Source organism: Pantherophis guttatus, chromosome 4 (genome assembly GCF_059756535.1).
Source record: "Pantherophis guttatus breed Tessera chromosome 4, ASM5975653v1, whole genome shotgun sequence".
Taxonomy (NCBI): Eukaryota; Metazoa; Chordata; class Lepidosauria; order Squamata; family Colubridae; genus Pantherophis; species Pantherophis guttatus.
Window position 1 is genome coordinate 119,150,373 of NC_142066.1, and position 119,874 is coordinate 119,270,246.

The following is a 119,874-nucleotide window of genomic DNA, read 5'->3' on the forward strand; positions in this document are numbered from 1 at the left end:
GTGATTGGCCTAAGTCACCTGGTTGGCTTTGTGCTTAAGGTGGTATCCCAGTTTCTAGCCTGATGCCTTAACCTTTACAAGTCCACCCAATTTGGGTCAACTGTGAATGACCATTTAATAATGCAAATTTGAAAAGCATTTCTTCTATTTTTTTTTATTCAAGTCTAAAGATGTGGAACAGCCCAAGGCCTAGAATTAAATCCTGTGACACAATCAAACTGATGACAAACCCTCTTTGAATTTGATTTTTGAACCAGCTATGTATTATTTGTTATGCCATCAAATCCATGTTTAACTAGCTTGATGGGAGATATCTGCTAAGAATCTCATGGCTTAGGCCCGGGGTACTTGCAGGACCATCTCCAGCTGCTCTTCCACCGTCCTGTGCACTCTCACAGAATTGGCCTCCTCAGGGTGCCGTCGGCCAAACAATGTCGGCTGACGGCCCCCAGGAGGAGAGCGTTCTCTGTGGGAGCCCCGACCCTCTGGAATGGATTGCCCACCGAGCTCAGGACAGCCCCTGACCTTCTTTCCTTCCGTCGCGAGCTGAAGATGTGGCTCTTTCGTCAACTCAACTGATCCGTTTGGGGGTACATTGTCATAATTTTAAACAGTTTTTAATAGGGTTGCTGGTTTTAATTTTATTTCATTGTGATTTGTATTGGAATTTGTCATTTTGTAAGCCGCCTTGAGTCCCCAGGGAGAAAGGTGGCATATAAATCGCAATAATAAATAAATAAACAAATAAATAAATAAATAAATCTCCCTGAATAAATATGTATTCTTGATATACTACTAGACTGCAACCCATCATAATAGAATAACCGAATTGGAAGGGACCTTGCAGGTCTTCTAGTCCAGTGGTCACCAACCATGGTGGTCCATGAGAAAATTTTGGTGGTCCACAGCACACCCAGGTGGAGGAGCTGCTCCGGGATGAGCAATGGCCAGTCCTGTGACTAGAGCTCTGAAATATGGGACTGGCCAGGCATGGTGGGGCTGTAAATCTCCGCCGTAGAGGGAAGTTTGTGCAACTTGCAATTTTGCAGCACAGCCCTCACCGGCCAGAATGAGGTATAGTGCAAGGTGGGGCTGGCGGTGCAGGCAGGAACCCTGGGCCATTTCTTCCCCCTGCTGTAGCTTCCTGTTGGCTGAACTCACCAGTGGCTATCCCCGCCCCTCACCCTCCCTTCCCAGTCACTCCTCGCCAGGCCTGAGAAGGGAAGGGCATAAGATGGAGATTTGCTCCATATTCCAGAGTGAGAGCAAAGCTTCGTCTCTTGCTGGATTTTGTGACCATTTCTTCTGGTCTCTTTTGGTGCTCCATGCACCTCAGTCTCTTGGGGAGATGCTTGACTTCCTCTCAGCCCCAAGACACTGGCTGGCCCATGAGATGAGAGAGAAGGAAAGAGAAAGAGAAAGAGAAAGAAAGAGACAGAATGAAAGAGAGAGAATCAGAGCGAGAATAAGAGAGACAAAGAATGAGAGACAGAAAGAGACAGAATGAAAGAGAGAATGAGAGTGAGAGAAAGAGACAGAATGAGAGAGAGAGAGAGAATGAAAGAGATTGAAAGAGAGAGAGAGAAAAAGAGAAAGAAAGAGAAGAGACAGAATGAAAGAGAGAGAAAGAGACAGAATGAGAAAGAGAGAATGAAAAGAGAATGAGAGAGAGAGAAAGAGACAGAATGAAAGAGAATGAGAGATAGAAAGAGACAGAGAGAATCAGAGAATGAGAGACAGAATGAGAGAGAGAGAGAAAAAGAGAAAAAGAGACGGGGAATCAGAGAGAGAAAGAGAGAGAATGAGTGGGAGAGAGAGAAAGAGACGGGGGAGAGAGAGAGAGAGAGAATGAGAGAAAGAGGAGGGAGAGTGCTTGAAGGACCCATCCCGTCACTGGGAGTCCAGGGCTCTCCAACCTTGGCAACTTTAAGCCTGGCGGACTTCAGCTCCCGGGCTTCCGGACTTCAGCAAAGCTGGCTGGGGAATTCTGGGAATTGAAGTCCACCAGGCTTAAAGATGCCAAAGTTGGAGACCCCTGTTCTAGTCCAAACCCCTTGCTCAAGCAGGAAATCCTATACCATTTCAACAAATGACTGTCCAGATTCTTCTTTAAAATCTCCAGTGTTGCAGATTTGAGAATCCCACAATGTTTCTAGAGGCAAGTCTGATTAATTGTTCTAACTGTCAGGAAGTTTCTCCTTAGTTCTAGGTGGTTCTCTCCTTGATTAGTTTCCTCCATTCTTGTCCTGCATTCAGATGCTTTGGAGAACAGCTTGACCCCCTCTTCTTTTTGGCAGCCCCTTAGAGTTTGGAACATTGCTACCATATCATCCCTAGTCCTTCTTTTCACTAAACTAGACATATTCAATTCCTGTAACCATTCTAATCTTCAATCCCCTAATCATCTTTATTGCTCTTCTCTGCAATCTTTCTCAAGTCTCGGCATCTTTTTTATATCGTGGCAACCAAAATTGGATACAATATTCCAAGTGTGAACTTACCAAAAGTCCACACTTGGAATAAAGTGGTATTAATACTTCACATGATCTTGATTCTATTAACACAGTCTAGAACTGTGTTGGCTTTTTTGGCAGCTGCAGCACACTGCTGGTTCATATTTAAGTGACTGTCCACTAGGACTTCAAGGTCCTTCCTGCAATTGCTACTATTGAGCCAGATGCCAGCTATTCTATTTTTGTGCATTTGGATTTTCTTGCATAAATGTAAAACCTTACTTTTCTCCACATTGAATTTCATTTTGTTAGATAGGGTCCATTGTTCAAGTCGGTCAAGTTCATTGGTGGATTTCTACCGGTTCACCCCAGTTCCTGTGAACCGGTAGTGGTGGCAGCGGGAGGCTCCGCCCCCCGTCCGGATGTCATCACAGACAATCTGCACATGTGTAGAAGGTTCTGCGCATGCGCAGAAGCGCTGCGCACAGGCACAGTTGTGAACTGGTAGCAAAGGTAGGTGGGACCCACCACTGGTCAAGTTCCTTTTGGATCTTGAATCTATCTCCTGGAGTATTGGCTAGTCTTGCCAGCTTGATGTCATCTACAAATTTGATGAGTTTCCCTTCTATCCTGTCATCTAAATCATTGGTGAAGATGTTGAAGACTACTGGGCCTAAAACAGAGCCTTGGGGTATCCCACTGCATGCTGGTACTTCCCTCCGTGTAGATAATGTCAACATTTAATTATGTAAACAGATGGACAGAATGACTATGGGCAAGCAAAAATGCAATGAGAGTGATTTCTGACTTTCTGCCTGTTACTGATTGACTTTGCTTGTGGGACACCATAGGTAGTATCAGAAGTCACAAAACATGGGATTAGGGGATTCTTGCAGCCACCACAACTTTGTGAATAAAAGTAGTCTGAAGATCCTTGAAATTTTAATTCCACAATAGTCATGGGTTCAAGATCTTTTTACACTTATTTTAAGATAGTGGATTTGAAGTACCTTGATCCAAAAATTGTTCTGTTCTAATATACTGTTTGGACTAATAGAAGGGTATAAACAGATGCACAATAGGAGTTTTAGTAGTATCTGCAATCCACTTTCCCATTCAGTCCTTTTCCCCCTCAAATAAAACTGACTGTCCTTTTGTCATGGAAATTTGAATAAATTAGAAAAGTAGAACTTTCAAAGAAGTAACTTCCAACCAACTTCATCCCTATCTCCATCAGAGATGGAATGTATTTTACCTTGAATGTAAAGCACACTTTATTATAAAAAGAAGGGAAGGCCTTCCAAGTCCCACTAGTTTCCAATGTCCAACAAATAGTCCCTGTACTTGCTAAATCGAGGGAATTAAAGTTGAAAAATAAAAAATTAAAAAGAAATAACTTCACAGCTGGGTTTGTAGTCTAAACTGTAGCTCTGTTCACCTCCCATGTAGGATTTGGGTTTCTATTACCATCAACCTTAAGGAATGGGTGAATAGTAAAGGACTGCTAAGACCTGCATTGCAAAACATAACTTGAAGTCCACATATCTTATAGTTACCAGTGTTTGAAAACACTAATCTACTAACTGATCTGACCCTTTTTAGTTTTTCTACCTATTTTTTCAATATCAGCCAACGTCATCCAAGGGTTACGGAGCATCTTCAAAGGCGTTAATAGTTATGAAGGCAAAGAATTTTACAACTTGTTTTATTATCCACCTGTCTGGGATTAAGGTAGGAGGACAGTGACAGGGAACAGAGGCATTGGAGCAGCAGTCTGTAAAAGGATTTTTAAAAAATTCACACAAAGTCCCATCCCCTTTTTATATACACATCACAGCCTAAAACTCCGAGGACATCTCTACATCCTTTAGACCAGTGGTGAGATTCAAATAATTTAACAACCGGTTCTCTGCCTTAATGATTTCTTCCAACAACCAGTTCACCAAACTGCTCAGAAAGTTATCAACTGGTTCTCCCGAAGTGGTGCAAACTGGCTGAATCCCACCACTGCCTTAGGCATGGAAGCTAAACAGGTGATTTTGGGCCAGTCCCTGTTGCTCAGCCTTACAGGGTTGTTGTGCAAAATAGGTGACAGGAGTATGAAATATCTTGAGTTATATGTGCAAACTCTAAAAATTTCCATAAGCGTTGTTTTCTATGGATTGGAAAAAAACCGTCGGTAATCAAAATCAAAACCAAAACTATTTTGTGTAGAGTAATGGCCAAGAACTATGCCTTATGCTCTGTAGTTCCGCGGAAGAGTAGAGCCGCCAAAGGAATTCTGACTACTCAGATCTCATTTCGCTAGCCAAGAGAAGTCGAATGGCGTGCCAAATAATTGACGCGATTACTGGAAGAAAGCAAGGCGAAACCCCGCCTCTTTGAGAACAGCCAATAGCAACCGCAGCCTTAGCAGAATCTGGGCGGTGCTGCCGGAACCTTCCTTTTGTTACTGCATTGAGAATCCATAGAAAGAGAAGGGAAGACCGGAGCAAGTATTCAGAACTTTGAAATGAGCCCGAAGCGATCTGAGCATGTCTGGGGCTGTTTCCTGCTTCTTAATTAAAAAAATAAGGTACATCTCCTGAAACCTTTCTTGAATTTTTCTTCTTTCCCTTGGTTTGTCTGCGAAATGGTTTTAAGGTAGAGAAATGCTATTTTGGTCTTAATTAGCCATGCTTGAATCGTCATTATAATACAGTTTCCTTGGTGGGGTATGGAAGCGAAGGAAGGGGTTGTTTTTTTCCAGCTTGGTTACGATCCTTTTAAGTTCTTCTCCGTTGCAAATATTCCTCCACTAAAACGCGATCATTTTTTAAACATTGCCTCTTGCTGGAGACTTGCTGTTTAGTGGTGCTGGCATTCCTTTCTTGTAATAAATATTTTGGATACCTTTCGGGAAGGACCCAGGGCGAGCGTGGGGTATTTTGAAAAATTGTTTTTCTTAAAACCTGACCGTTGTTTTACATTAAAAGGATGAGTTTGCATGTGTTTGTGGTGTAAAGTCCAAGAAATTATGGAAAGGAATTCATAATTAGATCATATGATTAGGAAGAGATGGAGGGATTAGTTCATTGAACTAAAATTTTGAGTTTGCACAAAGCGCAACCTTTTCTATATTTAAAATATCTGGGTCTCTTTGGGCTTAAATTTAAACCCACCTACGTTTCAGGCTAAGCATCTTTTCTTCTTAACTTTGGAAAAGGCAGCACGTTTAGGGTAAACCATTCTTGCTTACAGAAGTCTTACCCAGCCGGCAGGTTGACAGGTTCTTTGATTTGTTCTCCGTGGGTATCTGCCCGCCCGCATCATATCGCCCCTTGCCACCTGCCCTAGAAACGCTGCTTACTGACATCATGGAAACACCCCGCCGCCCAGGAAAGCGCATGCAAACGCTATTCGCTCAAACGATTTCATTTGGTCAAAGCAACTGTCAGTCAATGGAAACAATTCTCTGCCCCTTCTGAAGACCCCCTTGGAACCGAAATGGGACGAGCTCAAGAGGCTCCACCCTATTTCCACAGGTAGCGCTGCCTAAAGTGAATATATTTCCGTTTGTCGCTCCCGTCCGCCCTGTTCTTTGCTTTTTAGCTTTGGCAGCTTACTCAGAGGAGGTGAAAAGCCTCTCGGGTGTTACTCTCTCCGCGCTAAAGATACAGCAGCTTTGAGAAAGCTTATACTTGTCTAACCTATGTTTCAAGTTGCTGCCAGATCTCAGGTAAGAATAAATTTCAGGAAAGCTTGTTAATTCGGGTAGATTTTGTTTTTAAATGCTATAGGGGGCAGGAAAAAAACTTTTAGCACACTGAATTTTGTACAACTTTAACATGTTTCTTTCCTGTTCATTTGCTTTTTTTTGCTTCCTTCTATTCATTTTGTTTCACAAAAGTAGTTTTATAAATAGTTTTGCTCATGCACAGATAATTCTACAAATATAGATATAAACAAGACCAGAAACTAAAGTGAAACTAAAGTGAATTTTTTTAAATTGATAACAGTACCTCTAAATCATAGATTACACCCATGATTTAATCAGGTTTTGAAGGCTTTTAGCTTTTTCCTTCTGAGAGGAAGATTGTTAGTCTAAATGGTGAGGTTAGAGCCAATAAACTGATCTAACATGGTTTATTACATGTTTAGGGAAGTCATATTGCAGATTATGACACTTCTGGGCAGGGGCTAATAGAAGCTGTAATATCTCTGGAAAATATTAAGCTGCTGTAGGGAAAACTGCCTAAGTAAATTAATAGAGTAGTTAAGAATTTCTGCTAAAAATCACCCCATTCACCCTAATAGCCATGAAAACACTGATTGTCAACCAGAATAGCAGCTAATAAGACAGCTGTTTCAGGACTGATCTAGTCATACAGAGATCCATCCTTCAAGCATTAATTTTAAAAGTCTTTATATGTGGTTCGTTTTTAAACTACCGTAAATACATTACTTTTTCCAGAAAAAAATATGCTTATTTTTTGGAAACAAAGCCCATCTAATATCTCAAATACAATGATGTATTCCCAAAATACATCAATGATAGGCATTTATGTTTATCTCAGTGGTTCCTTATTTCTTGGCTGCAAAAAGGCTAGACGGAATAGTATATGGCGCATGAATGCCCCACACTGACAAACCTGCTTGTGAACTGTATATGTATCATCATCATCAAGAATCTATGAAATGGCTAACATGCATCAAAAGCTATCTATGTTTTTACCTGTCAAAGAGTACTATGAAGTCAATATTTATGTATAGTTTCTTGTTTTACAACTGATCTATCAAAAGGTAGAAACTAATTTATTTTTAGGTTCCCCATTTTCTTAGGCCAGTTTACGTCAAACTATTATGTTACAACAAAAACATAACTAAAATGGAAAAGAGAACTTTTTCTTTAAAAAGACTTTTTTACAATTAGGAAGATTGTAGGAAATAGTTGATATCAGAAAACCTGAAATTTGTTGGAATTTCAGGAGGTTTAAGTCACAGCACTTCTGAAAAGAGAGTTTTAAAGCATCCATCCAACCAACTGATCTATGTATCTGTAACTTAATAGAGGTCATTTTTATTGAAATTTTCTCTAATGCAAATAGTGGGCTGGGGTAAGGAGAATTACAAGAAGGGGAAAATTTTTCATGTTGGCCCTTAAACCGAGAAATTTGTATGCCTTTTACATTACTCCACAAATTCAGAATAAGATACTTTCAAGCACAGTTTAAATTGCCATTCTGATTTAGTCTAAACTTTTCTTCAGTTTATTGTAGTTCTGTATAACAAACACGGATGAATTTATTTAGTAAGTGTGAGGCTAATCATTAATCCATCGCAATATCTCTATCACCAAAATTTTAGTGCAGTGTTTTGAGGATCAAAATTGTCCAAATAAGAAGAAACAATGTGTTTTCTTAGGCTTAATACACCCCCTTTCTTTCAGAACTCTTTAAATGTTGGGTTCCTCAGAGCATCATCGTGCTCTTGAGAGAACTCACAGGCTAGGTTAAAAAAATTTTTTTTTTGATTTAAAGTAAGATGTAAATATATGGATATGTTGTTTCCCTGGTTTGCTTATAATATTAGCTTTTACCTAGAATTGAAACTTGCAAATTTCAATAAATATGACCAATGTTTTTGCATTTGCATTTTTTCAACAGATTTAGATTTTGAACATTATCTGTACAACTCATAGTAAGATTGTTAAGAAGAGTTTCTGACATTACCTTGTTTCATCTGCTGCTTCATATAGATTTTCAATCATTTTGAATGCTTCCAGAAGATTGTAACATAAATATTTCTCTCTATTGAAATGCAGCTGATATTAGATTAATTGCTTTATTAATCCTGTGTTTCTAAGAATTAATCTTATATTGCCGGATATGTTGGCAGGGGGGATGCTTGTGGAAAGGTGACTTTCCTTAGAAGAATTCAGCAGGGAACAACTTCTGATTTTGGCCTCTGACTGTGTACCATGGAAATAACAATGGGCAGCCAGCTGGCTATTGACTAACTTCAGAGGCTTTGAGAATAATTGTATTTTTCCTGCTTGCAGAAAGTGCTGGTGGATTAGATACTTTGGGGATTTGATGCATTATTTCCTTCTCCTTGTGGGATACTATATTATGAAGAAGGATTAAGAGGTAATTAAATTCAGTTATTTGGATATTGTTCACAAAGCAGTATAGAATAATTTCCTAGTCACTCTGAAATTCTGGCATCCCTGCTTGAAATGTTTCAAGCTGAATGATATTGGGTGCCTGCTTTGCACAACATAGTTCAGAAATTGCAGTAGTGTTAAATACAACTATGACAGTCACCGCAATGGAAATGGGAAAAAAAAGGAACAAGAAATGCTAAAACTTTTGTTTTGAATGTTAAAGAGCCCAGCATTTTCAGGTAGAAAATCAAATGTGCCAAAACTTTGAAAAGTTTCTGCTAATTCTTATAGAGAAGTAGAACAATGCACTCAGTGTGCAGCAGGTTCCAGTTTTCATATACGCTTAGATCAAATGATAAATACCAGCCAACAAGGTTTACTTGTTTCTGGATTATTAGCATATGTTTCAGATTATTGCAATATTGTGTTATGTGCTTTTCTTGAGTATGACAATTGTAGGAGGAAATACTTACCTTTTAGCTTCCATTGATAGCTACAGATTCCCAAAACAGTGATTCTAATTGCTTTGTTTCAGAAGAGCTTATAAATTGGGGGTTTACTGCCAAAAGGGATGAATAAATGAAGTATAAAACCTGTGGTGAACTTGAGTTTATTTCTAGTTGTGCTTCCAGTAATTTAATTACCATATTATCCAACTTAATTTCTCCCTGTTATGATTGCTCAAGAACTCCAAGGCCTCATTTATTTTGATCAAAATTCTAGGTAACAACCCCCTCCCCCCAATATATTTACATCTTAAGTTATGGGAGAAGGTAATCTAAACATTGTGCGGTTCATGTGTCCTGCATTTTTAGACATATTATTTTGTGGCTGTTGCCCATCGCAGCTGTCCTCTTTTAAAAAGGTTTGTGGGTGTCCTGTAATTTTCTCTAAAACCCATTCTTCCTCAACCTGCTGCCTTTCAGATATGTTTAGATTGTAGATTGTAACAAGCTAATGAATGCTCTCTTCTAACAGTCTTTATAGTCCTCAGAAATAGACTACAGTGATTTGCAAACCTAGCCTAAGACATGAATGAACTATAGAAACTAACACAGTAGTCACATCTGGCACACCAAGATTCTTGTATTGAAAAGTAGGGAATTTGTTTTACTATCAAAACAAATCAAAAATATTTCCCCTCCTTCCTGTCATAAAAGTATAACAGAATTTCCTTCCATTTCTTGACTATCAAAACCAGCTGCCTGAAGAATGCAGTGTGTACTCTTCCTATTGGTATGGCTGGTATTGTAGGAAACATGCACAACAGGATTATATTGTTTGAGCTGAACTATGTCTAGTTTGTACTTGTTACACTTTGTGTCTGAACTTTAGTGATTATATTTTGCTTTCACAATGCCAGATTATGTTTCATAGGTTTGTATAGCATTATTGCCTATGTTGTAAGGGAGAAATTGCTCAATGAAACATTGCTCTGAGAATAAAATAATCTAAGGAAGGGCAAGAAAAACAGTTGCAACTGTGGTAAATCCACGTGTTAACTGCTTGCACAGGAAATATAGATGTCTGAAATGAAACTGTTTTTTTTTAAAAAAACGCCTTACATATTCTGTTTAAGAGACCGACAAAACATTTGCAAATTATAGTACTATTTGTAAGACAGGATTTGTCTGTTAAAAAAAAAAGTATAAATAAAGCTATGAGCCTTTTCCCTCTTTTTAATTATGCAAATTTTAATCGGTTTTTAAATGATTGGGGTGTTTTAATCTGTCTGGGCCAAATTGTTTAATTCGATTTTACTTTATTTTTAAATTTTGTATCTATGTATTTTTACTGTTTGGCTGTTCACCGCCCTGAGTCCTTCGGGAGTAGGGTGGTATATAAATCAAATAAAGTAAGTAAAGTAAGTAAGTAAGCCTGCATGTCAAAACGTAAAATTTATGCATCAGTAATTCAGTAATATGTACTTCCTAAATTTGTTTGCCTGACTTAGATGAAATTGTTACAGTATTCCAATCATGTAATTTTTTTCAATAACTTAGCATCCCAATCTGTGGAGGGAGAGAGGATCATACATATTGATAGCTTTTTCTGTCAACTTAAAAGCAAATTTCATAACACGTAACACAGTCTTCCTTGATCCTACGCCCCGCAGAAATGTGCTTGCTGGGATTATGTTGCAGTGCAATAGCTCTACAAAGCTGTGACGTGGGACTTTATGAACAGCCACCATTCTGAATGACAGTTTGCTATATACTCATCCTGCCTTCAAATTCCAGTTGTATGGGGAATTGAGGCAATGTTACTTCTAGCATTTGTAATCCATCCTTCCTCATGGAGGTCAGTCATCATAACAGTATCCATAACAAATCTTGGTGACACCAAAATGACAACGTGTGCATTGTGACATCATTGAAACCAGCTTAGTACTTGCATTACAACAACTGATACAAATATATAAGTTGCATCATTTTCAGTTTGTCAATATATATCAATATATTTGTTTTCACACTATCTACTTTTATAAGTTTGAGACAATGTTCAGATGGAGTAAAATAAACATACTTCCAAAATTCTCCTAAAGTCAAAGAGCTTATATGTGTCTTTGAAGTCCAGATGTTCCAGAGAATAGGGCTGGTCTTAATAAAGTGCCAACAAGCCCCAATTTCTCACTCCTCCGTGTTGGGGCCCTCAACATAATGAACACTCTGAATTGGATGTGCAAACAGCTGGTGGGTCATGCAGCAACATGCCATCCTTGGCCCACTGTGAGTGTTATGCCATAAAAGTAATTCTATTGAATTTAATCAACAGATTTGTGAGTTGAATTCAATAAAAGGAAGAATAGACATGGAATACAATGAATGTATGCCCGGGTATGATATGCTTGCTTATAACATACCATTTATGGTAATTTGTTGCTATTTATGAATTATTCACTAAACCACTAAAAGTGAGTAGTGAATCTACTTATTTTTTATATATAACAAATAATGAACTTTATGAATTTACTTTAAAATAACATCTCATAATCCAAATCAAAACAACAGCCAGACCAATATAATGTTCATCATTACATCATTTTATCATGTTAGAAAAACACATAAGAGAAAGATTTATAGATCTTTTTGTGTAGTTGGAAAAAATTGGCTAGAATTGTTTTATCTTCCAGCTTTATTTTTTCAATGCTTAATTTGCAAATGACTAGTTTTTCAGGTGCCCTTCAGCTGCAGTCTTCGGCTGTGCCAGAGACACTTTCCCATGAGGCACTCCCATATGTTTACCTGTATGGGAATGCACTACAAGTCAGTGACTCCCATGTGACTGAAGGGGACCTCTTTATAATGAAGAGAACCTCTTTATAATGTACAGATTTTACATTTAAATTGTTATTTTGCTCTCCATTAAGATACTTGTGTGTTTAGTTCTTTGATATTTCTGTTTAGTTTTCCAAGCAAATTCCTGGTTTGGAAAAACTTTTAATCATGGCAGTGGCAGTGATTTAGTTGATGTAGGCAAGTAACACTCAGTATATAATTTATGGTGTCCTACTTCACTTCTGGTGAAATAGCTATTAACAGCCAGTATATAATTTATGATGTTCTTCTTAATTTCTGGCTGTATCTTTTTAAAAGCAACTATAAACCAACAAATGAATGGGGAGCTCAATTAGACCAGAAATGTTACATGCAGTAAATACACTTTATCTTGAAATGACACATACCTAAAAAGTCATTTGTACTACTTGACCCAAGTGCAGTTCCTGTGATTTTAATTAGGCTGATCTGGAGTAAATGGATTGTGGATTACAGCCCAGATTTGCAGGACTACTACTGTATGAGTTGAAGTTAAACCAACCCTCTTTCATAAGCAGGTGGAACAAAGCAGTGAGTTTCTGGTCTACTTGACATTGAAAAATAGTATATGTTCTTTTATAGGAAACATAAAACTTCAGCATGTACTATTAATTTGAGGCCACTTTGTTAATAGTGGATGAATCTCTTGATCATATGGAATGGTGTAAGGATACAAATAACTAAATGTGCAGTTTTGGAACAAAATACTGAAAATAAAAATAGGGCTGCAGGCTTATTACCATGATCTGAAGCATGCCTAATAAACTGCATGATCCTGATTTCCTTGAGTTCATTACTCGAAACTATGACACCCAAAGGGGCTGTGGTGTTTTAGTTCAGGGAATACTAGAAAATCTATTGCTGGAACTTTCACCTTTATTTCTCCATTTTTCGTCACTTCTTTTTGAGAGTTGCTGCTTTGCTAAGGAAGTGAAAGAGCTTGTCCACCATGTGCTTTTAGCTGTGTTGGTTCTTCCTTGCAGTCTATAAGATATCTTATTTTAATAAACAGTTTCTAAGAAAAAAGTGGCATTTTGCTGTTATTATTAACATGCCTCTCTAGTTTCTGATATTACAATCCTACTTGTAGTTTGATGCAAATCATTGTTAATAAAATAATACACTTTCTGACTTTCCCCTTTCCTTCTTTTATTTTCATGAAAATTAATGATGGTGTTGCCTGAGTACATTTACTCAGATTACATACCAGAACCAGATATCTTTTATCCAGCAATTCTCTTGGTAGTAGCAATTCCTCCTGTTCCTAAAGACCATTCTCTCTTCCCTCTCTATATATAGATGTTAAGATTCTGGATAGGACTTTTATTGCTGGAACATTATATGAAATGCATAGCCAATTTTTAAAACTTCTGCTGTATTGTAAATCCCTCATATCATGAAATACAGTAGTGCTAATTTCAACCATTTTTAGTGTCAGGTTTAAAATAAATTTTCAGAATTTTAAATATTGATATTGGGGCAACTCTTTATTCAAATCTTGTTTTGGGTATAATCTATATCTTAACTTTATAAAAGATAATGTCAACTCACAAAGCATCCCTGGCCTGCAACATCTCCATTCTCCATAACTTGCCACGTAATTATGACTTAATTATAATTTAATAAGGAAAATCAACTTTCAAGCATAGTTTATAAAGATGAATTATCTTTGCTAACTATAAAATTATAATTAAATACAATTCATAATTCAGATTACAGATAGGTTCAATAATTCTAAAAGTTAGTTGAAAAGTGAGAGCTTTTGATGTTACTTAAAGACTGCCTGCCTTTCTTCCTGCCTGCCTGCCTACCTGCCTTCCTTCCTCCAAACTGATGTTTGTCTAGGACCGTGATGGTGAACCTATGGCACAGGTGGCATGCGGAGCCTTCTCTGTGGGCACACGAGCCATCGCCCAGCTCAGCTCCACTGTGCATGCTCCAGAGCTTCCTGCCGGCCAGCTGATTTTTGGGTCTCTGTTTTGGAAGCGGAAGACAAGCGTGCATGTGGGGGGAGGCTACCTTTCTCCTCACTTTCTGCTGCCTGTGCCTTCCCAGATCTCTGGAGATTCCCCTTCCAGCTGTTTTGGGAGGTTACGCTCCCCGCCCCCATTTCTAGCCATTTTGGGAAGTCAGGCTTCCTCCCCCCCGTGCTGTTTTGGAATGTGAGGCCAAAAGGGGGGGGTCACGTGTGCATGCGCGGGGGGTTGTGCACACGTGTGCAGGGGGCGGGGTGTGCAGGACGGGCATTGCATTATGGGTGTGGGAACACACATGCGTGTGATAGCGCACGCATGTACGCTTTTGGCACCCAGAGGAAAAAAAGGTTAGCCATCACTGGTATAGGATATGTCTCATATCTTTAACTAACGGTATAATTTAGGATTATATCAGAATATAGCCTAAAATCTGAACAAGCTGTTACAATAATAATTTTTGACACTTTCATTTAAAAAATGGTTAGTGGTTGGTATCTTTTTTAATAAAATCAATATAGATAATAGGATTTCCCCCCTTTTGATGTTTAATTTTCATTATTCTATAATTTTTTAAAAAAATTAACTCTAATTTAATTTTTAATTTTAATGTTAATTTTTCAATGTTTTTACTTAGTTATGTTATACGTCACCTAGAGCCCGACTTTAAAAATGAACAGTTTAAAAATATGAAACATAAAAAAATTATATTGATTGATTGATTGATTGATTGATTGATTGGAAGAGATTACCTAAATTTAGGCAACAAAGTTCACCTAAATTTCAGTTAGGCTTAAGAAATCACTTTCCTTAATTCTGGAAGTTATTTTATAGTATCATGAAATTTTCCTCATCGGAGACAGTAATTTTTCAGCTAAAAAATATGCACTTTGACTTCATTTTATTTTGGAAAAAAATAAGAAAGAAGACATAATGAAAATCAGTGAAAATGGTTGAAACTGGTACACAGACATAACTGTGTCAAGGCATTTCTAATGATATTGGAGTTTTGGACTCCAGACTCACTTTTTCACAGAGAATGGAATTTATTTCCAAATAGACTGAAATACAATTCTCAAATTCATTTCTTGATTCTTAACACCATATTGGTCTGTGCAGTTTGTTCTCTCATCTAGCCAATATTCAAAGATAGTTAACAACCAGGGCATCATTTCCTTTCTTCAGGTTGGATAAAAGGACCAAAAGGTCTTGGTGTTTTCAGCATACGGTAAAGGTTCCCTTCGCACTTATCTGCTAGTCGTTTCCCACTCTAGGGGGCAGTGCTCATCTCCGTTTCAAAGCCAAAGAGCCAGCATTGCCTGAAGACATCTCCATGGTCATGTGGCTGGCATGACTAAACGCCAAAGGTGCACAGAACGCTATTATCTTCCCACCAAAGGTGGTTCCTATTTTTCTACTTGCATTTTTTTTTTATGTGCTTTCGAACTGCTAAGTTGACAGAAGCTGGGACAAGTAATGGGAGCTCACCCCATTAAGCGGCACTAGGGATTCGAACTGCTGAACTGCCAACCTTTTGATCGACAAGTTCAGTATCTTAGCTACTGAGCCACCACGTCCCTTTAGCATACTAGGGTTTAATTAGAAGTTGAGCAAAACAGAACAGATAGATCCTGTGAGCATTTTGGAACAATTGCCTAGGTGTATAACAAAAGACCCCAGATGGACATGTTATATAAGGAATAGTAGACCAAAGGCTCAGTCCTGCCAAAAATGTACCATAGTTATGAAAACCTAACCTTGCTCCATTTTGGGCTGTAATCTCCTAGATGTTACAGAAATGCAACCTGGGCTGCCTCAAAGTCACAAATAAGCTTGCTTCTGCTCTTCCTACCATTTGGCAGGGTTTTACACAAACAGTGACTGTCTTAGTCTGAACTACTCTTAAGTAGCCTGGAATGGAGTTATACCACCACATTTATTGATCGTCCTCCTTTGAATTGTTTCCCTTTTAGTAAATTTATACCAGCCTTGTGAAATGTCAAGCTGATCTGCAATGTTAAGTACAAAAAAATTAAAGATCCAGAAGAGCAAACAACTGAGTGGCAATTTGTGTTAGCTCTTCAAACATAATGCACTAGATAAATCAGCACATTATATCCCTGTAAACTTTTTTGATATTTAGAAATTCCAAGAGACAGAAAATATAGGAGGAGAGAGTATATAAATACATTAACCAGTGTATTTCTTAAGAAGATAAATCAGTACATCCATGTTGGACCACCACCTAGAGAAAAGCTACCTACTATTAAAAGTAGGTGACCTTTTTGAGCTGGAGAGTGCATTACAAAATGCCATGGGACAGGTTTGTTAATTCATAAAACGTGTAGGTACTAATTTACCAGAAGAGAAACTACCGAGAATGTTTCCTTCCACCCACTTAACCTGCTAAGAAAGTCTCTATGGTTTATATAACCATTATTTTGTGTGTGTCTATATCCAAACAAATGAGGGGCTCCAGCCCCTTATTATTTCCATTTCTTAAGAATACCTGTGTTGGACTCACTAATATCTTGAGGTCAACTCTTTGCCAACTTCCTATTTTTAAAATTAAATGAATATAAAAATAGCCAGGTGGGCAGGAGGATTATTGTAAGAAAGGAATGAAGAAATGTTGGATTTATTCAGGGAAGGAGGAAGAGAATACCAAGCCATTACAGTAAGGATATTTGAGTCTTGTGAAACAAGAAAGCATGAAAAAGAAACTTGGAGTAACTCTGTTTTGAATATAAATTGAAAAAGAGAGGGGAATTTGATGGACTTTCAAGATTCTCTTACAGTATTATAATCACATAACAGTACATTCTAGGATTCCTAATGAGTCTCATTTCCTTAAAGGGCTCACAGCACATGAAGTGCCCATGGTACAACAGGACCAACTCCTTCTATACAAAATATCCCTATTGAGCCTTTATTTGTTTTTGAGCTTCCCTTTGATATTGCAAGTGAATAGGGACATGAAGAGCCGATTATCTGCATTTCCTTTCACTTTATTTATAACATCCTAAAATATATAGAGCATATAGTTTCTATGAAACTATCACAGTAGAACTTGTTTAACAACTTTCAAGGTGTGGAAGTAAAGGGGATTGATATTGTTTCTTCTCTTTCCGGGAAAGTATGCTTTTCATTTGTGTCAGGAGCTTAATATTTGTGTTTTGAGGAAAATAATTTTGCAGTCAATATATGGATATTTGGCTAATGAAACATGGTACATGTAATTCATCCAGCCTTCACAAATCCTTGTTAAAGTATGTTATTTGATGTCAACAAAGAAATTGAGCCAATATCTTCCTTGGAGATATGAGGATGTGAATTCTATGTTGCAAATAATTAGACTTGTGTAACATTTACTGGAGCCTGAGAATTAAACCTGAACAATCCAGTGATTTCATCTAGATACCTAGTATGTATATATTATTTGCATTTGTCCTCCATTAAACTTCCTAATTACTCACTGATTTACAAATGTATTTGAGGAAGAGTATATTTACATATTGGATTATGGTTTATTTTGATCATTTATTGGATGTTACTAGAAAGAGATTCAGTTATCTATCATGAGATGTGTGGTATTATTTATCTCCATAGAATGACTTTTCACAAGTTCCTGCATCTGTCATGTTCCAAAACAGTGCTCCTGTTCATGATGTTGGAAAAAATAGCGACATGGATGATGCCATGGATGGTCATGTATGAAGAACCTGAACAACTGTTTACTGTATTTTCAATAAGTAAAATAGAAGGATCCTGCAACCTCAAATTTCTGCAATTGTATGATTAAAGAGGATCGTAGAAAAGGGATTTAGTGCTGCAGATTGGCTGTCCTTACTCTGGTCACAAGACATTGGTATTAGGACATGTACAGAACAGTCCTTTCTATGTATATATTCAATAGGATTAGACAATATCTGTTTCTTAAGAGACTGCTAAACATCACTCCTCTTAATCCTAATCAACCCATCAATGGTGAATAGTAATGGGAGTCTCAGTCAAGCAGTATCTGGAGTATTCTGTAACTATGCAAACTTTTCCCTTTCATACACCCAGTAAGGGAAAAATGCACAGTCTCATGTTTCACTGATTTCCAATGAACTCTAAATCTAAACTGCATTAAACTACCTTTGATGATGATTCTGCCTGTCTTCTCAAACTATTGTTTTGTTCTTCTCAAAATAGGTAGCCAGAGTCATATAGAACTGAGTAGCAATAGAAATTAATGAGATGGATGGATGGATGGATGGGTGGATGAATGGATGGATGGATGGATGGATGGATAGATAGAAGGAAGGAAGAGAGAGAGAGAGAGAGAGAGAGAAAGAAAGAAAGAAAGAAAGAAAAGAGAAAGAAAGAATGTTTATTTTAACTTCATCTCTTTTTGGAGTGATAGCTATTATATATCTGGGCTGATAAAAGCCAGACAACTATTAGAACAATTGTACTATGTTCTATTATGCACAAATGTATTGTGCATCTCTCTGGATATATGATGGCTATGTGAATTTTCGCAGTTGAGATCTGCTAGCCCTAGTGATGGTAATGATTGTTACTGTTATTACTGTTTTGAAAACAAGATGCAGTAATAATCAAGAAAAGAGATTAAAATGTCAGTGACTGACTTTACAGCAAATATCCATCTATCATATCTTAGGTGATGCCTTTGGCTATTTTGGTTCTAGGAATACTTGTTTCATATTCTGTCTTAGTTGGGCTTTGAGTAAAAAACGTTAAAAATGCAAGTATTTTACATACCTGTGTCTGTGTGGACTGGTCTGTTTCAGGATTCATAGTTTTAATTCTGTTTTTTTAAAATTTATTTCTAGAAATTGGAAACGAAGGCAAAATAAAAACAAATCCCAACAAGTTTCATTTAAAATAAATTGATACATACACATCATATATATCCTATTGCTTTTTAAGTCAGCATTCTGGAGTTCTTTTCAGGAAGAAAACATTAAAAAATAAGTTAATAATAAGCATAACAGCATAAAAAATGAAAGACTAGCAGTATTTTTTAAAAGTTTTTTTCATCTTGGTTTCTTTCTATACAATCTAGAATCTCATGTTACAGTTTGGAATAAAGCCCTGCTATTTACCTATAATATTGATAGCTTGTGTGATTCTACAAAGTAGCTGGTTTATTTTATAAAAATGCTTAATAGGACATTTTAATTATGGCTTTGCTGTGGTTTGTGACATCACAGCTAGACAGAAATTAGCATACTTTTCTGTGTGTTTCATACTTGTGTTCCTGATTTTACTTAGAAATAGGATTGTGTTGATGAAAATTACCTCTTGAGGCAGGTTAAAATCCATTAGCATCTCTTCATTGTGTTTTTTCCCAGCTTCTCCACTTTGGCCCCTCCCATTGTTTAGGGGCTGTGTTTGCTAGAATTTCTCGTCATTTGTTTGTCAAAAATTTTGAGAGTTTCAGTCCCAGTATATTTGATATCTCTCTCCCTTTCCCTCTCCTCCTTCTCCCTCTCCCTCTCCCTCTCTCCCTTTCCATCTCTCCCTCCCTCTTTCTGTCGGCCCTGGGAAGAAGAAGCCAATTACAAATCACTTTCACAAATCTTGCCTAGAAAATAACATTGAGTAGTTCAGACAGTCTCCAGGAGTCAAAGCTGACTCAAAAGTAACAACAGTAATTTAGAAATTTATAAATCAATATAAGGGAAGCCATATCCAATTCTTAGATATAGGTGCTCCAAATGACATTTTTTTCTTGGTAATCCAGATTTTTGCACTAGAAAACCTTCTTACTCTATGCAAAAGAAAAGAGGGAGAGAGAGAGAAGAGAAATAGTTTATGGAGCTATTCCACTGCTGAAGAAGCATGACGAAATCGACAGAATTTTTGTTTTGTATGAACTGTTGCGAAGGATCAGCAAAACAATAAATGCTGTTTCCTTTATTATTTATTTCATTTCTATCCCACCTTTATTGCCTTAAAAGTAACTCAAGGTAGTGAACACACTTCCTCCTCCTCCTCCACCTTTTCCCACAACAATAAATTTGTCAGGTGGGTTGGGCTGAGAAAGAGTGACTGGCCCAAAGTCACCCATTAGACCAGGAGTCCCCAAACCTGACAGCTTTAAGACTTGTGGACTTCAACTACCAGAATTCTCCAACCAGCATAGCTGGCTGGAGAATTCTGAGAGTTGAGGTTCACAAGTCTTAAAGCTGCCAAGCTTGAAGATCTCTGCATTAGACTTTCATGCTAAAGTGGGACTAGAACTCACAGTCTTCTGGTTTCTGAGCTAGCACTTTAAGCTCTATACCAAACTAGCTTTCTTTAGAGATCTTAAAGGAAGAAAGCTGAGACAGGAATTTCCTTCTATAGAGAAATGGAGCTACAACCCTTTTCAACAAACAAAATTTTATGGTGGTTCAGATATCACAGTTGAGTCAAAAAATAATTCAGCTCAATAATGCAACACTGCAGGTGCCTGAAAACACAGAGGAGATGCTTTCAGACAGATGCAAAGCCCTTTCTATAAAAGTGGACCTGGGTTAAGCTATGAGTGTACATTCCTACAGACCTGAAGAGCTACCAATGGGATTGCCTTAACTTTCTGTAGGAAGATAATCTTAAAAAATGCATGTATCTTCAATGGAGAAAGGGTTTAAATCAAAATAAATCTGTATCCCTTCCCTTCAAAATTCAATACAGCAAAATATAGCACTGCTCACCTGAAACAAATAATGTAGAGCCTTCAGTGGCGCACAGAAATTATGATCTTATATAACTGCTATATTTTTTTAAAAATCATGAGATGTAATTACAACTCTTGAAGATTCAGAGGAAGAGTTCTCCTTTTAAAATCCCATTAATCATCTTTTCCTCTCTTAACACAGATTTTGCTTCGAGGTTTAGAATTATATTTTACATAAAAGTTAGCTTCCATTTGGTCATCTCACTCCTACTTGGGCCCATTTTGACTGCTGGACTGAAGATAGTAATTCCTATTTATTCCCTCATGATCATTAGCAATGTGTTATGAAAGCTGTCAAATTGGCAAGCGTGATAGTGTGAAAGGAGGGAAGGTACTTGAAGGAAGCAATAGGCTGAGTTGGGCAAGTTGTTTGAAGTTGATTGCATGCCCATATTTAAAAGTAGGGATTTCAAATCTTAGTCCTTATTATATATCATATATCACAACTGATACGGAGATAAGCTACTTTAACACTCTTATGCAATATTAATAATGTATTAATTCTGTTTAACAGTGAGGTAATCCAAAATTAAGAATGCATGGCAGGATTTTTTTTCTGGAATGGGCTGAAGAGGCATCAATTACTTTCATTAAAGTCATTTCACAATGGAGGCAAAAAGATGAGTGATGTATGCATTTTGCACTGTGCCCCAAAGGCTTGCAGTGGTTTTAATGAAACATTAGAAAATGTTGTCCCAGGGATGCATTTTCAAAAGGTAACTGGACTGTTTTTTCCTTGAAGACATTTCACTTCTCATCCAAGAAGCTTCTTCAGTTATCATTTAAAATAAATAAATAAATACCAGGAATTAACTTCAAGGAATACTGTCCAACCTTAGGAAAGCTTTTGAATGAGATGAATGGCATGTCACCCTGCAAATTTTGGGGGAATTTTGTTTAGTTTAGTTTTAGTAGATCATCTGAAGAATCAGATTAGTGTATTTCCATTCAAGTGATGTTGCTTTCTAGGAGGCAGCATGCCTTGCTAATTTTAAGTGATGACTTGCATATTTTATTTTTCAATATTTGTGTATATAACTTTCTCAGCTTTTTTCTGAAACTAGGCAAGACACAAGACCTTTAATTTTCTCTTTTTCTCTGTTTATTGATTCAACTTACAGGCAAAATGAAAGGGGATAAGCAAAAGAAGAAAAAAAATAAAATGGGGTGGAGGGAATGCAGCCAGCTGTGATAGTGCATAGGGATGGATCTACAATTTTAAGCAAACACATTTCCTGGATTCTTTCCTTCTTCCTCATAATCACTTCTCTAAACTTCGTAGAGCAACATTGCATTGAAAAATTGTAACAAAACTGCATCAGAAAAAATTGCAAATAAAAATGTTTATATTAGGAAAAGTGAAATACAAAAAATAAATCTGCTTTTTTGTATATGCATTTGATTAAGATCCATTATAAAAAATGCAGGGAATCAAAAGAAAATTCAGTGTACATGCTGTAACATGGACTAGTTGTAGTTGCTTAATACAGCCGTGTAGGTATTTGAAGAATCCTCCTTAAGGTGGAATGGCTATACTACACTGCTTCATTCACCAGCAGAAATTTCTGTATACATACAACACAGGTGCAACATAACTGTTAGTAAGGTAGAATGGCTGATAGGTTAGCCCCAATTATACTTTATGTGTAAAGTTTCTCCTCCAGTCGGGCACGGCAGTCAGGATGGGTGGAGACCTGGTTGAGTCGTCATTGGACCGGGTCTGCTGAAAAAGGCAGGAAGTCCCTCCCCTGACCGTGGCTGTCAGTTTTTCGACTCGGTCGAGTCCAGACCGGTCGTGTCTAGGGTAGTCTGTTCGCTTGGATAAGCAAAAAAGTAAGAAAGAGAGAACTTAGTTAAAGGCAGCAGGGGCGAGGCTTGATTCCCTTCAGCGTGGTAGCTGCTAGCTCCGCTGGGGATCGCCTGAGGTTACATCACCGGCTGGTGATTCCTCTTCCGACGCGCACGAGTTCGCTCCGTCGCGGCGGTCTCACTTCTCTGGCAGCTGAGAGAGCCCTTACGATCGGCCTTAGATCGCCTGGCTGCCTGCTCATTAGCGCGACGCTTCTCCGCGCCTCCGGGAGTGTCTTGCCGGCTGGCTTGCGCTCCGATTCAAAAAAAAAAAAAAAAAAAAACCCTACGGAACGAGTACCAACGGCGGAGAAGCCTCTGAATCGCCTGGCTCCCTGCTAATTAGCGCGCTCTGTTTCCGCGCCTTTGGGTGACTTGCCGGCTGGCTTGCGCCCTAGTTTAAAAAAAAAAAAAAAAAAGAGGAAAAGGAGAGGGCCAAAAGCGGAGAAGCCTCTGAGCGGAGCGTCGGCTCTGGGGGATAGCGGCTGGCTATTTTCTTTTTTTTTTTAGCGCGTTTGCGATCCCGCGCTTATTCAAAGTGCTTAGGCCGGCTGGCTAACACTTTGCACAAAGTCTTCCAGCTCTTCTAAATTGAAGTCCTACGCAGTGAGTACTTCTCCTCGGAGATCCGTGGGCCGATTTGTCTCAGTTTCAGCTGCTATTGTCTGAGGGGATCCTCTGGCCTTCTTAGCAGTCTATACCAGCGGCCATTTTACAGACCCTCCTAAGATGGCGGACGCCATTTCTTCCCACAAGGGAAAAAAGAATAAACGCCCTCAGCTTCAGCTAGATCCTGAGGAGGAGCAGGCCTCGACCTCCCAAGCTAAGAGGCCTAGGAATCATAGCTCCCAGGAGGCCCCTAAATCTAAATCTAAATCTAAATCTAAGGCTAAGGATGAGCAAAGAAGACATAAGGCTATCGAGAAAGCATTTAATAAAGCAGCCTCCTCTTCCTCGAAAGAGCCTCCAGAGGCCTCATCGAATCCTGAGCCCCCACCTGCTCCTGCCAGGAGTGCGGCCTTGTCACAGGCCTCTCCTGTACCTCCTCTCTCCCCAGATATTTCAGTCACGGGGGACTCTTGGATTCCTGATGCAGCCACCGTTTTTCCTACTGATGTACAGGTGGTCAATCCTTCTCAGACAATTCACAACCCTGAACCGGTTGCCATAGGAGCAGGAGATTCAGTGGTCCAGCCCTCTCAGGCCCAAAAACTGGATATTACACCTGCTTTGGCCCAGTTGATAGCTAACTCAATAAAGCAAGGGATTGCTCAGGGGTTGCAGGAGAGGTCTTCCTCGAAGGTTTCCGAATATCTGAATCGCCAAGCTCCTTCGATTAGTTCTCAGCCCTTGCAGGATTCTTCTCAGGTCCTGCCTCGGGCAACTTCTCCTTCCAGGGATAGCCAAGGCTCCCTTTCAGGCGAGGAAGAACAGGCCATTATTGACCAAGATCTGTCGGAGGATGAAGGCTTAGAGCCGGATCAGCCCTCGTTTGTAGGGTTGTTCCGCCCTCAAATGTTTCGTTCCTTATTACATAAAGCTCAGATCACCACTGGTCTTGGCATCCCTTCGCCCTCCGACCAAGCCCAACCCGGGACTTCAACATCTTCTTCGGCCTTATTTGACGTGCCCACAGTTCAAACCGAGATAGTGCCAGCCCCTAAATTGTTTGCAGACGTCTTGCAGAGGCAATGGAAGAACCCTAGCACGGGGCCAATCCCCAACAGCCTAGACAGACGCTTATTTAATCTGGCAGAGGAGTATGCTTCTCTTTTGCAGATCCCCTCAGTGGACACACCGGTGGTGGCTTTGACCTCGTCCTCACCCGCCTCGGGCCCGGCTGAGGAATCCCTACGTCCGGAGGAGAGAAGAGCGGAACGCACCCTCATCAAAGGTCATCAGGCGGCGGCCTGGTCCGTGCAGGCCTCATCTGCCGCATCGTTTTTTAACCGGGCGTCGATCCTCTGGCTGAAGCAGTTGCAGAGTCGTATTCCTCCTTCTGAGGTGAGAACACTACAAGACATTAACAAAATACTGGCAGCGGTAGAGTACTCGGCGGACGCCACTCTCTCTGCAGCCAGGTTTTCGGCCAAAGCAATTGGTTCCGCAGTCACTTCTAGGCGCTTACTTTGGCTGAAATATTGGCAAGCCGACGTTCGTAGTAAGTGGCGCTTAGCGTCTTCACCGTACTCGAGTGACAAACTTTTTGGGCCTGCTCTTGAGCCTCTCTTAATTGAGACCAGAGATCACAAGAAGTTTTTGCCAGCGGTATCCCGCAGGTCAGATGGGCGTTCGTCGTCTTCCTTTCGACGGCAGTCCTTTCGGGGCCCTGACTCCGGCTACTTGCAGCAGCGATCCCACCGACCCTCAATGCTACTAAGAGATCACTAGTGGAGAAGGCTATCCATCACTTGCTTGCTATAAGTGCCATCGAACCGGTGTTCCCCTCCGAATTTGGCCAAGGTTTTTACTCTAGACTCTTTTTAGTACAAAAGTCTTCCGGGGACTGGCGCCCTATCCTTGATTTGAAGTCCTTGAACCGGCACATAACTTATCGCCGGTTCAAGATGCATTCCTTACAAACAATTTTACTTTGCATTAGGGAAGGGGATTTTTTATCATCTGTGGATTTAACTGAAGCCTACCTCCACGTTCCCATCCTTCCCGAACACCGTAAGTTTCTCAGATTTTGTTATAACAACAACCATTACCAGTACCGGGCCCTTCCCTTTGGTTTGTCCTCGGCCCCTAGGGCCTTTACCAAAATAATGGCTGCCCTCATGGGTTATGTCGCCACACTCCCAATTAGGGTGTCCTTTTATCTAGATGATGTTTTGATCTTGTCAAGGTCTTGGCAGCAAGCGCAGGCTGACCTGACTAGGACCCTTCAGATTCTCCAGGATCATGGGTTCTCAGTCAATTTGGCTAAGAGCCACTTAACCCCTTCTAATCGAATTCTTCACCTGGGAGCAGTAATTGATTCCTTGTCCTCGGAGGTGTTCCTGTCTCCGGACCGGGTTAACAGCCTCAGAGAGTTAGCTGGCCGGGTGCAGAATCAGGGGTCTTCTTCGCTGCTAGCTTTGTCACGTCTTCTTGGCAAGATGGTGTCTACCTTTGGGATAGTCCCATGGGCCCGTTTACACAGTAGGGACTTACAGTGGATGCTGCTGCCCTTTCAACGTTCCCACAGGGACACCTCATCCACAAGACTGGTCCTTCCTCCGTCTGTGATCCGGTCTCTGTCCTGGTGGACATCGGATGCCCTGTTAAAGGGGACCAGGTTTCGAGAGCCGTGCCGACTGCAGCTTACAACGGATGCCAGCTTGTCGGGCTGGGGAGCTCATCTGGGTCCCCACCTAGCTCAGGGCCTATGGTCAGCACACGAGAAACGGATGAACATCAATGTGCTAGAACTGCGGGCCATCTTCCTCGCCCTAAAGGCTTTCGAGCCTCAGGTGCTGCACCGAGATGTCTTAATTCTGACCGACAATGTAACAGCCAAAGCGCATGTGAACCGCCTCGGGGGGACTCGTTCCAGAGCTCTGATGAGGGAAGCGCGGCGTTTGGGTCTCTGGGCAGAGGACCACTTGGCATCGATTCAAGCAACTCACATCTCCGGAGTTCTAAATCGCACGGCCGACTCTCTCAGTCGGTCCCCGGTCGACGACGCAGAGTGGTCCATTTCTCCTCGCCTCTTCCAGGAGGTGGTTCGCCGCTTTGGGAGTCCGACAGTGGATCTATTCGCCAGTGCGTCCAACCACCAGCTACCACGATTCTTCACCAGATTCCCTTGTCCCGGGGCAGAGGCGGTGGACGCTCTCCGGAGTCATTGGCCGACCAATCAGCTCCTGTATGCCTTCCCACCGGTCAACTTGCTGTCCAGAGTGGTACGGAAATTATTACAGGAGCAAGCGGAGTTAATCCTCATCGCTCCAGCCTGGAACCGACGTCCTTGGTTCGCAGACCTCAGGTCCCTGTCGGTAATGCCCCCTTGGCGGATACCGGGAGACTGGATGACCCTCACCCAGGGCCAACTGCAGCACCCGGATCCTCTCTGGTTCCAGTTCACCGCGTGGCGATTGAGCGGGAAGTGTTGAGTAAGCTTCCCCTCTCGGCAGGCGCCATTTCGACTATTCAAGCCTCTCGACGGGCTTCAACCACAAGGATTTATGACGCTACCTGGCGAGCCTTCTGGCTTTGGTGTAAGGCTCGACTTGTCTCTCCTACTTCGGCCTCGGTTCCTCTTGTCATCGAATTCCTGCAGGAAGGGTTTGTCTCTGGCCTCTCGCCTAACACACTTCGCCGCCAGGTGGCTGCCCTTTCCACGATCTTATCCGGCTCCTCAACGGACCCTATCTCACAGAATCCTTTGATCCGGCAGTTCCTGCGCGGCGCTACCAATATCCGTCCGCCTGCAGTCCATCGCTACCCTTCTTGGGACTTACCTAAGGTTCTCCGGGCTCTAACTGCTCCCCCCTTCGAACCCTTGAGAGATGTTTCCTTAAGATACCTATCCTTTAAGGTGGCTTTCCTTGTGGCGGTGACGTCGGCTCGGCGGATTTCTGAGATGGCGGCCCTGTCCATTCGTAAGGAACTCTGTATCTTCCACCAGGATCGGGTGGTACTGAGATTGGATCCTTCTTTCATCCCGAAAGTGAATACGATTTTCCACCGGGCCCAGGAAGTAGTACTTCCTAACTTTTGTCCTAATCCTCAACATTCTCTTGAACGGCGATGGCATACCCTCGACGTCCGTCGGGCTGTAAAGATCTATATTTCCCGCACGGCTACCTTACGCCGTTCGGACGCCCTCTTCGTATCCTTTTTACCAGCTTCTCTGGGATCGAAGGTTTCTTCTACCACCTTGGGGCGCTGGATTCGGGCTTGCATTTCGGCGGCGTATGAAGCTTCTGCGCTTCCAGTTCCTCGCAACATAACAGCTCATTCGACGAGAAGCGCCGCCACTTCAGCAGCGTGGTCCACCCGGGCCTCCATCGGCGAGATTTGTCGGGCGGCGGCCTGGGCATCGCCTTCTCCCTTTGTCCGCCACTATCGCTTGGACAAGTATGCGTCTTCGGATGCGGCCTTTGGCCGGAGAGTCCTGCAAGGGGTCCACTCGGCTTCCTGATTTCGGGACCGGCCTTCTCCCTCCCGTCTGGACACTTGGCTCTGGTATGTCCCATCCTGACTGCCGTGCCCGACTGGAGGAGAATGGGCGTTGGTTCTTACCTGACACGCCTCTTCTCTGACTGTCGGGCACGGCAGTCAGCCCCACCCTTATTGTGGAGGCCGATCCCGTTACGACCTCACCTGGGAGGGGGCGGGTTCTTCTAATTCTCTTTGTTCTCTATCCCTAGACACGTCTTACTGCTGATACTCCCTCGTCTCAAACTGACAGCCACCGTCAGGGGAGGGACTTCCTGCCTTTTTCAGCAGACCCGGTCCAATGACGACTCAACCAGGTCTCCACCCATCCTGACTGCCGTGCCCGACAGTCAGAGAAGAGGCGTGTCAGGTAAGAACCAACGCCCAATCTCACCAAAACAAAGATTATAAGCAACCTACATGAACAGATTTCTATATCCTATTTGTTGCATAATAGGACTCATTTGGGTCAACAGATAGAGTTAAACATATAGTTGGGAATCACAAGGAGCAATGAAAGAAACCTTTTCATCTTTTTTCCTGGGTGTATCTGTTAAATAACTGCTAGAACTTTACTATGCCAAAATTGCATCATTGACTATTTCATTAGGTATATAGCTTCTGAAAATTGGTTTTCATTTCATAAATATATAAAAAAGACGTGTCACTATATTGCCTTTTTAAAAAAAAATCACAAATAAAATAGCTTTATTATAATCAGCTAATTGTTAACATAATGATTTCTGTGTTCCTCAGAAATCTCCTTCAGATTTGATGTTAAGCACTGCATATGTGAGTCTGGAATAAAGAAAGCCAACTATGATTATTTCTTAGTTGTATTTTTCATTTATTTCTGTCTTTTATGTGCTGGCCTTCAACATCACTATCTAAATTTACCTTAAAAACAAAAACAAAAATTTATTCTAAATCTGGTTAAAAATTGGTTTGCACAAGTCTGGAAAGGTAAGAGGGACTCACTTCAGCAAAGCAGTGTCCATAATTGCTTTTTCTGAAGCAAAGAGGCTATCCAGTTGTCTTAGATGAAGCAAGCAGTATCTACATAATTTTGGTCCAGTGCTTAGGAGAAACTCCTCAACTTTTTTTTACGATGCTGTCATCCCTATTCAGGGTAGAGTCAGGGCGACTGAATGGAGCTGAGTCTCAAACGGATTTATTGACTGGATGCCCTTCCTGATGCCTTCACAGAGTTCAGAAGCAGATTTTTTTTCTTTGCACTCTAGGAGAGAAACATCTACTACCTAGGCTTGAACTCTCAACTTTCCGAGTGGGAGGCAAGCAACTTCGCCATTAGGCCTGTTGAGAAACTTCTCACTATCCCCCCTAATTCTAACTAAAGTGTTTCTAGGCTCAGTGGCATTGGGATTTCTCAGTGCACAAGCTTAGCCTGAAATATCTTCAAAATGCTGAAGGGGCTTCAGACTGGACAGTGTGAGGTTGCTGTGAGATTTCTTTGGGCGAGCAGTCTAGGGAAGACTCCCAAGATGGCTGCTTTTGAAACTTACTGAAGACATATACAGAACCTCTGGTCACAACCATAATTCGTTCCATAACTTTGGTCGCAAACTGATTTGGCCATGACCTGAACCTAATTTTGGAAATTTGGCGCTTACAAAAAAAATGGCGCAGAAGGAGATGTGAATTTTTTGGTTGGAACCTAACTTGGTCGTGGTCAGAAGCGTTCGTGACCAAAGGTTCTGTACTCAGCATATATCAAAGCTGTCCACTGTAAAAATACAGTGTAAAAATAATGTGAGAGAAGATTTATCTATACCATCTCTCTCAACATTTGTCAAAAAGCTCTTCTTAGCTTTTTCTTTTAGCTGAAATGGTACAGGAAGAGGCTGAAAGGAATTTTGAAAGAGAAGTGAGGTAAAGAAGCTGAGTCACTTCACACTAAATGAAAGATCAGCTTGCTTTGCAAAGTACACATTAAAACTTTTCACAGTCCTAGTTAGGAGTACATTACATATAAGCAGAAGTAAATAAATACAGCATATTTTATCCATAAGAGGATTATAAAATGGATAAAAATATCCATATTTTTAATTGGCAGGAATGAACAAACCCTTTTAAAGCTGCTACAAATTCCATTGTAGCAAGTTCCTTACTATACGAAAAAGAATCCCTCTGCCCCACAGTGGTGATACCCAAAGCCTATAAAAATCACAGAATGGAAGGCTGAAAGTATTGATGCAGATTAGTTGTATTGGAGGACACCAGACGCAATATGAATTCCTTAAATAAGAATGCTTAGATTAAGTATTTAGCATGGCAACTGAAATTAAAGATTCTAGGAATCTAGGTTTTGTCATCAATGTATTCTTTCCTGTAAGACACAATATCATTGTGTATCAATCCTAAAGATAATGAAGGATGAATAATCTTTTTTCATATACATATGTCTACTTTATTTTCAGTAAGTCATCTTTACAAGAGATAGCATAACAATCAAAACAATCCCTCATTGTTAAGAGGACATGAAGTTAGATTCAGTTTTTATTTTTCCACATCACTCATCTGACATATAAATAGATTGATAAAGCAGAGTGCTGTTTATTATACTTGGGGCAAACTAGATTAGATAATAAAGCTGCACATTTTCTTCCCTTTATGTTTGCTGCACTTCAACCAGATGGTTGAATATGTTTGTGCTGCCAATCTGGAGCCAGATATAATTTGATTTATATAACATTTCTGGTGGATAAACTATTTTATGCAGAGGTTTGTTGGAAGTATTCCATAATGTAACTGCAACCTCTTATTTTTAGTCTGCTTGAAAACAGCTGTAGGATAAAAGCCATTTTGTAAAATAGTTTTATCCCACCATAAGATTAAAAACTCTGAAGAGGAACTCCTAGAACCCCACACCTATATCTATAGAGAAGGGTTTTATCCACAGATGTACGCTTCTCATTAGATGCAATATCATCTATGACTTTATATCCTTTCAAGTCCAAAAATATTCCAGATAAATTGACCAAGAATTAGCAAAGTTGTAATGCAAAGCCAAATTGCCTACTGCTTAATGAACATAATGCCTCAGTTCCCAAAAACTACTGCAGTCTGCTACACATGTTTACAGGTGAGGGGATATCATACTCAAGAAAAGGATAGTAACAATAGACATCTGAAGATATAATTTCCATTGAAAACCTTCACATTCTGTTTTAAAATGGTAGTTCTCATTTCAGACAGAAGGAGATAGAGCTCACTGCAATGATGGCATTTCTACTGTCTTTTGTTGTTGTTAGTTGCAAAGTCGTGTCCGACCCATAGTGACCCCATAGACAACGTTCCTCTATTAAAATGGAAGGGAGGTGAGGATGGGAGGGAAGAAAGGCAGTAAGAAGAACAGAATCAAAACAAGATGATTCTCCATTGCTTCTTGCTGTAATTATAAGCTGTCATTCCTTTTGGAAGAGTATGCTTTATTCCGGTATGTTGAATTTGAGTTGTTTTCCAGCACTCAAAATCAGAACATACACATTTGTTCCAGACAGTAGCACATTGCCACATTTTCTCAAGGGTGCAATGAGTCACCTTTGCTGGAAGATGAATTTGGGGTTAAGTAATTTCGATTGCATTTCCTTTGGATATTCCAAACCATTTTGTTGCGTTAACTAGTTCATTGCTTGCTATGATGTGTCTGGTGGCTTTTGCTGTTCATATATCAGCAAAATCTGATACATGAGAAGGGAAAGGGGCTCAAATATCTTTCATATTTTAAAATCAGTAGGTCTGGGACAAAGAACTAAATGCTGCAAAGAATCTGATCCTAGTTTTCTCTTCAGCTCCCACTCAATTAAATATATGTTCCATTTCATACTTAAAACAATTATCAACTATTCATTTCCTTCTGTGTAGTCTGAGTTTTTAGAAGAAAGAAAGAAAGAAAGAAAACCAACATTTCATTAACCACACTAGAATCAAATCAATCCTTGTCATGGTTAGGAAAAATGACCAGGAAACTGACTGCTAAAATAGAAATATACAGTAATATTTTATCCAGTAGTTATAATATACATATCATTCAATATTATATGATAAAAACAGCTCGATTCTCACTCAAAGTGGCTTATTGGCTGCTATTGTTATTCCTGATTGGTGGATCCTCTATCTATCTATCTATCTATCTATCTATCTATCTATCTATCTATCTATATCTATTTATTTTTTTGATTTTTATCCTACCTTTATTCCTTTTACATAACTCAAGGTGGCAAACATACATTATACTCATTCCTCCTCCTATTTTTCCACACAACAGCAACCTTGTGAGATGAGTTGGGCTGAGAAAGAATTACTGGCCCAAGGTCATCCAGTTTGCTTTTATAGCTGAGATGGGACTAGAACTCCCATTTCCTGGTTTCTAATCTGGTATCTTAACCACAAAGCCAAACTGACTCTTATTTTCCTTTTGAAAGTTCCCCAGGGGCATATTTTAAGGTCCGAGAGAGGGCAGATCAAATTCAGACCCAAACTTGGAGCAATGCAAAAAAACAAAAACATCCACCCTTATATGTCTCTCATGTATATCTTAATGGCCAGATAATTTTGTTTCATACATGTAACTTTCTAGTATTTATTTTGAAATGTTTTAGGATCAATAAATGGGAGAACAAACTCTTTTAATTTCTTCCATGTTCTTTACTATATCTGAATAATATTTGCATACTCTGATAACCTGGATATAACAAGCTATAAGAATAACTTTGAGGAACAGAAGGTAGATCCATACATAGCCAAGACAATAGTTAGATAAGAGAATGAGAGCCCAAAGCAGGAATGTAATTTGAGATAGCATACTTTGAGGGCGTTTTTTAAGTTAAGTGGAGAAAAGGGAAAGGGGCATTCAGACTTGCTTTATTCTGTTACTGTAACTTTAAATATAAGTATTAGCATTCTTAACTTTTGTTTCATGGTTTGGACTACTTCAAAGGGCTGACACATTGCATGTAGTCAGGAGAAAGTAAGGTGAGAAAAGCTGAAAGTTGGCCAACTTTTTATGGGCAGAGTCACACTTAAGGAAGACAAAGTGCTGCAGTGTACAAAGCTGTTTTTATTTTTCTCAATGTGTAGAGGATTTGAAGGGTGGGTTTTTAAACTTGTTCTTTAAATGATTATTGGAGAAATACTGGCTTGTTGCACTTTGTGTGGGCAATTAATCAAAATTATTTCTTCGGCTGAGAAAGAATGACTGGCCCAAGGTTATCCAGCTGGCTTTTATAGATAAGGTGGGACTAGAATTCCCATCTCCCGGTTTCTAATCTGGTGTGTTAAACTCAAGCCAAACTGGCTCTTATTTCTTCCCCAGAAATTAGTGAATCAAAACCTGACATAATAATGTTTTGGAGACTAGTTTTACACCCAAGACAGCTACTCACAGTGGAGTCACCATATTTGCTATTGATATAACAAGAGAGTAAAATTAAACATGACCTTCATTTAGATTTCATGTTCATGAGCCATTAACCTCTTCCTCTGCTTAAGTCATATTCTGCTGATGAATTACACACAGAAGATAATTTCGTTACTGCTTGTGTAAGTTGCTTTAAAAGGACTGAGTTCCACAGGAAAAGTAGTTGCACAATAGAATTCCTGTATTTGAGGGTGAAGAGCTATCAATCAAAATAACTTTGCAATGATTCTTTGAGGAGCAGCTCAGAACACTTTTGAGCTGACAGTTTTATGTCTGCAAATTACTGAAAACTGTACCTTTTAAGTCTGTTGTAAGGATATGTAATGTTGTGGCTTGTTACTTGATTATAATTACTGGAATGTGAATGTAAAAACTGCACTGTATTGCTAAGAAACTTTTCCATTGGTGGAGTGTATGTGTATGTGATAAAGAAGCACTGAAATTTTTTCCCCCTTTGTGAGAGTAAGGGTCAAAACGGTGACCGAAAATCCTTTCTCCAAAGGATTTTGTTAATTTATTTTTATCCCACCAGGGAACATAACACAATATTCTTTTGTCCTTCTATTTTCCCTACCACAATCACCCTGTGAGATGAGTTGAGAATGACTGGCCGAAAGTCCCCCAGCCACCTTTCATGTCTCAGGCAGGACTAGAACTCACAATCTCCTGGCCTCTAGCTGCTGCCTTAACCATTAGAGGGCAAAGTGGCTGATCAGTGACCTTTTAGAGCAGGGGTGTCAAACTTGATTTCATTGAGGGCCGCATCAGGATTGTGTTTGACCTTGGGGGGCTAAGGGCCCTGGCCAGGGTAGGCATGGCCAGCTCCACATCACCCATGGAGGTTCCATTTTTGGCCAGAATGGTGTGCAATCCTCTGCCAGTGAAAACGGAGCTTTGGGAGAATGGGTGCATTTTTGCTTGCAGAGGTTGCAGGAGGCTGTCATGGTCGAAAATAGAGTCCAGGCAGGCCGCACATAGCCCTTCCAAGCTTCCTTTTCACTGGCAGAAGCACCACAGGCCAGTCTTTTGCTGTTTCCAGGATGGGCCGGTTGGCCACATGTAAGCACCCTGTGGGCTGCGTCCGGCCCGCAGGCCTTGAGTTTCACACCCCTGTTTTAGAGTGTAACTCTTTTAACTTGCCACACAAAGCTTGATGCTACTGTCAAAATGTTTGAAATTGACCCCAAAACATTATGTAGATCAAAAATTATTTTCATTCTGTTTTTAATTTCATTTTCCTTCTGTTATTCTTTTGTTTCATATTTTCCAATTAGCCTTTTCTTTGTAAAATGCTATGAAAGGGATATTTTAGTGTCACAGTATGCTGTTAATAACACTAACAAAAATCTATTTCAGTGGTTCTCAACTTTTTCTTCATCACAGACCCCCTACCTTTTGTGGCCGTGGACCCCCCTTAACTCAAGATTTAAATCATAAGATTTCTTCAAGCCTTCATGAACTCTGTGATGACATTGTCCCCCCACCCCTAGGGTCAGAGGACCATAAATTGAGAATCACTGATCCATCTACAATATTACTCTTAATCTGTAGTTCTATAGAAGGGGAAAAAAATGAAACTGAAAGGGAAGAGCTGCAGTCATGTGATCCATATCTCAGTTAGGTAAAATACAAACAAGACTTATGTCTACATATATAAAAACATCACTTTTATGGATCCACAACTTAGGATAAATTGTTAAAGCTGTTAGGATAACAGCTTTAAATTAAACATTACATCAAAGCCATAACAATAATCAAGTCCCTACATCAATACTGAATCACAGTTGAAGGCGTTGTCTCTTTCCAAACCTGTCAAACATAATTTTATAGTTAAGAAATAAATAGGGAAATATAGGTAATTGGAAATTGAGGTTATTCCCCAAGTTTCTTGTTTAGGGGGAACAACTAACAATATAATTTCTTCTGTTTTTGTGGTATAATAAATGTAGGGATTTTTTTCTTCCAAAATCCCTCTATTTCCTCCACAAATACAGAGAGAGGGAGGGAGGGAGAGTGAGAGAGGGAGGGAGAGAGATAACCTTAAGTGTCTCTTTTATGCTGCTTGGCCATAGATATCATTGAGAATTTATTGCCCTGTCTCCTCTCCTTGCAAGCCTGTGTACAGCTGGGGGGAGGAGAACATGGTTCCAAAAATTGCTGGCTTGTTTGAATACTGCTTTTTTTTTTTTTAAATGTAAAGCAGCTTCCTCAACACAAGCAGTACTTAACCCCTTATCCAACTCTTGTTCTTATTCATCTCACCCTCAAATAGCTTATCTTTCCTATATTTTATATTCTATGGCTTTGCTCAGAATCATTGCATTGCTTCTGTTCCCCATGTATGCAACTTGCTGAGAATAACAAGATTAATTGATTTGTAAATAAATCAGTCTATCATCTTGTCCCTGTAGGGATTTCCCAAATCTAATTATTTTTGAGAAGTAATGCTACCTGAGTTTTCATCCCTTTCAGACTAATGACGAAGGACAGCAGGCTATAAAATATTCAAAAGCTGCAGCAATACAACTAACCGTAACTACTGAATAAAAGAAAGAGCTGATTGCTTTATTCATGAGCAGTAAAGGGTACAAAATATTTTTGAAAGGAAATTTTTAATGCAAGAGATGAAGGGCGGCTATTGATATATTTTGAGAAAACATACTTGATTAAAGGTCTATGGTGTATACAGATAACCCAAGTACAGCAGAGATTCATTATTTTGACATTATTTCAACAGCTGGTGTGAATACCTGGTCTTATGAGAAAATTCTCCATGTCTCTTTTGCTGTCAGTCAAGAGAACATTCAAGCTTTAATAATAAATATGCAATAATTGAGATATTCAGTTATTGAGGCATTCAATTCAATTTAATTACACTTTGAAAAATACACGGTGGTAGGTTTCTGGGGGAGGATCTTATCTCACAGCACTTTTGACAAATACACTCATGGTTGAAACTGGCAATATGCATTACTTCACTTTCAGAACTTTAAATTCTTTCATAATTTTAAAAAATTAATACATAAAATTTATATTGAATTATTTCAAGCAGCCTTTCCTTGCTTAAGAATGAAGCCGATTACGGTGGCATTCTAAACTTCAGATTCCACCACTGTTGAGATTGTTGTCTCTCTTGTATGTCAGATACATAAAGAAGAATGTACACAGTGCAGACTAATAAGCAGTTTTAAATAAATAAAGAAGAGCACTTAGAATTGTACCAAGGAGCCAAATGAGATATTGTGCAATTGTTGTAATATAGTTACAATATTTTACATTTCTCAGTTCTTTTTAGTAATCTAGAGCTATTCAGAACTAGATATAGTTTCTAAACAACTTTCAGAAATCTTCAAAAATGATCTTAGAAGCAAATTAATACCAAACATGGGTCCAGGAAGCTAAAAATGTGGGGTTTTTTTTTTTTTTAAATTAGAGCATAAGTAATCTTGAATGATGTAAAGAACCAGGCTTCTTTCTTCCAATCATAAAGTGTTATAATGCTGTCTCTCACTAATTTGCTGTGTGAAAACAGATTGCTGAATTGATAGTGGATTAGGGCTAATGTGAAATCTTAAAATTTATATGATTTGAAAAATCCTTTATCCTTTATCCTTGTGTACTTTATTCAGGTCAATTTCTCTTCCTTTAAATGGAGGAGGGGGAATGATAGAATTTTTGTTAACCTTTTCCTGATTGGATCTTTGAACAAAATAGTTTTATGGTTATTATGCGGATCACATCAGAAATCTATTATTTCAGTATAGTGAAAAATTTTGTGCTAAGGACTTAAAATACTTGCACAGACAATAATAGAAAATGAACTTGTTTTCTTTTTCTTTTTTTCTTTTTGGTAGTGGTTAGGGAAGAATTGCTTGAATGATAAAGTAGATAGTATTTATAGGCACTGTTTTGTATATTCTAAAAATAAAATGGATAACTACTAGGTTAGAGATGAGCCATAATTTATAAAGAACCATAGAAAGTGCTAAGCAACAGCAAAAATGTATAAATGCTCCATAGCAACTCTGCTGCTCACTTTTTCTAATATTTCATTCCAAGAGGATAAATGTGGAATTGGGAGTAAAATCACATCATTGCTATATAAAAATAGTGTAACAGATTGTAGAAATCAGATTCTGTTACGGTGACAGCAAAGAGATTCCAGCATACTGTAGTGCCGCCTTGAAATTACTGACAAATTACATTTTCACTCCAGTAGAAGAGAATATATATAGCGAATAAATTGTGGACTCTTTGGTGCTCTCTGACTTGTTTGCTTGCAGACATTAAATTACCTGACTAAGGTAATAACATCCATGCTGGTGAGTGTGGAGTTTGCTCCAGGGCTGAAATCCAAAATTTTTCCCTACTGGTTCTGTGGACGTGGCTTGGTGGGCATGGCAGGGGAAGGATATTGCAAAATCTCCATTCGCTCCCCTTCTGGGGGAAGGATATTGCAAAATTTCCATTCCCACCCCACTGGCCAGCCGGAGGTGGTATTTGCCAGTTCTCTGAACTACTCAAAATTTCCACTACCGGTTCTCCAGAACTTGTTAGAACCTGCTGGATTTCACCCCTGGTTTGCTCCCTGTTATATTCAGTAACCTGGTCTGTAAATGCTGGTTCGGGTGTGCTTTTCTTCATGTTACTTTATTGATTACGGTTTTGTTTTCTGCTCTATTATTTGTCTAATGTTAATTTTTGTTTATTTCCATGTTGGCTACTGGAAAGGATATGTTCTTATCTTTTCCATTTCTTTCTTATTTTTTTTATTGTCTCTTTTGAAGGGTATTATTTCTATGTGTCTATTATGTCTGATTTGCCTAAATGTCAAATTTCCAGGAATTTCCTAGTATTTTTTTTTAAATTTCCTGTGGCTCAATCTTGTTTGTTTTTTGGATCTTGCCTGGACATGTCCTGCACTTTTCTTGGCAAGATTTTTTGGAAGTGGTTTGCCATTGCTGCCTTCTTAGGGCTGAGAGAAAGTGACTGGCCCAAAGTCCCCTTATGGTTTCAAACCAAAGGTAGGATTAGAATTCCCGGTTTCCAGTTTTCTACTTTGATACTTTAACTGTTACACCAAACTGGCCCTTCCCCCCACCTCTCTTTTTAGATTTAGTTTGGTCTTAATACTGATATACACTCAGCATTTTTAATATTCAGTGTAAAGACTATAACAACCATTATGTAGGAAAGACAGAAGACTGGGAAATTGTGAGCATGCTAGACCAAGCTAATAGTAAATTAAAATATAAAACATATCTCCTATCACAGCTGAAAGTTTACAGATGGTCCTTGACTTACAACAGTTCATTTAGTGACTGTTCAAAATTACAATGGCTCTGAAAAAAGTTATTTATGACCATTTTTCACACTTACAACCTTTACAGTATCCCTATGGTCACATGATCAAGATTCAGATGCTGGGCAACTGGTTCATATTTATAATGGCTACAGTGTCCTGGGGTCATGTGATCCCCATTTGTGATCTTCTCACAAGCAAAGTCAATGGGGAATCCTGATTCACTTAACAAAAGTGTTATTAACTTAACAAATGCAATGGTTCACTTAACAACTGTGGAAAGAAAAGTTATAAAATGGGGCAAACTCACTTACAAATATTTCATTTAGCAACATAAATTTTGGGTTCAATTGTGGTTGTAACTAGAGGACTACCTGTATTTGGAGGACAATTTATGTGAATTACTCCCAATCTAATCTTGGACTCTTACTCTGTGCTTGCAGAATAAATCCCAGCAGCTCTTAATACTTCTTTACAAAATAAAAATGTTTTTTCTTAGTTGTGCAAAATCTAACAGTAGATTTAAAGAATCTTTACCTGTTTCAGGAACAATTCATAAATACAGAAATAAAGTGTTCTTTTTGTTGTTTTTATTATTAGATATTCAGAAGCAGTCATGCAAATTCTTATTAATTTAGAATAACTAGAAAAGCAGAATCAGTTCATAAAAATAAAACTTGAAGAGTGATAGAAGCTGATCAATTAATTGAAAATAACTTTGTCATTTGCACTTAGATGAATTCTCATCTAGATAGTAGTCCTTAACTTGTAACTACAGTTTAGCTCAAAATTTCTGTTACTAAACAGGACAGTTGTTAAGTGAGTTCTGCCCCATTTTATGACTTTTCTTGCCATAGTTGTTAAGAGAATCCTTGAAATTGTTGTTTATAACATGGTTCTTAGGTGAATCTGGCTTCCCCATTGATTTTTCTTGTCAGAACATTGCACTTACTCCAACATACTGCAACCATCCTAAATACACGGCAGTTCCCAATCATCCAAATATTGATCATGTGACCATTGGGATGCTACAATAGGCATAACTGTGAAAATTGGTCATAAATCACTTTTTTCAGTGCCACGCTAACTTCAAAAGCTTACTAAATGATTGGTTGTAAGCAGGGGTGAAATTCAGCAGGTTCTGACAGGTTCTGGAGAACCGGTAGCGGAAATTTTGAGTAGTTCGGTGAAGTGGCAAATACCACCTCTGGCTGGCCTAGAGTGACGTGGGAATGGCGATTTTGCAGTATCCTTCCCCTGCCACGCCTACCAAGTCACACCCATCAAGCCACACCACGCCCACCAAGCCACGCCCACCAGACCGGTTGAGAACTACCTGTGCTTAGACTTTTAAAAGAATCTTTTGTGCACTTGGAAATATAGAATCTGGAGCAATGATGATGAACTTATACATACACATTAGTTTTACTGGGTGCTGAACTACAAATATTGTATCTTATTAAGATGTTCTTAACATCTTAAGCCTACCAGGTAAGTTATAACTGTCAGGGTTCCAACCGATGCCCTATTGAGTTTTCTTTGTGTGTGTATATCAGGAGTGGGTTCCACTTACCTTTACTACCGGTTCGCAACGGGATCGCATAGATCGCCCATGAGGACGTCATGATGGGTGGGCGGAGCCTCCCACCGGTTTTACTACCAGTTCTATAAAACTGGACCGAACTGGGAGCAACCCACTACTGGTGTATATTCATGCTTTCATTCAAGCGACAGTAGATGTGACAGGATTTCTTACTTGCCATAAATATATTTTCATTTATTATGGAAGATAGAAAAGATAAATTGGGAGAATCAAAGGAAATATGTTTAAAAGTACAAGTGCCCAGCAGAAAATATTCTCCATTTCTGTTGTGCAAATGAAAGATAATTCCAGCTTTTAAAGAAAACCATCTTTAATAAATCAGATGTTAGTTCATGACCAGTTGAAAAGAGTCACAGAAAAATATGAGAATTTGAATTACTATTTTATATAACTAGAAAGTGAGGTAAGACAAGAACTCCCTTTCGATGGTAATTGCAGCTGAACCACAGCAGGAGCTACCTAGAATGTTATAATTTAAACATTCTAAAAATTGAAACTGGTTTTGTTGTGGTATTCAATAAATCACAGCAAATAAAATAATCAAATAACAGCTTTTATTTTGTTCCCTCAAACAAATTAGACTAATAGGCATAGAATCCAAAATGTTTCAAAACATCTGTTGGGAAATTCCTACTGTACCTGAGATTCCTTTTGCTATAGTATATTATCAAAACACTTTCTTTCCTGTTTGAGTTGTGAAAGGTATTGCTTTTTTAAATACTGTCTTTATACAGAACAAGAATCTGTTTCCATGGTTACAGTACTATAGTTCACATAATTCTCAGAAGGATCTGCTAGCAAAGTTTCTGTTTCAGATATAGACTGAAATTCTTGGCTTCTGTTACTGTTTTCCTACCAGACTCAATAGTAAATGTAAACTGAAACATTCAATCTTATTAGACAACAAGTCTGATATTTTATGACTGTGTGCGTGTGTTTGTGTGCGCGTGTTTACACGTGCATTTGTGTATGAAGTTTATCTGAATGAATTTTTCACCATTCTCTATGACACTTTAATGTTTTCATGTTATTCCATAGGTTTAATATTCAGTAAATGTACATGCATAAAAGGTTAATTAGCATTTTGATGAAAAAGTTGCATGAGAAGAAACAATTAAAGTGCTAATAACTATAAGCAATATGGAATAAGACTGCATGACCCAAAGATAGAAACGGATTGGTATACACAGTATATATCAGTGAGGGCTAACCTTTTTGCCATCGCATGCCAGGAAGGGGGGGGGAGGTTCGTGCGTGCCCACACCCATAATTCTATGCACCCCACTCCTGGCATGGGATCGCCCGGTAGGCCCGTTTTTGTCTCTCACCTGGCTCCAGATCCTCTCTATGGGGAGGATCTGGAGCCAGGTGGGAAAACAGCCTTCCCCACCCCCTGAGAGGCCCTCTGGAAGCCCGAAATGGCCTGTTTCCCAACTTCTGGTTGGACAGGAAGTGACATTTTTTGCTGTCCCTAGCCTCCAGAGACTCCTAGAGAGGATCTGGAGCCAGGTGAGAAAGAAAAATGGGCCTTCCCCACACCCACCCAGGCCCTCCGGAGGCAGGAAACAGCCTGTTTCCCTACTTCAGGTGGGCCCAGAAGGCCAGAAAATCAGCTGGCTGGCATGCACATGCGCGCCAGAGCTGAGCTGGCATGCCCACTGATATAGCTACGCATGCCACTTGTGGCACGCATGCCATAGGTTTGCCAACACAGGTATATATCAAAGAAAAGACATGAAGAAACTATGCAAATTATTACATTATTGTGCTGATTTCTTCTGTAAAGTTTTCTTTAAACTGTTACAAAGAAGAATACATCCATACATTAAGAAATAAAAGCCAAATGAACATGCAAGTTTCAAAAAAGCCAGAGATGGATGGACGATTACCATATTGTCACTATAACTGTTTGGCAACCAATATAAGGCTGGCAGAATCGGAACAGTTGACAAATGGAACCATAATTGGAGGCCGAAGCAGATAATCATTTTGTTAGCTGAAAGTAATTACAACTTAGAATATCTGATTATGAAAGTAAGAATGGAAAGAGAAAATTTCAGGTGAATGTTAAATGTTAAGACAAAAGTAATTTCAGTCTCCATACTGAATAAAAGTATAAATGGTGGCAAAGAAATGAAAGTGGTTGTAGATTTGCTTTCATAAATTCTGGTGTAGGGTACGGATGGCAGTGGAAAAGTAAAGAGATCAGTCTTAGAATAGAAGGTAATCAGAACAAAGATATTTTCAATGTCAATATATAGCTGTAACAGTCTAATACCATAAAAATGTGAGAGAAAGAAGATAGATGCTTTGAACTGTGGTGAAAGTACAACAGACTCTAAGAAGAACCTATCAGTCTTTTGTGGAAGAAAAATACTGACATGAGGCAATGTTCAGCAAACAGAAATTCATATAATTTAATGAGATGATAGATTAGGAAAAAAGAGAGAGAAAAACAAAACAAAAAGGGAATGGATAAAGGACCTAGGTTTATTGCTGTTGATAGTTTGACCTTAATTATCCCTGTAATCACAAAATCTGTCTTGACTTGATTGCATCTAATTAGTTAAACCACAGAACATTCATAGAAAACTAGAGTGCTTATTAATAAAACAATCTGAAGAGGAATATCCTCAAGAAGCCTATTTCTAATGTTAGGAAAATCCTCTCCCTAATATTATATGTTCTGGTTCCTACAGTTTTTATTTTTATGCCTTCAAAGAAATAAATAAAATTATGACAACATATAATTTTTCATTGAAATATAGTTTCACAGCTTCAAATCTATTTTGACATTATTTTTCAAAATTTGGGGGTTATCTAAAACAGTTCATTTAGTGATCGTTTTAAGTTACAACAGCACTATAAAAAGTGACTTATTGTTTTTAACATTTATGATTGTTGCAGCATTTCCATGGTCACATGATCAAAATTTGGACATTTGGCAACTGACTCATACTTAGGATGCTTGCAATGTCCCAGGCTCATGTGATCATCTTTTGAGACCCTCTGACAATAAAAGTTAGTGGGGAAGCCAGATTCACTTAACAACTGTGTTAGTACCGTATTTCCCAAAGCCCTGCCCTGCTCGTCCCATTTTTGTGAAAAATGGGCTCATTTTTCACAAAAATGGGGGCATTTTTGCTCTCCCTCAGCCCCCAGGAACACTCTGCAGGCCCCCCAAACCCTCTGTGTGCCCTGCTTTTTGCAAAAACGGGTGAAAAATGCATCCATTTTTGCGAAAAACGGGGCATGCACAGGGTTTGGGAGACCTGCAGAATGTTCCTGGGGACCAGGAAGGGCAACCCCCTTTTTTTTTTACTTGCCTCTTCGAAATCTTGGTGCGTCTTATACACCGGGGTGTTTTATAGTCCAAAAAATACGGTAACTTATCAGTGATTCATTTAACAACTGTGGCTAGAAAGATCATAAAATGGGGCAAAATTCACTTAAAAACTATCTCATTTAGCAACAGAAATTTTGGACTCAGTTGTGGTCGTGAGTCGAGGACTTCCTGTATTATATCACAGATTAATTTGCAGTTTCATGATAAACTATTGAAGTTTTTTCACTGGAAAAACATAGTTCTTGCCTGGTGTTCGTATGACTATCAAGTGACATGTATACATTGGGTTTCCCCCCCTTTCTTAGGAATTTCCGCTGAATGCTAAGAATGCCTTTGGAATGTATTTGGGAAAGAAATGACTCTGCTCTTTCTCTTCTATTTCTTCCCATCTTTCTGGTGCTGTTGTAAATGATTTGATTCAGAAGAATTTTGATCTACAATCATGACTGAAGAAAAAAATCTGGGGGTGTCTCAGACTGCCTTGTCACCTTCAAGAAGTACTAGCAGCTGTTCTTCTAAACAAGGAAGTCGGCAGGTAAATACAAAGTTATATTAATCTTTGTTTACAACTTTCTAGATTTGTGAAGAACATAAACGAAATATATAATACATTAAGTTCTGGCCATGTGACTATTTCAGAGAATCAATCGGATGCATTGAACATGTAATAACAATAAGTCCATCATGAATTTTGGACATTTTGTGTCAACATGGCATCATATACCAAATCTAAGACTTAAATAGCTGTGCAGTTGGCACAGCTATAATTTTCTTGTAAATCACAGTAGTGATATTTCATTCTTAGTAGAGCATTCTGCAACGCACTGCTTGGAGAATCCAAAGCTTCGGGTTGTTCAATAGTCGAGTAGCCTACACTGAGTGTGTTCCTTCCTTTAAATTTTTCTTCAGACACGCCCACTTGCTCAATGGAGCCTCAGTTTAGTTTACTCAGTTGAGCCTGTGACACTGTCTGAATTTTTCTCCAGTTTTTCTGGCAAGACTATTGTTCCTTTCCGAAGCGTTGGATTTTCCTGGATTGACCTTATTTCCTCGTTTGAACGTTGTTGCAGGGGTGAGTGGCCTGAGGCTCCAGGCTAATCGCCCGCTGTTTCTTCCTTCGCTCCGAGGAGCTCCGTTCCTCCTCAGACGCCTCCAATTGCCTCTGATTGCGGCCGGCGTGTGGGTTGGTTCCCCGGCCTGCCCCTGCCTCATCTAAAATGATCTGGATCCATTTTTCTAAAATTTATATATTAGAAAAACAGTTTGTTTGAACAGCCCCATCATTAAAAATTATTGCTGGGTTTTTGCAATGGCTTCTAATTTATCAAAATTTTAGCAAGCTACCAGCAAGACTCCAGGATTTAATTAGTTAGCCATTTCATTTATTATATAGGACTAAGATAATTTTTTAATAATTTGAAGACAGTTATTTTCTTATTGTGAAGTAACAAAGAAATTGCATGTTTTGAAGAATGAAAAAAATAGGTTTCATAAAAAATTGCTGTTGTACTTTATTTGCTCACAAAGCAATGCTTCTCAAATATTTGTTTTTTTGTAATGGTGTTATATGAAAACTTCCATAAACTAAGCATTGGCCATGTCGATTATGAATAATGGGAGATGTTTTCCAACATATAATTAGAGAATCATAATATTTTTGGTTAAGTACAATAGATCTCAGGGACAATATTACCACTCATTTTTTATTGGAAGTTCCTTCTGATTCTTATTTTCCTCCTTCCTTTTCAGTAACAATATTGGAGAGTGTTTTTGTAATCTAAATACCCTGTTTCCCTCAAAATAAGACATCCTCTGATAATAAGCCCAATCAGGCTTTTGAGCGCATGGCAATAAGGCCAAGCACTTATTTCAGGGTTCAAAAAAATATAAGACGGGGTCTTATTTTCGGGGAAACATGGTATTTATTTCAGTAGGAAAAATATATACTCGAATTAATGAACAAATAATAAAGAACATTAGATGCAATCCAACGACTAGAACCGTGATGGCGAACCTATGGCACGTGTGCCAGAGGTGGCATGCAGTAGCCTCTCTGTGAGCTGTTGCCCCAGTTCAGCACTGCCGTGCATGTGCGTGTGCTTCCCACTGGCCAGCTGGTCTTCGGGTCTCTGCCATGCAGGGGGTAGGCACATGCAGGGGGTGCACGCGCATGTGTGGGTGCGCAGGGGACAAGGCACATATGGGGGCATGCATGTACGGGGTGGGGTGCATGCGCGGGGCCCGCACACACATTGCATTTTGGGGGGTCCAGGCACACATGCATGCACACACACGCTTTGGGCACTCAGTCCGGAAAAGGTTAGCCATCACTAGACTAGAAGTTCTCCCTAGATCTGTTCTTGTATAAAAATTCATTGACTTACTTCCCTTTGCCAAGAATATAGATTAAGTATATTATTTCTCATGATGATATCAACTGCTACTCTTCATATTTATAATCATCCTTTGGCTGTATATTCACAACACAATTGAAAATTAACATTCTAAGATTTTAGATCAGCTTTATTATAATGCTCATGTGCTTTGTAAGTTACTTCAATAGTAAGAAAAAAATCAATATTAAGGTGAGATTTTGCTTTCATGTCATATCTCACTGAGTCGATTTGTCTGTCTCTCTCTCAGATACCTACATATACATTTGAAAGTCAGGCTTGCTCACATATTTTCAAGGTCTCTACGACACATCCTTTGAAACAAATAAAGGAATAAGAAAAGATTTGGTGGATTACAGATCTATTTGCCTAGCAGACTGTTTTCAAAGGAGGCAAATCCAGTGCTTCTGGAAGGTTTATTGTCAGGTCATGAAGAGGCAGGGGAAAAATTGCCTCTTTTCAACCCTTAGTAACTGCTGTTGAAAGAATCTGGAAGCACAAAAGTTCTGTAGACAAATATAACTCAGTTTCATCTTTTGCTATGTTTTTATGAACCCCAATTATCAGAGAAATAGCATTTGTTGTAAATGCTCAGTTGTAAACTGCCCAGAGTCACTAAGGTGAGATGGGCAGTACAAAAATTCAATAAATAAATAAAAATAAATGAATGTTCCATTTAAAATCATTTACAGATCAAGAGTAAGAATAGTTCCTTTTATATTCTGCTTATTCAGCTTATTAGACAAAAACGTAGCTAAAACACTGGTAGTTCAAATTAGCAAACCTTTATAAGGTCTTAGAAAGCATTTGTATGTTGCTGAAACAACAGTTCTTCCCAAGTGACTTTTAATCAACACCTTCAACTATAACTGACAAAGGTATTGATCATTCCCTTAGCAATCCCACACAAAAAATTGATCCTGCTTTTCCAATAAATGCCACTGCTTTCAATAAATCTTTATTGGATCCTTGGGCTTCACTAGGGCAGGTAGTGGCCAATTTATTATGTTCCATAAACACATTTGTTAAGTGGAAAAATTACCAAAAGAAGTTAGAAAAGTGTTGATTTTAGGGTGGCATTACAGGTAGTCCTCAACTTATGACCACAATTGACCCCAAAATTTCTGTTGCTAGTAAGACAATAGTTAAGTGAATTTTTCACCATTTTACAACCTTTTGTTCTGACCTAGGCTTCCCCAAAAAGCATGAAGCAGAATCCTGGTCCTGACAAAACCCCTTTTATTAAACAACAGTGAATTCCTCTCATTCACCTTCAGCAAAGTCTTTCAAGGCAGAATTTACAGTCATAGACCTTATCTGGCTTGGAGAGCTGCCAAGCCGATACCTTCAAAACTTGGCAAAAAGTTTTGGAGAGTCACAAACCAATTAGGCGAACTAATTGTCTCCTGCAAACTCCACTCCCCTTTCGCTCCTCTTTTATTCCCTCTGGGAGTGGCCATTCATCGTCCATCTGTGGCCTTACTCCCAAGTCGACCCTTGTTCTTTAGCTGTTCCCTTTGTCTGGCAACTCTGCGCATGCGCACACTGGGAACAGGCTCCAGCTGTTGATCTGCCTCACTGATGTCTGCCTCTGAAGGCAGCTGATAACTGGCATCCAGCCCTGGCCCCTCTCTGCCTCCAATGCAGAGCCCTCATCAGAGCCTTCCCAGACTCCAGGACTGTCCCATGTTCCTTCCCAACCTCCTCACTGTCCGAATCTGCTGCCAGCTCTGCTGGGTGCTGGCAGGCCACAACACCTTTCTTATCACAGTTGTTAAGTGAATGACTGCAGTTGTTAAGTTAGTAACACAGTTGTTAAGTGAATCTGGCTTCCCCTCTGACTTTGCTCCTCAGAAGGTTGCAAAAGGTGATCACATGAACCTGGAACACTACAGCCAACATAAATATGAACCAGTTGTCAAACATCTGAATGTAAATCACATGACCATGTGGATGCTGCAATGGTTGTAAGTGTGAAAAACAGTCATGTTATTTTTTTCAGTGCTATTGTAATTTTGAATGGTCACTAAATGAATGGTTGTAAACCAAGGACTACCTATGTTAAAAATGCAGATATGATACCTTTTTATTTTCTTTTTTCCTTTTCCACATTAAAAAAACTTTAATTCTTTGTTTCTACAACGTTGTATTTAAAAAGAAATAATCATGACCTCAAATTACATTTTTACTTCTCCAAAATTAACCACACAATTCAAGAAGATATGATGAATGTCTTGGGGAACAAATTTAGTGCTACAGAAGAAGAGCAAAGAATTAGTTGTGAACTTTTATAAATTTTATCTTTTTATTGCTAAGAAGGAGATTGCTTATGGGATTTTAACCTTTGGAATCCATACATGGCTGCTTTCAATCCTGCAGACATATGATTTTGATGAATTGGCTTCTTTAAATTTCTGTTTTCCATAGAAAGCTCTGGCCCTCCCATGGTGCTGGAACTGTGGTCTGAGATTTAGAAAAAAGCTAGAAAATAAAGGATGTCAGTACAATTATTGGTTTTAGGATTGCACAGATAGTCATTTAATAGCATGCATCACAACCCCTCCAAGCACAGTATGACAAAGCTTCAAACTTTAACGTATGTAAAAGAAAGAAGAGCATATTATTGACAAATTCAGCAAATCAATTGGGGATGAAAGAACAGAATCATAAAAATCTCCCATGGTACAGAAATGAAAAGCAAATTTGGAAACAATTGTGCCAATTTTGTGAGCTGTTACAAATGTTTCTGTTGATGCTGCTGATGCAAAATCCTGTACTCCCCCACAAAACTGCTTTCTATTTTGAGCAGTTGAAAAATATGCACTACAACTGAGTCCATTTTATTCTAGACACAAGTCTGGCACTGTCATCTGGCATGTTGATGGAGCTTTAAGAACAAAAAGTAGTTTGAACTTACGCTAGCTCACGTGTTCCATTATTTTGCCCTAAAATAACAAGAACCTTCTATTAGTTTCTGGTACTACCCATAGCAGAAAATTAGGGGTCCTATTTCAGCACAGATTTCAGCACAGATCGTAACTGTTACCCCAAAGGTCTGACATGCCCTATATTCTATATGAAAAGTGAATCACTAAATTCTTCTTTAGAAAAGCTTCATGCTTTATATGTAAGGAAATGCTGAACAATGAGTCATATAGGCATTAGTGGACAATTTCCACTCTTGTTCTTTTGATTTGTATAAATCTTGTTAAAAGATCTCACCTTAAGCAATTCTGTGGACAATTCCAGAAGTTATTGATCATAGGGTATCTGTGTATGTGTGCGCACATATACATGTGTATGACCACACACTTCTGATATTTGAATGATTGATGGTTGCTTTCATAGAGTCAAATTATTCCTCTACTCATGCATCCAGTCCTCATTAGTGAGGAGAGGCCAGTGTGATTTTAGAGTTTAAAAAATAAAGTTTATAAAATTGAGTGGAAAATATTAAAAAGAATACCATCAGACTTCAATATGACATTTCCAGGGAATTTATGATGTTGACATGTCTGTATTTTTTTAAAAAATAGCATTACATCGGAGTACTGTCTGCCACCTTTCAGTGTCCTTAGGGCTTGGAATTCAATCCTCATGTTACCGTTTTTATAAGACACAAAGAACACATAATTTATTTAGTGCATGGTCAGAATTAAGCCTCCCTGAGTCTTCGGAGAGGGGCGGCATATAAATTGAATTAATTAAATTAAATTAAAATTAAATTAATTATTTAGAATTATCTATTCATAAATAAAACCATTAAGTTTAAAACATGCATTAAGGACTATTATCTGACTCGCCTTTTTTATGCTGTCTCAGAAAACAAATTGTTAGTTTTGTTTAAAAAGATAACTATAAAGTTTTGACTTTCTACCTAGTTGAGGATACTTGGGATTATGAGAGCACAAAGCTATGTATATTTGTTTGGGTAACTACTTGTACATCACTCTGTGCCCCACCTCCCTAAACAAACAAGACAGTAGTATATCTTTGAATATGTTTAAATAAATATATAGATGTAAGCACTCTCAATAATATAATATAATTTTATGGAATAGGCAAAAGTATCTGTACAAAATAAATTGCCATTACACAAAGATGCCTGACTATAGCTCAATGAACAAATCCCGTATTGAATCCTGTATTTTTTGGAATATACCATATCAAAGGCATCTAATAAAATTAGAGGAGCTGATTCCAATGTATCTGCTGTGATATCATTATACTAATAACTAGGTGGGTATTATGAACTTGAACATTGGGCGCTATCTAACAAAATGAAATTCAACAGTGAAAAAAGCAAGGTTTTTTCCAAACACAGTTCTGGGCTGCATAAACAGAGGGATAGAATCAAGATCACGTGAAGTGTTAATACCACTTTATAATGCCTTGGTAAGGCACACTTGGAATATTGCATTCAGTTTTGGTCTCCACGATGTAAAAAAGATGCTGAGACTCTAGAAAGAGTGCAGAAAAGAGCAACAAATATGATTAGGGGACTGGAGGCTAAAACATAAGAACGGTTGCAGGAACTGAATATGTCTAGTTTAATGAAGAGAAGGACTAGGAGACATGATAGCAGTGTTCCAATATCTCAGGGGTTTCCACAAAGAGGGAGTCAAACTATTCTTCAACGCACCTCAGGGTAGAACAAGAAGCAGTGGGTGGAAACTAATCAAGGAGAGAAGCAATTTAGAACTAAGGAGAAATTTCCTGACAGTTAGAACAGTTAATAAGTGGAACAACTTGCCTGTAAAAGTTGTGAATGCTCCAACATTGGAAATTTTTAAGAAGATGTCGGGTAACCATTTGTCTGAAGTGGTGTAGGGTTTCCTGCTTGGTCAGGGGGTTGGACTAGAAGACCTCCAAGGTCCCTTCCAACTCTGTTATTCTATTCTATTATTAAATACTGACCTATTTTTTTTAAATTGATGAGTGAATTATGGAAGGCAATGCTTTCTGTAGGTTTCTGGTCAATATTATAGTTTTAGCATTCAATTGAACAAAAATACTGGTCTATAACTAGCCCTTTTTATTATATATTTCTCAGGCTCCAATATTTCTGTGATATAGGCCTTATTAAATGATAAAATATAATAGAAAAAAATAATGATAATCGACTCTAGCAATATGTGCTAATAAGTCTGTAAAAGTTCTGTATTTTTCCATTAAAGTCTATTGTAGTTCAAAGGCTTTCCCCAATTCCATGGATGATTGTCTCTGATTTCTTGTACGGTCAATTTATTTAGTCTTCATGAGAATTCTCTTCTACTTTAGTATTTCCCAGGAAATTAAAATTTGCTGTTCACTTACAGTAGAGGTCTCTGACCCTCAGGCCATGGCCCACTATGGCGCTGTGGCAGTGGTGGGATTCAAAAATTTTTACTACCGATTCTTTGGGCATGGCTTGGTGGCATGGCATGGCTCGGTGAGCTTGGCAGGGGAAGGATACTGTAAAATCTCCATTCCCTCTCCACTCCAGGGGAAGGTTACTGCAAAATCCCCATTTCTTCCCGATCAGGAGACTCAGGAGGCAGAGAATAGATGGGGGTGGGGCCAGCCAGAGGTGGTATTTACCGATAGTTTTTCACAGTCAGAGGTGGTATTAACTGGTTCTCGAAACTACTCAAAATTTCTGCTACCGTTCTCCAGAACTGGTCAAAACCTGTTGAATACCACCTCTGTGCTGTGGCCTATTGGGAATTGGGTGACCAAAGCAACAGGCGAGCATGCAAAACTTCATTTGCGCATGTGTGGGATTTAAGTTGCATGCACAAAATTGATTCCTCCCCGCCACCAAAACCACTAAAGCCACCAGTGCCACCGGGCCACAGAACAAAAAAGGTTGGAGACTCCTAATTTATAGGAATCTCTAGCTGATATAATTGAGAATAAAAATTATAAAAGGAGAACCAGTACTGTGTAATAGTTATAGATTCTGATCTATGCCGTACCTGCATGGTAGATAGTGGTCTACAATTGTTAGCCTTTCAAGGTAAACCAAACTACAAAACCAAAGTTATGAATGCTAATATGACTTTTATTATATGGTTATAAAAACAGAACCTTGTAAGTCTGAATGCACTTTCTCTCTTCCTCTCTTTTTCCTCATGAGAATTAGAGCTTTTATCAAATCTAAGAAGTTTCCTCAAATTGCATTTCTGCTTTGGACTTAATTTTGTTTTATTTGATCATTGTCTTTGCTCTGATTCTTCCTCCTGTTCCTTAAGGTTACTTTTACAACTATAAGATGGACCCCCCCCCCCCCGTCCCAAAGTTTACCTATCCTGGAGGTTATTACTATTGCACATAGTCCTCTGGTCACACAATATCATTTTATGTGCTTGGCAACCAACTCTCATTTATGAGAGGTTGCAGCATCCCGCAGTCATGTGATCATGATTTGCAATTATTTTAGTTGACTTCTGGGATTTTTTTATTAGTTTTTGATAGAAAAAGCTCATTTGGGAGAATAATAATAATAATAATAATAATAATAATAATAATAATAATAATAATAATAATAATAATAATAATAATAATAATTTTATTTCTATACCGCCCTTCTCCCGAAGGACTCAGGGCGGTGTACAGCCAGTTTAAAAACACAAGACACAACAATAATTAAAAATTAAAATAATTAAATAAATTTGGCTGATTTAAAACTCTAAAAATTAAAATACCCCAATTTAAAATTATTATATTGACAGCCCTGCCTGGCGGAACAACAAGGTCTTCAATGCGCAGCGGAACACCCGGAGGTCGGAGAATGAATTCACTTAGCAGCCATGTAATCCATTAGTGACCACAATGATTTGCTTTACATCTGTTGTAAAATTGAGTCAAGTCACATGGTAACCTGTTTAATTACTGCAATTACTTATAGCAATAGCACTTAGACTTATATACCGCTTCATGGTGCTTTACAGTCCTCTCTAAGCAATTTACAGAGTCAGCCTATTGCCCCCAACAATCTGGCTCCTCATTTTAACAACCTCGGAAGGATGGAAGGCTGAGTCAAGCTTGAACAGGTCAGAATCGAACTGCCAAACTGCAGGCAGCCAATCCTCAGCAGAATTAGCCTGCACTACTGCAGTCTAACCACTGTGCCACTATGGCAGACATTCCAGGATCAATTGTGGTCATTATGAGGACTACTTGAACAATGAAGAGATTCTGATATTGCATTGAATTGATTCAGGATCATCATCATCATATAATTAATAGATTCTTTCTCCATAGATTACTGTCTATCATTCACATAAATATAGGTATAGAATTTGTTCAGACAATAACCCATTAAATTTCCAGTTTTCTGTTTTGATTCTCAATATTTCTGAACGTATTTTAGAGACTATTTTAAAATATTGATAAATGACAATAATATTTTTGTTATAAGCTAAAAATGCATACAAATCATATCAAAACATTTATTGCAGCAAAGCTGAAATCAGTGCCTCTATTCTGAACAGAGGTATTGATTTCAGCTTTGTGGGAGTTAAAGTTTTTGTATGATTTGTATGCATTTCTCCTATAGTCGGGCACAGCAGTCAGGATGGGTGGAGATTTGGTTGAGTTGTGATTGGACCGGGTCTGCAGAAATCAAGGAAGTCCCTCCTCCTGACTGTGGCTGTCAGTTTTTCGACTCGGTCGAGTCAGGACCAGTCGTGTCCAGGGGTAGCTCTTACAGATAATTCAAAAAAAAAAAAAAAAAAAAAGACCAACACAGGAGGTTTCTTCTTGGGGAATTGCCCCTGAATAGTTCCAGCGTAGTAGCACCTCCTAGCTCTGCTGAAGACCGCGCAGCGGTTAAATCGCCGCCTGGCGATTCCATCGGCCACGCGCACGAGTTCGCTCCGTCGTGTCGGCCTCATTCCTTCCGACAGCTGAGGGGAGCGTGAGGGGACTTCGATTGATCTGCCGGCGGTAAATTTTGGCGTGAAGCGCTTCCGCGCCCTTTTCAGTGCATTCACCGGCTGGCTTGCACTTCGCCGACAAGGATTCCTTTCGGAGCGGCGCTTTGAGGCTTATTGGATAGCGCGGCCTGGACATCTTCGGCTGGCAGTTTTTGGCGCGTTGACAGTTCCGCGCAAATTGAAGTGCTTCGACCGGCTGGCTAGCACTTCACAGGAGCCTCGCCTTGCCTGTTATTGCCTTTTATTGCCCGCGCAGTGAGTACATCCCTATCGGGGCTCCGGTGGGCCTATTTGGACTCGTAATCCTAGCAGCCATTTTGTACTGTTTATAACATGGCGGACACCAAGGCCTCTAGTAAGGGAGGCAAGGGGAAACGTTCCCAGAAACAACGGGATCCAGAGGAAGTCCTTCTTTCCAATAATCAGGCTAAGAGGCCCAGGATCCAAACGCCCCTTCAGGCCCCAATGTCCAAAGAGGAACAGAGGAGGCATAAGGAGATAGAAAAAGCCTGTAATAGAGCGGCATCCTCCTCTAAGGCGCAACCTGGGCCTTCTTCGGATCTAGGGCCATTACCTACTCCTATCACAATAGAAGCTATTCCCCAATCTTCTCTGGCTCCACCTCTCTCTCCTGATATTTCGGTTAAAGAAGATTCCTTGGCCCCTGAGACAGTGACCGTATTCCCTTCTGAGGCTCCTGAGGTCGCTCCTCCTAAAGCAATCCAGGGCACAGGACCTGTTTCCCGGGATTCCGGGGATGATGTAACCCAGACCTCACAAGGCCAAAAGATAGATATTACTCCGACCTTGGCCCAGTTGATCGCTGACTCCATTAAACAGGGTATCGCCCAGGGGTTACAGGAGAGAGCATCTTCCAAAGTGTCAGATTATTTGAGCCGCCATACTCCTTCGGTCATTTCTCAACCTTTGCAGGCATCCTCTCAGACCCCAGCGAGGGCGGTTTCTCCTTCCAGAGACAGCCAGGGGTCCCTTTCGGGGGAGGAAGAACAAGCCATTATTGAGCAGGATTTGTCCGATGATGAGGGATTGGAGCCTGATCAGCCCGCGTTTGTAGGCTTGTTTCGCCCCCAGATGTTCCGCTCCTTGTTATACAAGGCCCAGACCACCACAGGGCTTGGCCTTCCAGCGGCCAAAACCCAACCTCAACCTGGGACATCGGCGGCTACTTCTTCCTTATTTGAAGTGCCTGCAGTACAAACGGAAATAGTTCCAGCCCTAAAATTATTTACGTACGTACTACAGAGACAATGGAAGAATCCCAGTACAGGTCCAATTCCTAACAGCCTGGATAGGCGTTTACATAATCTGGCGGCAGAGTATGCTTCTCTTTTGCAGATACCCTCTGTGGACGCACCAGTGGCAGCCCTATCATCACTTTCACCCTCTTCAGGCCCGGCAGAGGAGTCCCTGCGCCCGGAAGAAAGAAAGGCGGAACGAACCCTCATCAAAGGCCACCAGGCGGCGGCCTGGTCTGTCCAAGCGGCATCAGCCGCATCCTTTTTTAACCGGGCGTCAATCCTCTGGTTAAAACAGTTGCAGGGTCGTATTTCTTCTTCGGATGTGAGAACACATCAAGATATTAATAAAATATTAGCAGGAGTGGAATTTTCGGCGGATGCCACCCTGAATGCCACCAGATTTTCCGGAAAGGCCATCGGCTCCTCAGTCACTTCTCGCAGGTTGCTGTGGTTAAAATATTGGCAAGCCGACGTTCGTAATAAGTGGCGCCTGGCTTCGTTGCCATATGCGGGTGACAAACTATTTGGCCCTTCACTTGAACCCCTTCTAATTGAGACCAGGGATCACCAGAAGATCTTGCCAGCTATGTCTCGCCGGGCAGATGGTCGTTCGTCTGGCTCCTTTCGATCGCAGTCCTTTCGAGGTTCCGATTCCGGCTATTTCCAGCAGAGGTCCCAGCGTTCCTTCCAGCAGCGGGGGACTTTCCATCAGGACAATCAGGTCAGACAGGGCCCTAGATATCTCCCCAGGAGAGCCCCGAGGGGTGGTAGAGGCCACCCCTTCCGAAGGTCTCGCTAGGGGTCAGACTCCTGCGCAGCTTGGGGGTCGTTTGGCCCTTTTCTCCCAGGCCTGGGAGAATACCATTTCCGATGAGTGGATAAAAGATACCATCAAATTCGGCCTTTCCCTTGAGTTTTTGTCTAGCCCTCCTTGTAGGTTTATACGTTGTCCAATCTCCCTTAACAGAACTAAGCGGACCCAGGCGGCTATCCATCACTTGTTGACTATAAGAGCCATCCAACCGGTGCCCTCTACCGAATTTGGCCAAGGGTTTTATTCTCGGCTATTTTTAGTACAAAAGCCTTCAGGGGACTGGCGTCCATCCTTGATTTGAAATCTTTGAACCGGCACATAACTTATCTCCGGTTCAAGATGCATTCCCTGCAAACGATTTTACTTTGTATTCGGGAGGGAGATTTTTTATCTTCCGTGGATTTAACTGAGGCCTACCTCCACGTTCCCATCTTTTCCAAACACCGTAAATTCCTACATTTTTGTTATAATAACAAACATTATCAGTATTGTGCCCTTCCCTTTGGCTTGTCCTCGGCCCCAAGGGCCTTTACCAAAATAATGGCTTCCCTTATGGGATATATAGCCACCCTCCCAATCAGAGTGTCCTTTTATTTGGATGATGTCCTAATTTTGTCACGATCATTACATCAAGCACAGACGGACCTAGCTACTACCCTTAAGATCCTCCAGGTTCCCGGGTTCTCAGTCAATTGGACTAAGAGCCACTTAACTCCTTCTACCCAGATCCATCACCTGGGGGCAGTAATTGATACTTTATCTTCAGAGGTTTTCTTATCTCCGGACCGGATTGACAGCCTAAGAGGCTTAGCTGACCAAGTGCTAAACCAGAGGTCATCTTCCCTTCTTTCCCTATCTCGCCTTCTTGGCAAGATGGTTTCTACCTTCGGGATAGTCCCTTGGGCTCGTTTACACTGCCGGGACTTACAATGGCTACTACTACCCTTTCACCGTTCACATAGGGACAATACGGCCATGAGACTGATACTACCTCTTCCGGTACTCCGGTCTCTTTCCTGGTGGACATCGGAAGCACTTCTAAAGGGGACCAAGTTCCGAGAGCTGCAGCATCTTCTTCTCACAACGGATGCCAGCTTGTCGGGCTGGGGAGCTCATCTGGGCCCCCACCTAGCTCAGGGCCAATGGACCGAGCAGGAGCAGCAGATGAACATCAATGTGCTAGAACTGCGGGCCATCTTCCTTGCTTTAAAAGCCTTCAAGCCGCATGTCCTACAACGGGATGTCCTAATTCTAACCGACAATGTAACGGCCAAAGCACATGTGAACCGCCTCGGGGGTACTCGCTCCAAGGCCCTGATGCGAGAAGCACGACGGTTGGGGCTCTGGGCGGAAAATCACTTGGCATCAGTTCATGCAGCTCACATCTCCGGGGTACAGAATCGGACGGCCGACTCCCTCAGTCGGTCACCGATAGACAACGCAGAGTGGTCCATTTCTCCTTGGTTGTTTCAGGAGGTAGTTCGCCGATTCGGGCACCCGACGGTGGACCTGTTCGCCAGTGCATCCAACCACCAGCTTCCATGGTTCTTTGCCAGGTTCCCCTGCCCCGAGGCGGTGGACGCTCTACGGAGTCCTTGGCCGGCCAACCAACTTCTGTATGCCTTTCCCCCCGCCAACCTATTGCCCAGGGTAGTGCGGAAGTTACTACAGGAACAAGCAGAATTGGTGCTCATTGCCCCTTCCTGGAACCGACGACCCTGGTTTGCAGACCTTATGTCACTGTCGGTACAACCCCCTTGGCGGATACCAGACGATCAAGCGGTACTCATTCAGGGTCAACTGGAACACCCAGATCCACACTGGTATCAACTCACCACGTAGCGGTTGAGCGGGAGTTTATGACCAGGCTCCCGCTGTCGGACGGAGCCATTTCTACTATCCAGGTGTCGCGAAGAGCTTCGACTACTCGCATTTGTGAAGCTACCTGGCGAGCCTTCTCGTTGTGGTGCAGAAGGCGTCTTCACTCCCCTACGTCTGCCTCGGTACTGCTGGTCATCGAGTTCCTTCAGGATGGATTTGTCTCTGGCCTTTCACCTAACACCCTTCGACGCCAGGTGGCTGCCCTTTCCACCATCTTGTCCGGCTCCTCGACGGACTCGATGTCCCGAAATCCGCTGATTCACCAGTTTCTGCGAGGCGCTACCAACATCCGGCCGCCCGCAGTCCATCGGTACCCTACTTGGGATTTGCCTAAGGTCCTGCAGGCCCTCACCAGCCCACCTTTCGAGCCCCTGTGAGACATTTCCTTGAAACATCTCTCCTTCAAGGTGGCCTTCCTAGTGGCGGTTACCTCTGCACGCCAAATTTCAGAAATGGCAGCACTTTCCATCGTAAAGAGCTCTGCGTCTTCCACCAGGACAGGGTGGTGCTGAGATTAGATCCCTCTTTCATTCCGAAAGTTAATTCGATTTTTCACCGAGCCCAAGAAGTGGTGCTCCCAAATTTCTGCCCTGCTCCTCAGCACCCCCTTGAAAGGCATTGGCACACCCTTGACGTCCGTCGGGCGGTCAAGATATATATCTCCCGCACGGCAGCTTTCCGGCGTTCTGATGCACTCTTCGTGTCCTTCCTACCGGCTCCCCTGGGATCGAAAATTTCCTCTTCTACCTTGGGACGATGGATTAGAGCCTGCATTTCGGCGGCTTACGAAGCTTCGGCGCTTCCGGCTCCGCGCAACATAACCGCTCATTCTACAAGGAGCGCGGCCACATCGGCGGCGTGGTCCACCCGGGCCACCATCGAGGAGATTTGCCGGGCGGCGACCTGGGCGTCCCTTCTCCCTTCGTCCGCCACTACCGCCTGGACAAGTTTGCGTCGGCGGATGCGGCATTTGGACGGAGAATCCTCCAGGGTATCCATGCAGCCTCCTGATCTCGGGACCGGCCTTCTCCCTCCCGACTTGACACCTGGCTTTGGTATGTCCCATCCTGACTGCCGTGCCCGACTATAGGAGAATGGGCGTTGGTACTTACCTGATACGCCTCTTCTCTGACTGTCGGGCACGGCAGTCAGCCCCACCCTACATGGGGAAGGCCGGCCCCGACGTGAACTCCCTTGGGAGGGGGCAGGATCTTCTAATATTGTTTGTTTTCAAACCCTAGACACGTCTATCTGCAAATACTCCCTCGTCTCAAAACTGACAGCCACAGACAGGAGGAGGGACTTCCTTGATTTCTGCAGACCCGGTCCAATCACAACTCAACCAAGTCTCCACCCATCCTGACTGCCGTGCCCGACAGTCAGAGAAGAGGCGTATCAGGTAAGTACCAACGCCCATTCTAGCTTATAATAAAAATGAATCTTTAATCATCTTTTCCAATTACCTAACATTAGAATATATTAATGTCCTTTGCTGAAGCAAAATCAACAATGGATTCCCTGATAAATGTCTAATAAACAACCCAGAGCATGTTGTTCTGCATGTGAAAAAGGCACATTTTTAATTAAAAAAAAAAATTAAGTTCTTATTAACATAAATTCTACTAAATTTTTATGGTACCTTCTGATTTTGAGAAGAAATACAGTATTTTTTTAAAAAATTCTTGTTTGAGAATATTTAAGTAAGTTTCTCCAGCAAAAATTATATATTGATAGTTTGTAGCAAGAACAATTATTAAATATTTTCGTGATTATGTGTGTGTGTGTGTATATGTGTGTATTAATTTGTTTGTCATTCACCTTGCATTGAGGTGACTCTGGGCAGCTTACAATGTTAAAAGTTAATGGAGTAATAAAAGTTAATCAGCACAATAATAAAAATAACTATCTTATTTATCAAAAATTAGTGCCTTTCATTATCCCAAAATGTATCTTCTTTATCGATTTCAAATATGCTGTTAAGCTTATCTTTTCTGAATGCTTTATTTGAGTTTATATTAATATAAATTTGTCCAGTATAACTCTTAGGCCTCAAAATACTATGTTCATTGTGTAGAACATGTGTTCTACAATAAAATGATATCTGGTTACTATTTTCCAGTTTCTTGCAGATGTCCCTCTTTAAATATCTAAATCATCTATGTACTCAACAACTACTTTAAGTGTCATACTTCCTTGTAGATAAAATATTTCTCAAGATCAGTTTCCTAGTGTAAAAGTTATCTTGTAATACAATAGGCATGCTAAATAGCAAATACATAAAGAAGAAAGTTTTAAATAGCATGTTAGAAGAATGTTCTTGATCCAGTTCCAAGCCTGGTTACCTAATTAAGAATGCAGGATATTTGCTTGAAGTAGAGGTAAAGTTTACTGTATTTTGATAGCATAATGGGGAGTATAGCTATTGAAATGTAGGCTACAAAGTTAAAACACTGAAAGTGATATTGTTTATAGTAATAATGGACTTTGAGCGTTAAGTAATGGATATGTAAGTTGAGGTGTTCTTACCCCTTTGGGTATGTGAAGTTCATAGAGAAAGAGTGTTTCTGTGGAGTGTATGATCTTTGATGTGTAGATTTTTTTCCTACGTGTGGAATTTTTATGAGGAATCTGGCATCAGGGTGCAGTATTGTGATAAAAGTTTGCCATCTTTTAGTTTCCATAAGATGAAATGCTTTTTCTATAACTTTCCCTGAAGATTAGGGAAGGCTGTTGCCTGTAGAAAAAGGATGACTAGGTGGAAAATGGATATTTTTTTTCATCTTACAGCCAAACTTGTGTCTATCCATCTCATCCATCCATTTATCCTTCCTTCCATCATCTGTTTGTCTATCTCACATAAAAAGGTACTCACTCCCACTGTGTTAATGTTACATATATATATATATATATATATATATATATATAGAGAGAGAGAGAGAGAGAGAGAGAGAGAGAGAGAGAGAGGGGGAGGGAGGGAGGGAGGGAGGGAGGGAGGGAGGGAGGGAGAGAGAGAGAGCTTTGGATAGATTCAAGATACTGCTCCCACCATCCTTTCTCACCCCTGGGACTAAAGAATAGGAAAGTATCTTTTAAGCTCATATAGTAGTAGCAAACAAGATGAAAGAGAAATAACATTGTTACTCATCAAGTAAACACTGAATCTATAAAAAGTCCACAGTGGCAGATGGGCTTGTAAATGTTTTATCTTATCTTCAAAAAATGTGGATTGCTGCGGACAAAAAAAGATGTTCTTATTCCTTGTGAGTGAATGGGCCAAACCAAATCCTTTAAAATCTATATATTTTTGAAATGAGAATGTTTATGATTAATTCCCCGTTCTGGGCCTATTTGGAGTTTATGTATGTAACATCTTTGAAATCATGGCATGTTTCACGTAATAAGCAGGTATCTTTATTTCTAGCCTTCTGTAATAAACAAGTATCTTTATTTCTAGTCTTCAAAACTGCCAGGAATTTTTGGTCTTTAACAGATGAGTCAGTACATTTTTTTCCTGAATAACACCAGAGATTGATGCTGTGTAAAAACCAAATTTGAAAAAGATAGGATGTTTTACTGGGAAACAGTGGATCAATGTTTTAAATCAGTTGATTTCTAATAGTTGCTTTAAAGACTTTGAGAGATTGAATGTTGAATATGATTTACCTTTATATTTGCTTGGCAATATATACAGTTCAACAGTATATTAAACAGGATAAAGCCAATTCTGCAACACTGTTTTAATTACTGGCAGATTTGGGGTCTTTAAGAGAAATAGCATTGGAATAAAGGCAAACAATCACAGCAACAAATCAACAAATCAACTGTATAAAGAATGAAAAATAAAATCAAAGTAATATGACTGAATAGAGGTACCGGTTCTGATTAGGGTTCTTAAACAAAGAACTGCTTAAGTTTCTGAACTCCTACATTATCTTTCACTTAGAAAAGATTCCTCCTTTTCTTCTAGTGATCAAATAATATCATTGCAGTTGATTTTAATTTCAATTTCTTCTACTTCAGTATTTTTCCTGCATATGTTAAATAAAAAAGATGTCATTATACAACTTTGATATACACAGTTTTGAACTATTTAGTATTCCAGATACTTTTCAGCTGTTGCTTTTGATAATATCTTCATTTCATTGTTTTTATGGTTTTCTTCTTTCTATTACTATTAGACTATCAGGTAGTCTTCTAATATGGGGTGAGATAGACATGCAAGATACACAAACACAATTCAAAGTAATTGCCTATAGCAACTAATACAAGTTATTGATTTCAATTTGCATTTAGCATATGCATGTAACTCATACATACAACACACATAGCAGCCATGGAAACACACACACACACACACACATACACACATCTCTTCTAACAGAAACAAAGAGGAAGGTAAAATGGGAGCTGCAAAACAAAAGCAGAAATAAAATTCGATGAAGATGAGAAAAAAGGAGACTGAAAAGAGAAGGAAAGGGAAGAAAAAGATCTGTTTAGGGATTAAATTCATGCAAGTAACTCTTCCATCACTTATTTTTTAAAAACATCCATGCTTTCTAGCAACTGCAGTAATTATCAACTATGGCATCTCTGAATTAGAATATCATCTCAATTCACAGGTAATTATTTTGGGGGGAAATGCTTTCTTTGGAAGATAATTTCTCTTGTGTTTATCAAAATCCACAGCTTGAGCTCTGTCTGTATAATTACCCATGTCTGTAAGTATAATTGGACTAGAAAAATACTTGAATAATCATCTGGACTAATTTTTTTAAAGAAATTTAACCATTACACTATATATGCATACATTTTGAGTATATAGAGAGCTGAAAAGACCAAGTTACTATGCAGAGTATTCTAGTAATAACAGGAATGTTATTAGCTTCATTTTTGGGTTAAGATAATTTTATGCAGCAGTTTTCAATATAACATATTAGCTAATTTTAATAGAAAATTCCTTCCAAATAAAGAATAAATTTTAGCCTATGAGCAAACTGTAATTTAGTATAATTATGTTCTTTTTAATATATTCAGCTACTGCTTGAATAATCATAGGTTTCATGCATTAATCTTTGTCCATATATTATAGTTTAGAAATATAACGTTTCAGATTGTTGATTCATTTTCATTGCTTGAATTATTTCTCTTGAGAGGGCATATGGCTTTACTGATTCAAAGAATAATATAATACCAGTACCATATTAGAATGATTAATAAAAAGTCACAAATGAATGTTTTATGTTCATAGTATGTCAGAGTTTAGGCAGTGTGACTAGTATTATGAGATAAACCCAGGAGCAAAACACAGCACACAGAGCCTTTAGATAATTAACAGTGGTTTTATTTACAGCTAAATATATACAGACTTATACGTGGTAAATACCTTATCATACAGTTATTGACACAAAGAGAGCAATGAGAAAGAACATAAGGAGAAGGGAGACGCCCTCTAATGGCTTCCCTTATATAGACAGCTTCTTACCCAACTTAAAGTGGCAGTAACCCTGCTGCCTTATTCCCGTTGCATCAGTTTACAGCTGCCTCTGCTTACAACCTTCCATCAATTTACAGCTATTAAATCTACATACCCTGACATGACCCTGATAGGCTATTTGGTTAGAGAGATGCTACTGGTTTTCTGATGGTTTAAGCATCACATCTCCTATCTCCTTTTGGAGGGGGGAGGGGGAATGGACAGTACAGCTTAGAATAGAAATCATTCTAACAGGACACTTGGAGACATTAACAGCTCCATCTATCTGATGTTCCTTATAGATATCCTAGTCTGGATAAATCAGACCTTGATCTGGTCAGACTTGTCTATAGATGTCCAACCCAGAAGAAGCATAAAAAGAAGGGACAAACTCATATTCATTCTGGTTGTAGCTGATGCCTCCAATATGAAATATATTTTTACCATCTTGTGATGGAAAAAGAAACATGTCTAAGCAGCAGAATCATGCCTGCTAAAGTATAAATGATTCATGATTAGAAAATCAGTTCTTTAAATCCCCACTGAGAATGATATTTTCCTGTAGTCTTCATATACAATTTATTGGGAAGTTTACAAAGATATTATTGAATCCAAAAATGGCTCTACACTATGATTATCACAAAGATGCTTTCTGAATGCCAAATAAACCCAAGGGGAAAATATTTTGTTATGTTCTGTACCATTTCTTCGTTTGTTTATATCCCATCTTTCTTATAGTTTTATTGTATTTCTAGTGTTTTCTTATTTAAAGTATTTATAATCCAGCTACTATTCAGACGATTTCATGATGAGTTACAATATAGTGAACAAACTAAAACAATAACACCAAATAAAATCAATACTGAATTAATTTAAACATATAGTATCATGTTTCCCCGAAAATAAGACCCTGTCTTATATTTTTTTGAACCCTGAAATAAGTGTTTGGCTTCATTGCCATGCACTCAAAAGTCTGATTGGGCTTATTATCAGAAGATGCCTTATTTTGTGGGAAACAGGGTAGCAAACAATATCATTAACAAAAAAGCATCTAAAGGCTGATGGATGGTTAAGATGTGGAAGCGCAAGATTAAAGGCTTCAAATAGTACTGAAGGGTAAGTAATGTTGGTAAAAGCCGGTCTCAAAAGAATAACAAGTAGAGCCAGGATGCTATGACATGAAAGTTCTTTCCTTCATTTCCACATAATGTACTTCAGAGGCTGGGGAGGGTCCTTTTGAGATCTTTTGGGTAGGCATATACTGGAAGAGGTATTTCCTTAAGTATCAGGATCCCAGACCAATAGTGGTCTGGGACCCAGATCAGGCGTACCGGTAATGGCGGCAGTGGGAGGCTCTGCTCATCCGCCCGAATGCAAAAGCGTCGCAAGTGCACCCACGAGCAAACCAGTAGCGGTGGGTTTTGAAATCCACCCCTTGTCCCACTGTTTAGCCTATCGTACAGGGGACACTTCCCTCATAGGAGGATAAAATAAAATGATGCTTCCCAGAGATTTTACTAGTGAATGACTAATTTTCAGCTTTAGATTTCCTGGGAAGCCAATGAAAACACCAAGACCTCTCTTTAAAATGGCTGTTTAGCTATACTTCATTGACAATGGTCATGATTGCCAGTATGGAGTCCAGGTTCATAGACCTGAAGCAGGAACACAAGATTACTTTTGTAGACAGTTACAGCCTGGACTGAGAGGGTGTTTAGATTTTGGGGGTTTTAATATAAATTATATATGTACATTTATGTATTTTATATTTTTAACTGGTTGTTTTGTTGTTGTGAGCCGCCCTGAGTCCTCGGAGATAGAGCGGCATATAAATTTTATTAAATAAATAAGTTATGTAAGTATGAAGGGCCCAAGTGTCCCTCTCAAAACAGTGATAGCTCTTCTCTGTTCTCCAGGGCTATGCCCTATGGAGGTACTAATAGAGTGCTTGATAAATGACCATGATCTGTATTCATTTCAAAAGGGATTTATGTGGATGGCATGAATGGCATGTTACAAAAAAACCAACACTCCAAATAACTTAGTTTGCAACATTATTTGGGAGGAATGAACAGATCCAGCGGTCTGTTATTTTTTTCTCCTTTTTTAAAAGATCTTCCCTATCTTGCCCATGTGATGAATTGGTACTCTTGATTTTGTGTGATACGCATGATACATTTTGCTGAAGACTGTTGATAATGTGGCACCTGAGTCCCATTTGAATCAAGTATTTTTAGATTTAATTTGAAGATTCCTTTATAAGAAATACAGAGAAATGTGAGACTTCATCATTCAGTAAAGCTTAAATTGCAGTCTGTTTTTATCCTCATTTCTCTTATATTTAGGTAGTCAAAGGAAACCTAAATTTTAATCTCTACAGGTGAAACTCAAAAAATTAGAATATCGTGATAGGGTTTTCATGAGCTGTAAGCCATAATCATCAAAAGTATGACAAATCAAGGCTTAAACTATCTCGCTTTGCATGTAATGAGTCTATCTCATATATTTGTTTCACTTTTTAAGTTGCATTACTGAAATAAATGAACTTTTGCACAATATTCAAATTTTTCAAGTTTCACCTGTATGTAAATAATGACCAGTCATTTATTTTTCAGACTCATATGCCACTATTTCACTCTTTTGAGATAGGTAGATACGAAAATTTTAATATATTTAATACAATAAAATCGAATATTGTATACATATCAGATATACATAGGTTAATTAAGAATAGAGTTAGTGCTTTCAATAAAACACTAGAAACACATACACATATATATGTACATATGTATGTATGCTTCTACTGTTTTATTGAAAGGAATGGAAATTGAAATATGTATACGCTATTGTCAGATTTGTGTCTTATAGTCTTATAAATACAAAAAGAGATAAAATTATATAAGAAAGTGTTTTTGATGAGAACACAATCTATTTTTTTTAATCTCAATAATTATTTCTGATTATTAATTGCCAAGAAAAGCATTTCCATGAGAAGTGGCAAAACTTGCTAACCTGATTTTGGAATCACCTTGTTCTTGAATCTTTTCAAACAATTCTTGAGAAATATACTAGTTTCTCTAAAAAGTCTCTGAAATTGGTCTTTCCCTCTGGGTTTCCTTTTAAACATGCATTCCCTGTTTTGCAAGGAGAAAAATAAACTTTAAGAGTGAATAAATAGGGCACGTTCCCTAAAAGAACTATAAGTCTGATTTTCCAATAAACTGTATAATATGAGTCTCAAAATTGACAGAAACTCCTTATGGATTTTAGATGATATTCTGCAGTGTAAGGGTCCATTTTCAATTACAAAATAAATAAATTCTGGATTATATAATCAAAAGTAAAATGGCAAAAAATGCCATTTTTTTCCAATGGCAATTGTGTTATAAATGTAAAGATTGACATAATGAAGTTATGTTAAAATTGACATAGGAATTATGAGGCACCCTAGTGTACACATACAATAAAAAATATTGGAGCTGGGCACAAACTACATTTTTACAAACCTGTAATTCCTATTCAGGATAGTGTTGAGGCGACTGGGTGGAATTAAGCATTTACTGACAACAGGCCCTTCCTGATGCCTACAGTCTTTCAAAATTCTTAATCATGTATGTAACCAGTGCAACTGACTGACTGAATGTTCTTTGCAGGAGGAAAAAAAAATATCCAACAAATCTGCTGGCGGGGGATGTATCTTTATGCAGGCTTTATGAAAACCCCTTGCAATGTTTTAGATTTAATGAAAGCATGGAAGTCAGGGAGGCAACTGATCATTAGTGAGATAGTGGTACAATGTGAAAAACAGAACATTCACATACAGTACATGGCCATTTAGTTAGTAATTAAGTGCAAAATCATTCCACTCATTAGAATTTCACCAGAATTCTCTTTTCCTTTGACAGAAATGTCTATACCAGCTCTCTCATACCTAACAAAAACATTTAAATGAAAAAGTACATTACAGATTTACAAATTTAAATTTATAAATTTACAGATCAACAAAAAAAGGTTTTTAATTGACCTGCAACATAAGATAAAACTAACAGAAACTAAATTTGAAGTTTAATAAAGCTCCAGAACCTGATAATACTTCTGAATTTACAACAAAACTTTCTAGAAATGTTGTGACAAACCTTTAATCCAAGAAATGAGTGAGATCCAGATACGTGAAACATTTCCTCTGTATGAAAAGTAGCTTTTATTTTTTTATTTATAAAGAAAAAAATAATTAAATAAATCCTGAAGTGTATCTCTTCTTTAATATGTAAAAGATATCTCTTCTTTAATATGTAAAAATATACATATATATTTTTATATATAAAAATAGCTTTTATATAAATAGCTTTCAAATTGATATAACCTGATTAAAAGGATCTTATATTAGAAAAGATATGTAAGGAATAATATGGATAAGATAAACCAGAAGAATAAAAATTATGCATTATTTTTCTTGATGCTGAAAAAGACTTTTACAATTTGGAATAGCTTTTCATGTTTTCAGTTCTGAAGAAAATGTCACTGTAATTTTTTTTTGCATAGATACAGTATATTTCTAAAGAACAAAAAGCCAAAATTGTAGAAAGTACTCTTACTTTTGAACAGTATACTATATCAAAATGAACAAGACAGTATGAAAAGAAATAGAATTTCGGGAGTAAAATTAGCCACGAAAAAGACACACTGAATTTATTTATTTGTTTGTTTGTTCAATTTTAATAGCTTCCCAATTCAGCAAGTGATTCATTTACTTTACTTATTTGTTGTTTACTCATTTAATTTAATTTAATTTAATTTAATTTAATTTCCAATTTATATACCGCCCTTCTCCCTGAGGACTCAGGGCGGTGTACTGCCAAGATAAAAAACATAGAATACAAATATTAAGACATTTAAAAATATATATAAATTTTGGCCCAAAAGTTAAGAATCACAGACTAATTAAAAGAATTTAAAAATTTCTTCTTAAGCCAACCCGGCTTGCTGGAAAAAGTGGGTTTTCAGGGAACGACGGAAGACATTGAGGTCATGGATTCTTCTTATCTCCGGGGGCAACTGATTCCAGAGGGTGGGAGCCCCCACAGAGAAGGCCCTCCCCCTGGGGGCCACCAGCCTACATTGTTTGGCTGATGGCACCCTGAGGAGGCCCTCTCTGTGGGAGCGCACGGGTCAATGGGAGGTCGTCGGTAGCAGCAGGCGGTCTCGGAGATAGCTAGGCCCTATGCCATGGAGCGCTTTAAAGGTGATAACCAACACCTTGAAGCGCACCCGGAAGACCACCGGGAGCCAGTGCAGCTCGCCATGTTGCTCCCATCACTACCCGCGCTGCTGCATTCTGGACCAGTTGGAGCCTCCGGGTGCTCTTCAAGGGGAGCCCCATGTAGAGAGCGTTGCAGTAGTCAAGGCGAGAGGTGACGAGGGCGTGAGTGACTGTGCACAAGGAATCCCGATCAAGAAAGGGCCGCAACTGGCGAATCAGGCGAACCTGATAAAAGGTCCCCCTGGTAACAGCCGTCAGATGTTCCTCCAAAGACAGCTGCCTATCCAGGAGGACTCCCAGATTGCGAGCCCTTTCAGTGGGGGCCAAAGACTCGCCCCCAATAGTCAGTGATGGAGTCAACTGACTATATCGGGATGCCGGGAGCCACAGCCACTCAGTCTTGGAAGGGTTGAGCCTGAGCCTGTTCCTCCCCATCCAGATCCGCACAGCCTCCAGGCACTGGGACATCACTTCAAGGGCATCGTTGGGGTGGCCTGGGGTGGAAATGTACAGCTGGGTGTCATCAGCGTACTGGTGGTATCTCACCCCAAAGCCACGGATGATCTCGCCCAGCGGCTTCACATAAATGTTGAACAGAAGGGGCGAGAGGACCGATCCCTGCGGCACTCCACAAATGAGAGGCCTCGAGGTCGACCTCTGCCCCCCTGCCAACACAAACTGTGACCGGCCGGAGAGAAAGGAGGAGAACCACCGCAACACAGTGCCTCCCACCCCCAACTCTTCCAGCCGGTGCAGCATGATACCATGGTCGATGGTATCAAAAGCCGCTGAGAGATCTAATAGGACCAGAACAGAGGAATAACCCCTGTCCCGAGCCCTCCAGAGATCATCCACCAACGCGACCAATGCCGTTTCCGTGCTGTGCCCAGACCTGAAACCCGACTGGAACAGATCTAGATAGGATGTTTCCTCCAGGAATTGTGGAAACTGTTGCGCGACCACACTCTCAACAACCTTCGCAATGAAGCGAAGGTTGGAGACAGGACGATAGTTAGCCAATATTGCTGGATCCAGGGACGGCTTCTTGAGGAGAGGCCTCACCACCGCCTCTTTCAGGGCAGCGGGGAAGTGACCCTCACTCAACGAAGCATTAATGTCACCCTGGAGCCAGCCTCGTGTAACCTCCCGGAAAGCCAGTACCAACCAGGAGGGACACGGTTCCAGTAAACATGTGGCCGCACTAAGTCTCCCCAAAATCCTGTCCACATCATCGGGAGTCACAGCATCAAACTCCTCCCAGATAACATTCTCAAGATTGTTCCTCGTCACCCTGCCCTGATCTACCCAGTCAGAGTCCAAATCCCCCCGGAACTGAGCGATTTTGTCATACAGGTATTGTCCGAAATCCTCCGCCCTGCCTTCTAAGGGATTCTCCCGCACTCCCAGATGGAGCAGGGCGCGGGTCACCCTAAACAGGGCGGCCGGACGATTCCCTGATGACGCAATAGAGGCGGAAAAGTAGTTAGACTTTGCCGTCTTTATCGCCACTAGGTAGGCCTTAATATGCGACCTTACCAGTGTTCGATCAGATTCAGCGAGACTGGCCCTCCAACCGCTCTCCAGGCGTCTTTTCCGGCGCTTCATTTCCCTCAGCTCCTCAGTAAACCAAGTAAACCATCGCCGCCGTCGCCATCGGCCTCCTCACGGACGCCCCCAGCCACCCCCTGCCTCTAGATCTTCCTCGAGGCATCCAGGGGCGTGGGGAACCTCCGTAGGGGCCTCAAACGTCGCCGTCGTCAGGGGGCCGCCACCGCCGCGACCACCCGTAGCCGCTGGTGCTAGCGCCACCCCCGCAGGCCGCATCCATTCACGCCCTCACCCGCCAGCGCTTCAACGTCATCCTCCACGGAGCTGGGGTGGTCCGGAGAGCTAACAAAGCTCTCAATGGGATCCCCAGGTGCTCTTTTTCCCAAACGGGGGTCATAGCTGTTCAAAATGACCCCCCCGAAGTCCCCCCAAGCCGAGGCATCGCCCCCCCCCCCGAGGATCCGGGATTCAGCGCCGGGACGCCATCTTAGACATGCGCAGAAATGAGACTCATCATATTGTATTTACAGTTACTCAGTCCAGCACCCTTTAACATTGTTGATAAAATATATGCAATTATAGTTCTGGGTCAGATTATTTAATGAAACTGTTGACGTGGAATTCAGCAGAGAAGGAAAAACTGTTGTCTATCAAACAACAGATTTTAACATTTCTGTTAAGGTCAAATATTCAGGATTCATTTTTACAAAAAGTAACAAAGATTTAAAGGTTGATACATCTGCAACCTTTGCAACCTATATGCAATCTGCATATAGCAATAAACTATAAGAAAACATGAATTACTAAAGAAGGTGGATTTGATTAAATCATGATTTAAATTGTGATTCACTAGTAAAAAGGCTTGATTTAAATCAACTTGATTTAAATCATAATTTTTAAAGAGCGACTGTCATCTCAAACCTTCTGTTGACTCACCGAAAGTCCCAATATTACAGAATATACAGCCTCATGCTACATAACTAAGCTCCATTTCATGCTGAATAAACTAAATTATTAATGTATCTTAAATAGAAAACTATCTTTAGATAAATCTTTACTCCAAAAGCATTTTATTAAAATAAATTTGATAAAAATAAAAAAAATCTGATTTAAATTAAAAAAATAGTGTTTTATCACTATTATTCCAATCTTGATTGCTAAAATAAATAATTCATTTTCTAAGAACTGCTGGAACTGTAACAAGCACTTTGGACCCTTCTTTTATGTGTGTTGGCAGTTCTATAAAATCCAACATAGATAGTTCTCGAATTATGACCCCAACTGAGCTCAACATTTTTACTGATAAGTGAGACAGTTGTTAAGTGAATTTTGCCCCATTTTAGACCTTTCTTGCTACAGTTGTTAAGTTAGTAACATGATTGTTAAGTGAATATGGCTTCCCCATTGACTTTCCTTGTGAGGAACTGATCATGTGACTCTGGGACACTGCCATCATCATAAATATGAGACAGTTGCCTTGAATTTTGATCACATGACCATGGGTTCATCAATGGTCATAAGTGTGAAAATAGTCATAAATCACTTTTTCAGTGCTGTTTTAACTTCAGACGGGCATTAAACAAACTGTTGTAAGTTGAAGACTACCTGTATTGCAAAATAATAAAATGTAGGGATAGATGGGGAACTCATCAAATTTGCAGATGACACCAAGCTAGCAGGAATAGCCAACATTCCAGAAGATAGGCTCAAGATACAGAAGGATCTTGACAGACTTCAACATTGGGCACTATCTAACAAAATGAAATTCAATGGTGAAAAAAGCAAGGTTCTACATTTAGGCAAGAAAAACAAAATGCACAGGTACAGTATATGTGGCACCTTGCTCAATAGTAGTAACTGTGAGAGGGATCTTGGAGTCCTAGTGGACAACCATTTAAATATGAGCCAGCAGTGTCTAGCAGCTGCCAAAAAAGCCAACACAGTTCTAGGCTTCATAAACAGGGATAGAATCAAGATCACGTGAAGTATTAATACCACTTTATAATGCCTTGGTAAGGCCACACTTTGAATACTGCATCCAGTTTTGGTTGCCACAATGTAAAAAAGATGTGGAGACTCTAGAAAGAGTGCAGAGAACAGCAACAAAGATGATTAGGAGATCAAGGCTAAAAGAATGAAGAATGAAACCATATGAAGAATGGTTGCAAGAACTGGGTATGTCTAGTTTAAGAAGGACTAGGGGAGACATATCAGTGTTCCAATATCTCAGGGATTGCCACAAAGAAGAGGGAGTCAAGCTATTCTACAAAGCACCTGAGGATAGGACAAGAAACAATGAGTGGAAACTAATCAAGGAAAGAAGCAACTTAGAACTAAGGAGAAATTTCTTGACAGAACAATTAATCAGTGGAACAACTTGCCTCCAGAAGTTGTGAATGCTCCAACACTGGAAGTTTTTAAGAACATGTTGGATAACCATTTGTCTGAAGTGATGTAGGGTTTCCTGCCTAAGCAGGAAGTTGGACTAGTAGATCTCGAAGGTCCCTTCCAATTCTGTTATTCTATTCTAGACTGGAATAAATTTTAAAGCTGAAATCCCATTGCAGTCTGAAAGATTTGTATTGAATTTTACTAAACCATATATTAGCTTAATGTACTGATTGACACTGTATATGTTAAGGGCCTATGCCTCTTATAGGGAAAAGTGTTTGATTTCCCCTCTGGAAAAATGGCTAACTAATTGTGGATGTATGCCTTGATGTCTAGAATAACTTTGTATTTAAAACGTAAATTTGATGCTGAATGTAGTTTTAATTGGAAACCATTCTAAGAGCCGTGGTGGTTCAGTGGTTAGAGTGCAGTACTGCAGGCTACTTCTGCTAACTTTTAATTGCCAGTAGTTTGGTAGTTCAAGTCCCACCGGCTCAAGGTTGACTCAGTCTTCCATCGTTCCAAGGTCAGTAAAATGAGGACCCAGATTGCTGGGGGCATTATGCTGACTCTGTAAACTGGACTGTACTGTCCGAGAGGACAGTAAAGCACCGTGAAGCAATATATAAGTCTAAGTGCTATTGCTATAGCTGTTGCTATTCTTAGTCCACAATTTTATACATGAAATTGTGTCACATACAAAATGTGGGTGTTAGAGACCTCATTTTATTTATTTTTTGTATAGTTAATTGTATTGATGGACCGCATTATTCACTGTAGTTTTCTTTCAGCATCATGAGTAATGTTAACTAAATATTCTTCTCTTAATATGAGAGCATTTGACGGCTGTGGCTGGGAGGGCATTTTATCAGGTTCGCCTGATTCGCCAGTTGCGATCCAGATCCAGATCCCTTTCTGGATCGGGACTCGTTAAATACGATCACTCATGCCCTCGTCACTTTCTGCCTGGACTACTGTAGTGCTCTCTACATGGGGCTCCCCTTGAGGAGCACCCGGAGGCTCCAGCTGGTCCAGAATGCGGCCATGCAGGTGGTTATGGGAGCGACCTGGCGCTCCCCTGTGACCCCCCTCCTGCGCAAGCTGCACTGGCTCCCGGTGATCTTCCAGGTGCGCTTCAAGGTTTTGGTTACCACCTTTAGAGAGCTCCATGGCTTAGGACCGGGGTATCTATGAGACTGCCTTCTGCCACTAGTAGCCTCTCACCGACAAGTACGCTCCCATAGAGAGGGGCTTCTTAGGGTGCTGTAGGTCAAACAGTGTCGACTGGCTGCCCCCAGGGGGAGAGCCTTCTCTGTGGGGGCACCCGCCATCTGGAACGAGCTCCCCCCGGAGATACAGAGGATCCCGGATCTGCAAGCTTTCCGGCGCGCCCTCAAAACATGCTTATTCCAGCAGGCCAGCCTGGCCTAATCTCTCTTTTAAACTGTTTTAAATTTTTTAAATTTTATATTTGTCTTATAAATTTGGGGTGTTTTAAATTTTGTTTTCTGGGCCAAATTATTTAATTGTATTTTAATGGTTTTTTAACATTTGTATTATATGTATTTTATCTTTTGGCTGTTCACCGCCCTGAGTCCTTCGGGAGTAGGGCGGTAAACAAATTCAAATAATAATAATAATAATAATAATAATAATAATAATAATAATAATAATAAGTTAGCAAGAAACATGGATTTGGACTATAAAATGGTCATGAAATACCTGATAATACTGAGTTTCTAAGGATATAATAGTATATATTAACTATATGATATTTCAGATTTGTTGCTTGCCTGCCTATATTTCTTTCTATCTACTTGATTTCTTATTTGTACTATCTATTTCTTTCATTTTTTCAGAATAAATAATATAGGGAGAAAAAGGGAAACATTAATAAGTTTTCCTCCCTTGTTTCTCTTGTGTGATGAAAACTTCTTGGAAAATCTTTGTATAATTTTTTTCCCTTGTGACTAACACAGGGAGATTGTTGTTGTCTGGTGCCTTCAAGTCAGAGTTGACTCCTGGCAATTGCTTGGGCAAGTCCCTGAAGTTGTTTTTGCAAGTAATTTCAGAAGTAATTTGCCACTGCCTGCTTCCTGGGGGAGAGAGAGTGACTTGACCAAAGTCACCCAACTGGCTTTGTACCTAAAGCAGGACAGAACTCATAGTCTCCCGGTTTCTGGCTTTATGCTTGATTAAGTGCTTCCCAGATGTTTTTCCTTCGTTACCCAAAACTGCTGATCAGAAAGTCCCTATTTAAATATCCTGCTGGGTTTGTATGAGAAAGAAAAACCACCTTTACTCAATTTTGGGTAATTATCCATGTTTGGAAAGCACTGCCTTAACCACTACACCAGACTACCTCACTAACATAATATCAAAGGGTTTTTAAATTTTTTATTTGCTCTTCTGCCGTAATTTGATTTGCAATCCATGTAGAGCCATTTCCTGCTTGCACATAACTACAGAAAGTCCTTGGTTAACAATAATTGAACCAGTGACTATGTGAACTTACAATGGCACTGAGTGGTACTTGCAACTGGACCTCAAAGTTCCATCACCTCCAGGTCACATGATTATAATCTGGGCATTTGACAACCAGTTTACACTTAGAAAAGTTGCAGTGCCACCTGGTCATTTGATTATCATTTCTGACCTTCACTGTGGGCTCCCATACGCAAAGTCGGGTCACTCCGGTAAGTCACTTCTAATCTCCCCCACCTGGTAGCAGTGAACCCTAACTACACTTATGCCATGGTGGCCACTTCTGCAGTCTCACTGTCTGGCAGCAGTCATTTATCTGCCCACCAGCCTGCATGTGAGCTGCCTGGGACTTGCAGATTTCTGCAAGCTTCCTCATTGACTTTGCTTGTGAGAAGCTGGCAAGAGGTTCTCACTTAATGGCCCACAATCCTTGCTTAAGAAAGGTAAGCATCCTATTGAGACATCATATTATTTTGCAATTAAAATTCCAGTCTCGTATTTATCTGCCTTATTCCTTGTTGTTAAGGAAAGACTTACCGTATCTGTACAGCATAATCAGGCCTCAGAAACAAATTTTCTTTTCCTGATGGATCTCCATGATGCTTTAGTCAATTTGTACTCAGATCATGAGTGGATTACAGGCATAAATTTTCCGTGACTGGAGTACTATTAGTGTTCTAATACCATCCAAGAGCAACCTAAGAATGTATAAAATTGTGTAGATTTTGTCCTTTTTAAGCAAAGTTGGATGGCTGAAAACTTGAAACTGAAACAAGGGAGAAAAAATGGAAAACAGTGAATTCCAGTTCTTCTTTAAGCCTGGAAACTGGCTGGGTGACATTGAGCCACTCATTCTCTCTCAGCCCAAGCCACATCAGAGGATTGTTGTGGGGGAGAAGTGGGGGTGGCAGGAAAGTTTGAACAGAAAATGTCATGCTAATAAAGTTTCCTGCTGATTCAAGAATGTATGAGTAACATTTCATCTCAATTGTGGGGAAAGACTTAAGGTCACTAAGTAAAATAAAAAACAGTTAAAATTGACACCTTGCATTCAAATGAATGGCTTTGAGAAACCAATATAAATCAATAAATAAAATGTTTCAGGTTCCCAGAAATTGATTTACACTACATAGATAAAGTGTAATTGTATCACTTTATTTATTTTTATACCATCTTTATTAATTTTATAAATAACTGAAGGCAACAAATATACATAATATTTCTTTTATTTTAAAAAAACCCTCATCAGGTATTTTGGATTCTGTTTCTGAACAGGACAGCTGGGAAATCATAGAAGGACTTCGCGGAGTCATGAGTTGCACCCAGGAACCCCAGAAGCAGGAAGGCTACTTGCTGAAAAAAAGGAAATGGCCTCTGAAAGGTTGGCATAAGGTGAGAATCGGCCAAATTGGTATTTGTTGCCAATGGCATTTAAAACATTTGCTTGCTGTCCTTTTTAAAGTTGGCAGAAAGAATATTGCAACTGTTTAAAAATACATTTTACTGCAGTATCTTGTCCCGTCTGATTAAAAAGTCTGCTTTTCTATTGCAGAGATGGTTCTTTCTGGACAAAGGAATTTTGAAATACGCTAAGAATCCAGCTGATGTAAGTACTTCAATATGCAGATGTTGTCATACAAATATGATGGTAGCTTCATAGTTTGGGAAAAGAAATAAGTGATTGTTTCCAATAGACATCAATAGGAAGAAAGATAATTCTGAAAACCAATATCTTATGTTGTTTTCTCCTAAGCCAAATTAAATAATTTTAAATGTTTTTTTTTTTGCCAGATAGAGAAAGCGAAGTTGCATGGATGTATAGATGTTGGCCTTTCGGTGATGTCTGTGAAGAAATCGACTAAATGTATAGATTTAGATACTGAGGAACATATTTATCATTTGAAGGTAATCCTAGTTAAATAATAGGAACATATTCTGAAGCTAAAAATATTGTACAACTTTTAGATACCATTATATGCAGGCTTAGAATCCTCTTGAAGTTGCTTGATATAGTAATACATTTCTTTGCAGTTTGCTTAAAATGCAGGTTCACCATTTAATCTTGAATAGCCTTTTTCCTCCATATACATTCATATTTTGCAAAAGATACTGCAACCAAATAGAACCTTCATTGTAACAAAAAAAAAAAAAGCAAAATTGTTTGTTAATAATGAATTGTGCCAGGGTCAATTTTTTCTCCATATGTAATAATTTAATTTGTTCCTGTGGAAGATGGTTGAGAAAAGCAGGTCTGGGAGAAAACAAGTGAGCATAGTTAATTAATATACTTGGAATGAAGTGTAACATAGTTACATCAATGTTTGTTTACTAAATTGCTTTAGGTAAAAATGTACATTTTGTGTAGTGTATTGTATCAGCAAATGAGAACTATATTAATCTATTTTTAATCCTGTTGGACAGAAGGAACCAGAAAACCCTGTCCTTTTCACCAGTAGGTGTACAAATAAAATAAATTAGGCTTCCACTACTGATAGTACTCTTTTTCTGTGGTTCTAAAAGGCCTGATGTGGTTTTAAATGCTCAGTTCTAGATTTCGTGGGTCTTCTGTTTTTATTTATAGATTGGGAGACTAGTTGAACTTTTAACAGTTTTTCGTGTGGTTCTCAGACTGATATTTGATGAAACCATAGACTGTATTTGGTAACCTTCATGGACAAAACAGACTCTTATTTCAACTATCCGCAAAGTGGGTATATTTTAGGAAGATTTTTTAAAATTAAATTTTGCATTGAAATCTTTGGTAGATTTCTGCATGTATATGATCAAACTTTAAAACTTTTTTCTACACTGGGGGGAAAAAAACCTCACTGGAAAGTATGGCTTTTTAAAAAAAAATTTGCTGACCTGATTGGTTACTCAATTTTTTTAAAAAACCTTCTGCCACCGAAAGCTAGTGAGAGACCAAACCTTTGAGCAACTTCCTATTCTTCATGACTTATACTTAATATCTTCTGCTCTTTGTGCTGTTGTTTACAAGTTCCAGGATTTGTTTGATTTGATAAATACTGTACATTTCTACTTCCAAGTGTCCTCTATCTCCTACCCTGTAGGTTGAAAAACAGAACTGATTACAAGGACTTCATTAAGAAAGCAAATCTATTTCATCTGCTGCATAAAACTTCTGTTTTCTATATTCCCAAGGAGAAACGTTATCCTGTCCTCATGGAAAGCAGTCCAATCTGTCAACAAATATAGTACTTCGGGATAAATTATTGCTTATTGTTTTGACTGGGGAAAGTAAGACCATATAGCAATAGCAATAGCCCTTAGACTTATGTACCACTTCATAATGGTTTACAACCCTCTCTAAGCAGTTTACAGAATCAGCATTATATAAGTCCTCATTTTACTGATCTTGAAAGGATCGAACTCTTGGCAGTGAGCAGACTCAGACTGCAATATTGCATTCTAACCACTATACCACCACATAACATGAATTATATATTTATGTTGGGATTTAGTAATTATTGTTTCTATCATCTTCAATTCTCTACTAGGCAAAATCTCAGGAAGTATTTGATGAATGGGTAGCAAAACTGCGTCATCATAGAATGTATCGTCAAAATGAAATTTCCATGTTTCCATATGATATCAACAATCATTTCTTCTCAGCTTCAACATCTATTGCAGATTCAGTAACTGGTCTTTTGGAATCAACAGCAAACAAAAAGGTAGATTTTGTTTTAACTGTAGATTAAGGGACATTCATTTAAGGATTAATTTATTAGATTAATAATTATATGGAATACAACAAACATTTATAGTAGAATTTGGGGAACATATTTATTTATTTATTTATTTATTTATTTATTTATTTATTTATTTATTTATTTATTTATTTATTTATTAATCAAATTTCTATACCGCCCTACTCCCGAAGGACTCAGGGCGGTGAACAGCCAAGATAAAATACAGACAATACAAATATTAAAAATCCCTTAAAATTATTAAATATTTCGGCCGAAACACAGATTAAAACACCCAATTTATAAAATCACGAATTAAAAAATTTAAAATTTAAGAATTTAAAAGAGGGGAGTTAGGCCAGGCCAGCTTGCTGAAATAGAAAAGTTTTGAGAGCACTGCGAAACGTGCGCAGGTCCGGGATCTTCCGTATCTCTGGGGGGAGCTCGTTCCAGATGGTAGGTGCCCCCACAGAGAAGGCTCTCCCCCTGGGGGCCGCCAGTCGACACTGTTTGGCCGACGGCACCCTGAGGAGCCCCTCTCTATGGGAGCGTACCGGTCGGTGAGAGGCTATTGGTAGCAGAAGGCGGTCTCGTAGATACCCCGGTCCGATGCCATGGAGCGCTCTAAAGGTGGTAACCAAAACCTTGAAGCGCACCCGGAAGACCACCGGGAGCCAGTGCAGCTCGCCACGTCGCTCCCATAACCACCCGCGCGGCCGCATTCTGGACCAGCTGGAGCCTCCGGGTGCTCCTCAAGGGGAGCCCCATGTAGAGAGCATTGCAGTAGTCCAAGCGGGAAGTGACAAGAGCATGAGTGACCGTATTTAACGAGTCCCGATCCAGAAAGGATGTTATATATAACATGTAGTGCATAAACTATTATAAAAATGTTATTGGCTTTTTGTGAGTTTTCAGGATTTGATGAAAGACAAAATGTAATTTCCTCCTGGCATTTTTAATTCTGTTTTAATTAGCATGGAAACTGTGGAACAAAGTAGGTTTTTGTTTTTAATCAGCATTCTTTTGCAAGGTCATCTATGTCAAGATAAACAAGACTGAACTCTTCCATGTTCTCCTGCCCACTTTAACTGATCATTGGCAGGGAGGGAATAAGATCATGACCTGAAATTTAAGATGCATTGTAATAAGAACTCTTTTCCTCTTGAATGTTCTGTGATGACATAGGTGTGCACTCTACATTGTTGATTTAACAGGCATGTTTATTGATATATTTTGAAGTACTCAAACTACCTCTATTTAGAGTTAGGGAAAGGGCCAAAGATACTGGCTCAGCTTCTGGCTTTTAGTATTTGATGTCTCTGTTTCTTTTCTTCCAATTTCATTCTTCTGCTTCCCTCACCAAGTAGATTCTGTCCCATGCTGGGTCTCAGTCTAAAGCAGTCTTCTCCAGAATGTGCTGTTCTATGCTTTAGGGGACTTCAGTCTCCTCTTGAACTAACCTGCTGACCTAGATGAAAACTGCTCAGCTCGTTTGGTATATATGATATATAGCAAATTGGGTAACATTTGTATTTTGAGCATGCAAAGATATTGCAGGGTTTTTTTTTTGTTTTTTTTGATAATGTCTAAGAATTGAAGGCAATATTTAGTGAGCAATTGTCTTTTTGGTGTAAATTCATCCAGTCAACAGGTTAATACAGTATAGAGAGTGTCATACATATAATCTTAATTTTGGGCAAGCTTTTTTTTAATCAACTTTTTGAATATGAATGTAGACTTTGATGGTTGATTTTGAAGTGTCCCTTAATCATAAGTCACACACTGTCAATCATTGGAAAACTGATTATTGTCATATTTATTATTATTTATGAAATCTTATCATATAACAGAGAGGCAGCATGACACAGCAAAATTCAGTGCAGGCGGGAAGTCCTATGTCATTCCCTTGTTTAAACGAATCAAGAATTCCAACTTGTTTGCAGTCATCTGAAGATATGGAAAGATGTTCAAAAGGTAAAAAGAAAGTAGAACAATTTAAAAGATTTAAATATTCTACCTCTTCCAAATTTTCTCAGATGTTTTTATGACATATGCCTGTCTACTTTCTAATCTTTAAATCAAAAATTTAATCCATGTGATATTGAAATAAAAACTGCTGGTACAGTACCTGCTTGAAGAACTTGAATCTTAAAGAAAAATGGAGCAGTTGTGAAAGATGAGGAGACTTTCAGAAGAAACATATTTCTTTGTGTTCTTTCTGTATGAGAGTACAAGAGTCCTTTGTGAAAATTGGACTTTCTTAGAAGTATTAATGAAATATCATTCCTTATCTTTGTAAAATAGCTCTATTCTGCCTAGCTTGGAGCTGCTGTAATTGGTTCACAGGAAATCAAGTATCATGTGAAATTTATTTCCTTGGAAAAAAATACAAGTCCTTACCGCTTTTCAAACAAAATGTTCTTAGGAAACAAAACTGTACTATTGGAATGGGACCATCCTTTATTAAGCTTTTCTGTCTCTAACAATATATAATAATCCTATTACCTTTTTCCCAGGTGTTGATCAGTCACATATGCAGGATAACTTGAACTCTCTTTTCTCATTAGCAGTTTTGACTAGGAAATATTCTTCATTATATATTAAATGGGGATATAGGGAAGGGGGCCTTAATTACTTAGGAAATATTGAATGAAGGATTAGCTGTTACCGCTTAATTCAAATAAACTTTTTGTCTTGTGTATAGATATTTTTAATTTGTTCAGTTATGTCCAAATACCAGATTTATTCAATATTTATTGCCTAGGGAGATCATAGTTTACATTAAATATTACTGCATATTTTTGTAATAGAATATTAATAAGCATACTTTTACTCATAATTCTGATAGCTGATAGATAATTCACCAGAAAGCTGGTGAAACTATGTTGTTCATTTATGTTGGAATTTAGTAACAATTCTTTCTAGCATCTCTCTTTTTTTCTAGGGAGTTTGATAAATGGATAGCAGAGCTATGCCACCTGAGAATGTACAGAATGGCTTTGCAACATGTATTTGAAGTTACAATAAGTCCAGAAAAAGCTACTTATGACCCACTTTAGAAGTTTTGACATCTGGTTCTCCCACATGCAGATGACTTCATTTGGGTACTCAACAACTGGCCTACATTATTACTGGGATTTACAAGTAATAATGTGGGCCATTTAATTCTAGTTATACACCATAGCAAACAATGGTTCACTTTACAAGTCCCACATTTGCTTAACCACTGAGGGAAAGATCCTGTTGGGAACCACCCAGCCAGGCAGGAAGGAGGTCTCAAGTGGGGAATTAATCTCAAATCCTTGCATAGTCACAAGAGATCCAGAACTGAGCCTCTCTCTCCCAAGCTCCAATGAATCTTATCTATATTTTCTCAGGAAAAAACAGGAGAGATTATTATAGACAGAGTATAATAAAATAGTTAGTTTGAATTCTACACCTGGGGATCAGGTTGCTTGTGCCTGACAGGTGATCACTTTGTGACCATCATGACTTTACAGCCACAATTGCAGGTTAAATTACAGTTATAACTTGAAAACAATTTGTACAGTGAAGATAATTGGCATCATTGATTAATTGGCATCATTGTGCTAAAAATAAGCAATAATGCATTCATGTCAACTAAGTAAATTATTCTAAGTTTACAGTTTTTACAGTTTTAAGAACCAGAACTGTCTATTAACAATAAAAGTAACAGAGAACTGTGGGACACCCATAAATTATATCTGCTAAAGCTGTAAAATATTGAAAAAGTCTTTGTTCTTATTATATAATGCCCAAGGAAATAAAAAATATTATGTTCAAAGATGGCATTAAATTCTTTTTAAAAATTTCTTCAACAGTTTTAAAACACATATTTTAGGAAAGCATTATTTCAGATGCTATTGTCCAATAACTCTCTTTGTATTCTAGTTCATAGAATATTTATATTCTAAAATTTAGAATATAAAAAACTATATTCCACGTTTTCTTTTAAATAGTTGATTCAACTATTAAATCATTAATTCAATGGTAGAAATGGTAGTACAATAATAGCAAGTACTGAAATATTGAGTAACAACTTTTGCATTCTGTCACTATCTTATTCAAAAATAAAGTACAGCAAGACGTTTGATGGTTTAATACACTATTTTTCTTCTTCTTTGCTTTTTCTCTCTTCTTTTCCACCAAAGCAGTGAAAGACATTGTTTTTATTCCAAACAGACCTTTCCCATTGTCAGAACTATCTCTTGGAGATGAGCCAGCTTTTACAAAGCATGGAAGTTCTCCATAGGACATATTCGGCGCCTGCCATAAATATTCAGCAAGTAAGTTCAGGAAATTGCTGCTTCTGAAGGGGGTCACTCTGCTTGCTAAGGCTAGATTTCTTCCTAGAATGGTGATAAGTGGTACGTTTCTCTTTTTCACATGCTATTGTAAAGGGTCTCCTTTTTGAAAGTCCCAAAAAAGAAAAAAGAACACACAGACGATGGCGTTCTAGAGCTCTTGGTAAAGATGCTAAAGGGATGTTGCAGGTAAACCACCTCTTCTATACCTCAACTTCATTTTTAGTCTATGATAGATGCTGTTTGCTGCCAAAAACTTACTTTTTCCAATACAACTTATAGTCTTAGTTGCTTAGTAGGAAGATATTTCATTCTGCTTATGAAGGTAGCATGGAATGAGTGGGGCTTCTAAATTTTAATCAGCCTACTGAGCTTTTTGGCCAATTCACTTTTAACAAAGAATAAAGAGTTATTTCTTTATAAAGAAGCCTGCTTATAAGAATTTTATCTTTTAGAAGAATGTCAAATCCAAAGAGGGAGGGAGGGAGGGAGGGAGGGAGAGAGAGAGAGAGAGAGAAAGAAAAAGATTTAGAGAGGTGACCTATGTAGAGATTTAACAGTGTTACTTTTAATAGAAGGAGAATAGGTGTTTTCCAAATAATCTATTCTGGGAAGAGAAACTGCAGGGCAAAAGAGCCAAACAGAGACAGGTGTAATGGCCATCTTTGGCATTATTTCAGATATAACAGCAAGATTATTGTTTTGTTTCATTCATATGGGAGTTTATATACATCATTTTTGTTCATTGGTTAAGGCGTCATGCTAAAAACTGAGAAACTTTGAATTCTAGTGACACCTTAGGCACAAAGCCAGTTGGGTGACTTTGGGCCAGTCACTATCTCTCAGCCCTAGAAAGGAGGCAATGGCAAATATTGAAATACTGCCAAGAAAACTGCAAACATATCCAGGCAGTCTCTGAAAATTGGCACAACTGAATGGAAATATAAAAATAATTATAATGTACGTTCTTTGCAGGTACCAGCTGTTCTTTCTGCTCCACTAAGGCTGCATGCTTCAAATCCTAATTTATCTACATTAGATTATGGAGATGAAAAAATGTATTCAAATGGTTCTGAGGTGACATCAGAATTTTCTAAAATGCAAGAGGACTTGTGTCACATAGCTCACAAAGGTAATTGGGATTTGTCCCCAATAGAAAGATGGTGAAAACAATTTGTAGGTTCATGAAAATAAAACTTGATGAACACTGCATGCAATTTATGAATATCGAATGTTGGACTATTTATGGAGACTACAAGAGGTATTTTATAAATATTTCTCTTCATTTTCCCCCCCCAGAAAATGGGAAGACGGTCTCATTTTGACTGTTGTTCTGAATGTAAGAGTTTGGAATATTTTAACACATCAGACATTTGTTAAAACCTTTATCTAAACATCAACAGTAGGTTGCCTTAGGTTTACATGTATGAAGTCTCCAAGTGGCTTGCTGAATTTCAGCTGTAGCATTGGTGATGTAAAAGAGTTGCTATGAGAGTAAGCTATTTTAAGTAAAACAAAATAGAAAAAAATGTTGAGGAGCTCCAAGGCCAAGAAAAATGGCATTCATCATTTATTTATTTATAAAATAAATAAAGCAGTAACTTAACTATTGTTCCAGCAAAGTTTTTCCTATCTAAATTCATTTGATTGATTTTTCAGGGACTTTTTTTTTCCAAATGAGACTAGTATTTCTTTTATGCACAACTTTTAAGACATTAATCACAAGATTTGGGTTTGTTTGCTTGCTTAGTGTTCTTTGTCATCATTGGGATGCATTGAATAGTTCTACATTTTGATCTACAAATTGCGTCATTTCTGTAATTTTTTTTAACTATTTTTGTAGTGTACTTTACCTTAAAGTCAGCTTTTAGTACGATTTCAACAGAAAGAGAGAAGCTGAAGCAGATGTTTGACCATGATTCAGTCTCATCTCCATCTGCTCAGATAATTGGACTGAAGAATGCCTTATCATCTGTAAGTTCCCACATTAATTGGGCTTGTGTTCAAAAATGTGGCTTATCATTTAATTCTTTTTGGTTTGATTTTTGCCTTCATTTAGTTTACTTGAAATGAACTGAGCTTTGATAAACACTTGTTCATTGGTTTCTATAACAAGCTGCGAATTGTGATTTTTCCAAGAGATGCCTAAATGTGATAGAAACTTTTGGAGAAGGCACAATGTGTGTCCTTATGCTGAACACACAGGCATCTATTTCATTTTTTGTGAAGTGGTACACTTAATGTGAATATGTTCTATCTCCATAATAGTCTTATCTCCAAGTAGTGGGCTCATATTTCATCACAGAATTTCGTGAAGTTAATGATAAAAAAATATTTCCATTGCCCAGGATAATCTGTGCTTGTTAATCTCTCTCTTGTTGCTCAAACTATAACCTTGACTCCCAAAAGTAGACACAGAGGATTGTGGGAGCATATCTCCTCTCTTTTATATTGTATACTCGGCTTTTAAATTTATATAATAAAATATAAATTGATAGAATGAACTGGTTGTATCACTCTACCTGCAATAAGGCAATCTGATGTTTGCCTTCACCACCATTATTTTCATTCCCTAAATCTTAAGAAACATCTTGGAAAGCAATCCCTGATAGTCTGGCTAAATAAGGTGGAATAAAATCCCATCATTAACTTTGAGTTCATAAATCTTTGATATTTGAATGAAACCTAGCTACTAAGATAAACAAATTTCAAGAGGTCAGCTTGCAGGAGAACCCTTATGTGGTCACTTATTTGAGTCCCAAGCAAGATAAAATTGGCTTTGGACAATTTGCTTCTTAGATTGTTGATGATTAGTGATTGGGATCATCAACAGCAATCAGTTTTGAAAGGGAAAAAATGTATCAGTTGTCCTCCTAGTGTAAAACAAATGGTCCATATTTGAGCCTGAAACTGGAAGGAAATTGGGAGATGATGAATTGTCCTAAGTACAGACTTCCCCAAATATAGTTCCAAGATTGGAAGCATGGTGCAGAATAGAGTAGTGGAATAAATCATAACACTTGAAGTTGCAGTGCTTCCCACATACAAAGATACTTTTAAAGGGATAAAGGCTGTTGGTGAAGCTGTGATGCAATATATCATTAGTTATTTTAGAATCTATACTATATAAGAGTATTATGAAAAATGGTATTTTCCCTCATCATTTTGAAATAAGGCTCTATTTTCATCTGTCTGGAATTCCTTTATTTTTTCCCATTCTTCCATATCCATATGCAAAGTATGCCACATATTATTGTAAGATCAGATTATATTAATAATTTTAGAAGATGCTTTTTGTATGTGTGAAAATAAAAAGCAATATTTAAATTGCACATCAAGATATGCTAAGATATAAACAACTGTAGAATGTTTAGAACGTATGTGCAGAATGATCTATATATTAATAATTATTATATCCTCCCCATTCATTTAGCTCTTAAATATTTTACAACCTTCAGCTCGTAGTTGCTATACTCTCTAAAGAACAATAATCCTGTTTTTTGCCTAGATTAGAGAATAAAAAAATAGGCTGGAGCTAAAATATTCTAATAGTTTATTCAGCTCTGATGGATGCACTCCTTTCAGTTGCTCTTATTTCCCTTAACTTCTTCCTTGCCTCAGTAAGCTGATTGTAGAAGGGTTCTTTTTCCAAGAGGCATCTCTTATCAGATAACTTCTTAGACCTAATTTACTACAGATCAGAAATTAGATGTCAACTTCTGAAGCATTCCTGACTTGCTCTCGAGTTGCCATAGGCAGGGGATGGGGAACCAAGGTTGGAACCCTGACATTAGAAATGTAATTTGAAGAAATTTGCTATTCCAGTTTAGGTCTGGAAGTAGAATTTATATTGTTTCATGATGCATTGCTGTTTTATGGGCTTGTGAGGTAGTGGTTCATATACCACAGCACCTTTTTTATTTGAGTTTTGTTTTTGTTTTGTTGTTGTTGTTGTTCTTTTAATTTGATTTATATGCCGCCCTTCTCCAGAGATTCAGGACAGCTTACAATGCGTTAAGCAATAGCCTTCATACTTTTGTATATTTATACAAAGTCTGCTTATTGCCCCCACAAACTGGGTCCTCATTTAACCTACCTTAGAAAGGATGGAAGGCTGAGTCAACCTTGAGCCTGGTGAGATTCGAATTTACAGTAATTGCAGACAGCTGGTGTTAATCACAGTGCTTTTAGTCTGCTTTTTGTTTTGCATTGCAGAATGCACAATACTTCATTTTATCAGTTGGTGATGCAAATCACCAAACAATTGTCCAACGTTTGGCAGACATTTTGATCGATTAAAGTTAAGCAGCTCAGGATATCCTAAAGAATTAGCTAAGAAAATGTGGGAATCAAATGTAGCTCATACATGTTTATGAAATGTGGACATTTTTCCTGGATTGGACAGGGACAAAGGAGGCACAATATCTAGTTTAAGTTTCTGAAGAAGAACAAAATATAATAAAAATAACTTAGAACAAAGCATAAAGTAGAGACGTACCTAATTTTCACAAAAGTTGGGAAATGAGGTATGTAGATTTCTTTTCGGACTTCACTCCATTTTCTCCTATGGTTTCATGTTGCATTAAAGCTTCTACCAAGGTACGTTATGACATTTTAATAATATTATTTATATGATTGAAGTTTTGCACTGCTTAGTTAAAAGGGGTAAAACATTGTACATATCCATCCAAGTTAACGAAATAGTACAAGCCACATGTAGTCCATTGGTGCAGCTTCACCAATGGTAAAAATCTCAACATTTGAGACATACCAAACAGAGCATCCTAATTCTTGATCTTTTGCGCCTCATAACCATCAGTTGGAACTGTTCACTCATGGTCTCATACTCAGGCCTGTGCCCTGACTGGAACGGGTACATATCATTTGTTTCCTCTAGAGCCCTTTTCAAAGAGTATAAGTAACTTGCTTTCTTTGCAGCACCCACTTTCCCACTGACTTTGCCCCCCCCCCCCCCAAAAAAAAAAAAAAAAAGGTTGGAAACCATTAAATTTGCCAGGTTGAGCAATGACTTTTTCAGGAAGGGGGAATTCTCCTTCCTGGAGGATTTCACTAATCAATAAGAAAATGAATCCAGGCTACACATGCAAAGTTGATATCATGGAGAACTTCGTCCATTTTCTCAGGATCAGCAGCTCTGAACTATCCCAGATAACTTTCAGAGAAGTAGCCTATGTTACCTCTCTAGAACTGCTCTGCTAGCATCAAAGGCTGAATGAATTTGAGTGATTCATACAGCTCACAGATTCTTCACAATTTTTAAATAAATGTTGTTCCAGTTTAGCCTTCTGTAACAATAATTCTGAGTTGAATAGATCTCTCTGAATATAAAATAGATTTCTTAAGTTCCAAACTGGTATTCAAAAGTTGCTCCTGATTCTGGTTGGGGTTGTTTTGTAATAAGTATGTCTTATAAACTCATTCCTAATTTATCTGATACCCTTTGAAAATTTCCAAGTCAAAGACCACCACTACATCATATGAAAATGAATTCATTAGTTTAACAGAGTAATATATGAAACTTTTTTTTCTGTTTCCTATTATTCAACATTATTAGTAGGCTGTACTTTATATAATTATGACTGATGGAGAAAATGTGACCCTCAAATAGAGTGGATATATTTGGATATTGGCAATGGAAATACTTTCAGAGTACCTACATCAATTTAGGTCCTTTATTTATCTGCTGTCAGGATTAAATTTTTAACTCCTTCTATTTTCTTCATTTTCTTATTTATTTAATAGTTATATCAATTTATACAGTAGTAATTCTGGCTGGCAAACAGATTTTAAATCAAAGAACAGAACCAAAAGATAGACGACAATATACCTATCCATCTACCTGTCTATCATGCTACATTTGATACATGTATTGACAGTGATATTCTGAATAATTAAAACTTTCCAAAACTGTATTCATGGTAACTTGCTATTTAATGCATTGAAGCTTATTCCCAGATAAATGGATATACAGTAACATTGCAGTATCATTTCTTTTGACATGAAAGATAATTAACAAAGTCCCAAGTGGTTACTCATAGTTGTCTTAAAAATTACATTCTGCTTGAAGAAATCATGCAACACCCACTTGCTGAGGAGACTTGTTTGATCTTGCCCTGCTTAGTCATATAGCGATTAATGTCAGTTATTACCAAATGCATGTGCATTTCCTGTCTTTTGCTTATGTTGTAGTTAATGCACCACACTGCTGCTACTATAGGATAGAAGCAAGCTTGGTTTGCATGTGTTGAACCTACTTTCTTGAATCAGCTAGTGGTTTCCATAATTTTTGCCTAATAGAAGTGAAAATTCATCTTGTGGTGGCATTTTCATCTAGCAGTGATTATTTTCTAACATAAATCAAAGTCAGAAGAATGTTTGCTGTCTATGGAGGAAAGAGAAATGGATATTCACACCCAGTTAGTGTTGATGGCAGCATTCATTAAATGGAATGGGGAGGCATTTGGAAGATAATTAGCACATATACTTTCTAACTCGTTAGTCATACTTTTTCTAAAAATTACATTCCCGGAATATAGTAAAAAAAAAAAAAAAAAGCCAAGGATCTGTCAAGAATATAAGAAACCTGCCATATACTGTTTTTAAAAATGGAAGAATTAGTATCCATAAATTCTGAATAATCATATTTAAAACCATTTTTGCTTACATCTGTCACCTATGTATTCTTGGAAACTTAATAACTCTCAAGTGCATGTGATGTTAAATGTGTAAGGTCAGATGTGTGTTTTTCATTAAATCAGATTTAGAAGACAAGGATGGTAGAACCTCAAAGAAAGATTAAACTTTTCCTTCATCTGTTCATTAAAAAGTAACTCATCTCTAGCTTCTGACTACATTTTTTTAAAAAACCGTTTATATCAATACATTGATAAATTCAGTATCATGATAGAAAAATAGTAAGTCTTTCATCACTAGATGCTGTGGTCCTGTACCAAATCATTTCCCAATAAGCTGGCAGTGTATTATGCCACAGATTTAATACCATCTTCACTTACCTTCTCAAGTTGCCTGACTGCAGTTCATACTCCTTGAAAATTTACCATCATGAAGACTCTATAGCACAAGTTCATCCCAGAGTCAACCCCATCTTTGCTTTCTGAGCTGTTGCTTTGTAAAAGTTGCTTTTCAGTTGCTATACAGCTCTTACTACTTAAATATTACCCTTTCTTTTAGAGGGAAAAAAGGAAAAATTATTTGGCCTCAAATACTCTTAGCATTCCATTTTGTCTTCTCTTTTTTTAATACCAGAGAGACAACTATTTGTAATTAGCTGAGACACTATGATGGCCCAAATGTACTTTATTTTTTCTCTTAAATGTTCCAGGCCATAGCACAAAACACAGATCTTAAAGAACGGTTATGCAGAATACATGCCGAATCTATGCTCCTTGATTCAGCTGCTAATGCAAATTCAAGCCCTGATTTTGTAAAGGTGGGTATAGATTTCCTGTCTTTTTGCAAAGCTCCTTGTTGCATCTCCTCCATTCAGTTGGTCATTGTCTTGCCATAATGAATCTTCTCATCACATAGTATGGCCACCCAAACAATAACATCAGCTTTTGCCATTCTTCGTAGTGTTGCTGAACAGTTTGTATATTCCATGTTTTAGTTTTTTATATATCAAATTCTTCTATACAACTTTTGCACTTCAAATAATTGTCAGAAACTAATTTGCCTTTGTAAACAGAACCTTTTAATTCAGTCTGTGGAAAAATAACTCTGTAGAAAACCCATCAAGATAAGGATTATCATACTCAGATTGATAAAAGGAGCTTTTTTGGGGGAGAGGGGGAAGAGCTTTCTTAGGCTAAGGCTAAGGTTTCCTGATCTGCAGGAAACAAGGTAGTCAGTTATAATGTTAGAATGGGCAAGGAAGCAAGCAATTTCATTTCTTTTGTTTGAGGGAATGCTATTGCTTTTGAGTTTTGAAGAGTGTAAGGCAGGGGTGTCAAACTCAAGGCCTGTAGGCTGGATCTGGCCCTGAAAACAGTGAAAGTCCGGCCAAGGATGCCTCTGCCAGTGAAAATGGAACTCGGATGGGCTCCGTTTTAGCTGGCAGAGGGCTGCAGAAGACCATTGCGACTGAAAACAGAGCTTGTGAGAGCTGCATGCGCCCCCCCCTCCATATCCATTTTCATTGGCAGAGGTTTACAGGAGGCCGTCACAGCCAAAAGCAGAGCATGGGAGCCCGTTTTCGCTGGCAGAGCTTTCGGGCCACAGATATCCCCAACATGACTGATGTCAAGGTGGCTGCGCCCATCCTGGCCTCGCCCACCCCGGCCCCCCAAAGTCAAACACAACCCTGATGCAGCCCTCAGTGGTATCAAATTTGACACCCCTGGTCTAAGGCATACATCTTCCAATATGGAAAATCTCTGATTTGAGGCAACAGGGATTAAAGGGGTGTTTTGATGTCTTTACAATATTTAAAACATTTATATTGACTATAAAAATGAAAATGTTCCGCCCCCAACAACTACAGCAGGGGCTCTAGTATTGTAATGAAATGTTTACAGTCAGGGAACTGCAGGTTGCTTAGCCTGATCAAATTCAAAATGCCCATCCTGCTGGAGCATAAACCATCTCTGCACAAATAGGGTGGCTAGAAATGTTTACCTTAAGAAAAGAAAATGCATCACTGAAAAGGACAACAGAGGGCCCAGATTTGCACATGGTGATTTATATTTGCAAATCCAGACTTAGAGATTATGAAATTAATTCTTTCCAGTATATCAACATACTGGGAAAAATGATGAACTAATGTGAGGTGTGCTTACCCACTCAGCTGGCTGGATGCTTTTGTTGAGGCAATGTCAAGGTTCGTACTGTTTCCTTCCCATTTTTATTTACTTACAAAGTTTAGTGTAATTATTCATAAGCGGCTGTGAAATGGGAAAGGCGAGACATATCCTTTCTTGAAAGAGGTCTGTGCAAGAGAACAGTCTCTGGCTATTTCATAGCCATATAGGCTAGTTATCTGCTGTTTTTATTTTTTTAAAAAACTGGGATAATTAGGTTGATTCTGTTAACGTTTTCCTTTTTATTATGTATTTTAATAAGTTATCTAATTTTCCAATCCTCCCGTTTGTGTCTCTCTCTGTAGCCTTTATAGGCCATTCCAATCTACAGACTTCTCAAATATGTAATTTAGGATTAAAAGTATATATTAAACGTTTAAAACTAAAACCATACAGTAGGTCTTAATATAATAATCTTACTGATACCTTCTAAGAATTCAGAGTTACAAATACACAGACTAATAAGTACTGGGGATAAGTATGTGGTTAATTTCGTTTTATGGGTTAATACAATTTTCCAGTTGCCTGGGACTGCTGATTTTATCTTCTTTTCCGTCAGAGAAAAAAAGATGTAAGACCTTAGAAATTGCTAAATCCAAACTTTATATTTTGGTAACATCTTTTGGTAACATCTTTTTTGTTTTGGCATTACTTTGATCTATTTGGATATATTATTGATACTGAATTTGCTTACAGTGAGTCTAATAATAATAATAGTAACTATATTGAAATTATAAAAAGATATTACTTTTGCAAAGTCAAAGTCATGGAGAGAAGTGTTCCTAATGGATTTCACATAAATCAATATCTTTACTGCAAATAATATGTATATTAATCAAATCCTGAATATTAAACAACTAAATTATCAGAAAAAGGAGCATAATTGACAAGCTTCAGAGGACAGATTAAATTAGCTAATTATGCTTTTCTCTTTGATCAAAAAGTCAGCAAAATATATTTCGTCTAACAAATTCCTAAGGAATCTTTAACTAGAAAGATAAGTGTCTACAAAATAAAAACCAGATATTTTCATGACAGGAAAAGAGGCTCACCTGCAAATGTTCTTTATTCTCCTGTTGTCAGTTTCCTTGAATGTCAGCTGTTCTTGCTGGGGGGATTTGGTGTTAGGAGCAGGAATCAGAAAGCCAAGACCCATAAGCTGCATCTCTTGCTTTTGTGATCACAGAAGCCTTCAACATCAAGCTCCAAAATTTGAAATATATCAAATGAAAATGTTTATGAAAAAGATAAATTCATATATGTTCACAAAAATGAACTAGGTGGGGGGGGGGGAATGTGGTGGCAATTTCATTCCTGTTCCTTTTGGTGACAATCTTTTACTGCACTGAGATCTTGGGTCACTTGAAAATGTAGAAATTAATAAAGATGTGCTATTTGACACAAAAAAATGAACGTTCTTTAACTGGACACATGCGGTCGCAGATCAAATGAAAACTGTCTTTAGGCTTCTCTATGTCGATAACTATATCAATTTAGTATTATGAGAAACTATTTTGTGATGAAAAATATCAGACAGAAATAAATTAACACCTGCCTCAGTATTTTTCTCTTGCTGAACTCAAATGCTTTACAATCTTGAGAGGTTTTGAGTATGCAGAAATTGACTAATTTCTCAAATACTCAAATGATAAATATAGCAATGGCATTGTAAGGCAATGCAAAGATTGAGATGAAAGGACAGAAAATAATTGGTCATTATATTCAGCATTTCTATTTGACCTTGTCAGTTTCTTTATTACCCCTGTCCTTTTTTATATGTTAGCTTCTTACAATGCACTGTACTTCACAGTTTTGTTTTGTTTTGTTTTGCTGTCAATTTGCTTAGATGGACTTTCTGACTCTCCATCCAACAAGGATTTTGCCACCTCTTTGCCTTAACTTCTACCTATCCATCACTGCATGCAGTGATGTTGATAGGTCATTTGTTCCATGTTGTGTGAAAACACATAACTAATGTTAGTTCCTTTAAACAGCTTATAATGGTTTCTACAAGCAAAGTAAAACACCCATCTATCTTTCCTGACTCAAACAATGGAAGATCCTAGCTTTGCAAATCTGCTCTCTGTGCATCATTATCCAGCTCACATTAGCTTTTTCCTTTCCCTTGGGAGTATCGCTCTGAGACTAAATGTTTGTCCCCCCTTCCATCCTGGGTGGCCAAATCTACATCATTCCTGTTATATATAGGAAAAAGCACCGTTGTATTTCAGAAAATAGTATTTTAATAGGGAGCTTCAGCAATTACATACATACTTAGCTGACTATGTCAGCCTCACAGTGATCTCTGTATTAAAATCAGCATGCTTGCTGAAGGATTTTGTAATCTGTAACTATCTAGTATCATTTTGTGGAAGGGGGGGGGCTTAGTTAAGGAGCTCTTGACTCCCACCCTGAAATTCAGCTTTAACTGCCACTAGAAGGCAAGGTATTTAAGAAAAGTGTTAGATATAAAAAATTCTTATGGTTTCATGTTTGCCTACCTCAGGTAATTTGAGCAGGCATCCTTCAAAAAGCCTGATCAAGCAGGCTTTTATATAGGTAGTTCTTGACTTACAACCATTTGTTTAATGAACTTTCAAAGCTGCAACAACATTTTTAAAAAGTGACTTATAACCATTTTCAGATTTACAGCACTTACAACGTCCCCATGGTCATGTGATTAAAATTCAGATGTATGGCAGCTGGTTCATATTTATAACGTTACCATCAGTGGTGGGGTTCTAGGCAGCTCGGCCGAACCGTTTGTTAAATTGCTGGCTCGCCCCGCCCCTTGCCAATAAATAGTGGTGGGCAGGGCGGGGCGAGGGGCGGGCGAGCCAGTAATTTAACAAATGGTTCGGTGTTTTTTGTAATTTATTGGCCTCACAGCACACTGAACCGTTTGTTAAATTGCTGGCTCGCTCGCCCCGCCCCACCCCCCACCCACACGGCACCAACCTACAGGGGTGGGCAATTGTGGCTCTTTTACAACCTGTGGACTTCAACTCCCAGAATTCCTGAGACAGTTTGGCTGGGAGATGCATGACTTTTCTCCGCCCCAGAACATTGGCTGCCCAGGCTGCAGCCGAAGCTCCACATCGTAATGGGCTCCAGGTGGAGGAGGGGCGCTGTCTGCCCCATTGCGAAACTCAGTAAGAGCAACAAGAGCCAGCTGCAGGCACAGCCGGGCGGGCGCACGCACAGTGGGATGCAGGCTTAAGGTGCCGCCTCCAAGCCGAGGAGCGACCCGATGGTGCAGTAGGGTCACTGCCGCCGCCGCCCAGACGGTAGAGGAGAAAGAGATGGAGAGAAAGAGAGTTGAAGGAGAGAAAGGGGGGGGGAGAAAGAGAGATGGAGAGGAAGAATGGGGGGGAGAAAGAGATGGAGAGAAAGGGGGAGGAAAAAGAGATGGAGAGGAAGAGAGATGAAGGAGAGAAAGGGGGGAGAGAAAGAAACAGATGAGAGAGATGAAAGAGACACACAGAGATACCTCTTTAAAAGAAAATACTGGGAGCCACAAAACCTGGGTTGGGAGTAAGTGATATGGAGTTGGCAGTGCCCACCCAGATTTAAGATTGTGTTTAAATGTTTACATGTGTTTAAGATTGAGTGTTTAAAGTTCCAGACCCCTGACCTACCCCATCCGATCACTTCACCCTGCAGCCAGCCCTCTAGGCCTGCTCCTGCCGCCCACCTGGGCAGCAGCGGCCTGTCTACCCCGATTGTATCACCTTGTCCTGCAGCCAGCCTGAATGCCCACCTCGGACTGCCTCTGACCGCTCCAGCAGGTCATTTTTATTTAATTAATTTAATTAAGAATGCTGCAATGGGCATAAATGATGACCGGTTCAAAAGTGCGAGGACCTGTCAGAAATAACTTTTTTCAGCCCTCTGGGTAATTCCTATGTGCATACCGATTACTCAGAGGGCTGAAAAAGTTATTTTTGACCGGTCCTCGCACTTTTGACCAGTCCTTGAACTTAACGACTGTCCTCACATTTTATGTTTTGGGCCCTATCTTGTCACCGTGGTGAAGAGAAGTAGTGGTGAAATGACTGACACGGTTGTTAAGAATGCCGCAACGGGCATAAATGTGAGGATGGTCATAAATGCTAGAACCAGTCAAAAGTGCGAGGACCAGTCAGAAATGACTTTTTTCAATCCTCTGAGTAGTTCCTATGCACATAGCCAAGCCTACCCGGTCACATGACCAACTAGCCACGCCCACCCAGACACATGACCAACTAGCCACACTCCCAACTAAGCCACGCCCACAGAACCGGTTGTTAAAAAAATTGAATCCCACCACTGGTTACAGTGTCCTGGGATCATCTGATCACTTTTTGCGACTTTCTGACAAGCAAAGTCAATGCTTGTCAGATTCACTTAACAATCATGTTACTAACAGCTTCAGTGATTTATTTAACAAGTGTGGCAAGAAATGGGACAAAACTCATTTAACAACTAACTGTCTTGTTTAAGGAACAAAATATTTGGGCTCAATTGTAGTCATAAGTCAAGGGCTACCTGTATAGCCACATGTATTTAAAGAATATACATTCTCTGCTGTAGTGCCTGACCTCTGTGATAGCATGTCCCAGATGACCCAAAATGTTATTCCAAATAGTGTTGAAAGCCAGATGTGGGCAGACTGTGGTATGAGCTCTTGTAAAACTTTGTATTCTATTTGATATGGTTTTCTGTTTTTCATTTTCATTGTACTACCGGTAACAGTTTACTATGTAAAGGGCCCAGAATCAGTTGTAGTCAAATATTCTTTTAAATATATTTTAATAATAAATAAACTATTGCTCATGACTGTTTTTAATTTATTTTTTTTTGCAGGAAAATTCTGAACATCAAAACAGGAGTCTGGTTCACCAAATATCCAATGAAAGCAGACTATCAATAACAGATTCCCTCACCGAATTTTTTGATGCACAGGAAGTTCTGCTGTCTGCCAGTTCTTCAGAAAATGAGGTCTGGAAAGTAGCTCAGAAACACTGGATTTGTTTCAAAATCATGTAATCTTTATTATCTTTGCAGTCTCAGTGGCAACACCATGCACATTATTTCAGCACGCAAAACTTATTTACAGATACTTTCTAAAATATTTTAAGAGAATAGGGAACTGAAGGAATGAATACAAGATGTACTGCTTAAATGAAGATATTACTTTGCTTTTCTTAGGAAGAAATATTTAATTAACACAAATTTGAATATTATTTCCATTTAGAACTGGCCATGTAGTAAGATTTCCCATAATGTGGAAATTATATTCAAGCTTACTTTAGTCTTTAGTTCCACAGGCTAACAGTTGCTTATAGAGGAATTTTATTGTTGCAATATCCATTTCAAACTTGATTGATGTATTTTTATTTCCTTTGCACAAATGTGGCAGTATGTGAAAAGGATTTTTTTTCTGCTTCATTATCAAAATAAAAGAATGTTTACTTCCTCCCCAGGTGTCTGATGATGATTCATATGCCAGTGATATAAGTGATAATATTTCCGAAGACAACCTAAGTAACGACATAGAGAATGAAAGGCAAACACTTGGTAGGCGTCTTTATTTATTTCTGGTCTCTGATTTGTTTTTAATTTTGAACTACCAATAATTAGTAACCTAGAAACATGCAGATTAAGTTCAGGATTCAGTTTTAAAAATTGCTTTCTGCAGTTCTGATACTATGTACAGTGATATCCAAAGAAGGAATAACTCACATTTTAATGTGTAGCCTTCCAGTGTTCTCTTCCACCTCTGATGATGTTCTATCTTCTTTCTCTCTTACACACCTTCCCCTATGTTGAATATTGTATAATATATGACTTGGGGGATAAAAGTTCTCCTCCTGTGAAGTTTTACCAATCCAAGTCATTGCCAATATCTTGCAGTGTATAAATAATCAAATTCTGGCAAAAGATTTTAAAAAAGGAGCCCCCGCCCACCACTTTTGCTATTTACAATCCAGATTTTTTTACTTCTAGTAAAGATCTCTTTTTTTTTTTGAAATTTTTTTATTATTTTTTAAAACAAAAATATAAAATACATCTTTTGAGAATAAAGAATTGATCCAGTCAAGAATAGGTACAATCGCTTTCTCCTCTTTATCAAGCTCTTTCCCAAATCTCCACCATTACATCTTTCAAAATAAAAACCAAAACAAAAAATTTTCCCCACAATTATAATATCTTAATCTAAACATTTACCATTCTATTATATCACCACAATCTTAGTTTCCAAATAACACAACTCAATATTTAATTACAATTATTTACCCTAAATTCTATCTAAATGCCCATCCTATGACCCTTTACATTAAATCTTTAAATCCTAACCTCTTTTAACTAACACCTATATTTCTTAGGCTTATCTCACATTATATTTCATTGTACACAGAATCATTTCATTATTACCGTATTTTCCGGCGTATAAGACGACTTTTTAACACATGAAAATCTTCTCAAAAGTCGGGGGTCGTCTTATACGCCGGGTGTAGTACTCCTGTAACCAGGCAGACCAGCCCGAAAGACTCTTGACAAGCCTTAAATGGCTCTGGCGATCCCAGCTCTGGCGATCCCAGCTGAGTTCCCTGCAACTCAGCTGGGATCGCCAGAAACCACGTAAAAGGAAAAAAGTTTTTTCCCTTTTACTCTGAGGATCCCAGCTCTGACGATCCCAGCTGAGTTCCCTGCAACTCAGCTGGGATCGCCAGAAACCACGTAAAAGGAAAAAAGTTTTTTCCTTTTTACTCTGAGGATCCCAGCTCTGACGATCCCAGCTGAGTTCCCTGCAACTCAGCTGGGATCGCCAGAAACCACGTAAAAGGGAAAAAGTTTCCCCCCTCCAGCTTGCTTACCTCAGCTGCTAGTCGCAACGCTTGCCTTGCTTTGCTTGCCTGAATCTATTCAGGCAACAAGCAACTCCCTGCCTGCAATCAAGCAAGGAGTTAGTTGTGGACTTCAACTCCCAGAATTCCTCAGCCAGCAAAGCAAAACTGGCTGAGGAATTCTGGGAGTTGAAGTCTACAAGTCTTAAAGTTGCCAAGGTTGGAGACCCCTGTTCTATTGGGTAAGTTTTTTCCCCTTTGGGAGCTTTAAAAAAATAGTCAATTGGGGTTTTTTTAGTTGTTCTTTTTTAGACCTAGCCATTTAAAGTTTAGGAAGTTTTAAATTTAGCTTTCATATAAAAATAAAAATAAAATAAAATAAAACAATATTTGTGCAGCTTTCTGAGATTTAGTGTGTTTCTGTAGTGTTTCACTCCAACTACACAAACACACAAAATCTCACAAAGCTGTATGTGGAATTTTGTGTGTGTAAAGTGTGAAAGTTGGTTTTTTGGACTTTTTGTGGCTGTGTGAGGTTCCTGCTTGTTGCAGGGGCCATTTTGGGTCTAGCACAGCAGCTTTTACATTGTGGGTGAGCCAGTTGTGTTGTGTTGTGTGTGTTTAGAGTGTGAAAGTTTTTTGGGGGGGCTTTTTGTGGCTGTGTGAGGTTCCTGCTTGTTACAGGGGCCATTTTGGGTCTAGCACAGCTGCTTTTACATTGTAGGTGAGCCAGTTGAGGTTTTTTAATTTTTATTTGGTGTGCATTGGAAGAGGGGCAGTCTTATATGGCGAGTATAGCCCAAACCCTATATTTTAACAAGAAAAGTTGGGGGTCGTCTTATACGCCCAGTCGTCTTATACGCCGGAAAATACGGTACAGTCTTATCATCTTCATTTTGTTATTCATATCAAGATAGTCACTTTTATTTTGATGCTAATCCCAACATAATCATTTTATTATTACTATCAATTCCAATTTAAATTATGTTTATTTTAACTATCCCTTAATCATTTTCTTTTGGCTGTTTTCCAGCATATCCAACTTTATTTTACCTTCATACCCAGTATATTATTATTATAATTATAATTATTATAATTTTATTTCTATACCGCCCTTCTCCTGCGGGACTCAGGGTGGTGTACAGCCAAGATAAAACATTGCATATAAAATTTAAAAACAATTTAAAAAACAATTAAATAATTTCGGCCCAAAATATTAAAAACAGCCCAATTAAAACCAAATTCAATTAAAACTGAGAGGATGGGATCAAGCCAGCCCAGCTAGATGGAATAGGTGTGTTTTCAGGGCCCGATGACAAGTCCGGAGGTCTGATATCGTGCGTATCTCAGGGGGTAGGTCATTCCAGAGGGCGGGTGCTGCCACAGAGAAGGCTCTCCCCCTGGGGGTCGCCAGCTGACACTGTCTGGCCGACGGCACCCTGAGGAAGCCCTCTCTGTGCGAGCGAACTAGTTGGTGGGAGGCTATTGGCGGCAGAAGGCGGTCTTGCAGATAACCCGGCCCTAAGCCATGGAGCGCTTTAAAGGTGGTCACCAACACCTTGAAGCGCACCCGGAAGACCACAGGAAGCCAGTGCAGCTTGCGCAGGAGAGGTGTCATATGTGAGCGCCCTGTCGCTCCCATAATCCCCCACGCGGCCGCATTCCGGACTAACTGTAGCCTCCGGGTGCACCCCAAGGGGAGCCCCTTGTAGAGAGCATTGCAGTAGTCCAGGTGGGAAGTGACAAGTGCTTGAGTGACCATGCGTAGGGAGTCCTGATCCAGAAAGGGGCGCAACTGGCGTATCAGGCGAACCTGATAAAAAGCCCCCCTGGCCACGGCCATCATGTGCTCTTCTAAAGACAGCCATGGATCCAGGAGGACGCCTAAGTTGCGAGCCCTCTCCGTGGGGGCCAGTGATTCGCCCCCAATAGCCAGCGATGGCACCAGCTGGCTATATTGGGACGCCGGAAGCCACAGCCACTCGGTCTTGGAAGGGTTGAGTCGGAGCCTGTTTCTTCCCATCCAGGCCCGCACGGCCTCTAGACACTGGGACATCACTTCAAGGGCATCGTTGGGGTGGCCTGGGGTGGAGATGTACAGCTGAGTATCGTCAGCGTACTGATGGAACTCCACCCCAAAGCCACGGATGATCTCACCCAGCGGCTTTACATAAATGTTGAACAGAAGGGGCGAGAGGACTGACCCTTGTGGCACCTCACACTCAAGGCGCCTCGGGGTCGACCGCTGCCCCCCTGTCAACACAGATTGCGACCGGTCAGAGAGGTAGGAGGAGAACCACCGCAAAACGGTGCCCCCCACCCCCAACCCCTTCAACTGGTGCAACATGATACCATGGTCGATGGTATCAAAAGCCGCTGAGAGATCTAACAGGACCAGGATAGAGGAGCAACCCCTATTCCGAGCCCTCCAGAGATCATCCACCAACGCGACCAATGCCATTTCTGTGCTGTACCCAGGTCGGAAGCCGGACTGGAGCGGGTCTAGATAGACAGCTTCATCCAGGTACCGGGGAAGTTGCCGCGCCACCACACTCTCAACAACCTTCGCAACAAAGCGAAGGTTGGAGACTGGACGATAGTTAGCCAATACAGCCGGATCCAGAGAAGACTTCTTGAGGAGGGGCCTCACCACCGCTTCTTTCAAAACGGCCGGCAGAACCCCCTCACTCAAAGAAGCGTTAACAATCTTCTGGAGCCAGCCTCGTGTAACCTCCCGGGAAGCCAGTACCAACCAGGAGGGACACGGGTCCCATAAACATGTGGTCGCGTTCAGCCGTCCAGGATCCTGTCCACGTCCTCGGGAGCCACAGGATCGAACTCCTCCCAGATAACACTCTCAAGACCTGCCTCAGTCATCCCGTCCGGACTTACCCAGTCAGAGGCCAGGCCTTCCCGAATCTGAGCGATCTTGTCATACAGATACTGCACAAAATCCTCAGCTTGACCCTGCAAGGGATCATCCGGCGCTTCCTGATGGAGGAGGGAGCGGGTCACCCTAAACAGGGCGGCCGGGCGATTATCTGTTGACGCGATAAGAGCGGCAAAATAACTAGATTTCGCCGCTTTTATCGCCACTAGGTAGGTCTTAATATGAGACCTCACCAGTGTTCGGTCGGATTCGGAGCGGCTAGTCCTCCAACTACTCTCCAGGCGTCGTTTCCGGTGCTTCAACTCCCGCAGCTCCTCGGAGAACCAAGGAGCTAGGTGAGTTCGGTGCCGGGTCAGAGGCCGCAAAGGCACGACGCGGTCCAAAGCCCCGGCGGCCGCACTATCCCAGGCGGCCACCAGGTCATCAGCCGAGTCGTGAGCCAGAGTCTCAGGAAATGGCCCAAGCTGCATCTGGAACCTATCAGGATCCATCAGGCGCCTGGGGCAGAACCACCTGGTCGGCTCCGCCTCCCTGCAGTGGGGTGTAGCGGTTAGAAAGTCCAGTCGAAGGAGCGAGTGGTCAGACCATGACAAGGGTTCGATGACTATATCTCCTGTATCAAGGCCACTCGACCACTGACCAGAGACAAAAACTAAGTCCAGAGTGTGTCCACCCGTGTGAGTAGGGTCATGAATTAACTGAGTAAGGTCCATGGCCGTCATGGAAGCCATGAACTCTCGAGCCACCTCAGACGTTTCGCCGACAGATGGCAGGTTGAAATCCCCCATGACTAGAAGTCTGGGGGTACCATCTATTGTTTTGACTGTTTCCCAGCATATTCATCTATAATTTGGCTGTTTCCAGCATATTCATTAAACATATTCTTAGTTTTTCTGTTTAATCTCCTATTTTATTTTATCTTCAATCTATACATTAGTTCTGTATATTTAATCTTATTATCATTCTCAGCTTTGTTTATAATTTAACATTGAGGCTTAATTCTTACATCAAACATATCCACATTATAAATCAATAAAATTTCTTGGGGTTTTCTCATATTCATATATATATTCATATTCATCTATAAGAAACTCCTTTCTATCAATACTATCCATCTTTACTTCATTTTTCTATTTTAATCACTTTATTTTATTTTACATCCTTATATATCTCTAAACACCTCCTTTTATAATTAATATTCATCTAAACAATACAGTTTCATTTTTTACTCAAACTATTTTTATATTCTTCTTTCCAGACGTGTATATTTTAATTCTTCATTTCCTTGTCTATTAACTTATAATCCATTTTGAATTCAATGTTCCCAAAGTTAATTCTTCATATGTCATTTTAGTTCTTTTTGTTGCTTCTATTCCTGCAAAGTACAGGAATAGTCCTTCTTTTGTTCCTGCGCCATTTGACTTCTTTTGTTCATGCGCCAATTAATATCAATTATAAAAGTTCTGTTGTATTTCCTCTTTCTTTCCACCAAAAAAGCTGTCTGTAAACAAAGAAGAAACTTCCACCACCAATATCTCACAGCTATTATCAGTAATTTCACAATGCTCTAAAACAAACGGCTAATTAGTGTTTCTTTTTAAAGCAGAAGGTGTTGCTCTGCAATCCACACTTTCCCTTAGTCACGCCAGTCTCCATTTTGTTGTGATTATATAACAGTCCAATTTAACACTCTTCTTCTTTTGAGTTTTAAAAGTATTAAGTTCCTTTTTCTTTTTTTCTTTTCTTTTTTTTTCCCCCCAAGTCCAATTCTAATTTAAAAAGTTCTTTCCAGGCTTTTTAACATGCCTCAATGTTTAGTTGTTCCAATTAATTCAGTACCAAAATAATTTTCCTTGCAGGTCTTTTCCTTCTAAAGTCACTTTTCAAAATCTTCTATACCCCTCAAATCCACAGCTGCTGTTTTAAGGCTAGGGGTCTTACAAATAACAATCATTGCTCAAGCGTTGTTTCCAGCCTAGATTTGTGTCACTTACCCAGCTTCAAAGAGCTTCGTTCTTTTTCACTCTCCTCCTGCACATCTCTTAGTTCAGTTCATCCCAGCTTCGTGGCAACCGCCACGGCTGCCGCCCCCCACCGCCGACTCACAGAGAGTTCCCTCTGAGGAACTTGCCTGTTCTTCTTGGTCGTCCGAGGCACCTCTCTTCCTACCCCGTCCCTGCAGGACGGTTCTGGTCCGAAGACCCATTGGCGGTGGTTTGGCAGTCGGGTTTTTCGCGGGACTCCACAGAGCCCACTGTTTTCTCGGGTGTCTCACCGCGACGTCAAACCGGATGTCCGTAGCAAAGATCTCTTGTTCTGCCTACTGGGGGTGCTCTATTTTTTTCATGAAGAAAGTGTAGAACTAGGGAAATGCAGATTTTAGCAAACAGATTTAAGCATAATTATAGGGATAGAGGTAAAGATTATCTTTGTTTTTTTATGCTTCTTTCTCTTTAAACTCACCTAGCATTGTCAATATGGAGAGAATAGACAAAGTCCATTTATGTAAATAAGACCTTTTTAAATAAATAGTTGTAAAATGAGCGGGAGGGGTATGCATGAATGGGATGGTTGCATATATAGATAGCTATGTGAATGAGTAAGATAATTTTTATTGTATTAGAAATGTAGTTTTGGTATTGCTCACCAATTGCATGAACTCTTTGGAAACTTACCTGGAAGAGAATGAAAGTGACTGACTGAAACAGATTCTATCTCTGAATGAAGTAGTTGATTTTGGAAGCCAGGAAGCCCAGAGTTATTAAATTTTGGGTTGTCCTTGATCAAATCTCCATGGTTCAGCACAATATTCTTCTCAAAGCTATATGTAACTGTATCTTCTATTCTGAGAAGTTTAGAGGAAATTATAGAACAGAGTGAATTCCGAAAAATATTAAATTGCTAAACTTAAACCTGACATCTGTCTTCAAGATTGTGTCCCAGATGGTATTGTGGAATGCCATTCAAGGAGGAGGACACGTTTACCAGCCTCATGCCCCAATACAAGTAACATCAGCCTCTGGAACATTCTACGGAATAATATAGGAAAAGATCTCTCCAAGGTGTCAATGCCTGTTGGGCTGAATGAACCTTTGAACACTTTGCAAAAGCTTTGTGAGGAACTGGAATATAGTGAATTGCTGGATAAGGCAGCATTTACACCTAATCCCTTTGAAAGGATGGTAAGGAGAAATATACTATACTGAAAATGAGAAAATTATTTACTTACTTTGTATTATTTTACATTATAAATTATATTACAACTTTACTTATTTGTTTACTGGCCACCTATCTTATATAACATACTTTTGGGCAGTTCACGATAGCATACAGAACAGCAATACACAGAAAAATAAAAACATTTCAAACAACCAAGGTGCCGTAACATTCCTAATCCAAATATACTTGTTCTGGGCTCAACAGAGGAAGATCATCTTCAGGAAAACGAGGGAAAACCAATACATATATTTCTATTGAATTTTTAAATAATCTTAATAGTCAAATTGACTATTAAAATCAAACTTAGCCATGTGCTTGAATTTCAAATTCAAATAGAAATACAAATTCCAAATGGATCTTGACTGACTTGAATATACTGACCTGTCAATCTTTCTTCCCCTTTCTCATTACACTGACACAGCTGAACAATGAAAATGGGGATAGTTGGGCAAACATCATTCCATGAAAGCTGGTTCATACAAAACCTTCCTATAGATTTTTCAGATATGGCCATCAAAATATAGGGAAAACAATGTACTTAGAAAGATTGCAATTATTGCCCCTTCAGTTAGGGAAAAAAAATCTTTATCATTGCTCATAGATGCAACTCAAAGAAGGAAAATGTTAAAGCATAACTGCATTCAAGAACACATTAGCTTATAGGAGGTATGGATCTTGATGTAATGTCAAATGTCAAATTCCCATTAAAAAATTAAACAACATTAAAAATCTGCATACCTTTCCATAATGATCTACTTAATGTTACTAATTGTGTTCTTAGGTTTATGTGTCTGCTTTTGCAGTCTCTGCCTATGCATCTAGCTACTACAGAGCTGGAAGCAAGCCATTCAATCCTGTGCTTGGAGAAACCTATGAATGTATCCGTGAAGATAAGGGTTTCCAATTTTTTTCTGAACAGGTAATGCAATTTTATCATGATACAGTTTGAATAAACTTCAAATGATCTAGTTACAGGCTTTCCAATTTTATTTTCCCATTTCATTTCATGTTCCTACAACTTAAATTCAAACTTGCAAAGAAGATAACATAGTGTAGTTAACTATTGGAGAGCCAATGCTAAATATATAAAAAATGGAGCATAACATTGTTTGGCTCGGTGGAGATTCTGCAGTTCATGAAATTGTTGTTGGGGGTCAAGAAAGTTATGAAGACAGCAAGACAGAAAGAGAATTTTAAGGAAAGTTATTGGAAGAAATGAAAATGTTACTGGTTCTGATTTGTTATATTCTCCATATATAAAAGTTTTCTGCTTTTCAGGGCCAAAGAAACAAAACAAAAAAGCAAAGCTATTTTCTGCCTTCCCTATTTCAGTTATCGTGAGAACGAAGTGGCTCTAGTCTCTATTACCTTAAAAGTTGTTAGTAGGACCAGGGGTGAAATCCACTTACCTTCGCTACTGGTTCGCAAATGTGAGCGTTTGCGCATGCTATGCTCACGCGTCCATGCACAGAGGGTAAAAAATGGGACGTGATGATGTCCGGGTGGGTGGGCGGAGCCTCCCACCGCTGGCACTACTGGTTCGCCTGAGCCAGATAGAACTGGCTGAATTTCATCACTTAGTAGGACACATCCTCTATGTAGTTCTTACATGAACATATTTTTCCTAATGGGAAATACTATTCCCATCCCATAGCAACCCGCCTATGTGTTAAATATTTCATATCTGATATGCCCTTCAGGTGTCATACTATGTAAAGCGATCCAACAGAGATAGGAGTGTGTCCTTTGTGATTTTGAAACCATGTACAGTAGAATTCTGTACTCAAGCAGACTTGCTTTGTATCAACTTAATTGCTTTTTTTCATCTAGAAAGATTTTTTTTAATTGCTCTAATTTTTTTAACATGACGGGGTTGTGTTAGCTGGTGAGTAATTTTTAGAAACAAAATTCAGTTCCAGATGTTTGATGTTTATCGTTGTTATTCTGAACTGTCCTAGGAAGATTTGTATTGAACAGTGATATATATATATTTTGGAATTGATTCTGAAAAAATGGGAAGATGCAGGAATGTGAACGTAGTAGTCATGGGGAAGAGACAGACCTGCTTTATAGACAGGAGCAGACACCCCATGCTCCAAAGGAGCAAACTCCCCATGCTCCAAAGCACTATCCAGCCTTCATATATAATTTTAGAAAACAATAAATTCATTGGAACTTATTGCCAAGTCAGCCGTAGCTGTTTTATTGCATTTCGTAGAATTGTTTAAAACATTTAATTTCAGTCTATTTGGAAAATGAAATTTCACAATGCATCCCATTTGAAGTATAAAACTGATGTTTTTCTTGGTGCAAGAGGCAATCTATCCTAGTTGTGGGGAAGGTGGGAAAGAAATATTTCAAAGAGATTTTAGCTTAAATGGTTTACTGTAAGTCTATCTAGGAACGAACTACTGTATTTTTCAGCGTTATGTGTTTGTACCCCTGAATAGCATTAAAGAAATCCATGAAGACTTGCTCCTTAAGTCTGTCAAATATTTGGAGCTAACTTTCATGTATCTTTGTAGTATTTGCTGACTTGAAATTTAAAATTTCTGATTGTTACAGTAATTACTGAAATTGAAATTCTATTAAGAATACAATTAATAAAACTAGTGATACAAGAAATAAGTGGATATTTCTAATTAAATTTAATATTTTAATATTCAATACCTGTATTACATTTCTATAGTCCTACTATAGAAGTGTTCAAGCTAGCACAAGAAAGTTGCATTTGATTAAACAGTTTTTGCACAATGATTGGGATATGGATTGTAGATTGCACATTGACATTTGCACAGATGTATAGCATCTTGCAGTTGCTTGAAGTTTATGAAAAGTAAAGCCCATCATCCGAGCCTTGGCAATTCAGATTGTGTTTAGGGATTACATACAAGGCAAAACCAGATTTCTGTCAGGGGCAGAATAGCTCCTTTATTCTTTGGTCCACAAGTGATGTGAATGATTCAGTCAAGAGATTATGAAAAACCATTTTAAAGGCAATAGATTTTCCCAGATGTCTATCAGTCATCCAGGTCATGGTTGTCTGAAAGGTGCTCTTTTTGAAGAGGCAACTGGACTTTCTGGTTTTTCTTTGAAGACGTTTTGCTTCTCATCCAAGAAGCTTCTTGGATGAGAAGCAAAACAACTTCAAAGAAAAACCAGAAAGTCCAGTTGCTTCTTGAAAAAGTACCTTTAGGATCTTTCCAGATGATATCAGTATAAATAATGGTGAACTTGGTATGTCTTCTGGGTAAAGGATATTAATTTTTAATCCTTTTGAAAAAATGTCAGTAATAATAATATCAATATTTCTTCAAATAATTATTTTAGCATTAATTCCTAAAATTAGATATGTTTATGTTCCCATGTAAATACTTAATGCTTTTTTAAAATAATCAGTAAATTTGCTTGGAAAAGAGGAAAAAATAAAAATTTGGAAATTTTATGAAGACACTTTCTGGCATTTTAATGATTGTACATAAAGGATGCAAAATATCCAACCTGACTCCATAACTCAGTCGCCAAGAGGATATTGTTTGCATGAAAGTCAGGAACACAAGAACTAGAAAAATCTTATTGCTGGAAAAGTCTGTAAGAATAAGTTTGAGAACAACATGTATTTGCTTTTAACAAAAAGTAGACCCTTTTGTCCAAAGCCCATGACTTATCTGGTACTTTGTAACATGGTTTTATACAAATCTTAAAAAATTTGAAGTATGAATCTTAGCTGTATTTTTTTATTTGTTTTGTTTTCCCCACTTATATTTTCCTATAGCTTGGATTTTATTTAATAAAGGTTTTTTTAATTCACAGTTCACCTAATATATAATTTTATATAAAAGATTTTTTCAAACACAGTTTCTAGCAAGTCAAATCAAAATTCATTATAGACTTCTTTTGTTTCCTGGGCCTTTTTCCTACCATTTCACTGAATCCTTAACCTATTTTATTCAGAAGAAAATATATCTAACTTTAATGTAATTTCCATTATTTGTTTTAAATTTTTTGCACTAATTTATTAATGGATTATTTTTATTTTAATAGCTCCCCCTTGTGGGGTATCTTTTCTTCAAAGGAAAATGAAGCCATTTCAAAAATAAATGAGAACAGAAAGTAAGGTTCTAAATGTAATTGTAACCTTACCTTCCTTTCCTGTTAGGTCAGTCATCACCCAGCTATATCTGCATGTCATGCTGAATCTGATAACTTTATATTTTGGCAAGGTAACTAATTAATTTATATCATCAATTTTTGGAATGCAAGAACAAAGGAGGAAGATGTTTGAGTGGCATTATAATAATTTGGATAATAACCCAACTTTCTATTGAGACTTTAGAATGCAGTTTTCCCCAAAACTGTGGAACCTATTTTGGGATCAACATGAAACCTTCAAAGTAGGATGGAAGTTTCTGAGAAAATAACATTGGCTGTCATGCACCACCCTCCACAAAGAGAATGTCCAAAGGGTCCCGCTATATTCAGCAGAGTTACTTTGAAGTCAGATTAGTTTAGGGAAGCAACCTAAGTAAATACATCTGCCCTAGTTGTCATTTCTATATTTTTTAATCTTATTACCATAGTGATGTTGCTTATTTTATTGATATTAAGTTTGAATGGGATTTGCACTTTCGGTTTTTACTTCAATTGTAAAATACTGTGACTTAATTTAATAGTATACAACTTAGAACATAATAAACAAATGTTATTGTCAACAGGATGAATCCCATCATGTTTCCATAATAGTTACATCTACCCTGTTTTCCCCAAAATAAGACATCCCCTGATAATAAGCCCAATCAGACTTTTGAGCGCATGGCAATAAGGCCAAGCGCTTATTTCAGGGTTCAAAAAAATATAAGTCAGGGTCTTATTTTCGGGAAAACACGGGTATGTTCAGCTCTGCTGAAAACATAAAAATTGGATAATACATTATTATGGTTTTATATGTTTAACAGCACTGTTAAGGTTACAAGGTTGGATGTTATGATATTATTTTGATAGTTTAGGGCTTATAAACTGATCGAAAAAGCTTAACTATAGACAGAGCTCCATCAAATATTAAGGATTTGTTTAATTTTGTTGTTGATTATTTTTGTTTAATTTCAGATATCAGATGGAAAAATAAATTCTGGGGAAAATCCATTGAAATAGTACCAATTGGCACAACACATGTAATTTTGCCAGGGTAAGTTTTCCAGTAGCAAGCATGATAGTTGGATTGCTAGCAAGATCACATTTTACAACTCAGTAGTTCTTAAGCCTCATTTTTCACTTTCTTTGGCCTAATAAAACATAAATTATAGGAACTGAATTTTCCATATAGATTTTCTCATGTTGATAAAATAATCTTTTCTGTGACTTGTTTTCTATTAATCAGACAGTTAATGTGAGCTAATTTTGTGGCACTTAAATTTTAAGTTATTTTTTTTCCATTTTAGCATTTGCTTAAAGACCTATATTCTTGATTACATAGGATTATTATAATTGCTTTATGGAGAATTAGTGAAAGAGCAGTATTTTTAAAGAACTTAAGATTTAGCTGCTTTTTTAGTTCAGTAAGTCATTTAGTAAGTCAGTATTTTTCTCAGGAATATTGAAGGGGTGGTCACATTGTGCAAAGCCATAATTTGCTTAACCCTTGTTTATTTATTTATTAATGTATTGAATAAACTGACACTGGATGAATTTATGCTGTTTAAGTGATAAACACATATTTTATAAAACACAGTAGCTGGATTCACATACAGTACTATGTGCTAAGTCATAATGCTACAAAGCACCATATGGTTTAGAATATGACAAGCAAGCATTATCTCAGTTTAGACTGTTTCTCTAAAAGGATCAAATCACAATATTTTATTGAGTATTTTAGAAAAATACTTCATTAGCTATCTTTTTCTTTCATGATGTGCTAATAATTCTTCATTTTACTCCAGTTTTAAGGACCATTATGAATGGAATAAAGTAACATCTTGCATTCATAATATTTTAAATGGACAACGATGGATAGAACACTATGGAGAGATTATAATCAAGAATCTGAATGATGATAGCTGTCACTGCAAACTTACTTTTGTAAAGGTAATTGAGACTTATTTTGGTTTTTATCTTCTCTTCTATTTTGTTTTGAACTTTTAACATGATGCTGATTTTGCTAATTTTTCTCCAGACTAAATATTGGAATCGCAGTGTTCATGATATTGAAGGCAATGTTTTGGACAAAAATGGAAAAGTAGTACATCGACTTTTTGGAAAATGGCATGAAAATATTTATTGCGGAACACCATCTTCACCAAACTGCATCTGGAGAGCAAGTTAGTGACTGATCAGCCATTTAATTTGATATATTGTTGTTGTTGTTATTTATTATAGTTTGTTGCACTGTCAGAAGTTCAGACTGCATTTGGCATTTTTGTCTACCTAATTAGCCCTTTCCAAGGACCTGAGATAGGCAGATATGGATGTTTGATGGTATTACAGATTTCATTGCAGGACGTAAGATGATCAGAATAAAGCCACCTTTTGCAATTGATTGATGATGAATTTGTGAATGTCAGTGGTATTCAAGTGGTGCTTCAGTTGTTTTGGGATTGCATGAAAGGCACCTATTATATTGGTACTACCTTTGCTTGCTTTTGCCACAGTCGTTCTATTTCTGTTTGCAGGTCTTTGTATTTTGTTATCTTCTCCAGTTCTTTTTCTTCTATTTTGCTGTCTCCAGATACTGCCACGTGCACTAGCCAGACTTTTTTGTCTTTCTTAATGACAGTTGTTAAGTCTGGGATGTTGTGCGACAGGTGTCTGTTTGTTTCAATTCTAAAGTCGTAAAGCAATTTAGCTTCTTCATTTTCTATTACTTTCTCTATTTTATGGTCCCAACTGATCTTGCTTGCAGGCAAATGATATTTCTTGCCAGTGTTCCAGTGCACTATTGTTGCTATATGTCATGCTGTTGCTTGTAGTCAGTCTGAGCAATCTTCTTGCAGCAGCTAATCAGGTAGTCTGCTGTTTCTTCAGCTTCTTTTCAGAGACAGCATTTACTATCTGATGCTGTCTTCTCAATTTTGTCTTTGTATGCATTTATTCTTAAACTTGGTCTTGTGCAGCCAGAATTAGCCCCCCTGTCTCTTTCTTCAACTTTCCTGCTCTTAGCCATTGCCAGCTCTTTTTATTATCTGTTTTCCCTGCTGTTTCTTAATGCACTTGCCATGTAATGCTTTGTCTTCCCACATCTCCATTCTGTTTTTCATTTGGTCTTTCTTGTGGCCAGTTTGGTCTCTCCTATAGTCAGTAAGCCTTCCTGGTATTGTACCTTCAGCGCATTTTCTTCACTGTCACAAAGGACAGTTTGTCACTATCACATGACATGTGACACTGTCACATTTTCTTCCAATGCCCTTTTTTTTTTCTTCAACCATGTCAGATGTACTTGCAATATTCCATGTCTGCCTTTTTTCTTTGGTAAATAGAGTCTGTCAATGTCACTGCGAGGATGAAGGGCATGATTCATTGTCATTATTTTTCTGGTTTTCCTATCCAATCGACTCTATTTCAGATGTTTTTCCATAAAATTTTAGATTGTCCATGCAAATGAGGTGAGTCTGCAGATGTTTTTGATATTTGATAGCCATGAGTTATTCAGCATTGATGACAGAGAAATCAATGCAATGACAAACAGTAATCATAATACTGAATCTCCTTGAAATATTCCTCTCTTAATATTAATCTGTCTCATTCTCTCACCATTGACCTGCAACTGTGTCTTCCATTGGGCCACTGATCTGTGCACTAAGCTTCTGATGTTTTATTGACTCCTGTTATTTCTAGGCATTTGATTATCCAATCATATGGCAAGAGAGTCAAATGCCTTTTTATAGTCAATCCATGCTACATTCAAGTTGGTCTTTGTTCTCTTGAAGTTTTCCAAAATCATTTTGTCAATTAGGTGTTCATCCTTTTTTCCTCTGATGTTTGGGTGGTTTCCTTTCTGCTAGGGTGTAAAAAGCTTATTTTCAACTAGATGCATTAGCTACCAGTCCAGTTAATAATTTGAAAGTTGTTGATAAGACGTTAATTAGCTTGTTGCCTGGTGCTGCCCCTTTTGCTGTTATCAGATAAGTTTGCCAGATGTTAACCACCTCCTTTCATTATATTGTTAAACTGCAAAAAGTGGGCATAGACCAGTCAGATGTTTCAACCAAAAGCCATGCAGTTCATCTTCACTTGGTGCTGACCAATACTTAAATTTCCTTGCTCTTTTCTCTACCGTTTCTATTGTTATTACAAGTTATTTCATTACAGCATCTTTTTTATTCTTATCTACCTCTTTTATCCAAGTGGTATCTTTGTTGTATTTCTTTGGATTATCCCATATCTTTGCCCCAAACTGCACTTATCAGGTACTTCCTTATCAGGTACTAACCGATACATTGCAGTTTTACCCATTAATGGATTGGTAGAAACATTTTTGATTAAATTGAATTTGGAGGTTCTGCCTTTAATTTGCAATTCAACCTTTGTATTTGCTGATCTTCTTGGCTACAGCTGTTATTTGCTTCTTTATTTCTTTGGTCTTCCTTTTTTTCTAAGTGTTATTTCTTGATTTAGTATTCTTTATTAGGTATTAATAAGTATTGGTATTAGAGATTAGTTTATAATTAGGTATTTATTATTATTGTTATTGTTAATTTTCAATTCGATTCACATTCTGGAATTGGTAAAAATGTAACAGTTCAAGTCCTAACCAAAGACCTAAGAGCTGTTAAGGTAGCGTCTGAGTATATAGGCAGTTCCAAGAAGGGTGGGTTTTTTTTTGCAAAGTCAGGATATGCAGGTCTAATAAGTTTAAATTTTCCATGTATCTAGGCAACACTTTGGGTATTTCTCCAAGGCTCCTATTACTATTGGTACAACCATTCATTTCTTCCTGCATAATCTATTACTATTATTCTTAATCTAATATTTCATTTTAGCAAATTTCTCTATAGTACTTTATAATATGGCACACTTAGTTTTATTGAACATTTTATTAATTAGTAAAAAACTGTTTAAATGGAACAAAATTAGGACTGCTGGATTCATTTTCTTAGAATAATATATTTTATAATCATAAATGTTAATTTTATCAAGGAAAGAACACTAATATTAACCATATTCAAAAATAAAACATTATTATAGGAAATAGGGTTTTTTTGTTCTCAATATTGTATGAATCCAGCCAGTGTATAATATACTTAGTAGATTTGGATGTTCAACTGTACAAATGGTCTTTGATTATATATATTGTCACTTACTTGTTTGAATGTATTTGACAATTCCTGCTAGGTTTTTCATGTGTATACGTGGCAGCCAGATATTCACACAAGACCCATTTTGTGCACACTCAAAATTATGACTGACCTACATGACATTCAATTTGCTTGTGTCTTATGTGTACAAGTGACAAAGGAAAAGAAATAATTAGTACATAAGTATACATTACAATTGCATTAAGCCATTAAAACAAATAATTACCAAATATTTTTACATTTATATAGATCTTCATTAAACCTTATGCAAACATTCAAGAAATCTTAAGTATCAAAAAAAAATAGTAACACTAAGTTTAAAGTACATCAAAAGCATAAAAATGCACATAAAATTTATGTTGCTGTTTTAACTGTTGCTGAGAGTAAGACAGTTTTCGAATTATTGCAACTAGTTTCAGACATAGAGTTTTAGAATTTGAAAGCTGAGGTACCAACACAAACACAAACCCCTTTGACATTTGTTAATGAATGTTTTTTTTAAAAAAAAAACTAAGACTATAATATTTTAATAATCATGAGGAAAAGGCATAATTTTTACCTAAGAATTTATTATGTTTTTCATTTGCAGATCCAATGCCTAAAGACTATGAACAATGGTATGGTTTCACACAGTTTGCATTAGAATTAAATGAATTCGAGTCCATCAGTAGACCACTGTTACCACCTACTGATACCCGATTTAGGCCAGATCAAAGGTAATATTTTTAACAAAATATATAAACAAAATGCACAAAGGTGTTATTATAGTCAAGACTTTTTCTTCATCAAAGAAAAGTTAGTTCATTCTAATGGTGGAAAAAGCACTGATGATTACTTGTCTCCAAAAAATTAGCAGTTATTGTTTTAATTAATCTTCACTTCTAGAATCATTCCACTAAATTTTCTCGTAGATAGCCATTTGTGCCCAAGTGGTCTGTGTAATATACACAGACTGAAGCAACACAATACAATAGAAGAATTACACAACCTTGGTATATATCAATATTGTTTGCTCATGTAATATTGCACTATAACAGGTTCTTAGAAGAAGGAAATATTGAAGGAGCAGAAATACAAAAACAAAGAATTGAAGAGCTGCAGAGAGCACGGAGGAAAGTTCTAGAAGAAAGCAATATAGAACATCATCCTAGATTTTTCAGGTAATTTATAAAATGACAGGTTAGTTTTTTTATTGAGTAACAATAAAATAAAAAGTTCTCATGTAATTCTGCTTCATGATGAGGACTTCTTTATTGAAGTTTTCTGGTTAGAACAGGCTATAGACATCAATTAAATAAAACAATGTTTTATCTCATAATAAAATGACAAAATTCCAAACAGAAGTATGTCAGAAACAGAATGAAATACAGATAGTTCTTAACTTACGATCAAAATTTAGCCCAAATTTCTGTTGCTAAGCAACATAGATGTTAATTTTACCCCATTGTATGACCTTTCTTGCCACAGTTATTAAGTGAATCACCGCAGCTGTTAAGTTAGTAACATGGTTGTTAAGTGAATCTGGCTTCCCCATTGACTTTTTTATCAGAAGGCTGCAAAAGATGATCACATGATTCTGAGGCATTGCAACCGTCATAAATATGAATCAGTTGCCAAGCATCTGAATTTTGATCATGTGACCATGTGGACTGCAACGGTCGTAAGTGTGAAAAATAGCCGTAAGTCACTTTTTTCAGTGCCATTGTAACTTCGAACCATTACTAAATGAACTGTTGTAAGTCAAGGACTACCTATAAGGAGTAAAGGGGAGGAATTCATGAGTAGAATATTGGGGAAAATACCTTGTTCTACACTCTCTGTTCAGAGATTTCTTTCTTTTATTATTTTGATACAAATTTTCCACTGTGTGACAGTTCTAAGAAGAAGTTAAAGTAGAATGAAGTGCAACAAAAATGATATAAATTTCGGTATCTCCTTTCCAGTAGGTATTAAATATACGTGACTCACCAGATATTGCTGAACTCCAACTGCTAATATCCTACTAGACACTCCATTACAGTGGTGGGTTGCGTAGCGGCAGTGGCGGGAGGCTCTGCCCATCTGCCCGTACGTCTCTGCGCATGCACAGAAGCTTCTGCACATGCACAGAAGCATCATGCGCACAAGCACACATGCGTCCACGAGCAAACCAGTAGTGATGGGATTTGAAACCTACTACTGCTCCATTACCTCTGTCTATTAGATAAATAAAAGCAGATGTGTTAGCCACAAAACAAAATTGCTTTCTTTACTATTTTACAGGAAATCTGCAGATGACTCTTGGGTAAGCAATGGAACTTACCTGGAACTTAGAAAAAACCCTGGATTTTCCATGCTGGATAATCCTGTGTTGTGGTGAAAAGAATCAAGTGAAGAGGACCTTTAACAATCCTTTTCTGTTTATAAGGAAGAAAATGCTGCATATAATTTTGTTCTTATAGACTATTACTTAAGACTTTGGCATGCATGTATATTTACTTCATTCTGTTTCTCTTCTATTTCAAAATTATTATTTTTTAAAAGTTATGAAAACTAATTTTCTTTATATATAAATTAATGATTACTGAATGTTATTTTTAAATGGAGACAAAAGAGAGATTAACACTATTTTTCCAAAGGATGCTGCAAGTAAGATTTAATGCCTTATAAAGTTGTGTGACAAATATTACGAGTCAGTAGCATTTAGCCGCACAAACACAAGCAAATAGCTGACACTGATTCCTCAGCAAGGCAGTACCAAAGCTGCTGTTTATTTATTATGTCTGAATTTAAACACTGGACTATTTTTCAACAGATTCGATACCTTAACATTGTATCTAATTAAAAAAAAAAATCAAGAAATAATATAAGTGGTAGTAGTATTAGTAATGCTACTGCCTTATAAAAAAGATAAAGAACTTTGGGAAGTTCTCTTACGACTTGGTGAAATGAACTTAAAACTGTTGAAGAATTGAAGAGTTTAGCAGAACTTTAACAGAAGAGATTCCAAGAAAATTGTGTACCAAATTTTTATCATAGGATGTATATGGATAATGCTGTATAGAAAGCCGCTGCAACTCCTTTGAAAGAGATACTTTAAAAAGCATACAAAGCACCTCTTTAGAGTAGTTGTGTCTTTTTTCTTCTTCTTCTCAGCTTGTGTGGTTGCTTTGGGAAGTTGTTTCAAGCTGCCTTCATGTGCATGGATGCACAGACATTTTACTTCATATGGAGAGAGCCATGTAAGTGGAAAAAGGCATGGCTGCTTGAGTGATTCATCAGTACTTTCTATACACACACACACACACACACACTCTCTCTCTCTCTCTCTCTCTCTCTCTCTCTCTCTCTCTCTCTTCTGAAAGTCTTAAAACTCTAAAAACATAGAAAAATACCTCCTCCATTCAATCCCATTCCTTGATGTTCTCGTTATGCTACTAGGCAGACTCCTGTGACTTTCCAGAAGCTCGGGAGATGAAATATATAAACCTGAACTTTCAAACAATGCTCCTATCTAATCTAGAACTTGGGTAAAAATGATCAAATGAAATAATCTGACATAAGTACTGACAGAACTTTTTAGTTTCAGTCTAGACTTTTCTCTTTAAAAAGTAATTAAGACAATATAAAAATCCTTCATTTTAACAATTTGCAAAGCAATTATGTTAAAAGACAAATGTTTTTCTAATACTATATTTTGGTATTTTCTACCTCTTCTAAATAGCTTGTTTAATATCTTGTATTTAAAAAAAAGACCATCTGCCTTAGATAAACATTTGAAAATATATGACCTTGCTTTAAATCTAGATATCAGTGTGATATCTGTCTTGTACTAAATGGTTACATGTTTTCCAGTATCTTGGTTTATATTGTAATATGTTCATTAACAGACTTAGCCAGTATCAGAAATAAACAAAAACAGCATTCTGGAATAAAATTGACCACCTTTTGTTTATTAAATTAATTTTATTTTAGTATCATACATGATATTTTAAAAATTATTGTCTCGACCCTGACGTTTTGTATACATTTTGTAGTCTGCAAACCAAGGAATAATGTTGGCATACAGTGCTGAATACTTTTGTTGGCAAAATATTTGTTACAATTTATCAATATGTAGGATAAATCCATTGATTTCAAATAATGCACAGAAAATTACTGCATTGCCCCAAACCATTTCTATGGAACACCTAGCTTGGGGCAAATGTCTCAGCCTTAATATTTGGAGAAAATAAGCAGGTGGAAGGTTTGTCTAGTATCTGACAATTTTGCACTGAGATTATCAGCAATTCTCTTTTTATAGCAGTAATCCAGATCATCTTATAACATTGGTACAGAAATAACTCGTACACAAATTCAGTTTCAAACAAAATGTGCCCAACTATTTTATTGGCTATAAACTACAGCAATGGAAAATCCATGTCTCTATAATCTCTTAAGGGCCTGCAGCCTACACACACATATGCACATGTGGATTAGGGACATAGGTTTGCCATCCATGTTGCAATTATAAGTAGTGCTTTGTTTTTGAGTATGCAACTGTTAATCTAAAATTAAAATGTGAAAATATAATATATTATACAAATACTTGAAACATTCACAAATACAAATTTTGAAAAAAAAAAGTTCTAAAACATGAAAAACTGAAATTTTGATTTGATCTTAAAATTATGAGACATTACAATATGAAATTCAAATTGGATTCTTAGAAATAGGAGAAACTACATTCTCAATTTTCTGAAGTTCAGAAATCTTGAAGTACGACATTTGAGATATGCATTTTGGTATAATAATTTAAAATTCAAAGAAATTGTTGGTAGAACATTTCATATTACTGGGACTACTATGAAAAAGAAAATCTTAAAAGGCATAACTGTACTTTCTTAACCAGACCATGAATCTGCAAGCAGCACTTAAAATGTTTGCATGTTCAGTGAGGCTCATTTGGGAGAATAAAATTATTATCTATGCCTCCAGGCAACTGGTTGACATATTTAAATGTTCAAAACTGCAAATTTGAAAAATTAGTTCACTTGAAATTTAGAAATAATTCAACGTTCTAATACTTCATCGATTTTTAATATTTTGGCCATTGTAGCATTCATTAGATGTACTTTATATCCACTTGTACTAATGATTCCTTCATGTGATATTGTTGCCAATTACTTGTGATTGAGTTTGTAGTGGTTATTCCAATCTTTAATAAATATTGAAGACATTATCTAAAATGAATGCTATTAAATAATTATTTAAACTGAAAGGCTGGATGAAAAACCTAAACAGCACAATTTTGCAAAAACAAAATAAGGGTCTATATGGTGGTAACGCAAGCTTGATCCTACACTCAGATCATGCCAAATAGCATGCCCAGATCTAAATGTGTCTTTCCTTTTTATGCTTGTCCTTTTAGCCAATACTTTTTGAAATCTAGAACACATAGGGACATTCCTAAGTTTGCTGCAGAGAGAACCCACCCCCTGACTCTGATGTCACTACCAACAACCTGGTGCTTGCATGCAACAAGCAGAGAACAAATTCAGTTCCTCTGCAGCCATTGAAAAGTAGCATTTCCTCCAATTGCACATTCACATTGAGAGTAAATGCAATTTCTTATGCATTCTCTACCCTAAATTTAGAGGGTGATTGTATGCTTCCTGTTTTTCTGCTCATTGTTTAGCTAGCATTAATTCCATTTCTGAAAACATCATTATTTAAAAAGGTGGAGCAAAAGCAGATTAGATATACAATTCCTTAGAAATTATTTGAAGCTTGCACAAGTGTGATTCACAAGGTTCAGAATCCTAACTTCAAAACCAGTCCTGCAAATAATACAGTAGTAATATACAGTATTGGCATACATGCTTCATTTTATTATTATTATTATTTTGTGGTATACATGCAGTTGTGTGTAATTCTTTTTTCCAAAATTTCATTGTTTCAGAACTATTAAGATATTTACTTTCTGAAAATAAACTTCAACGAAACAATATATTTTAAACTAAACATGCTTAGAAATGCTTGAGTAGCAGCAAAGCTGTTTCCTTTCAAAGTTAACAGTAGCACTCCACCATAA

The 119,874-nt window shown here is 38.5% G+C and overlaps 2 protein-coding genes across 19 annotated transcripts; both read left to right on the forward strand.

Annotated features, from left to right (window-relative positions):
- The first annotated feature begins 4,744 nt into the window (after positions 1-4,744).
- Positions 4,745-117,738, forward strand: OSBPL3 (oxysterol binding protein like 3). 18 transcript variants are annotated; one of them, XM_034402133.3, is made up of 25 exons: positions 4,910-5,028; positions 6,045-6,171; positions 8,494-8,581; positions 43,731-43,840; positions 76,003-76,119; positions 76,280-76,333; positions 76,519-76,632; positions 78,246-78,419; positions 80,285-80,408; positions 82,638-82,741; positions 82,856-82,948; positions 83,735-83,891; positions 84,603-84,733; positions 90,123-90,230; positions 96,442-96,576; positions 97,062-97,155; positions 104,248-104,498; positions 105,317-105,454; positions 108,695-108,758; positions 109,642-109,720; positions 110,472-110,616; positions 110,705-110,849; positions 114,412-114,538; positions 114,860-114,982; positions 116,085-117,738. In XM_034402133.3, the coding sequence occupies exons 4-25, from the start codon at positions 43,748-43,750 to the stop codon at positions 116,179-116,181; spliced, it is 2,667 nt and encodes an 888-aa protein (XP_034258024.2). In that variant the 5' UTR covers positions 4,910-5,028; positions 6,045-6,171; positions 8,494-8,581; positions 43,731-43,747; the 3' UTR covers positions 116,182-117,738. The 18 variants fall into 18 exon arrangements, with proteins under 18 accessions (XP_034258029.2, XP_087748781.1, XP_087748780.1 ...); XM_034402134.3 differs by having other exon boundaries at positions 4,912-5,028; positions 43,728-43,840; XM_087892651.1 differs by lacking the exon at positions 6,045-6,171 and having other exon boundaries at positions 4,890-5,028; positions 43,728-43,840.
- LOC148114326 (uncharacterized) lies at positions 25,534-27,865 on the forward strand. Its single transcript, XM_087892663.1, has 2 exons — positions 25,534-27,641; positions 27,827-27,865. Exon 1 carries the CDS (start codon positions 25,840-25,842, stop codon positions 27,595-27,597), a length of 1,758 nt encoding a protein of 585 aa, XP_087748789.1. The 5' UTR covers positions 25,534-25,839; the 3' UTR covers positions 27,598-27,641; positions 27,827-27,865.
- Positions 117,739-119,874: the final 2,136 nt, after the last annotated feature.

What these genes read in the sequence shown, in the direction of transcription:
- OSBPL3 (XM_034402138.3), top strand. Translation starts at nt 43,748, where the DNA reads ATGACTGAAGAAAAAAATCTGGGGGTGTCTCAGACTGCCTTGTCACCT. An exon ending in ACGCTAAGAATCCAGCTGAT is followed by an intron (nt 76,334 to 76,518) that starts GTAAGTACTTCA and finishes TTTTTTTGCCAG; the next exon opens with ATAGAGAAAGCGAAGTTGCA. An exon ending in GCAAACTTACTTTTGTAAAG is followed by an intron (nt 110,617 to 110,704) that starts GTAATTGAGACT and finishes ATTTTTCTCCAG; the next exon opens with ACTAAATATTGGAATCGCAG.
- LOC148114326 (XM_087892663.1), top strand. Translation starts at nt 25,840, where the DNA reads ATGGTCAGCACACGAGAAACGGATGAACATCAATGTGCTAGAACTGCG.